The sequence below is a fragment of the Durio zibethinus genome, chromosome 10 (genome assembly GCF_047325235.1).
Source record: "Durio zibethinus cultivar Kanyao isolate XHJ-2024 chromosome 10, ASM4732523v1, whole genome shotgun sequence".
In the NCBI taxonomy this organism is placed as follows: Eukaryota; Viridiplantae; Streptophyta; class Magnoliopsida; order Malvales; family Malvaceae; genus Durio; species Durio zibethinus.
The window spans coordinates 21,903,495-22,047,673 of NC_143171.1; the positions used below are offsets into that span (position 1 = coordinate 21,903,495).

The 144,179-nt window shown below is 29.3% G+C and overlaps 3 protein-coding genes and 1 pseudogene across 8 annotated transcripts; 2 read left to right on the forward strand and 2 right to left on the reverse strand.

Moving 5' to 3' along the window:
* Positions 1 to 27,533: 27,533 nt before the first annotated feature.
* Positions 27,534 to 33,741, reverse strand: LOC111292081 (reticulon-like protein B8). 3 transcript variants are annotated; one of them, XM_022884276.2, is made up of 6 exons: positions 33,607 to 33,741; positions 31,349 to 31,589; positions 31,090 to 31,270; positions 30,818 to 30,959; positions 30,406 to 30,475; positions 27,534 to 28,013 (listed from the first exon to the last, which is right to left on the reverse strand). In XM_022884276.2, the coding sequence occupies exons 2-6, from the start codon at positions 31,530 to 31,532 to the stop codon at positions 27,844 to 27,846; spliced, it is 747 nt and encodes a 248-aa protein (XP_022740011.1). In that variant the 5' UTR covers positions 31,533 to 31,589; positions 33,607 to 33,741; the 3' UTR covers positions 27,534 to 27,843. The 3 variants fall into 3 exon arrangements, with proteins under 3 accessions (XP_022740011.1, XP_089623054.1, XP_089623055.1); XM_089766928.1 differs by having other exon boundaries at positions 33,495 to 33,616; XM_089766929.1 differs by lacking the exon at positions 33,607 to 33,741 and adding an exon at positions 33,469 to 33,602.
* A 22,357-nt stretch (positions 33,742 to 56,098) lies between these two features.
* On the forward strand, positions 56,099 to 57,771 carry LOC111291645 (oxygen-evolving enhancer protein 2-1, chloroplastic-like; annotated as a pseudogene). Its single transcript, XR_016345825.1, has 4 exons — positions 56,099 to 56,446; positions 56,653 to 56,891; positions 57,013 to 57,057; positions 57,425 to 57,771. The product of XR_016345825.1 is annotated as an oxygen-evolving enhancer protein 2-1, chloroplastic-like (transcript).
* A 492-nt stretch (positions 57,772 to 58,263) lies between these two features.
* Positions 58,264 to 71,061, reverse strand: LOC111291643 (WD repeat-containing protein 26 homolog). 3 transcript variants are annotated; one of them, XM_022883461.2, is made up of 5 exons: positions 70,992 to 71,061; positions 67,120 to 68,012; positions 61,921 to 62,022; positions 59,556 to 60,182; positions 58,264 to 58,641 (listed from the first exon to the last, which is right to left on the reverse strand). In XM_022883461.2, the coding sequence occupies exons 2-5, from the start codon at positions 67,915 to 67,917 to the stop codon at positions 58,426 to 58,428; spliced, it is 1,743 nt and encodes a 580-aa protein (XP_022739196.1). In that variant the 5' UTR covers positions 67,918 to 68,012; positions 70,992 to 71,061; the 3' UTR covers positions 58,264 to 58,425. The 3 variants fall into 3 exon arrangements, with proteins under 3 accessions (XP_022739196.1, XP_022739195.1, XP_022739197.1); XM_022883460.2 differs by lacking the exon at positions 70,992 to 71,061 and adding an exon at positions 70,737 to 70,966; XM_022883462.2 differs by lacking the exon at positions 70,992 to 71,061 and adding an exon at positions 70,542 to 70,947.
* Positions 71,062 to 83,611: 12,550 nt separating this feature from the next.
* On the forward strand, positions 83,612 to 106,727 carry LOC111290179 (uncharacterized). Its single transcript, XM_089766261.1, has 6 exons — positions 83,612 to 83,756; positions 93,480 to 93,616; positions 95,897 to 95,981; positions 96,457 to 97,026; positions 98,286 to 101,353; positions 102,012 to 106,727. Exons 1-6 carry the CDS (start codon positions 83,612 to 83,614, stop codon positions 105,588 to 105,590), a joined length of 7,584 nt encoding a protein of 2,527 aa, XP_089622387.1. The 3' UTR covers positions 105,591 to 106,727.
* Positions 106,728 to 144,179: the final 37,452 nt, after the last annotated feature.

Below are 144,179 nucleotides of genomic sequence, written 5' to 3' on the forward strand. Positions count from 1 at the left end.
TGATTATGTAAGGGGAAAGATTAACACCCCCATTGTGCCTATTAAATTGATACCAATTAAATATGCGCTATCATTAGTTTTGGATAAAAATAGTTTTATTTTAAGACTTAATAATAATTCCCTTTATTTTTAAGAAATAAGTTTAATTTAAAGAAAACTTTATTTAAGAGTATTATTAAAATTTTAGATTAAAGAAATACCATCAAATTTCCTGACATAAAGGCATACTTAAAAGATAGTCTTTTCATCTAAAATTTATCACAACATTCTTTTTTAAAATAATAAAATAACACTTTTTGTAAATAACAATCATCGATTACTATCTAACATCTAGGTAGAGTACCAATAATTATATTTCACGAAATGCTATTTTAACTTTATTTGTTTAAAACTATATTTAAAAAAAAAAACTTTTTATGTAGTATGATGAAAAATGGTACAATTAATATGAAACATCAACAATTACAATAAACATACATTTGCATTATAAATGCCTTAATAAAAAAATGAGACACATGTAAATGATGATAAAATACAAATTTAAATAATCAGGTTTTCAAATATAAAGAGATTACTTGAACTTCCAAACTTCTAGGCAAAGTTTATATGCAACCATTTATATTTAATCCTATTTTATTATTGCTTATTATTTTATAATTTTATATTTGTTATTTTAACAAAACAAGTTTATTTTGAATTGCAAAAATATATGAAAATTCTTAAGGAAATAAAATTTTCTAGATACCCCATCATCTAAGTAGTATTTGGGAACAAACTATTCCATACAAAATATTTTCATATGAATCCTTAAAATTTAAAGTGAATTTGGGGTTTTTGGACTTTAGGATTTAGGTTTCTCAGTTAGGGTTTCACTTAGGGTTTAAGGTTTCACCTAGAGCTTTTAGGTTTTACCTAGGGTTTAGAGTTTCACTTAAGGTCACATTTAATTTAAGGTTTTGGTTTCGTTTAAAGTTTAGGGTTTTATCTAAGGTTTAGGATTTTACTTAGGGTTTCAAATTTTACCTAGAGTTTAGGGTTTTACATAAGGTTCTGATTTTAAAGTTTCAACTAGGGTTTTAATTTTAAGGTTTTATTTCACAAATTTATAAATTTTTTTAAAAATATCTAATATCTAGGCAGAATTTCAAAAGAAACTCATTTCTTTACAATTTCTTTAAAAATGAAAATTTATATTTCTCTTTATTTTTTCGCTGAAATTTTATTATTAATATTATTTATTAATATTTTATTATTTTATTTTTAATATTTAATAATTCTAGGCAGAATTTCAAAGGAAACTCATTTTTTTACAATTTTTTTAAAAATGAAAATTTATATTTCTTTTTATTTTTCGCTAAAATTTTATTATTAATATTATTTATTATTATTTTATTATTTTATTTTTAATATTTAATAATTCTTCAATATCTAAGCAAAATTATTATATTTTTTATTTATTATTTTTTAATATAATTTTTTTTATTCTCTCCAACATTTAGGTAAAGATTTTAAAAAAATTATTATTATTATTATTTTTTATTATTATTATTATTATTATTATTATTATTATTACTACTACTACTACTACTTTAGCCATATGCTATAATTGAGCACCAATAAAGACAACCAAAACATGCACCATCTTTATAAAATGCAACCTATTCGTCCCCATTCTCCTCCTCAAATAGTCGGCCATCATAGAAAAGAGGAAGTTTTAAGCTTTCAAACGCAAATTACATGCAGAAGGGAAATGGCAGACAACATAAGGACCATTGTAAAAAACTTCAAAAATAATCCCATCTACAAACTCCTTGCTCCTCTTTAAAAGCCATTTTTCTGTTATAAAAATCTTTTTAACACTACAAAAGGGAAGCATTGGTTTACAAAAAAAAATGGAACTCTGCATTTTAAGGATAGCAAAAAGAAAAACCAAAAAAAATCCAAAACATGCCTATGAACTCTCAAACTCCCTTTTCAATGTTAAAAATAAAGACCATGGACACAAATGTATTGCTAAGTTTTTGTGACAATAAAGAAAGGAACAAAGCTTTAAAAGTTTTTCTAGCCATAACTAATAAACTTAACAAGATAAGAACTAATAAACAAACATGCCTATGTAAATTAGATGTAGAAAAGGGAAACAAAAAAATGTTAAAAAAAAAAAAGAACCTTTCACATTTCAACCACGCTCCTATGTTGTTTTTTCCTTTGGTTTTTTTCTTTTACATTCCTCATTCTAGTTTTTGTTGCCAAAAAAAAAAAATTAGTCTATATTTCATGGTTTTGCTGCAAAAAAAATTTCTAGTTTTTGTTTCTAGTTCTACTACAAAACAAATTTTGGTTTTAATTTCTAATTTCTATTACAGTATTTCTAATACTTTTGCTATAATATTTTTTTTATTTTTCTACTGTAATATTTTTTGTTTGTCTGCTACAATATTTTTTGGTTTTTCTACTATAAAAATTTTTTGGTTTTTCTTCTTTTCTATATGTTCTCCCAAAGCCTTCTTATTTGTTGCCTAGTTTTCATAATTTTGCTTAGTTTTTTTTTTTATTGAATGCTACTGGTTTCACTTTTTATTTTCCTTTTTTTTTTCCCATTCTTAATTTCTACGTATCTTTCTAACTATTTTTTATGCCTACTACCTTTCTCCCACCTTTTTTTTTTCTCTTTTGTTTTTTTTTTTCCTCTAATTTTCCATGTTCCCATGCCCATAACCGTTTCAATTTCAGCTTTGCCATTTGCATGGCATGTAATAGTTCTTTTCACCATTTTTTGGCTTTCATGTCTTTCTTTTTTATAGATATTATAAACTCATTTTTTATTCTTATTATTTTGGTCTCTTTTTAGTTTATTGTAGTATTGATTTTTTTGGTATTTTTCATTATTAATTATTATCATTTTTAATTTGTAATTTGTAATTATTATTTTTATGGGCCAACAACGGGCCATTAATGGGTCTTTTGAATATGGGTCATATATTATCAGGCACAATTGCAAAAGTAAGCTTGGATCAGAAGGAAAAATACCCATAATAAAATTAGGTATTTACAGTTGTCATTCTTTGCATATTTTTTAGGATAAAGAATAATACAAAGACATAAATTATAATTTTGTCTAGATGTCACTTCCCAAAACGTTTTTTTTTTTGGTTTTGTTGTTTTTTGTTTCTTGTTTTTTTTTGTTTGTCTTTTACTTTTTTAAAAAAAAAACTGAGATAACACCGCAAGTCAAAAAATAAAGAACGATTGAGAAAACACTATAAGTCAAAAGTAAAACACAATTGGGACAACACCACAAGTCGAAAATAAAGAAAGATTGAGACAACATTGCAAGTCAAAAAATAAAAAATTATCGAGACAACACCACAAGTAAGAAACTAAAGGATAATTGAAACAACACTACAAGTCAAAAAATAAAAATGACTAAGACAACATAAGTTGAAAACAAAGCACGACCATGACAACACCATAAGTTAAAACTAAAGCATGACTAGGACAAAATCATAAGTCAAAAAATAAGGAACGACTGAGACTACACCACAAGTTGAGTATAAAGCACGATTGGGAGAACATTTTCATTAGTGTTATTTAGACTAGGCTTAAATTTTTTTTAGTGCCAATTAATTGGATTTTAATTTTTTCATGAGGTGCTAGCTAAATGTTCATTGAAGTCAGGTAATCTGGGCTTAAATTCTCATTGACTGTCAATTAAACTGAGTTTAAATCTTTCATTAGATGCTAGTTAAACTGGGCTTAAATTTTTATTGATGCCAGTTAATACTGGACTTAAATCATTTCATGATATACCAGCTAAACTAGGCTTAAATGTTTCATTAATAACAGTCAAACAAGGCTTAAATTTTTCATTGATGCCAATCAAACTGAACTTAAATCTTTCTATGACAAGCCAACTAAACTGGGTTTAAATTTTCATGAGAGTCAACTAAATTAGGCTTAAATTTTCATTAGTTCCAGCAAAACTAGGCTTAAATTCTTTCATGGGGTGCCGACTAAACTACACTTAAACTTTCATTAGGTGTCAACTGAACTGGGCTTAAATCTTTTCATTGGGTGCTAGCTATGTTGGACTTAAATTTTTATTGGTGCTAGCTAAATTAGGCTTGATTTTTCTTGGGTACCAGCTAAACTAGGCTTAAATTCTTGAGAATCAGTGATCCCTAGAGGTGAACATTTGCTTTTTAGTTGGATTTAAATAGTTCAACACATTAAGTTTTCTTGTTCATTCAAAAGGGGTTTCTCCACCTGAAGAGAATGAAAGAGGCATATATTTTTTCTATGCAGGCTCATAGAAACTATAAATTTTTTCTAAAAAAATGAATTCCTTTAAAGTCAAACATGCTAAACAATTTTATTTTAGTCTCCAAATGTGACATCTTGATATATGTCAAGGTTAATTGTAAAGGCTTGAGATTTTGAAAGGTTTTTGGAAATGAAACAAGGTTAAGATTTTCAAACATCAACATTTCTTAAACTTTCGGGTCTTTGATGCTCAAATCTTTTAAAAGGATCTGGCTTATATTTGTTCAGAACCTTCTATATTTAGATTAGGAGTAGCCTTTAAGGTTTGCTCTAGACTACTTTATTGTAAGGTTTTCACCCCAGAGCTGCATTCATTTTTCAAAATTTTTTTATTTTTTTATTTTTTTAATTGATTGTCGCACCATACACTTAAAAAGTCAAACCTATCCAAATGGTCCAATAGGAAATTAGGTAACAAAGAGGGACCAAAAAATTCATGGGTTTCATGGCCATTTTTCTAAGAGAAACTCTTCAATTTCAAGCCTTCATGCTTGATCCAATATTAATTTTTCATAGGATGTAACGTATACTAAAGTTTAAGATTGTCAAAAAAAAGGATAAAAAGGCCCAAAACAAGTGTTTAAAGATAATTAAAACCAAGGATCAAACTCATTTGAATGATACACTCTGAGGTATATTCCCTTTCACTCTCTTGTGCTTTCCACCAATTATTTCTTTCTTTATTTTTTATTCTTTTTCCTTTCCTCATTTTCTTCACTTTTTCATTATTTCACTAAGTGGATTCAAAACTTTTGAGAATTTTTATATTGGGCCTTTGGCTTAACATACAGGATTCCATTTAGACATCACCATTTTTAAACCCTTAAATTTATCATTTTTACCCACAATGTAAAAAGTGATCCTTAATTAGGGTTTACTTTGAAAGAATATTTATCTAGCTCTAAGGGGTAGCAAAGGATAGATTTCAATATTTGAAGGGATGATAAAAGATGGCTATTTGTCATTTCAAGCATGGTCACTTAAATTGAAGAGTAATTCCCTTTAAAGAAATGAATTGTCCAAATGCTCAATTTGGGATTAAACCTTTGGGTGATTACTCAATTTAGGACTAAACATTTTAATTTATACAAATAAGAATTCAACGTTATCAACTAATAACAATGCAAGAATTTTTTTAATAGAAACTAAGATGTGAAGGATACGTATCATGATAATGCGTGAACAAATTAAAAGCCAGTTGATCTAACACTTTAAAGCTGATTTGGCTACTTTTTTTCGAGTATTGGGTTAAAAATATATATATTTATCAAATAATATTATATTTATCAAATATTATCAAACCAAACAAAAGAAAAGTTATTAACAAAAAAAAAAAAAAACCAAAATCACCAAAAACATATCTATTCTATCCTAAATTACCTAGATAACATTTAGGTTTAAAATTCATTGTTAACCCAAACAATCTTTATTATCAAGAATATCAAATTTTAATATTATGATTGGATTTTCAACTAAGACACCAGTTCCTTGAGCAAAAGGTGCCTTGAAGAACAAGCTAATATTTTTCTCCATCAGGTTCGTCCTTTCGGCAACTTTAGAACGATGCCTTTGGTTTGCACCATAAGAATTACAGGGATTCTTGATTTCCACTCCTTCTATTTCTACAAGAATATCACTTCCTCTAATGCCATTCTATACATTCCAATTTCTTTTTTAACTCATTTTCATTTTTTTTCTATTTTCAACTTAAAATTATAAAAAAAATTTAAAAGAAAACCCATAATTTAATTAAAAAGGGGAAAAAATTACCTTCTGTCTTCTTTGTTGTTTGATTTGGCGATGAGATCATTTCCTTTGTCTTCTTAAATGCTTTTTTTTTTTTATGAAATTCTTCCTTTTTTGCATTATAATTTTCTTCTTTTTCGATTTCCTTCTTAATTTTAGTAATATTGAAACTTGTAGTAAACCCTAAAATCTCTTAGTTTTGAATAGAAAGGATAATGAAAAAGAGAAATGAAATAGAGTTAAGAAAAAAAAAAAAAAAAGGCAAGAGCTTTTTCATTGGTCATTCTATGTGAAAATTTTAATTTCACTTTGTTAAAGTTAATAGCACGTATATTTCACATCTCAATTTTTGTTAAAAGAATATTACATTATTACAAATTGATAACATTGAATCCTTATTTACATAAATTAAAATATTTAATTCTAAATTAAATAATTACCAAAACATTTAATCTTAAATCGAGCATTTAGCCAAATAGATTTAAAAAAAGGTTTTCATTTTAAAAGTTTTTTTTTAATTATTGGCTTTTTAAAAAAAAAATTTAGCTTTTTCTATTTTAGGCTATCATTTTTACCTTCTGTTTCTCTAAAACTTTTGGATGTGTTAGGTTTTTACTTGAATTTATTCAAACTTTTTAAGTGTATGATATCATAGCTATTTTTTTTCTATTTTTCCTTCTTTCTCATTTTTTTCCTTTTTCTCATTTTTTTTTTTTTTGTTTTTGACATGCCTCCCCGTATTTCATACCTTGGTCCACTTTACTAGGAATGCATTTCATGGAAGATGCCCCATTTTAACAAACAACTTAATAAAAGTTATTACAAGAGAAGAGTCATGTGGAATGAACGAGGACATGGTCATGTTTTATAAACTCGTTCAAAGTATCAAATGGTTCATGTCACTCCATAAAAAAAAGAAAAACGAATGGGTAGATTATAACTCAAGTTGTTTTAAAGGCAATAGGGTCTTTCTTTTCTAATCCGCATGCTTCCAAAACACTAGACTAGGCTAATTTTAGGGCAAAGAATTGAAAGGTTGGTATGTTTAAAGTCATTTTATTAAACTTAGGTTGGCTTTGATGTTAAATTTTTTTTTTGAAAATTATAGCATGACATTGACACATCAAATTACCACATCTGAATTATTTCTTTCTTAAATGTCACATATGCTTGATTTTTTCTAGGAATCCAAATTTCTTCCTTCCTTTTTTAATAGATGTTTCATTGTTTATTGCCTTGAAAAAAAAATTACACTTTGATGTCATAACATTATTAAGTAAAAACAAGGTTCACAAAATCAAATTCAATGCTATTGAAGGGTTATGGCTGATGGATGGAATCAACTGACTGATTTAACAAATAGGTTTTGGTATTTAAGAAATTCCTAATAGTGATTGCCAACTTTTCTAAGACTCAAAATTTTCTTTTTTTTTTTTCTTTTTTTTTTCTCTTTTTTCAAGGTTTTTTTTTTTTTTACAACCTTGAGACCTAACTATGTGAGGGCTTTGTTCAAGTCTAACATTTCTTCTGTACCATTTTTTTCAAAGAAAATTTGTAAGTCCAAAATTTAAAAGAAATTAAAAATATCAAATGAAAATATAAATTCATGAAATACTATGATGCATAAGATCTATTCATGTAATGCAAACACTCAAACTTGACCCAGCAATTCACGTTCCCAAAAATGCTCTTTAGATGACATTCAAACTTATAGAAATAAAAGTTCATCACTTGGTGCTTCAACCTTAGCATCTCTGACCCGTAACTTTTTTGCTATCAATCATCAAAGCCACTAACCAATTCTTTAAACTTCATGGGATTTGCATCGATCAAAGGCTAAATTGTATCCTTAAAAGTAGTACAATCTTCTTTAGAATAATGCTCGACTCCATCATGGAATTCACACTTAGCATTGGGATTATACCATCTTGGGTAAGAAGATTTTTTGGGTCTTATAAGGATAACAAAAATCATATGATTCTTGATAAGTAACATGAAGAGCTTAGTGTAAGAGATTGAGAGTGAATGGTACATCTTGACTCTTTTTCTCTTATGATTTTGTGAATGGTTTCGATTGATCCTTTATTCTATAATGTTTGTGATGAAGAAACTAGAGCACATAGATGAAGTAGTTGAGAAAAATTACTAGCCCAAAATGTTGATTGGGAACAATACGACAACCACTAGGAATAGTCATTTCCTAAACGTTCCTGTATCATGGTGAGATTTTTTTTTATTTTGCCCTTCAACAATTATCTCTTGGGCATATCCGTCAAAATTATTCCCTTGTCTTTCATTAGGAATTTTCATATTAGCATCCATAATTCTTCCCATTTTTATCCAATCCTCAATTCTATTTACAACAAATAACAAATCAACAAATTTTAATAACGTATTACCAATCAACTCATCATAATAAGAAGAAGAAAAAGGTATCCATAAATAAGAAATTCATCTTTTTATTAGTTAAAGATGGTCAAACTTGTGACTAACCTCTTTCCACCTAGCAGCATATTCTTTATAACTCTTATTAAGGCTTTTTCTCATGTTTTGAAAGGTTATTTGCTTTAGAACTATTTCCAACATAAGCTGGTACTACTTCAAGAATGTTCGTGATAAATCCCTTCAAGTATAACTATGACTATTTTCCAAACTATAATACCAATGGGCTATTATCCTAGCTAAACTTTCTTGGAAAACATGAATAAGCAGCTTCTTGTCATGAGCATACCCAACTATTTTGTGATAGTATTGAGTGAAATGTATTTGAGAACATCCAATTCTATTATACTTCTCAAATGTTAAAGCCTTGAACCTAGGTAGAATAACCACATCTAGAACTAGCTGGGATTCTTTTGCGTTACTAGATTTATCCTTGCCTTCAATGGCTTGAATTTTTTCTTCCAAGAGACTATACTTTCTTTGTTGATCTAGATTCCATGACTTCTCCCTTATGGATCCTAAGCTGGGTCCTTTGGGTTGATCATTTTCTTGAGCAAAAAGTCCCTTGATAATCTCCTCTATCTCTCTTCCCAAATTAATAGAGATTATTCTCAAAGAAATTCTGTCTTTTTAGAGCACACATGAATTATATTCTATTGAATGGATACATAAATAGGTGAATAAATGAATGAATCCATGAATGACAATGCTCTTTGGTGAAAAATGTAGAAATTGGAAAAGGAACAAAAATTAGAAACGAACCATAATTCACATATCTAAGTTTAGAAAGACATCATATTAACATAAAAAACATTTTCAAAACAGAAGAAATTCACAAAGCATTTTATTTTTCAAATAATCTATCACTTGAAGACCCTCTTTAATCAAAAGTCACATCCACGTTCATCATCATGCCATCCCCTTCTCATTGTTTCTAAATCTTTAATCCCCTATTATTATTGGATCGAACCATTTCGCATCTATGAATAATTGCACCTTGTGTTTGAAACCCTCACAATTCTCAATGAAGTGCTTTATATTTCAACCATAGTATTCGCATCTTGCATTTGGGTCAAAATATTTTGGGTATGAAGGCTTTAAAGGCTTTGAAGGCATAAGGACAATAATGTGTCTTTCAAATAGATAGAGAAAGAGTTTTCCATATGAAATAAGAATAGGATCTAATTGTTTCTTTTTCTTAGGTAATTTTTTGGCAATAGGTTAACTAGGAGTCTGAGGATTTGATGATGGTACAAAAGTTCGAAATTAAGTAATTGGTTAAACAGATGGTTAGGAAATGAAAGGCTGAAGATTTTGGTTTAGATATGGACTTCAAGGGTATTGTATGAAGTTTTAGGCGTAATCGTAGATGTTTAGAAATGGGGCCAAAAATAGTCATGAGAAGGATTTGAATTGAAGTTTGAGTTTGAAACAATTAGTTAAAGTTGCATGGAACATGAAGACTCTGTCTGGGAAATCCACTTTTGGAGCTCTGAAACTTGAATGGTCAAATTACTCATCCCTTTTATGATCTCCTCCAGACCTTCATTATTACTCAAACAACTGAGTGCTTCAGCATGCTCAAGAAATGTACTAGGCCTAACAGGAATCAATTAACCATGATTCCTTAAGTTCATAGGACTTACTTGAGTCGAATCTAGTAAAGACCCTTAAAAAGATACCAAAGCAAATTCCTTGAGCTATTTAACTATCATTGTTAACTCAGTGAGCTGTTTTGCCATAATCCGAATGTCATGACCAAACTCCCCTGGATTGCATTCTAACATACTAATCTGGGCCTGAAATTGATCTTTCATATTTTCAGCTTTTTATACCAACTAAAACAAATGCTTTATTTTAAGGGTTTAAACAAAAATACCTATGCTATTATTCTTGATGGATGAATGACACAAAATAATTCATAATTTGCATGCTATATAAAATATGTTTATGAATGCTTGAATATGTTAACGATGCAAAAATATATACAAAAATGGAAACCCAAAATATACAAATCAACTCAATGATGAATGTAGAATGAAATGACTAAATTCCAAAAAGAAAATAAACTTCTTATCTATCTTAAATCATTTTCACTCTTTTTTTCTTTTCCTTTTTTCCATCTTTTTTTTTTATCCTAATTTTATTTATACTATTATCACCCTTAAAAACAAATTGTATCAAAGTAGCTCGCATATCCTAATTTGGATAATTTTTATAAAAGAAAATGGCATGACTTTGAACTTTTAAAATAATTTTTACAAGATGTCAACACCAATGATGGCTCCATGAGAACTCTTTTTTTTTTTTTTGTTCATGATTGACCTAAAATAAATACCCCTATAAGCAATAACATCAAAAATATTAAAAATCATTAATTCAAAACAAACAAGTAATAAAAACAATATAGCAACCATATAATACAATAAAATAATAGAATATATATAGTGTCCTAACTTTTAGTAATTTTTTAAAAAGGTGGCATGGCTCTACCCTAGGTAAGCTTCCTATGGCTCATAATATGCTGGGTCAGGATTTACTTGTATAAAGGATCTCAAATCAACCTTATATCATCGTCTATTATAGACTAATAAGGCACTTAAATCCTCACTTATTATAGGCTACAAACAGAAAGGGTTTGATTTGAGTGAAAATTTTTCGCTAGCAAATACGGAGGTTATCACCTTATGAGAGCGTAGCTACTTCACTTCCTCTTGATAAAGACAGAACTTGATTCTATAATCCATGCATCTAAGTGCATATACAAAAGTGTGCAAAGTGATATATTAATTAAAACAACATAAATAAATCACAAACACAAAAATCAAAACAAGATAATAACTAACATGCATTTTATTTTGTTTATTAACCTATATATATTTTAAAAATTAAAATAAAAAGAATTAAATTAAATATAAAATAAAACCAATTAAATTCAAAATTTATAATAATGCATAATTAAAAAATTTTGACTTGACTCCTAAAATGTCCTCAGTGGAGTCGCCAAGTTGTTATAATGTATCAATCTAAAAACTCGATCGTTATACGTAAAATTTTAAAATCCATGAAAAACATGGGGAGTCACCACCAATCTTTTTTAAGGGTATGATTGACCACCCAAAAATTTATCTTTTTAATAAAACGGGTGTAGAGCTTTATTCAAAAAGACGATTTTGATCTACGAAAACAAGACTTGGTTTGGGAGTCTTTTATATGTAGGGAAGGATTAGCACCCCTACAGTACCCACTAAATTGGTACCAATTAAATATACGCTATCATTGGTTTTGGATAAAAATGCTTTCATTTCAAGACTTAATGATAATTCTCTTTAGTTTCAAGAAATAAGATTAATTTAAAGAAAACTTTATTTAAGAGAATTATTAAAATTTTAGATTAAAAAAATGCCTTCAAATTTTTCGACATAAAGGTAGAATTGAAAAATAGTCTTTTCATCTAAAATTTATTGTAACATTCTTTTTAAAAATAATAAAATAACACTATTTGTAAATGATAATTATTGATGACTCTCTAACATCTAGGCAAAGTACCACTAATTATATTTCATGAAATGTTATTTTAACCTTATTTTTTAAAATTCTATTTAAAAAAAAAACTATGTAGTAAGATGAAAAATGGTATAATTAATATGAAATATCAGCAATTACAATAAGCATACATTTGTATTATAAATGCCTTTATCCAAAAATGAGACATATGCAAATGAAGATAAAATATAAATTTAAATAATCGAGTTTTCAAATATAAAAAGACCACGTGGATTCCCTAATCTTTAGGTAGAGTTTAGGTGTGACATTTATATTTAAAATCCCATTTATTATCTTATTATTTTATAATTTTATATTTGTTATTTTAACAAAACAAATTTATTTTGAATTACAAAAAATGTATGAAAATTCTTAATGAAATAAAATTTCCTAAATACCCCATAATCTAGGTGGCATTTGGGAACAAACTATTCCATACAAAAGATTTTCATATCAATCTTTAAAATTTAAAGTGAATTTAAGATTATTTTACGAATCCTTAAAATTTAAAGTGAATTTAAGATTATTTTACGAATCCTTAAAATTTAAAGTGAATTTTGGGTTTTAGGATTTTAAGGCTTAGGTTTCTCATTTAAGGTTTCACCTAGGGTTTAAGGTTTCACTTAGGGCTTTCGGGTTTTACCTAGGTTCAAGGTTTCACTTAGGGTCACATTTAAGGTCTTGATTTAGGGTTTCAGTTTCGTTTAACGCTTTACCTAGGGTTTCAGATTTTACCTAGAGTTTAGGGTTTCATCTAGGGTTTTGATTTTGAGGTTTCGATTAAGGTTTTAATTTTGAGGTTTCATTTCACAAATTTATGAACTTCTTTAAAAATCTCTAATATCTAAGTAGATTTTTGAAGTAAGTTCATTTCTTTACAACTTCTTTAAGAATGAATTTTTATATTTCTTTTTATTTTTTTATAAAATTTTTTTATTATTATTATTTATTAATCTTTTATTGTTTTGTTTTTAATATTTAATAATTTTTCAACATCTAGTTAGAGATTATTATTATTAAGACAACCAAAACATGCACCATCTTTACAAAATGCAACCTATTCATCCCTATTCTTTTCTCAAATAGTCAGCCATCATAGAAAAAAATGAAGTTTTAAGCTTTCAAATGCAAATTACATGCAGAAGGAAAATGACAAACAACACAATGGCCATTTTAAAAAACTTAAAAAATAATCCCATATACAAACCCATTGTTCCCTTATCTTAAAAGCCATTTTTCTAGTATAAAACTCATTTTAAAACCACAAAAGGGAAGCATAAGATCATAAAAAAAAAAATAAAGCTATGCATTTCAAGGATAGCCAAAAAAAAAATTAGAAAGAATCCAAAACATGCCTATAAACTTTCAAACTCCCTTTTCAATGTTAAAAATAAAGACCATGGACACAAATTTATTGCTAAGTTTCTATGACAATAAAGAAAGGAACAAAGCTTTAAAAGTTTTTCCAACCACAACTAGTAAACTTAACAAGATAATAAACTGATAAACTAACATACCTATTCAAATCACATGCAGAAAAAGGAAACAAACAAATGTCGAAAAAGAAAAACCTTTCACGTTTTAGCCATGTTCCTTCATTATTTTTTCCTTTGGTTTTTTTCTTCTGCGTTCCTCCTTTTAGTTTTTGTTACAAAAAATTTCTAGTCTATATTTCCAAGTTTTGCTGTAAAAGAAATATGTGGCTTGTGTTTTTAGTTCTTTTACAATAATTCTAGTTCTTTTGCTATAAAAATTTTTTGGTTTTTTGCTGCAAAACTTTTTTGGTTTTCTTCTTCTTCTATTTGCTCTCTCAAAGCCTCTTTCTTTACTGTATAGTTTTCACATTTTTGCTTAGTTTTTTTTTTTTTTTTTTTTGAATGCCACTAGTTTTACTTTTTATTTTCCCTTTTTTTCCTTCCCCATTCTCAGTTTTTGCATATCTCCCTAATTGTTTTTCATGCCTACTGTTCTCTTTCCTCTATTGCTAACATCTCTCTTTACCTCTCTTTTTTCTCTTTCATTTTTTTCTCTTCTTTTCCATATTCCCATACATATAACTACTTCAGTTTTAGCTTTGCCGTTTACACGGCATGTAGCAATTTTTTTCACCATTTTTTTAGCTTTCATGTCTCTTTTTTTTTTATATATTTTATGACTCTTTTTTATTCTTATTATTTTAGGCTATTTTTAGTTTATTATTGTATTGATTTTTTTAGTATTTTATTATTATCATTTTTTATTTTTTAGTTTTTATTTTTCTAATTTCTAATTTGTAATTATTATTTTTATGACCAACAATGAGCCATTAATGGGTCTTTTAAAAATGGATCGTATATTAAGCTCGAAAAATGAAGATCGGGCCCAATTGTAAAAGTAAGCCTGGATTAAAAAGAAATGTATCCTCAATAAATTAGGTGTCTACAAGGGCTTGATGAGAAGTTTTAGAGAATGTATTTTGATGGAGCTACTAATGCCTTGAGGCATGAGATCAAGATAATTTTGATCTCTCTTAAAGAACATTATTATCCCATTACGACGATGTTGAATTTTAATTATACCAATAACATTGCTAAAATTGAGGCATGTGTCATAGGTTTACAACTGCTATAAATAGAGAAATTAAAGTATTGAAGGTGTTTGGGGACTCAGCTCTAATCATATATCAGTTGAAAAAAGAATGGGAAATGAGAGATTCAAAACTTATCACATATCATAAGTATATTTTAGAGCTAATCAAGTAGTTTAAAGTACCCAGTTTAAGCATTTATCTCATGAAAAGAATCAGATTGCTTATGCCTTAGCTACTCTAGTCGTAATAATCCAAATTAATGATAAAACAAATATTCAATCCATCAAACTAAATGTTAAAGATGCACCGGCTCATTGTTCTAATGTAGATTAAGAAGATGATGGAAAACCGTGATATTATGATATCTTAAAATATATTAAAAATCAACAATACCCAAAACAAGCAACTGAAAATGATAAAAAAGTCATCAAGAGATTAGTCATGGCTTTTTTCCTAGATGGTGATTTTTTATATAAGAAGAGTTGGGATTAGGTGCTACTGATATGTGTAAATGCGATTGAGGTAAAAAAAATCATTGAAAAGGTACATGATGAAGTATGTAAGGTACATGCAAATGGACATATGATGGTGAGACAAATTATAAGGGCAAGATACTATTGATTGACAATGAAGAGTGACTACATTAACTATGCTAAAAAATGTCATAAGTTCTAAATCTATGCTGATAAAATTCATGCTCTACCTATTACTTTACATGTTTTGGCACCACCATGACCATTCTCCATGTAGGGCATAGATGTTATTGATCCTATTACCCCATAGGCATTAAATGGCATAAATTCATTTTCATGATGATAGATTATTTCATAAAATGGATAGAAGCTGCTTCATTTAGAAGTGCGATACAATTTATAGTCTGTAAGTTCATAAAAAGAGATCATTTGTAGATATAAACTCTCAAAGATGATCAAAAAAAAGAAAAGGAAAAAAGAAAAGAAAAGAAAAAAATGAATGAAAAAGAAAATAAAAAAGAGGACGAAAAACTCAAAAGGGCGATTTAGTCAATAGGGGGTTCATCTAAGTTGAAAACATGAAAAGGCAACTTAGATGAATAGGATGCAGTGCTGAATTTAAGAACTCAGCAACATGAAGGCTAGCATGTTCTGATGAGCTCTGGGCTGTTAAGTACTTAAGTGGTTGAGTTTACAAAAAAACTTCAATAAGTGTTATCATGATTATTTGATTGTTTATTTTTGGTGTTGTTACCCCCATAACCCATCTTTGTAACTTTTCCCTTTTTATATTATTTAATGGCCAAAATTGTTTTATCATTCTTTCTTAAATAAGAGATATTTTATTCCATGTGTCTATTTTTAATACTTATGTCCCATTCCTATTCCATCTATTGGCTTTTCTCTTAAATACCTTAGAATGGAAGAAATGTGTGATTGATGCTATACTTCTTGAATTGAAATAATGACTAATAAATTAATAATGGCATGAAAGATTTGTACATTACCTTGGAAAAGTTGAAAGTGATAAAGGCAAAGATGAAAATTTCAAGGCCTAGTAAAGACACTGAATTTATAAATGGAAAAGAAAGATTTCTTTAAAAGGGTATGAGTGCTAACATTTAATGGGAGAGATGATTAAGAATAGAGTCATTTTTTATTTTTATTGCCTAAAAACTCGGAATCCAAAGGAAGGAGTCTTGAGAACCTACGTGCCATAATAAAAAAGATATTAATTGACATTTACATCCATTCATTGTATTAATGAATGTTTAATGCATAACTATAGGAAATAAGGATATTGCAAGATCTAATATGGAGAAAAAAATATGAAGACTTTTTAGTAAAGGAATTTCAAACTCTCATTTGAGAAGAAACCTTTGAGGTAAAATTCTAATCCTTAAAAAAAGATATTTCAAGAAGATCAATATGGTCAAGAAAGATTTTTCAAAATTTTAAAGTTGTGGAGCCTTTGTTCAAAGGAGCATTTTTCAATGTTAAGAATGATTTATAAGACCTCCAAGCATAATCTCCTAGTTTTCTTTGATGCGATCTATAATACCTCTGGGTATGATTGTCAAAACTTTTACGTGTTATCTTTATTTTTTAAAAGCTGTGTGCCCCTATTTATGAGGAGCTTTTACTTTTTAAAAGTTTTGTGCCTCTATTTATGAGGAGCATTATTTTTAAGTTGTGTACCTCTATTAGAAAGAGCTTTTATTTTTAAATTGTATGCCTTTATTTTTGAGGAGTTTATTCTAAAAAAAAGGGAATCAATATTTGTGACCTGAACATAATAGGTTTTTTATGTCTTTACGTAATTTTTGTTGCACAGAAAATGCGCAAAGAAAAACAACTATAGATATCCTATTTGGTCCGAGCCCAAACCAATTACACTTCTTTTAATCAAGCTCAAACTAATCCAAACCCAATTATTTATTTTCTTTTTATATTCCATTTTTTAGATTTTATGATTTTTATTTTTATTTTATCCATATTTATATTTATCTTAATTATTCTTTATTTATTTGATTATTTATTTATCTATTCATTATCTGATTTATTTTATTTTGATTTATTTTTAATTTTGAAGTCATTTTTATCTAGTTAGTTAAAAAAAAAAGAAAAAAAGGATAATTGAAAAAATTGAATGGCCAGCAAGTTGGAGATTGAGTTTTTTTAAAGGATAATTCATGTTTCAATTTTAAGATTAATTAGGGAAAATGAGATAATTAGTAATTTATGTTTTTAGAATGGAAATTAAAGGATTTTTGTTAGAGATAAAGTCCACTTACTTTTACGGTGATAAGATAGGATTGTTTTTAAAGAATTCAATCTTTAGTCAATTTAGAAGATTCATCAAAGACTTTATTGATTTTCCTACAAAAAAGTGCCTAAATCATGATATACGCAACAATGACCAAAGCCATTAAAGCAAAATTGAAAAAAAAAAGATTTGAGAAAAAAGGTAATAAGATTTTTGGTAGAAAGGTTTGAAGGGGTGTTTATTTTATTTTGGGATTTGAAAAGTTTGGTTTAATTTGATTTCAGAATTAGAAGATTAAAGGAGTTTGATTGGCTTTTCTTTTTTCCTTCTTTTTTTGAAAAATTTCTAGAAATCCCAAAATCTGTTGAAGATTCTAACAGCTTTTTAACAAGAAACCCAATTTCCAGCATCATTTTCAGAATCCAGTAGGCTTTTCCAAAAATCGATGACTTTCTGATGAAGCTCCCTGGATCTCGGCATATTTTTTAAAAAATGGACGATCATTTAAACCGATTTTAGAGAGAAAAAAGAGCAACATAGGGAAAAGAGAAAAGGAGAATATGTGGTATGAGGAAAAAAGGAAAATATTTTGGCTTTTATATTACAAAGAAATAACATCGTTTTGATTTTAAAATTTCCCAAGATCCATGCACAAACCCAATAAGCAACGTACAACCCACTTCTAGTTTCCTTATGTACAATCATGCCAAGCCGATACTCAAGCCATCCTAGTCGAATTTCCTTTCTGCAGCAGCGACAAGCAAGCTAAGCTAAACTGGTTTTTTTTTTTATTTGTTTTATCTTTTATGGATTTTATTTATTTTTGTTTTATGTTATTATTTTCTTTTTTCATTTTTTTTAAATGTTTTGCATGATTAAATTTTAGAAAAATTAGAAGGAAAAAATTGCCAAAATATAAAATAAAACTTTAACAAAATTTTGGATTAATAATTATCCGATTATAGAATTTTTAGACATTACATCTAAAAGAGAAATTTTTTTCTAAATTTGACTCAAATTGAGGAAAAAATTAGATAAAGTTTCAATAAAAATAATTAATATTTATTTTTAAAAATAAAAATATAATAAAACACATAAGCAAATTGAATAAAATTTTGAGATTGGATTTACAATTATCCAATTATGAGAATTTTAGAAATTTCAAATGGTAGATTTTCTAAGAAATCTCTAGGTGAAAAATTTCTCTAAATTTGATTTAAATTGAGGAATAATTTAGATGAAATTTCAATAAAAGGAATTGTATTTTTTTCAAATAAAAATTCAAAATTTTTTTATAAAATTATTTGCTAATTATCCAAAGATGAAATCTCAAGAAAAATTACAAATGGCTGAACTTCTATGAGATTTCTAGGTGAAAGAATTTTTTGACATATTAATTATTAATTCAAAATTTTATTTCTAGGAGACTTCAAAAATAATTGTCATATTATTTTCTTTCTAAAGATTAATAAATAAATGATTAATAACAAGAATTTGAATTCTAAATCTAACGCAAATGGTGAAGAATTTAGAAATGAAACTTGTAAGATATTTTTAGATTAGGCCCAAATGGTAGAAAAATTTAGAAATGAAGCTTGTAAAATAAAAAATAAATTTCGAAGATGAAATTCTTAGTAATTATAAATTGATGATTATCTAAGACATTTTTAGGTAAGAAAATATTTATAATTTTGGCCCAAATGGTGGAGAAATTGAATATACTTTTGATAAAGCTTAATAAAATTTGATTAAATCTTTTTTCGATGATAGAACCTCTTCAAGAAAACAAATGAGATTCTTGAAGACTCTTAAGGTGAAAAAATATTTTTAAAAATTCTATCAGATTGATGGAGAAATCCTAGAAATTATTTCTAATATTTTAAACAATAAAACTTAATAAAAAAATCATTATAATAATAAAATCCTTAGGATAATTTAAAATAAACTGGTACCATCTTTTGGATGAATGTGTGGGGATACTATAACCTTCCTTATATGTAACCAAACTCTTGAACCATGTTCTGAAATATATACCAAAATTTATTCTCTTAGGAACCTTTAGTCAAGTTTAGGATTTCCTTAAAATGATAGATTCACCTAGATGACTAATCGCCCTTATATAAAAAAAAATTAGTGGTGAATTCTTAAGTTATATCTAGCTATAGATCTATAGATCTATACATTATGACAGTTCCCAAATTACCTCCTTTTTAACGGTGATGCAAATAGCTAATCTCGATACTACTTGAAACATTTCATTTACTTCTGCGGTGATAAGATAGGATTATTTTTAAAGAATTCAATCTTTAGTCAGTTTAGAAGATTCATCAATGACTCTATTGATTTTCTTATAAACAAGTGCCTAAATCACAGCACAGATATGCAATAGTGACCAAAGCCATAAGACCAAAATTGAAAAAAAAAAAGATTCGAGAAAAAAGTAATAAGGTTTCTGGTAGAAAAGTTTGAAGGAGTTTTTTTTTTTTTTTTTGGGTTTGGGGTTTGAGAAGGTTTAGTTTAATTGGATTTCAGAATTAGAAGACTAAAGGAGTTTGATTTTTTTTTTCTTAAAAATTTTTAAGAAATCCCAAAATCCATTGAAGATTTCAATGGTTTTTTGACGAGAAACCCAATTTCCAACATCATTTTCAGAATCCAATGAGCTTTTCCAAAAATTGACGACTTTTCGATGAAGCTCTTCCAAACTCGATGTTTTTTTTTTCAAAAATCGATGATCATTCAAACCGATTTTAGAGAGAAAAGAAGAGCAACATAAGAAAGAGAGAGAAGGAGAATAGGTGGTCTGAGGAAAAAAAGAAAAAAATTTTGGCTTTTATATTAAAAGGAAATGATGTCTTTTTTATTTTAAAATTTCCTAAGATCCACGCACCAACCCTATTAGCAACACACAACCTGCTTTCAATTACCTTGTCTCCAATCGTGCCAAGCTGATACTCGAGCCGTCCTAGCGAGATTTCCTTTCTGTAGTCGCGCCAAGCAAGCCAAGTCGAGTTGGTTCTTTTTTTTTTTTGTATTTGTTTTATCTTTTATGGTTTTTATTTATTTTTTTTTTATGTTATTATTTTCTTTATTCATTTTTTAAAAATATTTTGCATGATTAAGTTTTAGGAAAAATCAAAAGTTAAAAATTGTAAAAATATAAAATAAAACTTTAACAAAATTTTGAATTAATAATTATCAAATGATAGAATTTTTAGAAATTACAAATGACTAATTTCTAGAAGAGAAATTTTTTTTTAAATTTGACCTAAATTGAGAAAAAATTTAGATAAAGTTTCAATAATAATAATAATTAATATTTATTTTTAAAAATAACAATATAATAAAACACATAAGCAAATTGAATAAAATTTTGAGATTGAATTTACAATTATCCAATGATGAGAATTTTTAAAATTTTCAAATGGTAAATTTTTTAAGAAATCTCTAAGTAAAAATTTTCTATAAATTTAATCCAAACGGTGGAATAATTTATAAGAAATTTCAATAAAAGGAATTGTATTTTTATCCAAATAAAAATTCAAAATTTTTTTGTGAAAATATTTGATAATTATCTAAGGATGAAATCTAAAAAAAAATTACAAATAGCTGAACTTCTATGAGATTTCTAAGTGAAAGATTTTTTTCTAAATTCAACCCAAATGTGGTAGAATTTAAAGGAGACTTCAATAATAATTGTTATATTATTTTCTTTCTAAAGATTAAGAAATAAATGACAAATAATAAGAGTTTAAATTCTAAATTTAACCCAAATAGTGAAGAATTTAGAAATGAAACTTGTAAGATATTTTTAGATTAGGCTCAAAAGGTGAAAAAAATTAAAAATGAAGCTTGTAAAACAAAAAATAAATCCTGATGATAAAATTCTTAAATAATTATCTAAAACATTTTTAGGTAAGAAAATATTTATAATTTTGGCTCAAATGGTAGAGGAATTGAATATACTTTTGATAAAGCTTAATAAAAATTGATTAAATCTTTTTTCAATGACAGTTCCTCTTCAAGAAAACGAATGAGATTTTTGAATACTCTTAAAGTGAGAAAATATTTTTAAAAATTCTACTAGATTAATGGTGAAATCTTAAAAATTATTTCTAATATTTTAAACAATAAAACTTAATAAAAGACCATTATAATAAAAAAATTCTTAGAATAATTTAAAATAAAATGGTATCGTCTTTTGGAAGAACGTGTGAGGATGATATAACATTTTCTCTATATAACCAAATTCTCGAACCCTATTCAAAAATATAAAGCAAAATCTATTCTCTTGGGAAGCTTTAGTCAAGTTTAGGATTTTTTTAAAAGAATAGATTTATCTAGGTGACTAATCACCCTTATATAAAAAAAAATTAATTGATGGCGACTCTTTAAATTATATCTAGTTATAAGTTTACAAATCTAGACATTATGATAGTTCTCATATTACCTCCTTTTTAACAGCGATACGGATAGCCAATCTTAATACTACCCAGAAACTTGCCACCTTATCTGTTGATTATGCTCCCCTTTCATAATCAATATCAGCATGACCTAACAGTCAACACTCATAGTAGAAAATCGGCAACCGCTTATACTTAATTCTACCATAGAAATCATCTGATCCCTTACTCCCTTTGATCATTACTGTCCTCCTCAAAGGTTTCCGAACATCAATCTCTACCCGAATTCTTAAAAATTGAGCCAATCCACCTTCCTCTAGGCTACTGTCAGTGGTAATTAATTTACCCAGTTTCATCCTTATCACTTTTGCAACCTCCTAAGATCTCATTGCCCGGTGGTAGCCCATAAATCCTTACCAAGCAACATTCACTGTTTAGACAATAATCTTGTGGTCTCAACATCGCTTTGTACGGCTCTATTGTCAAAAAATCATGGAGCTCCCTCCAAAACCCTATTTTTGTCGGCCACTGCTGAACTTAAATAGGATTAGATTATCCTCCAGTTCAATAATATCCGCAGATTTTGCTAACCTACAGACAATCTTAAAGATACTTACCATGGCTTCTTTGTTGAAAGGCCTGGTTGTCAAGATCTTTCCTACCATCCATTTATCTTCTTCACCCTTAGATGTGATCGTGATATCATTTTCTGGTGTAACACTCTCCTTTTCTTCTTCTATTAGGGTTAAATTCCACCACATGCCCTCCAACTCGTCCTCCATCACTATCACTTCACTGTCTTGCTACACTCACTCACTTACTAAAGACGACTATGGCCTTGAAGATCACCCCTGGTAATCTCAAGGAAACAAACTTGTATCCTACAAGACTAACTCTTCCTCCCACAGACGAAGCGACTGGAAAGACTTATCTTGGTCAGGAATAGTGTGATTTAAATGTTATGAGGTATGGTGGAATACTAAAATCTTTTAAGTGTTGAAACTTAAAATATCATTTTTAGCCAAATTTAGATGTTTGATAACTAGGTGCTAGTCATCACGCCTCTTATTAATCTATACTTTAGCATCTTGAAATCATTTTGATTGCTATCTTTAGGTTGTTCATTATAAGTTGCACTGAAATCTCTTATTTTGCATTTTAATGCTTTAATCTAGAGATCTCTTGCTTATATTTTAATTTGATTAAAGTAAAATCGATTATAATTATTTGTCATTTTATTTTGTAGTGGAAGAGAAAAGAAAAGCTTTTGTCTTTGGTGGTATTTCAAATGCATGGCATGGGTATTTGCTTCTAATTTGATAAAAGTAATTTTAATATACTTTGTTTTTTATTAATGATTGTACTAGTTTACGTACAATCTTGTAAATTATATATAAGATGATGTACAATCTTATAAATTAATGTTATAATACAATTTATTATTATTTATTTATGAATGAAATAAAGGATCATATTTTTTTTATTTGATTTATTTTGTTTTATTGCATTTTCATTGTATAAGATTTTGTAGCACTCATTGTGATCTTTTTAATTAGTTGTCACGAAATCTATGATGAATTAGCATATAATTTTGTGATTGATTAAAATAATTGTAATTTCAGAAGTTGGTAAATTTTTAAATTTTGCGATGGAATTTATCGACCGATTCTATAAAAAATGTGACAGAATTTTGTAACATTTGTAACGGATATATCCGTCATTTAAATTGTGAAAGAATTTAGAAAAAATTGTGACAAACCAACAATGACAGAATGTCAATCTGGAACAAGATATATCCGTCATAATTTTCGGTCATTCAATGAAATGAGAGACGGGAATAAATCTTTTGTGACAGATTTTACCGTCACTATTACCCCAAAGTCTGGTAGCGAGGTAAATGGGTAAACCCGCAACAAAAATGGGAAAGCTGCTGAACCGTTTTATTGCGACAGTATGTATTTGAAATTCACAAAGCAATAAAAGCCAAATGCGGATTCCAAAGGTGGTGTTATCGCAAGCCTGTACTTGAAACCCTAAATTCCGAACTAAATTTTATTGGCGGAGAAATTGCTCAAGAGATAACTACCATTAGTTGATCGAATTATTTTTTTCCTCTTGTTGAATTTTAAATGACAAACGATTAAATCATTTAATGTACTCTCTAATTACTTGGTTTTATTGTTTAATTGATAATATTAATGCTAATAAAATTTAAAGTAAATTACTAATTAATAAATTTCAATGGAAATAAATTTAGAGCTTGTAGAAATTAGATAGTTTCATAAATATGTTTTAGAATTTCAATCCATCATAAGTCCATGGGATGTGTTTAGACTACTCTAAGAACCGTCCACAATATGAGTAGTTGGTTCCAAATCCAAACCATGGACAGAACCACGACAAAGTGGGCAATGCTATCCCTAACCAGACACTGATCAATGCAAAGTTGATGATATAGATGTTTGCAGTTGGAAAGAACCTTAAAATGATCCCCTTCCTTGAACTCTTCCAAGCATATAGCACAACCTTTGCAGTTTGATTCAGTTTCTTGATTCTTGTCGATAACAATGGTCCCAGGAGGCAAGATTGGGATTGAAGCCCGCTGATTCTCCGGCAGCTCTCTTTGCATAGCATCGAGTACTGGATAGCTTGATTCCCCGGTTTCAATATCTTGGGGATGACGTCAATGTTCCGTGAAGTCTTTGTCGCGGCAAAACCCAAAGGTCAGTATTATAATGGTTGCAAATAGCGGCCCCCAGAGTGCAAGAATAACGACGCCAAAAGTTGATGGCATGGCTAAAGAGAATGATTTTTTATATATTGGGGGTGGGATTTCTGTAACTTAAATCCAAATCTTATAATACGTCACAATTCGTCTTTTGTCTTTTAACTACTCGGTCAAGAGATTGTTGGCCTGAACGAGTGATTTAATTTGATATATTTATGTAACGCTCCAAGCTTACATTAAAAAAACGTGTAGTTAAAGAATTATATATGTGTAAAAATTTAAATTCAAACTCAAGAGACGTTTTTTATGAGATATATATGTAAAAATCTAAACTCAAACTTAAGAGACGTTTTTTGTGGGATAAAATCATAAGATTTTCGAATTAAAACAAATAATACTTTGCAGGTTAAGTGTGGATCTCTACAAATAATATCAAAGCGGTCACCTGTCGACGGTCGTAAAAGTCATTAAGTGCTATACGATGGTCTAGTATGATCTTGATATTTTGATTAGACTCGACTTGATAGAGATGTCACGCTTTAAAGGTAAGAAGATTGTAACACTCTCAATCTTATATTGAAAGAATATGTTGATAAGAAATTATATATATAAAAAGATCTAAATCCAAACTTGAAAGGTATTTTTTGTAAGATAAAATCGTAAAATTTTCGGATCAAAATAGATAATATCTCGTAAATTGAGTGCGAATCTCCATAATTTCAAATCAAATTAACTAAATAAGAATGACTTTTTTAATACAAAGAGACTTGCAACCTAGAAAATAATTTAGTTAGGTTAATTATAGTAATCCTAATTCACGATGAATTTGGTTTTTGACCAAGTATATATCCCCGGTGGTTTTTGATTGATTAATACAAAAATTACCCTCAACACCAAGTAGCATTTCAAACAATTAAAGGAAAATTTTGAGGTAAGGTTTTCTGCATTTCTTTGACTTTAACCACTGGTAAGTTTTCTTACCTTGAACACCAAAATATCATTTAAAGATGGTTTTTTTGGGTGTTAAAGCATGTGCATTTCTTACTTGTTTATGTCAGACTTTTAATTTTGATTTTAAATACAATTGGTGAAGGAAAAAACTTCACAAAATGATATATATTTTATAACATCACATCTATATTAGAAGTGATAAACTAAATAACTCATAAAAATTTAAAATTAACAATTTTATCTTTTAATTTTAGTAATGGGAAAGGTTATATACACATAAAAACATATAACATATGTATACTTAACTTTTTTTTGTTCTCATATCAACTTTTTTCTCTTATTTTTTATCATATTCTTTTACTTTTCAAAAACGCTATTACAAAACAGTTATGTAAACATATATGTCCATGTTTCTTATGTGTATATAGCATTTATCTTTAGTATACTATCAATTTAATTAAAAATTAAGGTAATATTTTATACATAAGATTATGATAAGATAGAATAAGATGATATTATAAATATGATTAGATTAAATAATATCATATTATCTTATATTTGATGTGTGCAAAAATTAAGATAAGATAATTTATTTATTGGTCAAAATTATCTTTTCTTAAAGTTTATATAATTTAAATTATTGATATAATTTTTTATTAAGATTTGATAATTTATTTATTGGTCAAAATTATTTTTTTTCAAAGTTTATATAATTTAAATTATTGATATAATTTTTAAAGATATAATAGGATATGTAAATTTAATTTCTTAGATTAAAAATAATTCTCTTTATTTTGAGAGAATTAAATTATCTTATATCAAGAGGATGATCATTCACCTTATAATCCTATATCTTTTAATTATATATAAACTAAATATAATATAAAATAATTATCACATTATCCTATCCATTATCCTATATACTAAGTATATCAAACATGATCTAAAATCCTTATCAAGCTAAATTATTTAGGGAACCATAGATAATTATTAGATAGAGAGAACTAACTGTTTAATAGGTGAAAACTATTTAAACATCAAGAAAAAAACTTTAAATGCTCTTTTGATGAATGGATTGTTGTAATCTTCTCTAAACTCCACATCCATGTTGCCTTTTCTTTTTTGGTACATTCTCTTTTGTCTTCTTTTGAAAGGTAATTTATCCCTTTTTTTTACAGTCATTTGACAATTGTAGTTTTCATTCAAGTCTTCTTCATCTTGTCGTAACTAGCTAGCTAGGATATGTTTACTAGCATATTTATCCTAAAAACTTTCATTTTGCCCTTCATTTTTTTTAATTTTTTTTATACACAAACAAGATCATCACATGGGAAAACGAAAAAGGTTGAATGTCTTAATATTTTTCTTTCTTAATTTGAATATAAGTGTGTTAGATACATTTTTACGAGAACAAAACCAATCTATTATTATTATTATTATATATTGGACCGACGTCTCTTCAAGTGCAAGAATATCAAACCGATACTATTAAAGAGGCGAAGAAAATATTTATTTGAAGAAAAATAAATGGTATTCATCCTTTTTTTTTTTCCCGTAACGAGGAAATTGAAAGGCATAGACGACAATATGCGTTTGCCAAGTTACAAATTCGCAACTTGTCTTAATCTTCATTTTTCATGTGCAAAATCTACACAATTTCTTACATGTTTCTCTTTATTATTAATTTAAAATCATTATTTGTCAATAAAATTCAAAAACCACCACATACCGTAAAATTTCTAGTAAAAAATTCATTGGTTCTAACTTATCCCTATCCTTCTTACCAATTTGTAATTTCTTTGCCAAGATGTTGACTTCAGAAGTTCTAATATTTGCTCGTTAAAAGACAGTAACATAAAAATATCAGGCAGAATTTGTTAGATATAAAGCCCGTATTAGGGCAATTGGGTGTAATCAACATGGAGAATCAGTGTTCGAAAATTTGTAGTTCCATTCGCTAACAAATTTTTAAGTTTTAACAAATGATTACTGAAAAGTAATTAGGATTTAATAATACTTGGATGCAAGGTGTGAACTTGGTACTCACATAATCCTAAGCATGTCCATTTACAAGTAGAGCAACGACTTCATAATAAATACATATGGTTATACTTATCATGCAGGATTTAAGTTGGTTGGTGTATCTGCCAATGCACCAGTCAAATTCCTATTCAACATCAAGTGCAACCAAAACCCAAATCACTCCTAAACCTAGCAGCAGAGCTTGGCAAGCCATTTACAAGATTCAACGTGGTATGTCACATGAATAACACACCATTTATTCAAGAATCCTATCACGATATATTCTATAAATGACAACTGCTTGATTGGATCCCCGGCTAAATTATGATATGCTGGAGAAAATCTGAAGATCTAATGGATGTGAACAAATGTACCTAATCATGCTTCTTGAGCTTGAATTTTCCCTTGGGGATCTTGCTCAAGACACCAGAATCCAGCTTTTTATAGTGATTTTGGAATTGGTCAAACACATTGTAAACAAAGCTATCAATTTGCTCATCATACTTCTCGTACAGGACTGGTAATGCATGGGCTGCAACAAAACCTGACAAGCACAATAAAACCTTCAGGATCAACAGCAATGCACATTTATCAAAAAGCTAAAGGTGTCTTTACAGCGCATCCTGGAAAACCTAAAGAATACCTCTGGTTTATTCCATAAGATGAAAAAAGATCAGCACTTGCAGAACCGTACATATTGGTCAAATGGACCATTGATTATCCACAATGTGAAGAGCATAAAATCATTTACATCATGATGCAAAATGAAAAATCAAAATCCCTGAAAACTTTAATTGTCAATTGCAGTACCCGACCAGATTGATCCAGCAAACCACAATTTCAATGATGTTATATGTCCAAATTAATTATGCTGGCTCAAGCGCAAAAACCATTATATGCTCCATTGGTTAATCAATTACAGGCCTCATTTTGCAAAAGCAATTCATAAAAAAATAATCCACACATTTTCCCATTCCAGAGAGAGGAAATTTTCATCATGTTCACCGAATTCTTTCCAAACTATCAATCCGAAACATCCAGTTGCCAATAGTGCCAAAGTTGGCACACATATCTATGTAGTCCACCATACGGTTAAAGAATCAGTCGAAGGAAGAAGGCAAAAATATTACTCCGTCCCAAATTAAATGTCCATTTTTTTCTTATTGGGATGTCCCAAAACTATATACTCTTTCCTTCATGAACACCTACAATTCTTGACTTCATTATAATCCACATTAATTTTAATATTTTATTTACATATATATTATAAACAATTGAACACCAATAATAGAATGACATTTTAATTTTCATATAAGAAATAGTAAAGTCAAAGCATTTTTCTAATAGAAACATTCAATTTAAGATGAAGTAATTTGTTGCTAAAATAAACATAGTTTAACCAGGGAACTTTCTCAAAATGTTAATTTAACCCATTGGACCTTTATTTGGCACAATCAAGACATGAAACCATTATTTTCATCCAACTTGTTAAGCTTGATGTGATAAAGTCCAATAATTGTTCAATGATACAAATGTATTTTATGTATACAAGTTGGCATCTAATGAGGCAATGAGAAAAGATGAAACGCTGACATGGAAAATTTTTGAGTTCAACATTTTTAACAGTTTTTTGAAAGGGGCTACTCATTATTTGAATTAAGAGCCCTATGCCAGCTGCTTTTTATTTCTCTTTTGCATTCCAACCCTTTTCTCATCCTTCCTTTTTCCTTTTTTTCCTTCCTCTCTTTTTTTTAACTTATCTTTTTTCTTACCCACGGTAGGAGTGGTATGATTGTTGATACCAGCAATCCAGGACTTGGCACTAGAATAGCCTTAAATGGCCAAATCCAATTACAGTGACACCAGATCAGGCACAGGCAGGATAGAGTCCAGCAAGATCAACCTAACAAGTGCTTACAAGTTTAATCCAGGCTAGTCAACATAGTACCAGCATGCCATTCGCAAAAGCAGCCTAGGCTAATCAGATCCAACCATTCCGGCACCAAATAAGCACCAACAGGCCATATTTGCACTGAACATATCAAACCTAAGCTGGTTGATGTCAGCAATCTTGCTGATCCACTACTAGAATATCTAGAAGATAAAAGAAAACAAGAGAAAGGAAGGGGAAAGATGAAAAAATTAATCTGGGTGGGGAACTTGTAACTCAAATATTTATTAGGCTCAATTGAAGAAACTAATAACATTTTGAACCATGTCAACACTTTCTTTTTCAAATTTCCAGATTAGATGCCAACGGATACACTTATCAGTATGTTTACATCACTTAATGTCTAAGGGGCTCAATTTGCATCAATTATCACAAGTTTGGCATATAATTAGATGGAATAACTTGATTAAACAAAAAAAATTTCAAGGCTACAATTCCCACTTTGAAAATGTTCACTCATTAATTACATTTTACAGTTTTAAATTTTATTAAACTAAAGAATAAATCTTGGAAATCTCAACTCTACTTAAGGGAAGAAATTTTCTTGCATTAGCGCTGCTTGCTAGTTGGAGGACAATGACTTAATTTTTGAGGCAATACTTATTTTAGGTGAAAATTTCGAATGGGATGATGAATGAAACCAAAAGAAAGGGCAAGTGATGGATCAATGCATGCAGCTAACAAGCACGATCATGTTCATGTTAACCAAGAAAAGTCAGCCAATGTTAAATGCAAATATATAATCAGTTTGTAGACAATGAGCACCAATAAATTAATTGGACCAACAAACCAAAGAAAGGAGTTTGTAAATCTTTCCCAACAGATCAACTTGATATCAACAACACAACAACTTATTGTCAGTTGTAACAATTTTAGGGTCCCTTCTGTCTTAACAATGCAAAACAACATATCATAGTATTACCATTTTTTTTTTTTGATGGAACTAACATGTTATTATGCAGAAAAAAATAACAAAATTTCTTACCAATGTACAAAACAGTCAAAAAGTTGCACCAACTTCCTATAACAGCAGCAACCCATAAGCTTACCGCAACCTGGAAAGTTTTTTATAATTAGTAAGTCACTCTAGCAAATCAAGAGTGACAGACAGAAGTTATTAGGAATGCAGATTCAATATAATGTTCTTCCTCCATATACTTTGATTGTAAGAAAAGTTGGCAATATTCATTAAAGCCGAAAACATTGCAATTATTTTCTGCCTTTTGGATCATCCGAGCTGAAACTTTTTCTGAAAATATTTTTTCATTTGATTTTCGAACTTTTTTCTCAGATTAAGTCTGTTAATTTTCAAGCATTAGTAATATGTTATTAAGGACCATTTATTGACAAATATATGCTGTGAAGGGAAGAATACTAGGAAAATCTCAAGAGCCTACCAGAAGAAATTGTTTCAAATTTCCTCCACATGCAACATCCTGCAGGAACTGTAAACCTCGGTTCACCTCAGCACCAAGTGACCTACCAATGCTGACAAATAATTCATCGGGCAGAACAAGGCGTGGCACTTTAGAAGGTGACCTATTGCCATGAAGTAATTTATTAAAAAAAAATTTAAATCCAATCAGCAGCATGCAAGGGTATCAAAGCTTTAAAGAACAACAAATAATAAAAATTAAAAACAGCATATAAGCAGGCCTCTTTGAGTTACCTGTTAAGTAAACCTGAGGCATTTGACCAAACAAACTGAGCAAGCATGCCAAGAACCACAGCAAAGCATAGAAGGGTCAGGAAATGGTAATTAAGCCATTCAAAGAGAACCCATATTGCTGTTGCACCAGCTAAAACACTGGCTGAGATCTTCTTGTTCCTCCATAATAAAACATCAGCAGCTGAACAATTTTACAGAAAAAACATTTATCAGAGCAAGTGTTTATAACAATTTCATGAAAAGTGTATAGGAATCCTACATTTTCCACCCCCCAAAATATGGTGTATAGGCCTCTGACGTCCAAAAAGCCGATTGAAGCTAGAAACAACTGAGTTTGATTTTTCTTCCTCAAAGAAAGACACAGATTTCTTCTTAGAAACACTATCAGCAACGGTCTCTACTAGATTGTTCAAAAAGTCCTCTGACGTTATTTTCTCAGGCATTGTTCTTGTGCTTTGAGAAAGTAGACAAATTATTCTCCAAGAATAAACTCAATGGCCCTGAAATCCCATCAATATAGTAACATCAAACAAATAATTGACACTCCTTCTTTAATAGTATATTTTGCAATATTTTTGGAAAAATAATTCGAACACTGAGGCTTGATAATTAAGCCCATTACCATTCACACACAAAAATTCCTTTTGCTTTAGCATCTCAGTAGACACAGAAACACTCAACTGAAATATGAGCAACAATTCCAAGTAACTTGAGTTTATCAGACAAATCCCATGAGATATCCACCTTAAGGTGTTTATAAGATCAAATCTTTTTTCACTACTCCAAGACATAGTAATTTTTTCTTTTTCTTTCCTTTGAAGCACAAATGCCACTTCTCATCCAGAGTTGAAAATTTTAATTGTCAAAAACTGCAACTACACCAATACTATAATAGGAAGATCCTTGGAACAGAAATAGCTTCAAGAAACCCAATTCTAGCACCTAGTTGGTCATTTTGCAAGAAAACCTATGGTCGCTAGTTGTTACAGATAATATCTAAGCAGACTTAGGCTCACTACATGTTGGTTGCAAAATTCTTATGCTTTTAATTTATTGGGCAAAAGCCAAAGCCAAAGCACTTGGTTGGTCATAACTCGCATCTCACATGAATTGCATAGCAAGAAGTCTCTCTCTGTTTTTTGATAAAAATCAAATCTACCATCCATTCCACTGCATCCTATTCTTTCCGTTTAAGATAATGCCTATGATAAACATGGTTTTTGAGTGTTCAATTAGCAATTGAAACCTATAAAAGTACACCATATAATACCCATACTGAATTAGACTTTAAATGTTTAGACTAGATAGAAAGCCAATTTTCAAGATGCAGCTTCCATTGACCACAAAGAAAGTTCCCATTCACCTTTGTCTTCTTAAAAAAATTAGGCATGAAAATCATTGATGTTTTAATTTCTCCAATTCCAACAAATTATTCAATTGTTTAATGATATCCCTTCTCTCAAATGCTTCTTTGTCATTAGTGTTTCACCTACACAGCATTTGGTCAAGACTTTGTTATTTTAGATGGCAATCTCCACAGAAATTCATATGTAAATGTTCTAAATTTCACCCAAATGCCCTTTATTAGAGTTGTTTTCACTTTGCATAATACAGACTCCTTACATAATCATATTGCAGCATCGCAAAATTTTAAATGACATGAAGTATGATCTCACCTTGAAACCTCTTATATATAAGATGAATGCCTTTCAAATGAAATAAACATATCTAAAAGGAAAGTGCGGAAATCCATCATTAAGCCAATTGCAGCATAGTGTGCAACCAGCGAGAATTAAGGTTTCACATCGTTATTGCTTTTGCTATTTAATAGTACTTTTTTCTTTATCCAAAAGGTTACTAAAAACCAAAAGCAAATGATGGAAATCAAAAACATGTATTCGTAATCGATTACCTTGTAACGTAGTCATTTTGTATAAAAGTCATGGATTTCTTATTAAAAAAGAAACTACATCATCAATCCTTCACTCTTTAAAAACATTATATTGACTTTTGTTTTGTCTAAAAACACCTTTTTTACTCTTTGATTCATAAACCAAAACGCAAATAGCAAAAGCAGCAACCAAATGGGTAGTTAAGCCTCCAAAGCCTTGTTCAAACTGATGCTTTAACATGGCATTTAACCTTTTAGAGGAATATTTGAAGTGTGTTTCGATACATGAGCTATACCCAAAAAACAAAAAGGAAAAGAAAGGAAATAGTAGAAGAAATAAAGCAAGCACAAAATTAGCATGCTCAAGTAAAGTTCAAGGAAGGGACAGAAGCCAAAGCAAGAACCAAGCAAACAAGATAAATCATGAACCAAACAAAATCAACAAGAAGAACTGTATAAAAAAATAAAAAAATTAAAAATATGCCAACCCGGAAATTAAGCGTAAGAACTTTACTAGGATCAAATATAAGAAAAAATAAGATGATCAATGGATTGAGATTCCTGCAGAAATAGCATCATTTGTGGAATAAAAATTGAAAAAAGGAAGAAGGCGAAAGAGCACAAACCAGAAAGAGAGCTCGATGATTTTTTTGAGGAGAGTTGGTGACAGTGACAGGCAGAAGAAAATGAATGGAGGGATCTGAAGGAAATGTGTTTCTATTATTGTTTTTGTGATGGGTTCGGGGAAATTATTAAAAAAATTGACAAAATTAAAAATTATTTAAAATTTTAATGTTATTAAATTTAAATATTAAAATTATATTATAGTGAATTGCCTCGGAGCCGTGCTCTGACTGGGCTTCACGGCTACTTGCTTATTCTATTACTAGTCTTTTGGTCGTTCACGTGGGAAATGAGAATAATTTTCACAATCTATTAATTACTAACTCAATATTATTATTTTTCCAAAAAAAAAAAAACCCTTTATATTATATATTAAAGTGATTTAACTTTCTTTAATTATTTTCATTGTGAGCATTGAATAAATATTATTAACAGTTTAACAGAATAATTAATGTCAATGTACATATTTGATTGATAGAAGGGGAAAGAAAATTAAATCAATAATGAATGAGGCTTAAAGTAAAAGTGTTAACAAATTTACCATAAAAAAATTCTAATTTACCATAACAAACTAAAAGTGTTCATGTTTAGATAGTGATTATTTTGGCTCCTTTTTTCAAATATTTTTAATATTTAATTTTTTTTTTGCAAGATCTTTTTTATTTCAATGGTTTATCATGAATGTATTTTTTTCTATTTCCTTTCTTTTATATATATTTAATGAATAATATTTTTTAAAATTTTAATTTTTGTTAGATTCACTTGATATTGAGAATTCATTATATGTTACACTATTTGACTTTTTTTTCACTTTTTATCTTTATTTACTTTTTTAATATTTAATAAATATTTTTAATAATTTACAAGTTTCTTTAATATCTACTCATTTGATATTATTATTTAAAATATATTTTTTTATTATTTTTTTAAATTTCATATTAAAAAAAAGTTAGTGGAGTTGTCTATGTTACATTTGAATTTAACTTTTTGGTTTTTTTTTTCTAAAATTAATTATATAAAATTTTTAATAAAAAACTCATTATTACTAATATCTATAGCAACTCAATTTTTTTCATTATTTAATTTTTTTTGCATTTTGTCTTTTTTTCTTTTTTAAATAAGATATTTTTTGAAAAAATAAACAAACGTGTACTCCAACTTTTATTCATTATTCAAGTCTTTTGGCATTTTGTCTTTTTCTCTTTTTTTTAAATAAGATATCTTTTGAAAAAAAATAGATAAACGTGTACACATGGTACCTTATTTCCTGTTTATTACCTTTATTTTTTAATTAATCAAATTCTTATTTAATATTTTAATTTAAAAAAATTAATATTTTAAACTGAATTGAAATGTCCATATCTTATCCTAATAAATTCCCTTTTCTCTTTTTTTTTTTGTTTTTTTATGTTTTTTTATTAAATTAATTTTATTTAAAAAAATTAGGTCAATGGAGATGTCTATGTAGTATTTTATTTGGTTCTTTTCTCTTTTACTTTTTTTTGTATTTTAATTAAATAAAACTTGTAATAAAATATGTCAATTGATAAAAATACCAAAACAATTCATATTTGATAGATTTCAATCCATCTTAATTCTATAAAGGACAAATTTTTTTTAAAATTAAAATCGAGTTGAGACGAGTTGAGTTTTTATTAACATGTTTAAAACGCTTTATTTTAACTCATTTTGGAGTATATATAAAAGTATATATTTTATTATTAATTTAATTTTATATTTATATATATGTATTATATTAATAAAGTTATTATTTGATATTTTAATTTAAAAAATTAATATTTTAGTATCAAATTTAAGAAATTGATATTTTAAAATTAATGGGATGTCCATGTGACACCTTTTAAGAACTTTTTTTTATTTTTTTATTATTTCTCTTTTTTTTTGTTCTTTTTCACTTTTTTACAATTTCTTTGATTTTATATTTTTTTATTTGATATATTTTGTGATAATAAAAGATTAATTCAGGTATTTACGTGCTACCCCTATTAGGTTTTTTTTCTCTTTCACTTTTTTTTGTATTTTTCATTAGAGAGATTTTGCTACAAAATATGCTGATTGATAGCAATTCAAAAACAATCTGTATCCGGTAAGTTTTGATCCATCCCAATCAATTAGAGTCAGTTTTTTTTAAATCAATGTTGATTTGAAATTGGTCGAGTTTCTTATGAAAAACGACATTGGAGCGAAAGTGTATTTAGGATGATTGATCCTAACTCATTTTAGAGTATATATAAAAATGTATTTTATTATTAATTTAATTTTGATTTATATATGTATTATATTAATAAAGTTATTATTTAATACTTCAATTTAAGAAATTAATATTTTAAACTCAATGGGAGTGTCCATTAGGGGTGAAAAAAAAAAACTAAAAACTGAATCGAAATTGTAGTGTTTAGTTTGGTTCAAATTGGTTTTTTCCTTGTTCGATTCAAATTGGTTTTTTCCTTATTTGGTTCAGATCTAGGTCAAATATTAAATGTATATATTAAGTTTGGATTGGATTTCAGATCAAAATGTGACAAATTGAAAAAAAAAACTCGAACTGAACCAAATTATATATTTTATTAGTTTTTCTATATTTTTTAAATTTTTATAAAATAAAATAATTATTTATATATAAATATATTTAAATATATTAAAAGTCCTATTACATTATATATATAATAAAATAAAATGTAAAAACTGATGAACCAAACTGATAAAATTCAGTTTAGATCAAATCAGTTTCAAAATAAGGTCAGTTTGGATTCGATCAGATTTTAAAAATTTATAATATTCTGCATTATTTGAAAATCAAACTAAATTCAATCCGATCCAAACCGTTATCACCCTTTGTGCCTATGTGGTAACCTCTATAAACCTTTCTTTTTAATTTGCCCTTTTTTATTTTTTTTTTAATTTTAATTTTAATTTTTATTAATAAATTTTGTTGGAATATTAGATCAATTAAGGTATCCACATATCATCTATATGTAGTTTTTTTACTTTTTGCTTTTTGTTTCTTTTTTAATTAGGTAAATTTTGTAAAAAATAAATGATAAATAGGGATAGTAAAACAAAAAAATTTTAACCCACGACAACACCCAAATATCCATCAAATGAAATTTAACTATCAATCAATTAATAATCTTACCTATATAGCTGTAAAAAAAAGGGACATAAAAGGGATTTTATTGTTTATTGAGGTTATTTGGTTGAAAAAGATAAGAGAAGGTTTAGAAAGACAAAAGATAAGGTTGAAAAAAAATAAAATAGTAGACTCAAGCACCCACCGCACTACAAAAGCCCAAACACCACCCTCTACCTATAGCCACCAACACTATTAGCCACCATCACTGCACTCACCACCATCATCAGTCACCCAAAAAAATTGCAACCACCATCACCCCACTACCAACCGCCACCCTTCACCACCAAAACCATTAACCACCAAACCTAAAATCACTACCATTTATTCAATCTAGCTGGTAGATACCCCATTAGTCCGGGGTTAATTTATATTTTAAAATTAGGCTTTGAATTTTTTAATTTATTTTTTGGTAATTTGAGTGAGAGTATTGTATTTAGTTTAGAGTTATTATTATTAGAAAAAACAACAAAAAAGGGGGAAAGAATTGTTTTGCTAAAACTTAAAAAGGTTTTAATTCTAATTGGGTTATTGAATTAAAAATGTTTTAATTGAAAAAGGACTGTAAAAAAGAATTGGTTTGAGAGATGGATTTTGATTAAAAATTTAAGGTTAAAGTTGATTCGAAGATTCAAACCAAGAAAACTCATTTTTTTATTGTAATTGGAATTAGAGGCGTATAAAAAAACCCCATTAAGATCAATTAGAGACAATCAAGAATCAAAAGAAAAATAGTACAAATAAAGTAGAAAAATTAAGAATTTTTTATAATCTTTTCTAGTGTTTGGGGTTTAGATATTTAGGATTTTCTTTTGGGAGTTTTATGTTAGGAAAAGGAGTTGACAAGAAACATAATTATAAAAGCCCACACGCTTTGGAATCAAACGTGACTCAATCTCTGGTATTTTACTTTTTACTTATCTTTTTCTTAAGTTCTAGTTATCTTTGTATTTTATTATAATTGTCTATTTATTTATTTGTTTGTTTGTTTATTTTATTTATTTGACTATTTATGTCTAATTTTTAGGAAAAATTAGAAAGTATTTACAAATAAATAAATAAATAAATAAAACAAAATAAAACTTTAATCAATTTTTTTAGAATTATTAACAATTATCTAAGGATGAAAATATTAGAAATTTCAAATGGTAAATTTCTTAAGAAATCTCTAGGTGAGAAATTTCTCTAAATTTGATCCAAATAGTGAAATAATTTAGATGAAATTTCAATAAAAATAATTGTATTTTTTTCAAACAAAAATATAAAAATATAAAAATAAAACTTAAAAATTTGGGTGAAAATATTTGACAATTATCCAATGATGAAATATTAAAAATAATCACAAATGGTTGAATTTTCATAAAATTTCTAAGTGAAAGGTTTTTTCTAAATTCAACACAAATGGTAGAAGAATTTAAATGAGACTTCAAAAAATAATTGTCATATTATTTTCTTTCTAAGAATTAAAAAACAAACAAGAGTTTAGATTCTAAATTTAACCAAAATAGTGAAAAATTTAAAAGTAGAAATAAAAATAAAAAATAAATTTTGAGGAAAAATTCTTCGTAATCACAAATAGATGATTATCTAAGATATTTTTAGATGAGAAAATATTTCTAATTTTGGCCCAAATGGTGGAAGAATTATATATATTTTCAATAAATCAAAATTTTAACAAAAAATAAATTTGATTAAGCTTTCCAATGATGAAGTCTCCTCAAGAAAATAAATAAAATTCTTGAATACTCTTAAAGTGAGGAAGTATGTTTTTAAGAATGCTACTGGATTGATAAAGAAATCTTAAAAATTATTTTTAATATTAAATTTAAAAGCATTAGAATCAAGACCTTAAGATAATTTAAAATAAAATGGTATCATTCTTTGGATGAGCATGTGGGGGTGCTATAACCTTCCTTATATGTAACCAAACTCTTGAACTTTATTTTGATTAGTAAACCAAAACTTATTCTTTAAGGACCCTTAATCAAGCTTAGAAGCCCCTTAAAAGGATATATTCATTAGGTGACCAATCACACCTAAATAAAAAGATTGATGATGACTCATTAGGTTGTGTCCAGCTATGATTTATTGATTTATATGTTATGATAGTTTGGCGACTCCACTAGGGATACTAAGAATCAGGCCATTAATTAATTTTGAATTATCCTAATTTTTTGTTTGCTTGATCTTGAATTATTGATTATTTGTTTTTTATTCTTTGACTTGGCTTGTGAAAATTGCAGATAAAGATATATGTATTCTTTCACGCACTATCACATGCATGTACATCACATAAGCTCTATACCCGAGCTATGCCCTCCTTATGAATGGGTAAAATACCTACGTTCTCGTGAGATGATAATCTCCATAATGGCTAGTGAAATACTCCCACTTTAATTGAATCATTTCTGTTTGTAGCCTATGACAGGCGAGAATTGAAGTATCTTACTAGTTTTATAATGGAAAATGATGTGAGAACAATTTGGGAACCTTTAGATTTAACCCAAATCACATGTAGTAAAACATATGAAGCCAACCTTAGGTTAAAGCCATATCTACCCATCATTAGAATGTAACCCTAGTTAGGATATATGAGTGAACTTTTTAAGCTTTATTTTATCTCTTATTTATTGTTAAGTTGTTGTATATTGTATTTTAATCTAGCATCACTAACATATGTATTCATCCATGCATCATAATGTGACATGTCAATACATGCATTCATGTATGTTGATGCATTCATTCATTTATGCATATAGGATTCTTAAAAAAAGGTTAGATTAGTAACATGAGCATCTTAATTATAGTACATAAAGTTTAAAGATAGCTCGACTGTCTAAAAATCTTGCTCAAACAACCCACCATCAATATAATACTAAAGTTCGAGCTAGACAAATGGAACAAAAAAATGTAAATCATTTGAAAAAAATTAGAAAAGGCCCAAGAAAAACTTGAGAGGGAGTTTAGTAAAATTTTAGAAGTCTTAAATAAGTTGAACAAAAGGAAAGCCATAGAAGAAAATGCTAGCCAATAGGACCATCTATCACAAAATATCGTTGACCTTCTATCCCCTTTTGGTTATAGGCTGTATCAATCCCAATCCACATAAAATACATCACCATAATAATTCACATTACCTGTAAGGTATATGTACCCCAAAATGCCAATAGCTTTAAATCTAGAGCATTACTAAAGTTATGTAAATCTTATCTTTACTAAACAAGCAATAAAACCAATCCAGGTCCCTAATATAGATGATTCAAAAGAAAAAATGAAATTAAAAGAAAAAGTGGTCAAGTCGCTAAGGGACTTAATAGCTGACAGAAAGATGAATATGCTTGAAGAAAGGTTACGAGTAATGGAAGCAATTGGTTTTTATGGTTTTATAAATGCTGCTGGGCTCTATTTCATTTCAGATATTATTATTCCTTCAAAGTTCAAAGTACTAAAGTTTAAAAAATATGATAGTACAAAGTGTCCAATTACCCACATTATCGTGTACTATCAAAAAATGACTGCCTCTGTTAATAATGAAAAGCTATTAATACACATACTTCAAGACAACCTTATTGGTTTTACTGTTATATGATATGTCTAGTTGGATAAGACCCGTATTCACTCTTGAAATGAGATGACCTGTGACTTCATCAGTTAGTATTGGCATATAATAGATCTAGCTCATGATCATCTTTACAAAATATGAAAAAGATGGTGACTAAATTATTTAAGGAGTATGCCCAAATGTGAAGGGCCATAACTACTCCAGTTCAGTCACCTTTGATTGAGAAAAAAACTATGATGCTATTTGTAAGTACATTAAAATTTTTTTACTATGAAAAGATGATAAGGAATGCAGCGAAAAACTTCATTGATATGGTGATCTCAAGAGAAATTATTGAAAATGCTATCAAAAGTGGTAAGTTTAAGGAAGAAGAAACACTAATACAAAGAAATGAAAGATGCCTAGAAAGAAAAAATTGAAACCCAAGCTATGAATTTTTATGGGCAACAATTTAGAAGCTATGCTCCATATCCATTACCTATTTATCATGCTTATTACCCCTCAGTTAATGGTATTGTGCAAGCTCCTTATGAACCTGTTCCATAACCAAATTATCCACCAACCTATCAACCAACCTTTCAAATACCTACATATGGGTTAGTCATATCACTACATCAACTTTAAGGCCTAATAACCAAGCAAGTGGTTTAAGAAGATCTTAAAATAACCAAGAGTTGACCCATATTAATTCTATTCTCAAGATTTACATTAGATATTTTTAAAATTACTCAAAAATGACTTGGTATCTCTAGTTATTCTAGAACCATTGAAGCCACCATATCCAAAATGGTGTAATGCTATTGTCACATACGATTACCATAATGAAAACTTGGGTCATTCTATTAAAACTTGCCTTACTTTCAAACACAAGGTGTAAAATTTAATTAAAAAAGGCTTGCTAAGCTTCAACATATTAGGGGGGTTGGATGTCAATAAAAACTCATTCACTTAATCACACAGAGGCATAATTTTAAGAAAGATAAGGATGTTAAGGCTGGTTAAAAGTTGCTTGCAATTTTGAGATTTTTTTCAAAGTAATATTAGGATTTTTTTATACAATAAGATTTCATTTTTTATCATTTTAATAAAAGGTAAGTATGATGCATTTTATTACATTTTCTCTTTCATCTCAGCCATTATTCCGTGCTTTTTTTTTCCTTTTCATCTCTTTTTATTCCCATTCTCAAAATTCAAATGATGAATGTTTAAATAATGATAATAATAATTTTGAAATTTAATTTTGAAAACTCATTTATATTGATCTGTGAAAACTATTTGAACAAAAAAGTAAGCTGCTAGTAGATATAAAATAGATATATTATGAAGATATGCAATCTTTTATAATGATCCATAAGTTTGTCTTTGTTCAATAAATGATCTTAAAAAAAAAGTATTCATGTTTGAGATGAAAAATAGTTATCTTTTCTTTACCATTAATAAAACCATCCATTGCTATCCATTTTGATCATATTATAATTTTTTTCTAAAAGAACCCTAACCAAAGATCACCTTCCATACTAGGGGGATAAATTTTGAGAGAAACCTATTTGAAAAAGAAAAAAAGGCAAAAAAGATAGAGTGTCCAAAAAGAAAAGAAAAAAAAACCCTTACAAAAAAAAATACCACAAATGATTAAGGATAAAGTAATAAGAATCCTTTTGTAAGGAATAAGATGAATGAAAAAAGAAAGAAAAAGTGATAAAATGGTGTGGAATGGGACAAAGTGCTAAGTTGCATCAAATGATGAGTAATGATCCCTTGGTTTAAACTTTAAACATATGTTTTGAGCCTATTTTATCTATTTCTTTCATAACCTCTTACCATAGCCTATATTATAACCCTTAAAAGTGCATTTTGATCATATGTGAATGCTCAAATTGAATAATCATATGTTGGGCTAAGGCATGCTTATGATGAAACAATGGAATCATGATTTGTTTTCATGTTTTAGAGACTGATGTATGGGATATATCGATAATAAAAAGTAAAACAAGAATGAAAAATGAAAAAGTGAAAAATGAAAAAGTAGAAAAAAATGGAAAAATGAAGTGAAAAAAATAAGAAATGTGAAAAAAAATTAAAAATGAAAGAAAAGAAAGACTTAGATTGAAAACCCAAAAGGTCAATTTGGGTAGAAAATATCTAAGCTGAGAGTTAGATAGGTAGTTCAACATATGAAAGATCAATGTCACTTGAAGATCTTCCAAAGCTAAGGCAAAGTTGGATAAGCTCAAAATGATTTTGAAAGACAATAGAATGAGTTTTTGAAAAAAAAAATTCTAGATTAATGTTAAAAATTGTCTGAATATTCATTATTTGGACATTATTATACCATTCAATACCATTCAATACCATTCCTAATGATATACCTCGAATTTATTCCTTTGCCCATTTATTTTTTACTAGACTCATTCTTGTATTGATTACCTTTTTCTCAATTCACCTTGTACTAATTACCTTTCTCTCAATTCACCTTGTACTCTTTTACTTTCGCATTCCCAAAATAAATCGAAAAAATATATGATTGCATTATATTTGTCAAGAATTAAAATGATAATGAATGAATGAATGATAATATTTAAAAAAGATTCATGCATTCTTTTGAAAAGAAATCTAGGGGGTAAAAAAATGAAAAGATAGAAGAAACCTTAGAAGATGATTTGAAAAGACACATGGGATGATCAAGTGATGAATATAGTAATGGATTGGTAGACATAACCTATGAGTTGTGATCAAATGATGGAAATAATGTGGATTAATGGACGAAATTTATTTTGAAATTGTTAGTGCTGAAAAGCCTATGAGTTGTGATCAAATTATAGAAATAATGTGGTTCAATTGACAGAATTTGTTTTGAAATTGTTAGAGTTAAGATGCTAAAAAAGAAATATGAGATGGTAGAGTCTTGAGAACCATATTAGCACAATTAATTAGAATTTCATGATATTAATGTTAGTGACATCCGTATTACATTTATTGCATTTGCATTATTGTTTGAATAATACATGTATATAATTTGGTGAATATTTGAATCTTGGCTGGCCATGCATTTGCATCATGTAGTGAACATTTGAATTATGGTTTAGAGTATGGCATCTGCATTATTGTGAGAATCTAGACCGTTGCATTCGCATCATTAAGAAAACATTTACATCATTATCATGACATTCTTTATATACAAAATTTTGTCTTTGATGAAAGATTAAAAATTTTCATGACAATAAATTTTGAACTTTTTGAGAAAAGCCTTTTAAGATAAAGTTAGGAATCCTCAAATGGAAAAATGTTTTATAATGAAAACATTTAGAATTTTAAAGTTGTGAAGCCTTTTAAAAGAGCATTTTTAAAGTTAAAAGTAATAAGAATCTTTAAGGAATTTTAAATAAGAATCCTTAAGAAGTTTTAAATGAGAATCTTTGTTTGAGTTTTAAATGAGAATTTTTAAGGAGTTTTGAATGAGAATCTTTAAGAAGTTTGAAATGAAAATCTTTGAGTTTTAAGTGAGAATTTTTTAGTTTTAAATAAGGATCTTTGAATTTAGACGTGAAACTCTAAAATTTATCGAATGCAAATCTTTGAACTTGAATGAGAAGCTTTGAAATTTTGGATGTAAACCCCTAAATTTTTTTAATGAGAACCTTTGAATTTAAATGTGAAACTTTAAAATTTATCAAATGTGAATCTTTGAACTCGAATGAGAAGCTTTGAAATTTTGGATGACATCCTGAAGTTTTTTAAATGAGAAATATGGGATGTGAAACACTAAAATTTTTAAATTAGAATCTTTAAAATCTTGGAAGTGAATCCTTAAAATTTTTCAAATAAAAATCTTTAACTTTTGGTGTGAATCTCTAGATTTTTAGAATGTAAATCTTTAAATGTTGGAGGTAAGCCTAGAATTTTCATGCAAATTTGAGTTCTTACAAATCTCTAAATTAAATGTTGGATGTGAGTCTCTCAAATGCGAATAGGAATTCTTGCGAATATTTGAATCTTACGAACTTGAAAATTCTTGTGAATCTAAGTTCTTGCGAATCTAAAATTTTAAGAATCAAATTCTTGAGAAATTAAAATATTACGAATTTAAATTCTTACAAATATGAAATTCTTACGAATCTTTAATCTTTTCGAATATGAAAATTCTTACAGAACTAAAAATTCTTTGTAATTTTTGCGATTGTTGAATAACTTGCAAATCTTTGAATCTTAGGAATCTTTGTAAATATTGGATCTTTATGAATCTTTACAATTGCTAAACTTTGAAATTCTTTGCGAATATTAGAATCTTTGTGGATCTTTGACTTTGTGAATCTTTACAATTATGAAATTTTGAAATTTTGCAAATCTTGAAATCTTTGCGAAACTTATAATCTTTGCGAATCTTGGAACCGTTGCAAATCTTGAAATCTTTTGCGAATCTTAAAATTTTTTGCAAACCTTTGAATCTTTTACAAATCTTGAATCTTATGAATCTTTAAATCCTTGCAAATCTTTGATTTTCTTGCGAAATTTTGATTTTAATTGTAAATCTTTGAATTTTTTAGAGAACCTTGAATGTTTTGCAAGTCTTTAAATTAAAATTGAGAATATTTGAATTTAATTGCAAACCTTTGAAATTCAAGTTGGGAATCCTTGAATTTCAATTGAAAATTTTGAATAATTATTGTAGACAAAAATCTCTAGATTTTTTTTTATCAAATTCGGATATAATAGGTGTCTATATCTCTGCACAATTCATGTTTCAGAAAAAATGCACAAAGATGGGTAGCTATAGGCATCAAATTTAGTCTGGGGTCAATTTATATTTTAAGATTAGGTTTTGAAAATTGTTATTTATTTTTGATAATTTTAGTGAGAGTATTGTATTTAGTTTAGAGTTATTATTATTTTAAAAAATCAAAAAAAGGAGAAAAAATTATTTTGCTGAAATTTGAAGAAGGTTTAATTCTAATTGGGTTGTTAAATTGAAAGTGTTTTAATTAAAAAAAAGACTATAATAGGGAATTAGTTTGAGAGATGGATTTGGATGAAAAATCCAAGGTTAAAGCTGATTAGGAGATTCAAACTAAAAAACTCATTTTACTATTATAATTGGGATTACAGACCTATAAAAAGACCTCATTACGATCAATTAGAGACAATAAAAAATCAATCAAAAAAAATCAAGAGAGAAAAAGTAAAAATAAAGCTAAAAAAATTGAGAGTTTTTTTATAGTCTTTTTTAGTGTTTTGGGTTTAGATAATTAGAATTTTCTTTTAGAAGTTCTGTGTTAGGGAAAGGAATTGAGAAAAAATACAAATAAAAAAGCTTATATGCTCTGGAATCAATTGTGACTCAATCCTTGGAATTAACTTTTTCCTTGTCTTTTTCTTAAGTTCTGGTCATCTTTGTATTTTATCATGATTGTTTATTTATTTATTTATTTGTTTATTTTATTTATTTGTCTATTTATGTCTAATTTTTTTAAAAAATTAGAAAGTATTTGCATAAAATAAAAAATAAAAATAAAACATTAATAAATTTTTTTAGAATAATTAATAATTATCCAATAATAAGAATCTTAGAAATTTCAAATGATAAATTTCTTAAGAAATATCTTGGTAAGAAATTTCTCTAAATTTGATCGAAATTGTGGAATGATTTAGACAAAATTTTAATAAAAATAATTGTATTTTTTTCAAATAAAAAAATTAAAAATATAAAAATAAAACTTAAAATTTTGGGTGAAAAATATTTGATAATTATCTAATGATAAAATCTTAAGAAAATTCACAAATGGTTGAATATTCTTAAGATTTCTAGGTAAAAAGTTTTTTTTTAATTCAATCAAAATAGTGAAAGAATTTAAATGAGACTTAAAAAAATTAATTGTCATATTATTTTTTTTCTAAGGATTACGAAACTAACAAGAGTTTATATTCTAAATTTAACTTAAATGATGGAAAATTTAGAAATAAAAATAAAAATAAAAAATAAATTTCGAGGATGAAATTCTTAGTAATCACTAATGAATGATTATTTAAAATATTTCAAGGTAAGAAAATATTTCTAATTTTATCTTAAATGGTGGAAGAATTAGATATATTTTCAATAAAACAAAAATTTAACAAAAAATAAATTGATTAACCTTTCCATTGAAGGAATCTCTTTAAGAAAACAAATTGAATTCTTGAATACTCTTGAGGTGAGAAAGTATAGTTTTAATAATTCTATCAGATTGATGAGGAAATCTTGAGAATTATTTTTAATATTAAATTTAAGACCATTCGAATCAAGACCTTAGGATAATTTAAAATAAAATGGTACTGTCATTTAGATAGGCATGTAGGGGGTGCTATAACCTTGTATATATGTAACCAAACTCCTGAACCCTATTCTAATTAGTAGATCAAAACTTATTCTTTAGAGACCCTTAATCAAGCTTAAAAGCTACTGAAAAGAATAAATTCATTAGGTGTCCCATCACACTTAGATAAAAAAATTAGTGGTGACTCCTTAGGTTGTATCTAGCTATAGATTTACAGATCTATATGTTATGATAGTTTAGCAACTCCACTGGGGATACTGAGAGTTAGGCAATTAATTAGTTTTGAATTATCCTAATTTTTTGTTTACTTGATCTTGAATTATTAATCATTTGTTTTTTATTCTTTAAGTTAGGTTGTGAAAATTACGAAAAAAGATATATGTATTCTTTCACATACTATCACATGAGCTTTATACCTGAGTTCTGTCCTCCTTAGGAGGAAGTAAAGTACCTATGCTCGAGGGAGATGATAATCTCCATAATGGCTAGCGAAATACTCCCACTAGAATTGAATCATTTCCATTTGTAGCCTATGATAGGCAAGGATTTGAGTGTCTTAATAGTCTGTGATGGACAATGATGTGAGAACAATTTGAGAACCTTTAGATTTAACCCAAAGCACATGTAGTAAAACTTAAGAAGCCAACCTTAGGTTAGGTCATATCTGCCCATCATTAGAATGTAACCCTAGTTAGGACATATGAGTGAATCTTTTAAGTTTTGTTTTATCTCTTATTTATTATTAAGTTGTTGTATATTGTATTTTAATCTAGCATCACTAACATATGTATTCATCCATGCATCATAATGTGACATATCAATACATGAATTCATACATTGTTTATGCATTCATTGATTCATGCATATAGGATTTTTAAAAAAGGTTAGATTAGTAACATGAGCATCTTAATTGTGGTACATAAGGTTCAAGGATAGCTTAATCGTCCAAGAATCTTACTTAAACAACCTACCATCAATATAATACTAGAACTTAAGCCAGAAAAATGGAACAAAAAAATATAAATAATCTAGAAAAAATCTAAGCAAAACTTGAGGGGGAGTTGAGTAAAATTTTAAAAGCCCTAAATAAGTTGAACAAATGGAAGGCCGTAGAAGAAAATGCTAGCCACTAGGACCATCCATCATAAAATGTGGCTGACCTTTTATACCTTTTTGGTTATGGACCATATCAAGGATTGTCTACACAAGATGCACCACCATAACAGTTTATATACCCTGGAATGCTATCAGCTTCAAATCCATAGCATTACTAGAGTTATGTAAATCCTTTCTTTACTGATAAGGCAGTAAAACCAATCTAGGTCCATGATTTGGATGATCTAAAAGAAAATGAAAAATTAAAAACAAAAGTGGTCAGATCACTAAAGTACTCAATAGCTGATAAGAAGATGCATATGCTTGAAGAAAGGTTGCAAATAGTGGAAAGAATTGGTTTTTATGGTTCAATGGATGTTGCTAGGTTTTGTTTAGTCTTAGATGTTGTTATTCCTTCAAAGTTCCAAAAATATGATGGTACAAAGTATCCAATGATCCACATTACGATGTACTGTTGAAAAATGATGTCTATGCTAATAATGCAAAGCTACCATTATACGTATTTCAGGATAACCTTATTAGTTTTGCTCTTAGATGGTATATCTAGCTAATAGGACCCGTATTCACTCTTGGAGTGAGATGGCTCATGACTTTATCAATCAATACTGACATATAATATATCTAGCTTTTGATCGTCTTTCCTTGTAGAATTGAAGAAGAAGGTGGCTGAATCATTTAAGAAATATGCCTAGAGGTGGAAAGACATAGCTACTTAAGTTTAGCCACTTTTGATTGAGAAAGAGACTACGGTGCTATTTGTAAGTACATTAAAATCTCTTGACTACGAAAAGATGATAAGGAATGCAATAAAAAACTTCATTGATATAGTGATCTTAAGAGAAATTATTGAAAATGCCTTTAAAAGTGACAAGCTTAAGGAAAAAGAGACCACTAGTACAAAGAAAAAAAAGATGCCTAGAAAAGAAACCAAAGCCCAACTGTGAATTTTGATGGCTAACAATTCAGAAGTTATGCTCCATATCCACCACCTTTTCATCTTCCTAAGTGGGACAAATTTTCTAGTTATTAATAATTTTTGTTTGAGAGCAAATTGTTAATATATATATATATAATATGATTATAAATTAATAAATTACTTTTAATTCACTTGTTTTTATTTTTATTTTTTGAAATCTCAAATGTTATCAAAAATCAAAATTAAAAATATACTATAACTCAAAGAAAATGTTACTTTAAATAATTTAATTAAACAATTAACAAAATCTAGGTAATTTAACTAAATTTAATTTTAAAAGTCAACAACTTAAACATAAAATATTTAAATTTAAATAGTCCAACTATTAAATCCAAATGACCAAGGAAAGAATATTCAAATTCAAAATAATTTAAATGCAAAAATAAGTTGACCTCAAAATGAGATAAACCCAAAAATGATTTGAATTTTTGACCCGATCCACTAATCCAATTGCCATATCTAATTATGAGGAAATAATATTATGAATTTGTCTTTAGTCTTGTTAGAAATGTCAACATGGCGGATATAAGGTAGAGAGTGAATTCTTTGTCGTCAACCCTGTCTTTTTTAATCGTCCCTATCCTTACTGCCAATAAAAAAGTTTTTCACAATCTTGTTCACAATGATGTAAACAATATAGAGAATCATCGCTCCCTACCATTTTTTTCTAAGAAAATTGAAGACAAATATTAAATTTATTAAATTAAACTTATTTTATTATTGCATTATTATATAACTTGAAAGCAAAATTTTGTCATTTAACATTTGAATAAATCTTTTATAATATAAAAATATATTTATTATACATAAATATAAATATATATATGCGTATAATATATATATATATATATATAAAGGACAAGGCAAGACAAGGATATATTGTTGGTCTCCATCCTTTTACCCAATGAGAATTATAGCTCCCATTCTTAAAAAAATTTCTCTGAACCCATTGAGATATTCTTTATTAGATTCAGGTGAAATTGTTATCTCTAAATATGATCCATTAGTAGCAAGTATGTATTGTGATTTGAAATGTACATAAACCTCATAAATATGTACATTTAACAAGAAAGCTATATGCAATGAATTTAACTTATATATAAATTAGTTAAACTTGTATGCATGTGTCACTACCTACACACAAGTCCTAGCCTAAATGGGTCATATGACACTGTTTGTATGAGTTAGAACGAGCAAAAGACCTGAAGAGATAGAGACTGTGGGCCTAAAGACATATACGAGACTCAAGTGTGTAGGTCAAGGCCAAAGCCAAGGTGTAGAAGTACGCCAAAGATTAGTACCCTAGTGTCGAGTATAAAAGTTACACAATGAAAAGTTCTAGAATGCCCCAAAAGAGTGATGTGGGCTAACAGGTGCAGAAAACTTTAGAATAGCCTAAGATAGGTCAAGTGTACGGGTACAAAAGGTTCTAAAAGGGTTAGATGCAAATACTGTAACCAAACATTATAGCACCTAAATGGAAAAAATTATGGAAAGCCTTAGCTATGGGTAAAGTAGTGCCTAGACAAAGAAGGTTTTGGAAGCCTTTAGGCACAGGCACTCAACAGGAGTGCCTGGACCTTTCCAAACTTAATGTTCATAAAAAAGCCTAGAACTAGCTGGATTCTAAAAAGGGCCTAATTGCCTAGCTTAAGTATAAGGTTTTAGATCTATCTAGAAAGCATATAACAGCCACACACTTAGACTCTTAAGGACCACATGTGTTAGGGGGCTCAAGTATAAATAAGGAAACCCTTCCCCTCATTTGTACATAAGACATAAACTTGGAGTCATAGTTGGAGACTTAAACTTTGACATTAAAACATTGATAGGGAACATACTGACAGTCAAAAAGAGCAATTATACATTCAACAAGTAAATAAAATAACCTTACCTTAACTCTTTCTTTTTTAGCTTTCTCTCAAACTCTTAGGAAGCCAGTTAAGTTCACAACATAAGTGTTAAGCATAGTGGCTAGAAAAAGGATGACTTGACATACTAGACAGTAGTTCTTACCTGAGGTTGCTTAGTTGTTGGGCTTAAGCTTCCTACCCATGACAATTGATATCAAAGTAGGTTCCAACAATAGTTAGGATCAAAGCTTTGGTTCTAACTAAAGTTGGTACCATTTCAAATTGTACGAGCAGCTTCATTTGCTAATGTGTCAATGTGTCGCATGTGCTATGGTTTGCAATGGGTTTGTGTGGTGTAGGCATTGTTGGTTGTGGGTGTTAAGAGTAGAGCATAAGGTCACTTGAGTTTTAGTCAGAAAGTTGTGGGAAGTATTTAAATTAAGCATTCATGATTTGTGGTGTGCATGCTAAAGAATAGCCAATAAATCTTAGGTTCAGTGCACGAATGATGTGCAAAAGAGTCACTCAAACATGAGTAAGAATAGAAAGGCCAATTCGAAGGATATGTTGTCATCCATGGATTCTTGCTTGACAAGGTGCAAGTTGGCCATAAGAGAGTTAAGGAACCAATTTGAAGATAGTGAATATCGCATCCAAGAACTAGACTTTACCTAAAATAAGCTCAAAGAAAAAGTGTATAATGCCTTAAATATAGAGATAAAAGTGCTAACACAACATAACGAGACTCTAGAGGCTTAAGTGGTAGCCTTGCATAAGGAACTAGAGCAACTTAGGTGGGAGTTTGATGTGTTTTGAGCTACCATAGTTATGAACGTAGGTTTGGGACCTATGATGAAATGCCCAAACCAAAGCCATTCATAAGAGTTGCTCTACCAAAGATGTGGGCAACTTTATGTGGGGCATAGAATAATATTTTCAAGTGGTAGAAAGCTAAGGTAAGCACCACTACCATGTATTTAACTGATGTGGCCCTATTGTGGTAACATCGAATGTGTGATGGCATATAACAATGTGAGTTTCTAATCATCACATGGGGTCAATTTTTGAAGGAAATAACATGACATTTTAAGCTAAAATATGTGGAAGAAGAAGCTCAAGAGAAATTTTATCAGCTCACTTAAAAGAGAAGAATGTGAGATTATTATCGAGAGTTCTCAAAACTGTTACTTATAATTCCCAACATGGACAAGCGAGAAGCTTTGTTTTACTTCTTGAATGGTTTAAAACCATGGATAAGAGCCGAGTTGAAAAGGCATAGGGTACAAGATTTAGTCAGGCTATTGTGATTGCTAAATCGCTAGTTAAGTTGAAGCGCACTAAGTTTTTTGAGCTTAGGAACAAAGGTATAAATGAGGGAGACAAGAGTAACAACTTCTCATCAAAAGATGAGGTTAAAGAAAAACCTTAACATCATTAGGGAAGGACCGACGATTTGGCCAAGAACAAAGGTAAGGAGGTCATATCTTTTAATTGCTTTTTGTGCTTAGGATGACAGGACCACATAAAGCTAGGGAATGCCTACAGCAAAAGAAGCTCATAGCAATTATGAGGATTTAGAAAAAGTCCAATGCCAAGAGTCATGATAACGGTTAGTAGCATGAGGAGCCCAATAGAGTGTTAAAGCTTAGTGCTACCCGATTATGCCTAAAGATAAGGACCTTTTAGGTAATGGATAAGGGCAATGAGAGTGTGGTCGTAGAGAGCCACCAGTAAAGCCCAAAGGAAAGCTAGTTTGTCATAAAAAAAAGTAATGGCCTGTGTGAAGTGAGCATTGCATGCTCCGTAATTGTATGCGCTGTACACCCCAAAAGGCTTAAGGAGTGTGGGGAAAGGGTAATGGCCACATGGTGCAGAAGAGAGGATAATAACACATCATAAGCTAAGGCACTACACACTTTGATAAATTGGTTTTGTAAAAAGCATTGACATTGCGACAAGAGTAAGGGATAATTACAAAGGTGTGTTGAGAACCATTGGGACAAAAATGGAACATCAATCTAGTGTGCATGTGGTGAAGGATCGGTATTCTCTTTGCAACGAAGTCATTGTTAGAATAAGTAAGAAAGAATGTCATGATTTGCACACAAGTCCTAGCCCAAGTGGATCATGTGACATTGCTTATTTGAGTTACTGTAGGTAAAAGACTTGAAGGGATTGAGATCGTGGCCCTAAAGGCACATATGAGACCTATGTGTGTGAGTCACGACCAAGGTCAAAGTGCGAGAGTATGCCTACGATAAGCAGCTTGGTGCCAAGTATAAAAGCTATATAGTAGAAGGTTCTAAAACAACTTAGAAGAGTGGTGCGTACATACAGGCATAGAATACTCTAGAACAGTTTAGAGTAGACCAGGTGCACAAGCACAGAAAGTTTTAGAAAGGCCAAGCACGGCCAATTTGGCCAAACATTGTAATGCCAAGATGGGAAAAATTTTGAAAGGTCCTAGTTGAGGCAAAGAAGGTTCTGAAAGCCTATAAACGCGGGCACCATGCAGAAGTGCTTGGACCTTTCCAAACCCAGTGCTTATAAGGGAGCTTAGAACAATTAGATTCTAGAAAGGACCTAATGACCTAGCTTGAAAGCAAATAACAACCATACACTTGAACTCTTAAAGACTACATGTGTTAGGGAGCTCAAGTATAGATAAGGGAGCCCTTCCCCTCATTTATACATGACATAGACTTAGAGCATAGTTGGAGACTTAGACTTAGACATAGATTGAGACATTTATAAGGAACACATTGAAAGTCAAAAATAACAATTATACATTCATCAAGTAAATAGAATAACATTGCCTTAACTTTTTCCTTCTTCGTTTTCTCCCAAATTCCTAGGAAACCAATTGAGTTCACTGCACGGTGCTAAGCACTGTGTTTGGAAAAAGCTGACTTAGGCATATTGAATGATAGTTCTTTTCTGAGACCACAAGGTTACTAGGCTTAAACTCCAAGCCTGTGACACATGCACACGCTTCGATCAATATGATCTTGATCACTACTATTTCACTTTCTAACGTTAATGATTTTGTATATAATTTAACTCTTTCATCAATCATTCTCTACAACTTTAATGAAGATGTCAACTATATACTTCAATCCATTCAAGTGACTTTAATTGCTCAAGTACTTAAAAAGAAATTATAAATCATTTGTGAAAGAATCATATTTGATTCTTCAATTGTTGACTTTATTGAAGAATGTCTCATTACTTGAAACTCATAAGATTAGCTATTTTTGGATGTAGATAAATATTTTCAATTTTCAGTCAAGAAGTTTTCTTTTAGATGTTAATTCTAGTGATTCAAATAAGGCAATGATGAAAATTTCTAGTCAAGATGAAGAGGTTAATCTCATTCCTTCTTTCTTCATTTTGATTTTTATTTTGAAGCATTTGTAATTTTAGTAGTTTACAAGTTTTCTCATTGATGGTTTTAGTAACTCTTTTAGCTTAAGGTCCATTTGAATGGGCAATGAGATTGATTTCAATGACATTGAAAATAGTAATGAAAGTTACTGTAACTATGATTGAAAAAAAATTATTGTAGTTGTGATTAAAAAAGAAATTCATAGAGAAATTTATGCTGAATAGACTTCACTGAAATTAATATTTGAATTCAACAATAATACGGTGAATTCAACTCCACCGCACTGAAGGTGTGGTGGAGTGGAATCTAAACCCCCACTTAGTATAGAGTTGAAATATATATATATATATATATATATAAAGGGAGTTGATAAATTCAATTTTCAATCACTAAGTCTTCTTTTAGATGTTAATTCTAGTGATTCAAATAAGGCAATGATGAAATTTTCTAGTCAAGATGAGGAGGTTAATCTCATTCCTTCTTTCTTAATTTTGATTATTGTTTTAAAGCATTTGTAAATGTAGTAGTTTACAAGTTTTCTCATTGATGGTTTTAGTAACTCTTTTAGCTTATGATCCATTTGAATGGGCAATAAGATTAATTTCAATGAAATTGAAAACAGTAACAAAACTTACTATAACTACGATTGAAAAAAAATTATTATAGCTATGATTAAAAAAAATTCATAGAGAAATTTATGTTGAATGAACTTTACTGAAATTAATATTTGAATTCAATTGATGATGCGATGAGTTCAACTCCATTGCACTAAATGTGTGGTGGAGTGGAATCCAAACCCCAACTTAATATGGTGTTGAAATATATATATAAGGAGTTGATAAAGCTAGCATATGGACACCAAGAATATAATTATTATTAAGAAAACTCCAAATGTCTTGGGGCGGAACTAAATAATAGTGCTATCCTAAAGAAAGATGCTTAAAATGAGAAGCCATCCAAACTGCACAAAAATTAGCTTCAATCCAAATGTCACTCCAAATGAGCCACACCCCTCTTATAAGCTTCCCATTGAAACTTGCTCTGGTGATGATGAACATGTAAGCAATTTCTTTCTTTTAACTCACAATTTATATAGTCATTTACTTGCTACGCTATTTATCTACGTATCCTCTCTTTTAGATTTTTTTTTCTTTTTACATTTTTTCAGACTATTTAGTATATATTCCTTCTTCTTCACCCTTTTTTGTGTAATAGATACTTCGTAGTCTTAATCTTGTAAACTTTATGAGTGATGAATTGAAGTCTATTACAACTGAAATAGAAAACCCGAAATTTAGCTAACTTAATCATTTTAAAGAGGTGATATCAAACAGATACGAGTTCAAATCTAATAGTTATAACATTTTATCTTATTTCCAAAACTGTAACTTCTTTTATTAAAAAAAAAAATTGAAATAGAAGCAATTGCAATAACTCTTGAGCGAGGTAATCTAAGAAACTATTTAAAGGAGAGTAGGAAAACCAGTGAATGAGAGATGAAGATCTATCAAACTCTTTCTCTAATTATGAGTTCATCCCATGCTCAACGTTTTATTGTCTTGGATATCAAAACAATTGGTGTTTGATCAACAATATATGAACTTTCCAATGATAGAGTGTTGTTGTTAGTTTAATCTTGGAAGTTTTTAAAATTAAATTGGTTAAAGCCTTAAACGTCAAAGTTTAATTTTCTCTCAAATTTCCTTTCGCTAAAATTTTTCGTGAACGAAACATACATAAGAAAACATTTTTCTTGATATTTTCCTTGAAATAAGGTAAGGATTTTGATTTTGCTCCTTTCATTTTTCTTTCTTGCAAAATTTTATTAATATTTTTTAACTCGCCATTTTTAATAATTCATTTTTGCTTTTTTTTTTTTGGTTGGTACAATAATACTTAGATTGAGAATGTAAATCATGATAGTTCTTGAACATGGAGTTTTGCGAGTGGAAGTGCCATGTCAACCCTTCAAGTACCGTCATGGCCACTCCCCTAAATCCATCATGAAGTCCGACATGGACTTTGCAAAGAGTAACTCAAGCCAAATGGCAGCAATAAGAGCCGCCAAGACCTTATCCCAGATCTATAATCTAATCCAACATCCAAAGACAAGCTGATTACCTTCACATATAAAAAAAACACAACTTCCCACACTCATTTTTCTGTTAGTTTTATACACAATACAAAACTAGGCCGAAGAATAGTGTTTCTAAGTGTAAAACAAGGAAATAAGCAGCTAGCATGGCCTCCACCGCATGCTTCTTGCACCACCATGCACTCACCACCGCAAGCAGATCATCATCATCAACATCACAGCACCAAGTTGCAAACATCAAGCTAAACCAGCCAGTGTGCAGGGCTCAGAAGCAGGTGGTCCAAGAGGCCGATGATGGAAGCCTTGTCTCCCGTAGGTTGGCTCTCACTGTGCTCATTGGTGCTGCAGAGGTTGGCTCTAAGGTTTCTCCTGCTGATGCTGCCTATGGTGAAGCTGGTAACTTCCTTTCTATTATCCTTGAATTATTAAATCTTCATAAGATAATCTAATAAGGCAATGTCAGCAGCCTTTTAGGCCTCATTTCCTCTATGAGGATGATGACATTCTGGGAAATGAAATAGTAAGAATTGATAAATATATATATATATATATATATCATCATAGTTTCTATATAATGACTTAAAATTGAGGTTGATTTGCAGCCAATGTATTTGGTAAGCCCAAAACTAACAGAGACTTCTTACCATACAATGGAGACAGGTTCAAGCTGTCAATACCATCAAAATGGAACCCAGGCAAAGAGGTTGAGTACCCAGGTCAAGTCCTCAGATAAGAGGACAACTTCGACTCAACCAGCAACGTTGCTGTCATTGTCAATCCAACTGACAAGAAGTCCATAACTGACTATGGTTCCACTCAGGATTTCCTCTCAAGGTAAAATATGATTTCTATACATCCACAATCTGACCCTTCAAGAATTTTAAGATTAAAGATTTCAAGTATTAAGAATATAATTAATGTTTGCTGATTAATTTGCATCTCATGGATCTTTGCAGATGGACTATCTGCTTGGAAAACAAGCATACTCTGGTTTAACTGATGCTGTGGTAATTTACTAACATATCAAGGGAGAAAAAAAAAAAAGGAAAATTAGAATGGGAGTTGGTTGGGCATTGTTAGTCATGTAGGTAATTTCCAAATTATTTGCAAAGAGGACACTGAACGTAGTTATAGCAACCAACAGCCATGTTGTCCATTGGTAAAGTGCCGGATTTTTAGTTTCAGTAAAAATTTAGTGACATGGTTCAATCCTTAACAGCTTTTTAAGTACCAAAAACATAGTTGTAGCAGCTTTTTGGAACCATTGCCTCATCATAGACTTCATTGTGTGTCCCTTATTTCCTGTCTTATTTTTTTCCAATAACAAGCAAATCTCTCTAATGTATGATTACATTACATACTTGAATTGGTCAGGGTGGTTTTGATTCCAATGCAGTGGCAACAGCAAACATATTGGAGAGTTCAAGACCTGTGGTTGGAGGGAAACAGTACTACTTGTCGGTGTTGACAAGAACTGCTGATGGGGATGAAGATGGGAAGCACCAACTAATTACAGCCACTGTAAAAGATGATAAGCTTTACGTTTGCAAAGCACAAGCTGGAGACGAGGTGGTTCAACGAAGCTAGAAAGTTTGAGGAGAGCACTGCAAGTTCCTTCAGTGTTGCTTAATAACTTATATTAAGGAGAGATTTTATGTAAATCTTCTTAGCAGTTATGATGTTTGATTTGAGTTTGTCTATCATCCACTCCCCTCCAAAGCTTCTATATTTCTATATTTTTCCTTTTTGTGGAAGCTTGTGGATACCTAAATATTTCATGGCACATAATTAAGGAGCAACCCTTCTGCTATATTACTCCTTTAATCTTTCTAAATTTCTCCCCTAGAAATCATAATAATTCAAGAGTAATCTATTTACACGGGTATTAAATTAAAGCGTTTTCAATTTTTTTTTAAATCATTGACATTCTTCAAATTCATCATACCAATTCAATCATGGGTTGAGATTAGTTGTTAAACTCTCAACCATTTAGTTAAAAAACCTTAAAGAAACTATTTAATCTCAACCGTTGGATGAATATCTAAAGCTAAAAAAAAAAAGGTATAAACTTCCGTAAGTTATCCCTTTTCATAATTCAAATGTCAAATGTGCAATTAACCATAATATAAATGCATACGAATGCAAGTCAACACCAGAAAACATATGCAGACAGGTGCTTGTGAGCAAGCAAGCTCTAAATTTTCACAAATTAATTGAATGTTAAAAAGGAGAAATAGCAAATTTATTATCAGAAAGTTGCTGCATTGTTGATAATCTTTTTTTGATATGAATGTCAGTTTTCAACAAGGTAAAGTATTTACATGAAACCAATTTTATCAGATATCAATGACTGAAGATTTCATGCATTCAATCTCTCAGGTTGCTCCATTGCAATAATGGATGCCGTTGCTGTGGGTGTCTTTCCGCTTTGCGCTTAGATTTTTCAAGCCCCATATCCGAATTGTACGATCATCACTAGCTGATGCCAACATGTGAGGGTTTGCTGGATTCCAGCTCACACAACTAACAGCTCCAGAATGACCTGGTAATGCTTCTATAAGCTCCCCTCTGCCCCTATGCCATATATAGACCTAAACATAGAGCAAAAGGAAAATTAAATTTCACTCACTTGAACTTCAGATATAAACCACATTCCTCATAAATTTACATTTACAAAATGTGTGTGCATAATGTCACATTGTTTAATTAGTATTGCAGCACTATACCAGTGACAAAAACAGAGTAGAGTCCACTAATGACGCCATAAACATCTAGGAAAAACCAAGATCCATTTGTCTGGACTAAAGTGCTAAGGCACCATATCCAGGCAGCGAAAAGTTCCCATTTGGAAAAAATCTGTGAGGTTGCAGATGGGTATACTGCTGTAAGCAGATGTGAAAATTTCTTGGTACATATGACTAAATCTATGTTTGGGGTTGGGGGGTAGAAATTCTAGAAAAAGAAAAGAAATTGGACTGTAGAATGACAAGATATACTCGTGCACCATGCAGATAGCCAATGTTTATGCTAACACGTGCATGGCTGATATATGTTGAGCCCATCAGTTACAAATAAATATCTTAGAGCATTTTCTGAGATAAAGACATTGCTAAGGTGAAGAATGAGGAAAAAATACATTAATCAGCTACTTGACAGGGAAAGTATTGTGAAAACACATGAGAGAAAATCCATGGCTCTGATATACAAGACAGTATCATCTATACAAGCATATGATTGCACAAGATGATTACATGAAAAGCAATGTGACTTTCACTGATGAAGCAAAAACTATATCTATACTTGCTTGAGATCTTGTAGTCTTCACAAAACATCAGTCTCTTATTTATACTACAATGTCACTCAAATGACACATCTATGCAAAGATGAATCCCATATATAATATAAGTCAACTCATAGCAGCCATATTATGAGAATAATGCTTTCCATATTATTCATAGGCCAACTTATTTCTACAGATTGATATAGAACAAATTTAAAGTCATACCAGTGAATCCTCACTACCGCTGGCAATAAAAGCTTGCTCAAGTCCTCCAAAACAAGACCTAATGATGAAGCGGGTGCGTTTATGGCCTCTATATTTAGAAACAAGCTTCACATCACCTTCAATATTCCATAAATGGATTTCTTGGTTTAAAAGATTTACCAGCAAGAATCTATTGTCTCTTGATAATGAGAACGAAGTTATTGTTTGATCCTCTTCAATAAATCTCTCAACTTTTGCTTCCCTGTCAAGTAATAATATAGCTCTTTCCCTACATATACTTATAATCTGCTTTCCATCATTTGTTATTTCCAAATCAGAAATTTTTAGAGTTCGTGGCCCTTTCCAGCACTCTAGCTCTTTTCCATCCAATTCCCACATGCAGATACTCTTATCATTCACACCAGAAAATATCCATTTGCCATCTGGAGACCATCCACATGAAACCATGCCAAGACCAGCTTTTTCATAAACATGGAGGCATTCACCAGAAGGGACATCCCAGCGCCTTACAACCTCCTCTACACCACATGTGAGAAGCTCATGGTCATCTGGACTCCATGATACAGAAGAGATAGGTTTCTGGTGACCGGAGAGTTTACGTTTAAAAGATACTCCATTTGCATCAACCTACAATAAATTAAATATCAGAATGAGAAAATCGGCTAATGCTAGGCTTTTGAGTAAGCAAAAATATGGCTGATTCAATCATTCAGCAGTCATCTAAGCATTTCACACATTAATACAACCCCTATATGTTTGAAATTTAGATTCCAGCCAAGAGAAAGCCCTAATTTCACCAAAACCCTTGAATTTGGATACCAATAAAAAACTTAAGAGATTAATAATTCAAATGAAAATAAAACTATGCCCTCCACTGATATGCTAAAAAAGAAAGCTAAGGAAGGCATCGAAAAAGATAGTATAAAAGAATTTTGGGCAGATGGTATCCAGACTATAGCGTGGAAATGTGGAGGAGAAGAAAAATATCTTGGCTTACAAACTTTATTCAATAGTCCAAGACAATACTAGATGAGTAGAGAAAGAGCAATATTTCTTTCTTCTTTAAGAAGAAAAAAACTTACCTGCATACAAGAAAAAAGAGGGCATAATATTACAAAGGCATCAAATTTATATGTCATATGATGATATTGTTGGAAATGGTGATCAAACAGAAGTTAAGGAAAGAGATTAGCATTTTTGAAAATCAAATTGATTTTATCTCAATCAACTTGACTATTAAAACTATTTATCCGAGGGCTTTGCTACAAAAAATCCATCTTAGGTATATCTTTTTTGACCTTTCTCCATTCTTCCAACTTTGATGCATCCCACTGTTGAAGCTTTTCGTTTTTGTTTACTTGATTCTTAACTCTTACCTTGTTTTCCTTTCAACAATTGCCACACTGACTACTATGCAAAACATTCACAATATCAGGATGAGAAAATGACAATTTTGTAGTTGAACAAAACAACCATACCCTAAGCCGCCACTATCTAATTTCATTCAAACAGGCACCATCATGATCAACTCCATAATTCCTCCCTAAATCATCAGAGGAAGTACCTCTTTTATCATATTCCAACATTTTCTATTTTGTTACATCCAAATGCTAGTACAACCGAGGCCCTATAAGGAAAAAATTACTAAGCTTTAATTATCAGAGTTCTTTCTTTATTGCATCAAGGGATACTCATTTTTCTAGGGCTCCAATTATATTGCTTTTTCTATTTGTTCTTTGTTATTTGCTTTTCAACTCCACAGACTTGCTTAAAAAACAATAAGTAATAAGGAAAAAGCAAAATCATATTTGATTAACTGAACAAATGGCTAAAATAATCCACACATTTAGACATAATTCCTCCATACGAAAGAATAAAATCATGAATTTTGTTATGCACAAAAGTCATTTTTAATTTTTCAAAAATACTAATCTACTTTAATTTTTTACCACACTTTACATTTTTTCGTTTGAAAACAAAATCAAGTAGCAAAAATAACTACCAAGCATAATCTAAGTTTAATCTCCAAGAAGCCACATCTCTTTTATCATTTCTTTCTTTCCTTATTTCATTATGTTGGCAGCAATTCTGTTGAAGATGAGGTAGAATATAAGCTACAATAGAACCATAAGGTATTAACAAAAAATGAAAAAGATTGAATTGAACATTGGAAATAAGCATCTAAGAACACAATTTATGTTACTAGATTTAATCGAAAGTACATAAAAATTACTAAACTCATGTCCACAATGGACTATGAAAAACAGAGTTGAAAATTTAAATCAATTTATTACTATAGGTAGGAATTAAAAATAAACAATTGCAACACATATATGTTTATAATGTTCCAATTGAATAGCAATACCTCCCAAATGATTGCTGACTTATCATTTGATGATGAAGCTAAGTATTTCCCATTATGTGAAAATTGCAAGAACCATACTTCATCAGTGTGAGCCTGTAGTATCTATTGCAAGAGAAACAAAAAAAGGGTTTAAAAAAAATAATTTGCAATAATAATTCAAGAAAAGTAAAATGCAAGCCACAAGTAGATAAACTTTCAAAGAAGAAATAAACAAGCAGAAAATTAAATCAAGTATCAGCAAATATTTCCGATCAGAGGACACTAAAACAAATTCACTTGACTGCATATGTAAACAAACAATATTATCTTTTTCCTAGACTTGGCAATTTAAGAACATGACCAGCTAACATGATATGAACACGACATATAGGAAAGTGGGTTTGGATGTTGTATAATTGTGTGTGTCATGATCATCTCAACCAGCTTATGACACAAAAATATTTGTGTTATGCAAGCTGACCCACCTAACCTGCATATGACCCATTTCATGTCCAATTAATTGTATCAATACATTTCCACATTACTCAAAATATCTAACATGTTAAGCTCATTTATGGAATTATTGTTATTTAAATTAAATAAAATAATACTATTATTATTCATGTTTAAATATGTTCATCATGTCTAACTGGGTTAATCATATCATGTCTAAATAGGTTGATCACATTTAAAAGTGTTAACCATGTTATGCTATGTAATCAATATAATTAACGTGTCACGTTCGTGTGAAAGACTTTAACAAAATTAATTAATCATGCAATGTTCGTGTCGACCCATTTACCTACTATACTCTTATCTTGACATGACACGATTACAACCCGTTAACACAAATTGCCAGCCCTAGTTTTTCCTTTCCCCTTAGTGAGGCAATTTGCTAGTAGTGTGACTTGGCTCAAGAAAGATCCAAAAATGGAGGAAAGGAAAATTGTGAGAAAAGAAGTTTAAGGAATGGAAGCATTTTTGTTGTTCACTCTACTCATATTCTTGGTAGGAAAAACAGAAAGTGAAAGGAAAGGAAATTATTATTATCCATTGCTCAATAGAATTGAAAGTAGTAGGAAAGAAAATTAAAAATAACATCATTTTACCATTATAGCATTTCTGAATGCAAATAAAAGGACAACTAAAAAATGCATTAGTTAATGTTACTATAACTTAATTTACATTCCTCCTTTTTCTCTTCCACAATTTCCCCAAACTGGAAGGACTGATTTTTGTCATTATAGATAAAATGGCAATCGCTTTTATTTTCTTTCCTCTCACTTTCTTCTCCTACCAAATCTAAGTAGCAATTATTTTCTTTCCAATTTTCTTTTCATATCTTTCCATCTACCTGCTTTTCTCTTCTACTAACCGAAGCCTAAGATGCCTAACATATCATTACAAAGCAATTGGTATAATTCATACATCCAAATACATTATGAACTAATCTGAAATCTACGAAAAGAAAAAGAAAGCAAACAAATAATGATATAGTGATAATTTCAAGAAAAACTATTGTGAAGAGTATCCATTAGAAACCTTTCAAGCACAGCTACAACTAAGATTTATGACATGTAAAAACAATTTCCTTAACAAAAAAATAGGAATTAACAAATCCAATAACCAGAATATTATGAACCTAAGAACTAAATGAATTCTTGCCAAGAATACTTCAAAAATATTGGGAAAATCCAACATCACTTGGAGCATAAAATTTTCCTTTAACTCTATTTGACATGTTCCACACCAATTTGTGACTAAAAAACTCCTAAACCCAACCTAGACAGTGGTAGAATATTGTTAAATCAGTTCTCCAAGTAGATATGATATGCATTAATAATAGTTAAAAAGTCAGACATTGTTGGTCTCTTTTACAGTTTACTAGAAGCCTAACCACTAAAAGATATTTAAAAAGAAAATTAAAAGTAAAAGAAAGGATAAACCTATATTAATGAAGCTTCAGTTCATTTATAATTTGGGAAGATGCTGTAGAAACAAAAGAAAAGAACAAAAGGGAAATTCAAAAACAAAATTCCCTTTTACCTTTCACAGTTTAAACCTAAAGCCGCCACACCTTATCCACTAGCTGCTCAAGTGATGAGCAAATAAAGATAAATGTATTATCTATTTCATTCTAATGTTTAAATTTTATGGTGGTCACAAATCTCACTAATGGTTGTAACATAATGATTCTCTCTCTCCATCAGAAAATGAAATTACTTCTATAGTTTCTGAAAATTCATTGATCATAAATGTCACTTTATCTTTATTGAGAAATAATTGCCACAATTTTAAATTTAATGTACAATAATCTTTTCTCTTTGTGGTTAAACATAGTTCCTTTATTTAATATTGGCTTACATGGTTCATATTCAACATTAAACCCGTATATGTAACCAATGCTCCTATTCAGAGATTAATGATAAGGGGAATCGATTCTCTTCCATTAAAACCAAAAATTTTCAAAAATCCACCTTTGCAAGCAATTTTGTGGTTTTGAAACTCAGCACAAGAAGTTCAACTCCTAGGATTGTCGTCTCCAAGCACCACAGGAATGCTAATCCAAAAAGGTTAATAATATGTACCAAATAAAAAAGCAAGAAAGTGGATACGAGCATTTTAAAGGAATGTCAACCTTGGGGTTTTTTTTATCATTATTTCCTCAAGTTTATCATCTTGCACAAAGTGTCAAATTTTGCCCAAACCCATTTGTGCTGCCCATATTGCCTTAAAATTTGTCCATCCAGCTGCCCATTGATTAAATGGGTATCAGGTACATCCATTTAATCCATATTTAAAACAAAGTAACTGGTGCCCTGGGGTACCCAATAAGCGTCTATTGTTTTAAACACAATGCCCAATGGTCAGCTAATTTGAAAATTTTTTTCTCTCTTTCTTTACTTATCTTAATTTCACAGCCCATAATGTTAATAACAACTAACCATACATTCAATGGATAAAAAAAACATGCAATAACATTTTAGAATATTTATTAATCATTTATAATTTCAAATGCCCATTTCGTTCGTTTTTAATTACAAATTAAGCATAATGTTTTTCACATATGTCATAAATTTTGTGGTGTTTAAAAGATAAATTTATTAAAAAAATTAGAAAAAGATAAAAATCTGATAGTAGATTCGGCTGGTCCTTATAAATGGGTGATGGGTGGCTTGGGCATAGAGATATACAAATTAAACTGGTCACAAACAGGCATATAGGTAATTATAACCCAACCCATTTATGCGTCACTTATACCAGTTCGTGCCTGCCCATTTGACACCCTATTGTACTTGATATGACCAACATGATAGGTAGTTGGGTTGGAATGCATCAAGAAACATCACATCATCCCAACTACATGTAACATAAGACAAATTCAATGAACCAACTACAAGATATTTATAAAGGTTTTTGGTCCAAGAGTATGGCTCTTGAAAAAGTTGTGAAAAGATGTCTATATAGACATAACCTCGCTAATCCTAATACAACTAAGATTCCTCAAATTACAAGATTCCCATGTATTTCATGGCATAAAGTTTTGTGTCACTTTTTGTCTATGTCACTGCTCAAGGCAAGGAGCAACTGATCTTTAAAGATTATCTAATTGACCAACTCATAAGCTATGATATTTGATTAACACTATAGAGTTTGGGAAGTATATGCTTGCAGGTGTTTAAGAACACCGTTAGATTTGTCTTAAGGATTCACTAGAAGACTTCATGGGTGGTTGTTAGGTTATCAGACCTCATTGTCTCAATCCATTAGATCATCCCTGAAAGATCTTGCTACAAAATGAATGTCCATATTTTCCATCAAGCTTAAATCACTTTACATGAAAGCACAATCCATGTTTAAGTAATTGAATCCATGAATGAGGGACAAATTGGTCTGGAAGATGAAGCTAAAGCACATACTAAGATCTTGTCCGAAGAGGTTGTGACAAAAATCCTGATAGACAAAGTTTTTTGGCACCAACACCCATTGGTCCAAACATCGTTGGTAATAATATAAAGGACTTAATATATTGATGAAATTAAGGACATATATTGATGAAATTAAGGACCCTGGTCAAACCACCACAAAAAGCCATACACAAAAGAAAAAAGAAAACCACGCAGATAAGATGCAACGGACAATAATCAAGGCCTTTTTTATAGAATACAAATTAACAAAAAATACTCTTTAGTAGCAGAATAGAATAAAACTAGCAGACTTAAAATTCCATAACTGCCAAGTGCAGTTTCCATTAGTCCAAGAAGATATTTTTATGTTTGGAAATGCCATCTCTTTCCCTTGCACTTCAAAAGAGGATTACACTTCCCCAATAAAATGTCAATGAATCATAAAATTCTTCTTATTAACATGTGATGTATAATTTTCTTGGAGACACTTCCAATTGTTGATTGTTCAAATCAACCATGTGGCATATGATAGGACTACCTCCCAAACACCACATGTACATTTTAAGCATGTCCATGTTATGCATCAAAATTTTACAGAAGTTTCATCCTTTTGGCAAGCAAAGGCAAAGCTGAGTTAAGGAAACTAGGTTTAATGAACTATTACAACGTATCATCAGTAGTTTCACTTGCTTACCTGGTTTATTATTCTTGAACCAAACCTTTGGCTGCCAAAAAAAGAAGTTATTGCTTTGTACATTCACCAACTTATAAAATGACCTTCCATTTGCATTCTCATTAAGAGATCGCATTAAATTCCAGCTTTGCCAAACAATTCTCAAGCACCATGATTAGGAACCTTCCTTGCAAGATTCTTCCAATCATGCATGAGAATTAAACAGCTAACTATCTAGTCAATTACAGAGCTCAATTTACTTCTAAAAAGAAGTATTCAAACCCTAACTCCAGTGAAAGTATAAACACCAAAACTTAAAAACCTAACTTATAACCAAGTACCTAAGATCAGTTCTATCATACCTGAATCAAAAATATATTTATGTTAATCAAGGAACCTGCTTCAAGATGGCAATGAATATCCATACTGATAAGGCACAAGCTAATTTCCACAAAACTAACCCAAGAAAATGGCAAAGAATGCACTGTGTACCGTTTGTTATGATTGCAGCACTTGAAAATTTGTATCAATAAAAAAACGTAAAGAACTGAGAATTTTTCCACCTTAAAGTAAAAAATGAAAGATAAGAAACAAAGATTTAATAACAAAAAAAATCTGATTACCAGAATAGAATCTAACCTGCAATGTTTGAGAAGGAATTTGATCTCTCCCACACTGATGATCAGCATATAGTGACATTTCCTTATCCAAAGAGTTGTGAAACATGCAAGAGTCTCGTTGCAAGACAAGGGCCTGTTCAACTAAATGCTCCAACCTTCTTTCGGGGATCATAACTGTTGGAGGAAGTAGCTTCTGTAATTCTTCCAATAATTTAGTCCGAGATCGAGCCCTCAATGTATCTTGTTTACAAGACCGAACAGAAAAACAGTGAGAGGGAGACACAATGAATGAAGAAAGCTCACGAACTCTGCTATTATTTATACAAAGAGGTGCAATCTCAGTCCTCAATGTCTTCAGAGCATCCATGACATTTTCTTCATCTAAAAGTTCAAAAAACTTCTGTTCCAATATCAGAAAAGAGGCTGATTTTATGGTCCTTTCATCTGTTAGACCAATATTATGCAATGTGACAACACTTTCATCCCAATTTCCCTCAAGAATTTGCCGCATAAATATGTTGACCACAGAAGAATGTAATGGTATCCCTGACTCTTCCTCTAGACGAGCACCACTCTTTATATAACCAAGAGAGTATAATGCTTTTGCTATTATTCGGACAAATTCTACCTTCTTTATAACTCCTTTTGAGCCAACAACTTCTTCACCCCCTTCAGACTGCAGGGGCCGAGCCATCAAGTCTCCTGAAGACCCAGCTACAGGCTCTTTAATAGTTGAACCGTTTGAAAGATGTCTCAATTCTTTAGAGGATAGTTTCATGCGTTTTGAGGCTGGTTCATCATCCTCTTCACCTCCCATGAAATGTGCACCTCAGCCCATATATTATTGGAACGGTAAAAAAACGGCAACACGGTAAATAGTAATGTCTGTAATGAATCACAAGGAATAAAACCCTGCATAAAATAGTCAATAACACGTTGTAAGTTCCTAAAATTAAGCATAAGAACAAGAGAAAGAATCACAGAGAAAAACCTCACCATTATAAATGTGAGATTACAACAAAACGATACAATTAAGGTAAAAAAAAAATCACAAATATGAGAAGGCTACACGTTATTACCTGAAAGTAATCAGTTCAGCTATCCTCATAAAATGTGCAATACAAGCCTTTTATACTTTTCCAATCTAGATATCATTTAGTTTTCATATAGAAGTTCATACAACTCTGATTCTCTTAATAATTTAAATACCACCACTATACTAGAATGGTTATCAGTCAAGCATTACAGTATAAAGGTAAGAATTCCTACTGTAAACAGAAGGTTTGGATTAAAGGAAGAAAAGTGGGAAAGGCAGTAAGGCACAAAAATAAATAAATAAATAAAAAGAAGAGAAAAGATCTAGGTCAGATTCTTAACGGCATCCATAGGACAATTCAGTTAATCATAATAAATTCAATAGAACTTTGCCCCATAGAGAACAATGATCATATGAGCTATTATTTACCTAACTAACCATAATAAGTTCAATATAAGCTTCATCTATAGAGAAATATGATTATAAGGTTCTAGCTAGATAAGAAGTCTATTTTGACTAAGATGTCATCAGCCTAACATCACAGTTTCTATTTTCCAGCTATTCTGTTTAACATAATGGTTACAATCTCCCAGCCAACATTTTCAAAATATTCCAATATTAACACAACCCATAGGACATACTTAATTGCAGATGTCACACCATTTGTGGTTTAGTTCCTAAGCTATAACAACAATGATAACTTCCCTGGCTCAGGGATAGAGCCATGTACAGCAACAGCTATCATGATGGCTTCAGTTGTCTATCCAGAACAATAAAAACAAATATTTTATAGATGTTACAGTGATGGATATCATATAGCCCGCAAATGTAACCCTGGATAAGTCTACCCATTAGTCAGCATAAGGAATCCAAGGCAAATTAGAGGCACCCCCTAACTCAAAATTTCAGCCAAAAAATAAAATTCAAGGTAACTTGCACTTTAAAGACAAATTATACAGATTACTAAACTCCCCTTACCTTTAAGGATTAAAACAATTTGTTAATTTGATATAATTGGAGATCCTATAAGTAAGAAAGAAAATTAACACATCATTCTTGCTACAAGTAAGAATTTAACCTAAATGACTTTGTATCCAATTTGGAAAACAAAGGGAATATTTCATTAATTTGATACAACTGAAGATACTCTAAAAGGACATTGCTTCTGAATTAGTCATATTGGAAGAATGAATTAAAAACATTTACACTGTGTTTGGTAGGAAGGAAACACTACTTTCTTTCCATTCTTTCCTTGGTAGGAGGGAAATAGGAAGAGGGAAGGAAAATGAGCGGATTTGCACCTTTCCCTTTTCTCCAAATCCAATCCTTGCAAATGAGAGGAAAACACTCATTCAACTTAAGTAACAATTTTATTTACAACTTTACCCCAAACCTCTTTCTTTCCCTCTATTTTCCATTCTTCATACCTAACACAATGAAGTAAAAATAACTTTCCTTCCTCTCCTTCCTTTTATCTTTCCTTTCCCACCATTTTCCTTCCTACCAAACATAGTGTTAAAGCAATTCTACTGCTATTACACGCGATGTGCTGACACAATCTGACTTTCAACTTTGTTGTTCTTGAACATTTTATTTGTGATAAAAAAGTTTTCAGTATTATAACACTCACTCAACTATCAACAAAAAGCATTTTGAAGTACAATCTTTGCTACTTTAGATCACTAAGCTTTGCAAGTGCCAATGATTGCAAATTGAGTAAAAGTTGGGAAGTTCAATCATTACATGGACAATTAAAGGAGAAGAAACTATCATTACATCCATCTACAATAGCAATTTACTTTCCTTTACATTTTGCTCAGCCTATGTACAACTTCTTTATCCCAAATTAACATGAAAAAGAGGAACATGGACAAAAGCATGAAGGACTCAGAAAGTATAAGGTATGTTTTGCTAGGATTGGGACCGAAATTAAGCAGTCACCATTCTTAATACCAATGTGCAAGCCTGAGAACGTTGCAGATTCCAAAAAATCAACTTGTCAACTTATAGGTTGAGAAAATGCAAGTGCTCAGTCAGTTATAAAACGCCACATTTATGATTGATTGAAGCATCTATATGATATAAGGAATCAGATCACCACAATATCCATATATGATGAAGTTCAAGCTAAACATATTACATTAAAAATATGATGACCATTTGAGACAGATAATAGGAAGAGCCATTGTCGCCAAAATTAACATGTAGAAATGAACAAAGACGACGAATTTTGTTCCAAAATTGAATAAAAAATGTTTCTAGCAGAAATGATGGAAAACCCGCATCACATATAAATTCAACAATGTGGAGTCTTTACAATACCAAGCAGCTAAAACTAATAATATCAAAATATACTTGGAAAATAACAGAAGTTACTAGCAAATTAGTGCTAAGACAAAACTTACCCAAGACCAGCATAAAATTAGTTTGCAAGATAAATCAGGGTAAAATCAGCAGTAAAAAAAAAAAGAAATCTGAAATACCCAGAAGGGGATTATATACCATGGAGCCGATTCAGATCAGAAAAAATCAGATTGAGAATCCAATAATTAAAATAAATTGAATAAAGGTGAAGAAATTGAAAAAAAAAAATCGATCACCTTTTCTCTTATTTGTCGGCAAACAATTGATTTAAGCGAGAAACAGAGAAAATGAAGAAAAAAAAAGTATAAGAATTAAAATCAGATGTGAAAGTTTAAAGGGCTATCCGTGCCCGAGAAAAAGAAAAGTGTTTTGTGTCCTTCCAAAAGGGGTAGAAAACAACACTGGGATTTATGATGCAAGGGTGAGAGATGATGGCTGTGTGCCTGTGAATAGGGAATGGGGCTCTTTTGACAGTTTCATCTAAGGTTTACCTTTAAGGGCAATTCAGGCCAAATTTGCTCGAAGGCTTCATGATGGGTTGGGCTCGTGGTAGAACTTATGACCTTGGTATATATGATGATTATGCTCTAAATTATTTATAATATGTTGAGTTTGATATATTATTTTTAATTTCATTTTTATATCAACATACCGGTTAATATGTTTTAGTTGTGCTAAAATATAATATATTTAAGGTTGATTTTTTATATCAATAATATCAATTATTTTTATTATTTTCAATTGATTTCAATGAATTTTGATGAAATAATTCATTTTGGCTAATATATGAATCTAAAATATATTTTATAATTTTTTACTTATCTTTTATTATTTAATTATTTTTAATTTAATAAAAATAAAACTAAAATAATTCTTGAAAGTTGGATTTCTCTATTTTTTACTGCAACTTGTTTTCTTTTACACTTTGTTTTTTCAAATCAAAATTCGTATTCAAGAAAATAATTGTACTCTCTTTCTAAAGTTTAAAAATCCTAAAGTTAAAATTAATTTATTTTTCATCTCTTTATTTTTATCTTAATAATTTTTATATGAAAAAAATTACTTATTTAAATATCATATAATTAAATTAAATATTTAAAAATATCATGATAAATTGATAATATTATTTATTATACTTTTAAACTTATTTAATTGGTTTTTGAAAATATTGTATATTTATTTGTTTTTAGCAGTAGTATTATGTACAAATTCATGTATATTTTATAAATATATTTGCATTAAACCGAAAAAACAAAAATAATATGATGAAACAAATGGTATTGACATATATATTTTTTTAAATCAAAACGTTGTATGGTACGATATTAACAATTTTGGTTTTATAACATCAAAGTTCAATTTTATGGAAAATGTTAACCCATGTCTAGTGACAAGGCATTGATTAAAATAGTATTTCATAATTGGATCGATTAATCGAATTGATACTCATTTAATTTGAAAAGATAGTTAAATTTTGGATCGAAGTCTAAAATTGATCTCTCTATTATATTAGTTCTATGATTTTGGTTCCCATACTATAATTTTAATGTATATTACTTTGGTGTCTTCAATAAAATCGAGAGCTAACAAAACTGCAAGTTGGCTAGCAAAATAATCTAAAAAGAGATGTGCCCTAATGGAGGAGTCAACAGATCTCCATTTTCTTTGGTTTTAATTTTGGAAAGAGATGAACTTCTTAACAAAGTTGTTAATATTATATCATATCATGTTTTTGTTTTTTCTTAATGATATATATTGAGGTACTAGTTGTTTCAACATATTATTCTGAATTTTTTTATTTAATGCAAATATATTTATAAATAAATAAACATATATATATGAATTTGTACATAATACTACTACAAAAACCAAATAAATATACAATCTATTCAAAAACCAAATAAATAACTTTAAAAGTATAACAAATAATATCATTAATTTATGATGGTATTTTTGAATACTTAATCTAAACATACGATATTTAAATAAATATTTTTCTTTTCCCGTGCAAAAATATATTAAGATAAAAATAAAGAAATGAAAAAGAAATTAATTTTAGCTTTAGGATTCTTAAACTTTAAAGAGGGAGTACAATTGTTTTTTTAAAAGAGATTGAAAAATTTATAAATTTTGGTTTGAAAAAATAAAGTGTAAAAAAAATAATTGCAGTAAAAAAATAGAGAAACCTAACTTTCAAGGATTATTTTAGTTTTTTTTATTAGGTTAAAAATAGTCAAATAACAAAAGACAAGTTAAAAATTATAAAACATCTTTCACATTTATGTATTAATCGAAACAAGCTATTCCATCGAAATTCACTAAAACTAGACAAAACTAATCAAAACAATCAGTATTAGTTGGTACCAAGTCCAGTATGAAAAATCATTTTTAAATATATCGTATTTTGACATAACTAAAATATTTCAGTCAGTATATTGATATCAAAATGAAATTAACAAAATTGCTTCTCCCTCTTCAAAGGTATTTTGTATTTATGTAGTATAACGAGACGATAAGAAGTTATTCTCTTGTTGATATTAGTTATTAAGATTTGTTCATATTGTAAAATTGTTTCAATAAATAGAAGTTCAAACTTTTAAGTTTTATAATAAAAAATTAGGTTAAATTTGGTATGATTGCCTTGACTTAACTCAATAACCTCATAATTCTTTTACTTAGAAAATATTTTTTTAATCATCTAATTAGACAATCTATAAACATTTCAAATTAGGAAGATGATGGAAAACCTTTGTCAAACACCATATTTTGTTGGCAATAATTTGATGACATTAATTGGGATTTCAATTTTTAATTTTGAGTTGGACTATTTTAATTTTAATCTATTTAGACATTTTGATTGGACTTATTTTTACTCGTTTAATTTAGGCTCACTTAATCCAATTTTTGTTTGGGTTTAGTTGAATTGGGCCTATTTTGCATGAATAAAAAAGGTTTCGAGCCATTTAGACATGGTAGCCCACTATGGTGAGAAGTTTATTAAAGCATAATTTAATTTCTTCAAAATTTTAATAAAAAATATAAAAAGTTAAAAAGTTAAAAAAGCAAAAAAGCAAAAAAGCAAGAAAAAAAAAAGCAAAAAGAAAATTGATTGTCGTGACTCAACTGGCAGCCAACTTTCTTTTTCTTTTTCTATTTCTCCCTTCCCCCCATGTTGTCACTCCATTTCTAGTTATACACACAAATTTCTTGTTTTAAAAAAAAAAAAGACAATGCAAATTTGGAGTTAAATAACAATTTCAATTTATCAAGAATGTATAGTACCCTTCATTTAAAGGGTTTTGATAACTTAGGCTTTGCTTTATAGGTAGGATAGAAAGTGGTAAGAATGAAAACTTATTAATTAAATGGTTAAAATTCATTACTACTTTCTTATTTTATAGCTTAACCATTAGATTAATAAATTTTTCATCCTTACATATTTCCATCCCTTCTACCCAACAAAGCCTTAATCTTGAATTTAATAAGTTTGGACAAAAATTTAGGGATTTTGGGAAGTTTATAATTTGATCCCAAAATCAAATATTCTTGAAAATTGATCTCAAAATTAGAGATTCTTGGAGTTTTATCATAATTTAGGGATTCAAGGACTTTAATATCAAATTTAAGGATTCTTGAATTTTTAAACTTTTATTTTTAGATTTTCCATCTTTGATTTGATTTATTGAAATTCTAAAAACTTTGTTCTTCAAATCTTACTTGTTAAACTTGGGGAAGCTTTAAAAACTTATGGAAGCTTTAAAAACTTTGACTCTTCAAATCTTTTTCTTTTCCTACTAGTTTTCTTAAATTTGTTTGTTAGAACTCTAACGACTTTATTCTTCAAATTTTCTTTCTAGGACTTACAGAAGCTTTGGAGATTTTAATTCTTTAGATTTTCTTCTTTAATTATCTTCTTAAATTTTTCTTCATTTTTCCTTTTTCCCAAGGTATGTGTTAAATCCTTTAGCAATCATCTCAATGTTGAAGTCCATGGTTTGATTAGGAGTTGCCCAACAACTTACTTGTATCCTGAGAATCGATAGTTTTGTTTTCATCAAGAACATGTCTTAGAGATAGTAAATGAAATATTAGAGGAATAAAAGCTCCAAATCCCTTATGGGATAAACATAGCCTCTACTTTTCCACTTTACACAATGCCCAACTTAGCTTACAAACTAAAGAGCATATTTATCCATTTTATTATTAATGTCATACAATTTATGAGTAATTTACATGTCCTGCACTATCACACATGCATCTAACGATATACCTTTAGACATGCAACCTTGGTTAGTCTACCAACCATTGAATGATGTAAAACATCGTATTATCAATCCAGTCCATAAAAAGTAAAGTTGTTCTTCCTATTAATATAAAAGCAAAATAAGGTAACCAAAAATGCATAAAATGCAACCTATTTTAAATGGCATATTTAAATGATAGATTATACAATACTTCTAAGGCATATTTAGTATAACCCATTTTATATATAATATATATGATAAGAATATGCATGGCATGCTAAATGTGGATTTACATCATAAAATATCCACTACCTTTAATAATAAGTAAAATCCTAAAACTAACTAAGTGGTATACATCATACATTCTTGAAACTAGATGATGGATGATTATAAATTATTAATGTCACATGCTCATTAATTAATAAGAAGCCTAAGATGCCTTAAAATTTTTTGAAGAATTATACCTAAGCAAATTGCCTAGATTAAGATCCAAAATGATGGATTAAATTGATCATTGAGAAGTAATATGATGACTAAGTTAGCAACGTTGAATGACCAAAGGGACTAACAAATAGTAACAAACAATGGAGGTTATAAGCTGAACAGTTGGATAATATGTTAATCGATCATAATAGGTAAAGCGTTTCAAGTAAGCAAGCGAATGATATTGGGAAATTGAACAAGTGAACAGTGATGATGGGCTTTAGTTGTAGGATGAATGGTTTAATGGTGCATTGATCAACTAGTATATGTATGTTATGGCAAATTAATTAGGTGATTATGGTGAATTGGTGAGCAATGATTGTCTATGAATGATTGGGTTAATGGTGGATAGGTGGTGACAAGTATCAAAATTTGAAGGAAAAATTTAAGAGGTTTGGTTGAATGATCAAAAATGAGATTGTGAGGTGATAAATTGGTTCAATGAGTAATACTGATCGACTAAGACATGTGCTAATTGATTAATGATGATGATTGGATTTTAAAGGCTTTTAATGAGTACTTAAGTAAGCTTTGGAATGAAATGAAGATTTAGGCAATAGATAGATGTTATCGAGAGAGGTTAAGTTAGTTAAGCTAATTAAAAGGGAGTCTTGAGTGCTTGCAATAGATGGAGTACCTTGGTAGACTAGGGTCGATTGATCAAAATAGGTGTTGATCATTTAGAAAACTTGCATCAAATATAAATTCAACAATGTGGAGTCTTTACAATACCAAGCAGCTAGAACTAATAACATCAAAATATACTTAAAAAATAACATAAGTTACTAGCAAATTAGCTTTAAGACAAAACTTACCCAAAACCAGCATAAAATTAAATTGCAAGGTAAATTAAGGTAAAATCAATAGTAAAAAGAATAATCTGAAATACCCAAAAAGGGATTATGAACTAAGGAGACAATTTAGATCAGAAAAAATTGAATTGAGAATCCAATAATTAAATAAAAAAGTTGAACACAGGTGAAGAAATTGAAAAAGCAATGACAACAAAAATGATTGCATTTTTTTCTTATTTGTCAGAAAATGCTTGATTTAAGTAAGAAATAAAAGATATGAATAGAAAAAAAAGAGTATAAGGATTAAAATAAGATGTGAAAGTTTAAAGGATTATACATGCCCCAAAAAAGGAAAAAAAGTGTTTGGTACCATTGCAAAAAGGTAAGAAAACAACAGACTATGATTTTTTTTTTCTTAAGTGGAGGAAACCAACTCAAAATGGGGCTATAATGTAAAAGTGAGAGATGATGGTTATGTGCCTGTTTAAATAGGCAATAAGGCTTTTTAGATAGTTTTATCTAAAGCTACTTTAAGGCAAATTTAGGCCAAACTTGATCGAAGGCTTCATGATGGGTTAGGCTAATGGTAAAACTTATGGTCGTGGTAAATATGATGATTATGGTCTAAATTATTTATAATATTTTAAGTTTGGTATCTTATTGTTAATTTTGTTTCCGTATCATTATATTGGTTATGTTTTAGTTATGTTTAAGTATAATATATTTAAAGGTGATTTTTTATATCGAACTTAATACCGGATAATATCAATTATTTTCTTTAATTTCAACTGATTTCAATTAATTTTGATAAAATAACTTGTTTTGGCTAATACGTAAATGTAAAATATGTTTTGTAATTTTTAATTTGTCTTTTGTTGTTTGACTATTTCTAACATAATAAAAATAAAATTAAAATAACCCTAGAAAGTTAGATTTCTCTATTTTTTACTACAACTCATTTTCTTTTACACTTTGTTTTTTGAAAGCAAAATTCATTTTTAAGAAAGCAATTGTGCTCTCTCTCTAAAGTTTAAGAATTCTAAAGCTAAAATTATATATTTTTTTTCATCTCTTTGTTTTTATCTCAATATATTTTTACAAGAAAAAAATTACTTATTTAAATATCATATGATCAGATTAAATATTTAAAAATATCATGATAAATTGATGATATTATTTATTATACTTTTAAACTTACTTATTTAGTTTTTGAAAATATTGTATATTTATTTTGCATATTATTAGTAGTACTATTATGTACAAATTCATGTATATTTATAAATATATTTGCATTAAATCAAAAAATAAAAATAATATGCTAAAATAACTAATATCGATATATACCTTTTTTTTTAAAAAAATCGAAACATTGTATGGTACGATATTAATAATTTTGGTTTTATGTCATCAAAGTTCAATTTATGGAAAATGTTAACTTGTGTCTACTGACAAAGGCATTGATTAAGATAGTACTATCAAAATTGGATTGATCAATCGAAATGATACTCATTAGATCTGAAAAGATAGTTGAAATTTGGATCAAAGTCTAAAATTAATCTCTTTATTATATCAGTTCTACAATTTTGCTTCCCATATCATAATTTTAATGTATATTGCTTTTGTGTCTTCAATTAAATGTAGAGCTAACAATACTACAAGTTGGCTGGCAAAACAATCTAAAAAAGAGATGTGCCCTAGTGAATGAGTTAATGGATCTTCATTTTCTTTCGTCTTAATTTTAGACAAAGGTGAATTTCTCAACAAATCTGTTAATATCGTATTGCATAATGTTTTTGTTTTTATTTTTTTTAATGATATATGTCGGGTAACAATTGTTTTGACATATTATTTTGAATTTTTTGATTTAATACATATATATACATGAATTTGTACATAATACTACTACAAAAACCAAATAAATATACAAGATATTCAAAAACCAAATAAATAACTTTAAAAGTATAACAAATAATATCATTAATTTATGACAATATTTTTGAACCCTTAATTTGATAATAAATATTTAAATAAACAATTTTCTTTTTCATGTAAAAATATATTAAGAAAATAATAAGAAGATGAAAAAAGAAATTCATTTTAGTTTTAGGATTCTTAAAATTTAGAGAGAGAGCATAATTGCTTTTTTAAAAGAGATCGAACTACTTATAAATTTTGGTTTGAAAAAAATAAGTGTAAAAGAAAATAAATTGCAGTAAAAAATAGAGAAACCTAACCTTTTAGGTTTATTTTAGTTTTATTTTTATTAGGCTAAAAATAGTAAAAAAAAAAAGACAAGTTAAAAATTACAAAAGATTTTTCACATTTACATATCGATGGAAACAAGCCATTCCATCGAAATTCTCTGAAATTAAGTGAAGCTAACGACAACAACTAGTATTAGTCGATACCAAGTCCAGTATTAAAACCACTCTTAAGTGTACCGTATTTTGACATAACTAAAATATATCAATCTATACAATCAATATGAAAATGAAATTAACAACAATACTTTTTAACCCTCTTCAAGGGTACTTTGTATTTATGCAGTATAGTGAGACAATAAGAAGTTATTTTCTTGTTGATATTAGCTACTGAGATTTGTTCATATTGTAAAATTGTTTCAATGAATAAAAGTTTAAACTTTTAGGTTTTATAATAAAAAATTAGCTTAAATTTGGTATGATTGCTTTGACTTAACTCAATAACCTCATAATTTCTCTAATCAAAAAATATTTTTTTAATCATCTAATTAGACAATCTATAAACAATTCAATTTGGGAAGATGATGGAAAATCTTTTTCAAACACTATATTTTATTTGCAATAATTTGATGACATTAATTGGGATCTCAATTTTTAATTTTGAGTTGGATTATTTTAATTTGAACATATTTAGACATTTTGATTGGACTTATTTTGATTAATTTAATTTAGGCTCACTTAATCCAATTTTTGTTTAAGTTTAGTTGAATTGGGCCTATTTTTGCAAGAATAAAAAAAGGCTTTAAGCCATTTAGGCATGTTAACCCACTATGGCGAGATGTTTATTAAAGCATAATTTAATTTCTTCAAAATTTTAATAGAAAAATATAAAAAATAAAAAAGTTAAAAAAATAAAAAAGCAAAAACAACAAAGAAAAAAAAGAAAGAAAGTTGATTGTCGTGACTCAATATGGTAGCTGACTTTCTCCTTCTCCCTTTCCATCATGTTATCACTCCATTTCTAGCTATACATACAAATTTCTTATTTAAAAAAAAAATGACAATGCAAATTTGGAGTTAAATAACAATTTCAATTTATCAAGAATGTACAATACAATCTCTAAAAATTCTTAAATAAAAGAAAATCATCTAATTTTTTTCTTCAGCAAAAATTCATTTAAAGGGTTTTGATAACTTAGGCATTGCTTTAAAGGAAGGATAAAAAGTGGTAAGAATAGAAAACTTATTAATCCAATAGTTAAAATTAATAACCATTTTCTTATTTTATAGCTTAACCATTAGATTAACAAGTTTTCAATACTTACCCATTTCCATCCCTTTCTCCAAGCAAAGCCTTAATCTTGAATTTAATAAGTTTGGACAAAAAATTTAAGGATTCTGGGAATTTTATAATTTGATCCCAAAATCAAAGATTTTTCAAAATTGATCCCAAATTTAGCGATTCTTGGAATTTGATCATAATTTAGGGATTCATGGAATTTAATATCAAATTTAAAGATTTATGAATTTTCGAACTTTTATTTTTAAATCTTCTTTCTTTGGTATGATTTATTGAAATTCTAAAGACTTTGTTCTTCAAATCTTACTTTTTAAAGTTGTGAAAGCTTTAAAAACTTTAGTTCTTAGATTTTTTTTCCTTTTCCTAATAGTTTTCTTAAATTTGTTTGTTAGAACTGTAAAGACTTTATTCTTTAAATTTTCCTTCTAGAACATACAGGAGCTTTGGAGATTTTAATTCTTTAGTTTTTTTCTTATTTAATTGTCTTATTGAAATTGTTTTTCCAAATTATCTTCATATTTTCTTTTTCCCAAATTATGTGTTAAATCCTTTAGCATTTTCTCAATGTTGAAATTCTTGGTTTGATTAGGAGTTGCCACACAATTTATTTGTATCTCGAGAATTGATAGTTTTGTTTTTATCAAGAACTTGTTTTAGAGATAGTAAATAAAATATTAGAGGAATAAAAGCTCCAAATCCCATCTAGGATAAACACAGCCTCTACTTTTCCATTTCACACCATGCCTAACTTAGCTTACAAGTTAAAGAGCATATTTCTCCATTTTATTCTTAATGTCATGCAATTTATAAGCAATTTACATGTCCCATGTTGTCATGCATGTATCTAAAAATATACATATGGACATGCAACCTTGGTTAGTCTACCAACCATTGAATGATGCAAAACATCATAGTATTAATCAAGTCCATAAAAAGTAAAGTTGTTCATGCTATTAACATAAAATCTAAAAATGGTAACCAAAAATGCATAAAATGCGACCTAATTTAAATGGCATATTTAAATAACATATTATACAATACTTCTAAGGCATATTTAGTAGAACCCGTTTTAATACCTAATCTATATGATAAGACTATGCATGGCATGCTAAACGTGGATTTACATCATAAAATATCCACTACCTTTAATAATTAGCAAAATCTTAAAAATAACTAAGTGGTATACATCATACATTCCTAAAACTAAATGATGAATGATTTTACATTATGAATGTCACGTGTTCATTTGTTAATGAGAGGCCTAAGATGTCTTAGAGTTATTTAAAGAATTATGCCTAAACAAATCGTCCAGATTAAGATATGAGATAATGGATTAAATTGATCATTGAAAAGTAGTAAGATGACTAGGCTAGCAATGTTTAAATAACAAGAAGGACTAACGAATAGTAACAAACAATAGAAGTCATGAGTCGAATAGTGGGATAATATGTTAATTGATCATAATGGGCAAGGTGTATCAAGTAAGCAAGTGAATGATATCGAGAAATTGAACAAGTAAGTGATCATTGATGAAGGGCTTATATTATAGGATGAACGGTTGAATGATGTATCAATCAACTAACATAGGTAGGTTATGGCAAATTAATTGGGTAATTATGGTGAATTTGTGAGTAATGATTGTTAATGGATGATTGGGTTAATGGTGGATAGGTCGTGACAAGTATTAAAATTTAGGAGGTTTTGTTTGGTGATCAGGAGTGAGATAATAAGGTGATAGATTAGTCTAGTAAGCAATACTAATTGGCTATGACATGTATAGATTGATCAGCAATGATGACAGGATTTTCAAGACTTTTAATGAGTACATAAGTAAGTTTTAGAATGAAACAGAGAATTAAGCAATGGATATAAGTTATCGATGGAGGTTAAGCTAGTTAAGCTAATTAAGAGGGAATCATGGGTGATTGGAATAAATGTAGTACTTTGGTAGACTGGGGTTGATTGATCAAAATGGGTGACGATCATTTAGTGGTTGTGTTTAGTTTTAATGCAAGCTTTGAGTTGAAAAGTTGGATGGAGGTTTAGGACTAAGTGATAGCTCAAGCTAAGGCTAGAGAATGTCTCAAGGGTTTAGGTTGGCTGAGGTAGGTATTGCAATGATGTGGGGTGAGAGAAATAGGGAGACTTCTTAAAAGGACTTGAAAGGTCAAGAGTGAAAGCTGTTGGTTGATTGTTCAAAATGACCAAAAGAAGCTTATTTATAGAGAGAGGTTGAGAAATGATTGAATGACCAAGGGATAAATCTAAATATCGAACAGAATCCTTTAGACCTAATAATTCAAAAAGATTAATTATCTTTGGAATTTATAAAGGACATAATTTAGAGAATTATCTCTTAACTTATCCTCACACTGCCAATTAATCAACAGAGAAACTATTGATCGGCTTGATCCCTATTTTTTTATTAATAAAGCCATTAATTCGTTTAAATTCATTCTTAATGCAAATTGGATTCTTTTTCCATTGGTTGGCTATCTTGTGAGCCAATCGATGGTCGCATTTTATGGGTCTGTTTCAAGCCCAAAAATTAAGTTCAATTGCAAATTTTATTCTAAGTTGGTCTAAAATAATCCTTTGTTAAGTTGATGTGGACTTGTCGATCAACTATAAAAGTTGTTTATTGACTTACTTATCATTTTTACCATATTTAATTTCTTTTAGGAATTAATTAATCGATTAATTAATATGGATGAAAATTTTGATTCTTATAATAGGCAAGTTTTAAAATTTAATTTGCTTCTTGGCACCAAAATTTGTTTGCACTTTTGTTCAATTTTATCAAACTTGAGGTTGGAAAATTGAACCAAAATTTACTTTAAAGAAGCATTTGTTTTAATTGATTGAACTTGACAACTTGATCAAGCTATCTACATAACCTCAAATGTGAAAGGTCAAGTTATGACATAATTATTTTTTGCTTTAACTTTTGTTTAAGTTGTCATTTGCAATATTTTCAACATCACGGGTTTATTTTTTGTAGTTTAAGCTCTTGCTTAGGATGAGTAATACCCCCATTGTCATGTTTTCCATTTTCACTTGGAGTTGGCATGACTTTCACTCTTTTATAATCGAAAGACCTAAATTTTATGATTGGAGTTTAGGTTAAATTTTTTAATTCAGAAACCTAAATTTTATAATAAAAAAACCTAAATTTTATGATTGGAGTTGGAGTTAGAGCCAAAAAAGTTGAACTTGTTACCATGACCATGCTAGAAGTTGCCACTCCTTCAAACTTAATTTTTTTTCATATTTGTAGAGCTCCATGATTTTGTCTTAAAAAAATTTACGTTTTTTTATCACTAAATATTTATCTCTCTTCTTTTTGTTTTTCAATTTTTATTAAAAAGGAAAAAAGAATTAAATTTTCCACTATACTATATTAGGGCTTTATATTTATCACTATTTTTTAATACAAATTTATCACTATATTTTATATTTTTATGCAATTATAGTCATTTTTGGCTAAAAATAGAATATTCCATCTAAATTAAAAAAATTATATTGAGAAGTTTAATTTTTTTAACTTTTTCTATATGAAAAATAAAATTATTTTATTTCAAATTTCAAATAAGAATAATACCAATTAATTTTTATGAAAGATAATACCAATAATTAATTAAAAAAATAAAATGATTAAATTATTTTCTAAAAATACTAACACTTCAACTAATTTTTTTTAATATATTTAACTACCATATAAATTTGTCTCCAACCTTTTTCTAATGTAACCTTTGTTCATTAAAAAACATAAAAGAAAATTTGTTGTTTATTGAGGTTATTGTGTTAAAAAAGACATGAAAATGTTCTATAAAGACAGACATATAAGTAAGTGGGAAGTAAGAGGATAAGGTTGAAAAAAATAGATCAAGAGAAAGATAGGGAGGATCAAAAAAAGGAGGGGGAAATGACTTTTTTCTTAGACTATTTTTACTAGTATCCTCCCATTTTTTATATTTTCTTTCCTTTTTCATTTTAGTCTTCTTTTTCCCTTTCAACATAATCTTCTTTCACTTAATCTTCCAATGAACTTCATTTTCTCATATTTTGACATCAAGGGTTGAGTCGAACATGGATTGTCGGTGGATCTACAGTTTGGAAAAAAGAGAAGGGTTGGGTAAAGTTGTTAGAATGATGATGCTGCTAGTGGTTGGAAGTGTAGAAGATAAAGATGGAGATCATGAGATGCTACCACCACATGAAATCGTGGCCAGAGGTTTAAAAGTGCTGTTAAAGATAACTTTTTCAATGCTTAAAGGTGTAAGGAGAACTTTTAAAAGAAAAGATCTTAGGCAGGTTAGAAATGCAATTTGACATAAAACTAGGTTTATTGATTAATTATTAGTATTTTTTTCTCTTTTAATTTTTAGGTTTTTAATTGTTGGGTTTTGGATTTTGATAAAGAAGCATATTTAAAATTATATATCTATAAAAACAACCACTTATGTGGTGGAAACAGGAAACTAAACATGTGATGGTTAATTGTTAATAAATGTGTGGTGCAAAACAAGTTTGCTAATTTGATTTTGAATTTTTTAAAAATGTTTCTTTATTTTTTAATATGGACAGCAATATTGAATATATGGAAAACTAAACTTGAAAAATGATTATTTTTTTTAAACAAGGCCACAACATGTTGTTACTAGGTTAGCCATGCATTATTATCTATGTTCTTTTTTTATTGTTTTCTTTGGAATAGATTGATTTTCAATAATACTTTATCGATATGCATATATGAACATGAAATGTTGTTTGATTCAATGATAGGGCAATTTTCTTTTTGACATGATATTGTATGAAAATCTATATCGTTTGGTTCACTGTGAAAAAGATTTTTGCAAATGGTTCAGCTTTACGACTTCAAGCTTTTTGGATTATACAAATCAAACATTTTTTCAAATATGAAGCTGAATATATGTGGATAATCTCTGAATTGTTTCAAATCAAACAATTCAATTCAACTTTTCAACTTCAGGCTTTAAGCAACTTCAGATACATGGCATTTTAAGAATTAAAAGAAGTTCAAAAAAGAAGAAAATAAGTAGAAAAGTTTGTTATTTTTTAGCATTAACGAGATTTAATTAAGCATTTTCATAGAGGATGTCGGTACTTTTTTATTTCTCTGAATTGGTAAATTTTGTCTTCATCTTTCATTGTTCGTTTTAAGTGCTTATTATTGGCTATATTGCAATATACTAATATATAAAGATAAAAATCAATTATGAGAATAGGAATTAGGTTTCAAATGAGCATTATGAGCTAAAATTTGTATCTTTTGACAATTATGGATGAAAGGGTTTGTAACATGTGAAATAGAAATTGAGGCAAAAGTTACCTTAACATTTCATTAGACATGTAATATATATATTTATTATCTTTTGCTACCCATTTGATAAGCTAGGTGATGCATATGACAATATTAAAGATTTTTCAGAAAAACATAGAAGTCTCTACCTTATATAAAGTTCTAAGAAATCTTAGTGTAACAAAACCTAAGAAGCATCATCATTTTGGTGTAGTTTGAAAGCTTTAAACCATGATTACGATGATGATGATGATGACGGTGATTTGGAAAGAGTTAAACCTAATGGAAAACCGATAGAGTGGGAAAAAAAGGTGAATCAAAAGAAACTCAAGATGCCAAAGGTTATAGTGGCAGAAATCATCATAAAGATTGATCTCACTGATACTTAGTTTATCTCATTATAAATGCAAAAAGATAATAGATTTCTTTTTTTTATTCGATAAATTGGTTGATTATATAATTTTTTATTGGTTTAAGAAATTAAAATTTGAATGACAAACAACAAGAAATGCAAATGCATAATTTTGCTAATACTAAGAATCTCAAGAAGTGATAGCGAGTAGTTTCCTTAGATAAAAATGTTTGGGAAGAGTTTGTCAAACTCATTTATTTAAGTTTATGTATATGGTATTAACTTTTCTTTTTTTTATTGATTTTATAGCAATTGGAAGTTTGAATTTATGAGATGGATAAGTGAGAGGAAGAAAATTTTGAAATATTATTATCTTGTATGCTTGAATGCTCAAATTGAAAATTTTTATCAAAGCTTAGTTTTTGGATTGACTGAACTAATGTGCTATCATCCTTGATTTTTGTAAAAAATGTGATTGTAGCTTTTTGTTTTATTTGCATTATTGTAATTACTTGAAACCGATTGGTTGGTTTCTATTCCACTATCTAAATTTCATTGTCATGTTAGTTTAACTTTTAAGTTTGATTGTAAATATTTAGATTAGCATAATATTGGAACTTACAATTTAGTTTTAAGCGTAATTTATTTGATAAGTTTGTTTAACAGGTTGCTTTTAGTATCATTAATGAAGAATTGGACCAACCTTTTAAAGTTGTATTTTGAAAAATTTCATCACAAACAATAACAATTGCAAGCTTAGGATCGTGTAACCTTTTGTGCTTCGGGAAAAGATGTTGCAATGAAGATATTGCAAGGAATTGTGTATCAATATACAAAGTATTAGAAGCAGAATTTTAAGATTTTTAACTCCCTAAGACCAAGAATCAATCAACAAGATCATACAAATACAACAATTAGTTTTGGCTATGAGCATATTACTTCTTGTGCCGACTTTACTTTGCACCAAGTAAAGTAGAAAAGCTAGAGTTGTTTTAGAAAAGCTAGAGTTGTCTAAACATCCAACCTCTAATAGTGATCCACACAAAAAAGGTAAAAGAACCTTCTCCAAGGGATGGAAAGAACTTAAAATTGAAATCTCTAGCTAATGAGATTAGTTGATTACCCTTTTTGTGTTTTGTCTCAATTGTTCTCAATATATAAGATGTCTATTATCTTAAAATGCTACAAGAGATAGGGCAGCTTAAGTTCTTTATATAGAGACAAAGGGTAAGTCAAAACCCTAAGGTATTAGCATTTTCTTATACTTAATTCTATTATCAATAGAATAATCCCTTGACTAGGTCATATTTTTAATAGGATTACTTACTTGGCTGGCCATACAATGTCCCATTTAGTATTGGACTTTATTATGTTTCTCTATATTGGATTTTAACACAATAAATTATGTCCAACTTCATTTATCCTAATTTTAATCTTTCACAACATATCCTATTGTGTATGACCCATTAAGTTTCTTAGCATGTTAGCAATTAACATAAGTATTGTAATCCTTATATTCAAACTTAGATGAATCAAAACTTTTGATTTCATCAACTAATTCTCTAATTAGTTAATCTGATCTTATAAATCATGATTAATGTTAGCTACATTGTCATGACTTGTAATTGCTAAAGATAGTCAATATGGCTTGACAATCTATCCATGCATGGTCTTGATATATAATTAATATCCTTTTATCACTAAATATCTTGACTTAAACATTGAACATGTAGTATTTACTCAATTTTTTGTTCAACCATATTTAGTCTTGTTATTGACATTAGCTCATAAATAAACTTTAGAATAATTCTAAACTCTTATTTCACTTTAGTCAAAGATTTTTTGAGTTAATTCAATTAAGACTAATTGAGATACTTTATTGACCACATAAAGTGTGTTATAATATATCATCCAGAAATTCGATCGCTAAGTGTAAAAAAAATTTTGAAATCAAGAAAAGGAAAAGTCGTCACCAATCTTTTTTAAGTTGTAATTAGCCACAAAAAAATTTTATTTTTTTAATAAAACAGTAAAATGGTTTAAAGTTTATTAAAAAGATAATTTTGATTTACAAAAATAAGATTGGGTTCTAGAGTCAGTTATATATAGGAAAGAATTAATATCCCCATAGTGCCCATAAAAATTGGTGCCAATCAATCATTCATTATCTTTAGTTTTAGATAAAAATGATTTTTTGTATTTAAGATTTAATAATAATTTTCTTCATTTTGAAGAAAGAAAATCAATTAAAGATCTTTATTTAGGAATATTATGAGAATTTTTAAATTTAAAAAATACCTTATAATTCTTTAATATATAAGTAGAATTCAAAGATAATTCTTTTCATCTAAGATTGTCACAACATCATTTTAAAAATAAAAATAAAATAGCATTATTTGCAAACAATAATTGTTGGTGACTCTGCAACATCTAGATAGAGTATTAAGAATTATTTTTTTTCAAAATATTAATTTTTTTAAATAAATTTTTGAAAAAAAAATTTTGTGCAGTAAAATGAAAAAGGCTATAATAAACCATAATAGCAATAATCAAAGCTCTCTCTCAGATACACACACACACACACACATATATATATATGCAATAAATACAAATGTGTATGCAAATGTATGTTATAAGAGATGAAGAGACGCGACTTGGGATCAAGTTCTTAAATATAAAAAGACCACATGGACTCTCCAACTTTTAGAAAGAGTTTGGATGCGACTATTTATATTTAAGATCTCATTTTTATTTTTCTTCTTTTATCTAATCTCATTATTGTTTTAATTAAGGAATTACATGAAAAATCTTAATGAAATAAAATGTCCTAAATACCCCATCCTCTTGACGACATTTTGAAATAGATTACTTCACAAAAGATTTTCATACAAATCCTTAAAAATTTAGGATGGTTTCAGAGCTTTGGATGGATCTAGGTTTCAAAAGTGATTTGAGTTTAGGTTTACATATTGAGTTTAGGGTTTTATTTAGGGTTTTAGATTTCACTTAGAGTTTACGGTTTCACTTAAGGTTTTATTTAGGGTTTAGTTAGGGTTTCATTTAGGGTTTTAAAAATTTACAAATTTCTCTAAAAATTTCAACATCTAGGTAGATTTTCGGAGTAAGCTCATTTTTTTATAATTTCTCTAAAAAATAAATTTTATATATTTGTATATTTTCTTCTTTTTTTCATTAAAATTATTATTATTTTTTATCTAGCTTTATTATTTTAATTATTTTAATTTAATAATTCTTTAATATTTAGGCAAAATTAAAATTTTAAAATACGATTTTTAATCTCACAAACTTTTAGGTAGAGATTTCAAAATCTTTTTCTTTCTTATTATTTATTATTATTATTTTGTTACTATTTTTTATAAATTTAAAAATACATGAAGAATGAATCACATTGAAAATTAAAGCATGAAAGATATAATTACATTTAAATTAAAAATGAGAAACAAGGAAAATCAAATGTATAAAATGTGAGATATAATTAGCTCCAAGAGAAATATGCATAGGCTTATTAAGAAAAATCAAACCCATTAGATTGGCCTACTAGTTTCATGGATAAAACCCAATATGGCCAACAGGTAAGAGACTGTAGTATCCCACCGGCCCACATGCAAAAGTATGGAAACAGTGGCCATGTAAACTATGCGTAAGAAAAAATTAACAAGGATGAACTCTTAAGCTTTTCAAACTCCTTCTTTTTCCTATCCGGGTAGTGACTTGCTCTACCTAAGAATCCTATCTTTTTTTTTAATGTCAAAGTTGTAAAACAAGTCCATAAAATGCACCAAATTTCACATCAGCATAGTAGTGCTAAAAATAAAAATCTAAAGCCTAAAAGTTGAAGTTAGAAACATTCTTGGTTGATACAAATGATGATTGACAACTAATAGCCCATAACTCCTAGACCTCACGATTATTTTCATGCTTTCATCATTTTTATAAGATTATGGAGCAAAGAAAGAAAAGAAAAACACAAATAACAAAATTAACAGGTTAAGAAAATAACAAGCATTGAGCATGCATTTCAACCAAACACAAACAAACGTAATCTATAAACAACAACTAATGTAAAAGAAAAAAAACAAACATAGAATGAATGAAAAATAAACTTCAGGTTTTCATATAGAATGAGACAAACATGGCAAGCTACCTTTATCATTTCCCCTTTATGGGTTTCTTTTCCTTTTTGGTACTGGTCTCCCTTTTTACATGAATACCTTTTCCTTTTTCTGATTATTTTACCTTTTTATAGATTTTTTTTTCAAGTTATTTTTTTCTCTGAATGCTATTGGTCTTTCTCTGGTATTCTTTTATTTTTTTTCCCAAATGCTCATTTTTTTCTTTTTTTTTACTCTAGTATTCTTTTCTTTGGTTCTCTTTTTTTGGTACCTTCTTTAAGACTTTTTTTTTGTTTTTCTTATTACTGCTATCTTTTCTTTTGTCTTCACTTCCACTCTAAAGCTTTTTCTTGTCTTTTTTTTTAACTACTGGCATTCTAACCAGTTTTTTCTAATCTCATGAGTTTTTCTTTTCTTGCCTTTTTTCTAGAATTTTTTTTGCTTTTAAATACTTCTCTTTCCTTTTTTTTTGGTTATTTTCTCTTTTCTACTACTTCATTCTCTCTTGTTTTTTCCTTTTCTCCTTCTTCTATTGTAATTGGCCACTTTCTTTCAGGTTTTTTGTTTGGTTTTCACCACTGCTTCTTCTTACAAACCCACATTAGCTAGATAATCATGTAGTTTCTTTTCTCTTCTTTTTTTTTTACAACAATTTTTCTTATGATTTCACATGTTTTTTTTCACATCTCCACGTAGGATTTTGTTTTTCCTTTTATTAAGTGGATTTGGACTTGGTTTGGGCTTCCTACATTTGTTTCATTTTAAGCTTCATTTAGACTCTCATCATTTTATTTTAGGTCAAGCCTTTTTTTTTTTTGGGTTCTTTTGTTTAATGGTCAATAACGAGATTTAAGGATGATTTTTTTATCGTGCCTTCTATTGAGTCATTTTGGGCATTCTTTTAGGTCTATGCAACAGGTCTTACTATGTGGCCCATATTGGGCCTCATATTGGAGTATTTAAAAATGGATCATGCAATGAGTTTGAAAAATGATGATCGAGACCCAATTACAAATATAAGATTGGATTAAAATGATAAAATATCCTAGATAAAATTAAGTGTATATATTTCTGAAGATTAGTAATAATGCTAAAATATAGATAATAATTTTATCCAAATGTTGCTTCTTAAACAGAGTTTTTTATTTTTTCATTTTTTTTGTATCTAAGTTGAAAGTGATCTAGAGTAATTTACAAGAAAAATGATTAGGATTGACACATAAGTCACAAAACAAGAATAACAGAAATTGATCCATAAATCAAAAAATAAAGATGACTAAGACTGAATCCCAAGTCAAGAAATAAAGGACACCAGGACTAAATCGCAAGTTAGGAGATAAAGATGATCAAGATTGAACCACAAATCAAAAAATAAAGAATGACTGGGATTAAATCGCATGTGAAAAATAAGAAATGACTAAGACTAAACTGTAAGTCAAAAAATAAAGAATGATTGTGACTAAACCGTAAGTTAAAAAATAAAGAATGACTAGGATTAAACTGTAAGTCAATTAAATAAAAGAATAACTGAAACAAAACCACAAGTCAAAAAATAAAGACAGCTGTGATTGAACCGTAAGTTAGAAAATAAAGAAATGACCGGAACTGAATTATAAGTCTGGAAATAAAGGACGATCCGGACTGAGTTATAAATAAAAAAAAAAGACCGAGATTAAACCACAAGTTGAAAAATAAAGGACAACCATGATTGAGCCTTAAATCTAAAAATAAGAATGAAAGGGATTGAATCGCAAGTCGAGAAATAAATGATGATCAAGATTAAGCCATAAATTAAAAAATAAAGAACAACTAAGATTGAACTGTAAGTCAGAGAATAAAAGACAATTGAAATTAAATTGAAAATAAAAAAATAAAGAATGATCAAGATTAAACTGCAAGTCAAAAAATAAAGAACGATCGAGATTGAATTGCAAGTCAGGGAATAAAAGATGACCAGGACTGAGATGTAAATTAAAAAATAAAGAATAATCATGATTGATCCATAAGTCAACGAATAAAGGATGATTGGAACTGAACCATAAATCAAAAAATAAAGAATGATGGGGATTGAACTACAAGTTGAAAAATAAAAGATAACCAAGATTGAGTCACAAATTGAAAAATAAAGAAAACCGAGATTGAACCATAGGTCAAAAAATAAAAGATGACTAGTGGCAAGCTTTTTTCCTTAGGCTAATGAAACCTTGTTTTGAAAAACATTCTGGTTTTGTTGTCATCATTTCTTGTTAGACCCTCAACGTAATTTATCAAAAGAATGTATACAATGCATATGACTACTATAATGGATTTGTATGGTAGAGATGCAATCAATGATTTATACAATGTGTTTCTTGATCACATTAATTCAATATTCAAGTTTAGTTTAGCTTTTTCAAACTCTAGAGATTACCTCAATATCTTCCCCTTTTGTTTTCATGCCCTTTTCTTTCTTTTCTTTTTTTTTTGTTCCTTTTGTGATCTTTATTTATTTGGAAGCTTCTTCCAAATTCCTTTTTTGTTCACCTTTCTTACCAATCAATTGATCCTTGCTTTCTTGTACTATTACCTTTTATTATCCTTCTATTCTTCTTTTTGAACAATACATTAGTCTATTATGAGCATTATCAATAATTATTCTAATTTTTAGTGACAAATACAATGATTGCATGTTCAAAGTTGAATATGAGCTTTAATCAACAATAAGATATTTATCTTGGTTTGAAAAGATAGGTTTATTGAAACACAAAAGATTAAAAAATTGAAAAGGTACTTATTGAATCAAATATCATTTCTTTAAATAATCAACATTTGACAAACCAAGTCAATTCAGACCAAATCTTTTCTAAAAAAACTCATTAAATTTGTGATCTTGCTATATTTGAACTCTTATGACTAATCCTTGCCTTTTTCTTTGTAACCAATGAAAGTTTGCAACAAACTCATTCCCTTTTACCTTGTTTCTAATCTATCCAATTTTGTACTATTTCACTTTGGATTTAAAGGATTTTCCCTTAGCTTTTCTTTCATTTAAGCTATCTTTTCAAGTTTTCAACTTAAACGACCCTCTTTTGGTTTAAACTACCCTTTCTAGGTTTTCATTTTTTCATTTTTTCTATATTGTTCTCTTTTTTCAAGCGTAATATTTCTTTACAACATCATAATTTGCTAGAGTTGGCAATTTATCACCATCCATTTCTACTAAAATTAAGGCTCCACTAAAGAATGCCTTATTTACTACAAATGGGCCTTACAATTAGCTGCCCACTTTCCTTTACTGTCTTATTGATTTGGCAAGATTTTCTTTAAAACTATTTTTTCTTTATGAAAATGTCGGGATGCATTTCTTGTCATGTGCCTCTTTTGGTACATTTATCCATGATAGAATGTTGAAAGCCTCTTTCCCTCTATGATGTTTAATTATTCAAAGTAATCTCAAACTCAATTTACCTCATCCAACTTTACTTCTATCAAAACTCTTAGAGAAGGAATTTCCACCCAAAAGGTAATACTACCTCTATCTTGTATACTAGTGAAAACAGGGTAGCTCTTATTAAAGTCTAAACTGATATCCTATAGACAAACAAGGCAAAAAGGCAAAAAGTACTTTTTGCCTTTTTGCCTTGTTTAGACAAGTAAATACTAAATGTAGACACCGGTTTTGTCCGGATCTACTGTTTTTTTTAATAATAATAATATTTAACAAAACAAACAAAAAACAAAAAAATAAACAAACAAAAGAAACAGAAATAAAACAAAAGTCAAGGGGTTGGTTCGGCGCCGAACTGGCCCGACCAACTACCCGATCAGCCTCCCGACAAGCCACCAATCACGGACGGTAGGTATGATTTTTCAGTTGAAAAATGAGATTCAAATCTCAGAAAATCTGAGATTTGAATCTCAACAAGCTCTATAAATAGAGCTTGCAAACCAAAAAAGAAAAAACGAAAAAAAAAAGAAAGAAGAAGGCAGCTTCTGTAAAAAAAAAAAATTCTGCAAAAACACAAAAAAAAAAAAAACAACAGTCCCCTGGAACGGGAAACCCAGCGCCAGAAAGTCACCTGAAAAAAAAAGAGAGAGATCAGCAGATTGGAAAAAAAAAAAAAAAAAAAAAAGAGACCGAAACTTTGAGCCCCGATCTACGTCGATCAGGGCTGTTTTCGGTAAAAAGGACACCGGATCTGGAAAGATCGCGTCGAAGAGAACTTCCAGAAGAATTTTCACTTTTCCCGGTCATCGAAAACCACCGTCCAAGACTGCCGGCGGCGAGCCAGACGGCGGCCGGCAAGGTGCTCCGGCAACCGACCGACGACCCTCCCCCAGAGCTCTCTCTCTCCCTCTCTCCCTTTTTTTTTTTCCTGAAACAGAAGCCAAATGAACCAAAAAAAAAAAAACTTCAGCTATATATAGTAAAGCAAAAACTCAAAACGACGTCGTTTAGAGAAAGACCCAAAACGACGCCGTTTCAGCCAAGGAGGATCCGCGCGTCAACCCGCGACCCGACCCGGGATCCGCGCACCCGACCCGCAACCCGCTCCTTTATCAGCTCTGACCGGTCTGTCTAGACCGAACCGAACCGTCGGGCCGAATCGAACCGCCGAATCGAACCGCCGAACCAACCAGACCGAACCGAACCTCCGAACCGAACCGGTCGTTGACCGGACCGTTGACCGGTCCGGTTCAGGTAAAAAAAAAATTTTTTTTTTGAATTTTTCTTATTTTTTATATATTATTTTGTTAATATTTATACATATTAAAATATCTATATTTGTTAGACTAATTGATGAAATTGTGGTTAAATTTTTTTAATAAACTTTAAAAACAATAACATAAAAAATAAATTTAATAATAATACTAAAGTAGTAAAAAAAAATGAAAGAAAAAGGAAATTTTTATCCGACGATGAGATTCAAAGGTATTCCGAGTAGTGATGCCTACGAAATCTCTAGGTGAGAAGATTTTTTTTAAAGTACTACCAGCGTATTGGAGTATTTATAAAAAATTTTCAATACAGTAAAGATTTTCTTTTTTTTTAAAAAAATAATAAATAAAAATTGATTAATAAATAAAAAAATATAAGTGATAAAAATAAGAAGCAAAGAAATTTAATCCAATGATGAGATTCTAAAAGTATTCCGAGTAGAGATGCTTTAAGAAATCTCTAGGTGAGAAGATTTTTTGTAAAATATTACCAGCGTATTGGAATATTTATAGAAAATCTTCAATATGATTAAATTCCTTTTTTTCTTCAAAATTTTAATTAAAATTAATAAAATTAATAAAATAATTAATAAAATTTTTGAATGAGAATAAAATGTGTGCATAAACACAAAAATATTTTGCATGGCATGCATAACATAATTTCTTACGAAAAGTAAATTTAGACCTCCAAAGATGAGATTCTAAAAGTATTCCGAGTAGAGATGCTTTAAGAAATCTCTAGGTGAGAAAGAGTTCTTTTAATGTTACCAACGTACTGGAACATTTTAAGTATTATTTCAATAAAAAGGTTTTGATTTATTTTTCTCGAGAATAATTTTAATAAATAAAAAAATTAAAGAAATTATTTTTCGAATACTGAAAATAAGACTGTTTGTATCAAAATCAAAGGATAACACGTTGTTAATTGGTACCGTTTTTTAACGGGCGTTGTGGGGGTGCTAATCCTTCCCCACGCGTAATCGACTCCCGAACCCAGACTGTTTCGCAGACCGTAAAATTATCTTTTTAATAAATTTTAATTAATTTTAAGATTTCATTAAAAGGATATGTTTTAATAGGTGGCCAATCTCACCTAGCCAAAAAAGATTGGTGGCGACTCCGTTAGTTTTTTTATTTCGTTTCCAAATTCGTCGGGCGGACACAAAATCGTTACGACAGCTTGGCGACTCCACTGGGGAAGCCTTTTGTTTTCGAGAGTCAGGCCAAAATTAACTACTTGTTATCCTCAAATTTTGATTTAAATAGTCTTAATCAATTTCTTAGTAAAAAAAAAAAGGTAAAAAAAAAAAAACCAAACAAAACAAAACAAATCAACAATAAAAAGCAAAAAAAATTCACATACATTTATCTTACTATGCCTCTTATGTTTTATTTTATATATTGCTTTCAATAAATTAGGATATATTTGCACACAATGGCACGATGCATCTCATACATGAGCTCTATACCCGGGCTCCGTCCTTTATAGGAGGAAGTAAAGTACCTATTGCTCTCGTGAGGTGATAACCTCCGCAATGGCAAGCGAAATACTTCCACTCGAATTGAACCCTTTCCGTTCGTAGCCTGTAATGGGTGAGGATCGGGGTGCCTTACTAGTCCAATATGGACGACAGTGAGGAACAATTTGGGAACCTTTAGACCCTGTCAATCCAAACCCAGCATATAATAAGCCTAGGAAACCAGCCTTATGTAGAGCCCCGTCTACCTTCTTGTAGAAAATACCTAAGAATAAAAGTTGTGTATAATACGAAACAAAAAAAAATCTCAAAAACATTAAAAAAAAAAAAAACAAAAAATGTTTTTTTCAAATCACACTAACTCAATTTTGCATTAATCATATCATACAGTTTTGCATCGAGATATTTGCTCAAGGACACATTTCTCCTAAGAAGTTTCATGGATCCCATAGAACTACAGATTTGCTCATCCTCGGTTAGTGTGCCATGTGAGTCGTATAATGAAGTACATATCTGGTCAAAAGAGGCTCAACAAAAGAACGGAGATTGTTTGCCTACCAGTTATGTGTCTGAGTTACCCGAGAAAGTGCATTTAGATCTCACACAGAATGATTTAAAAGAGTTAGCTGCTATCTGGGGTCAGTTAAGTGAGGAAAGAAAAGAAAGCTTTTGTAAAAAGCATGGGCAGATTGCATCCCTCATTTCAATAGTGATTGATGAACAGCTGGTCAAAGCAGCTATACAATTTTGGGATCCATCCTATAGATGCTTCACTTTTAATCAGGAAGATTTGGTGCCAACTATCGAGGAGTATTCAATTTTGCTCGGGATAGAACTACAATGTCCAGATAAAGTATTTACTCGAAAGCCAAAATCAGGTTACCGTAAAAAGTTAGCCAAGCTTATGGGGGTTAAAGTAGAAACCATTGATTCCTTTGTAAAGTCTAAAGGTGAACATCTCGGCATTCGTTGGGACTTTCTCCGAAACTTCATTCAGGAGCATTTGGATAACGATCAAGGTATGGATGTGTTTGCTCTAGCATTGTATGGCATGATAATCTTTCCGAAGACTTTGGGTTATATTGAGATAACTGTGGTAGACTTTTTCGAGCAAATCAAAACCCAGGCAATTAATCCTGCTCCAGCAGTCCTAGCCGAAACTATCAGATCATTGAATTTCTGTCGACGAAAGGGGAAAGGACGATTCATAGGATGTGCATCTCTATTGTATATATGGGTCAGAAGTCATTTCAAATGTGGGAAGAGTGCATTTTCAAAACCATATCTTCGAAACAAGGCACCAATCGAAGAGTTTTGTAAAAGCCAATGGCCGACGTTAAAGACTAAGGAAGAATGGGTCCTTTTCTTGCGAAAGCTTACTGGGGATAAAATTGAATGGATGGCGCCTTGGATGCCTCGTGTGCCCTTGTTGTATCGTGGAGGAAATGAGCCATGGATTCCGTTATTAGGGCTATGGGGTGTTGTAAGCTACGCTCCATTGATGGTACTTAGGCAATTTGGTGCGAAACAGTTTGTTCCTGCTACTTATGGCCTGGTCCAAGTAGAATTCATTTACGGAGAATCGAATCCATCAAGAACCCCAGAGCAGTTGATCCAAGCATGGAAGAGAACACAAAGAATGAGGTTAGGGCCTCTCATTGATAAAGTCACTTCTGATTACCAGATTTGGAAGGCAATGTGCCTTAGAGATATAGTACTCCCTCCAGATGATAGCTCATATCAATTGGTTAATCTTTCAGAAGAAGTGCAATTATCAGAAGTTGAGCTTATCAAGAAAGAATTAGAAGCTGAAAAAGAAGAAATAAGAAGGGAAAATTTGAGACTTCGCGAGAAGGTAGGGCAATTGAAATATGAAGCGGAGATACAAGGGAGCAAATTAGAAAAAGTCATAAAAGAGCGAGATCTGGCTAATAATGATTTGAAAAATCTACACCAAGAAAATAAGAGGCTACGAGTTCAATTCAAAACTGGAAAAGTTACCAAGTCTTACCTTAGTCGACAACGAGAAATGGATGAGCTCCGAGAGGGAATAAACCAATGGAAGGGCAAAGCTCAAGAAAAGCAAGAGGAGACCACCAGAATTTTTCAAGAATGTCAGAATTGGAAGGGATTATACTCTACAACTTCAGCAAGATTGGTGGAATGCCAAAATGAAAAGGAAAGGTTGAAAGTCATGCTTGCAAAAGAGAGAAGAAAGCATTTTGAAGTACTGAATGAAAAAGAATCACTTCACCAGGTGATCCAAGGGTTAGAGATAGAACTACAAGACCACAAGAGCCATATTTCAGTAATGATAGATGAGTGGCATAGAAGGGAAAAAGATTGGATCTTTACATGTGATTCAGAGAGGGATGCCCACATGAGATGGAAGGCAGAAAGCCTAGGGAGGCAACAGTACATAGATCACTTGACTAATCAAGTTTGCAAGGCAGTGAAGAAAGCATGGGAGATGGTTGAAAAGGTAGAAGCATTAAGAAAAGAAGTCAATCCCATAGGAGAATATGGACAGCGCCTAGTGAACTTTCTAGATGAGACGAAAGACCATTATGCGCAAGTCAAACGCTTTTATGGATATAACTCTAGGATGTTAAATCCTATGTAATAACAGTTGTATAGGATCAATAAAAATTTCTAATGTTGAAGTTCGTCCAAAAGCAAATATCTCCCACTTGCATTCATGCATCATATGCATCATTTTTCAACACATAACATTCTAATTTTTTTTTTCTCTCAAAACAAAAACTTTGTGGTAATAAAGGTTCAAGAATAGCTCGCCCATCAAAAATTTCGGTCCAACCTACTCGTCATTCATACAATACCAGGACACAGACAAGAATCATGGAGCAAGAACAAGCCAGTAGATTTGAGAGAATTGAAAAAGCTCAAGAAGAACTAAAAGGAGATCTTAGCGTAATAATGGCTATGCTCAAAAAGCTTGACAAGGCAAAAGCAGTGGAAGAAAATCCTAGCCTTCAAGAGCAATCACCAGATATGGTCGATCCTGTCTATCCTCCAGGGTTTGAACCACGACTGAACCAACCTTCACAAGGAACTAGACTACCAGTTCCTACTCTTGGTGGATATCCTAATCCTTATCCAGGAATGACATCCACACTTGCTCCAGGACAATTTCAAAATTTTGTTAATCCCATTATGATGGAAAAACCACCTGAGCCAATCCTAGTTCCTGATTTGGATGATCCCAAAGAAAGAGAAAAGCTAGGGATGCAGACGCCTGAAAAGGTAGAAGATACCAGTGCTCGGGAGAAGATGAAGTTATTGGAAGAAAGGCTTAGGGCTGTAGAGGGAATGAATTTTTATGGCTCCACAGATGCGGCTGACCTTTGTTTAGTTCCAGACGTGGTAATTCCAACTAAATTCAAGGTCCCTGAATTTGAAAAATATGATGGCACAAAATGCCCAATGACCCACATCATCATGTATTGTCGAAAGATGGCAGCATATGCTCGAGACGAGAAGTTGTTAATGCACATATTTCAAGATAGTTTCACGGGTTCTGCAGCTAGATGGTATGTCCAACTGGATAGAACTCGTATTCATTCTTGGCAAGAGCTTACAAAGGCATTCCTTACACAATATCGTCATGTCATGGATATGATTCCAGATCGTCTATCTCTTCAAAGCATGGAAAAAAAAGCAACTGAAAACTTCAAGGAGTATGCACAAAGGTGGAGAGATGTGGCTGCACAAGTCCAACCTCCTCTCACTGAAAAGGAAATAACTATTTTATTTGTGAACACCTTGAAAGCACCATATTATGAGAGATTGATAGGCAATGCAACCAAGAACTTTGCAGATATGGTGATATCAGGAGAGATCATTGAAAGTGCCATAAAAAATGGTAAGCTTGATGTGGGAGAGACAAGTGGAGCAAGAAAGAGTGGAGCTCCTAGAAAGAAAGAGAATGAGGCCCAAGCAGTAAATTTTGTGGGGCAACAATTCAGAGGTTTCACACCCTACTCTGTACCAGTCTACCAAACCCATTACCCTTCTGTAAACCATGTTACATCCACCCCCTATTCATATCAACCATACCAGTCATTACCACAACCAGCTTATTCACCCCGTTTTCAGCCATTCTTTCGAACACCTACCTATTCCTATAATCGTCCTGTTATACCTACAAGACCAGACTGGAGACCTAATAGTGGTCCAAGAGCCCCAAGAAATACCCAAGAAAAACTTATTTTCAATCCCATTCCCATGACATATACAGATTTGTATCCTCGACTTGTTGAGAAACATTTGCTTGCTCCTGTTATCATTGAACCTATGAAACCTCCGTTTCCCAAATGGTATGACCCCAATGCACATTGTGATTATCATTATGGGAATCCAGGTCATTCCACTGAGAATTGTACTGCTTTGAAGCGTAAAGTGCAGGGGTTAATCAATGAGGGAGTATTAAATTTTGATACCAGCCAACAAGGGACTCCAAATGTCAATGGGAACCCTTTACCGAATCATACCAGACCATTAATAAATGCTTTGATTGATGGGCAAACAAGCTATGTGAAAAGAAGAATAGAAGAGGTCAAAACTCCTATGGCTAAGGTGTTCGAAGTATTGGTCAAAACTGACATGTTGAAGCCAATAGAACCTCAAAATTACTCTGAAATAATAAACTCAACTGAAAGCTGCAATTATCACAGAGGTGTTCTGGGGCATTCTATCCAGAATTGTCATCAATTTCGTCAGGAGGTGCAAAAATTGATAGATGAAGGTCGAATGGAGTTTTACCAAGAAAGAGGAGAGTTGGTGAAAACTGAAGTGTCTACCATTGATTCAAAGAATAAGTTTGTACGTAGACCGGTAACTATCTATTATGATGAAAAGCCAACATCAAAGCTAGAAAAACCCGTCTCTCGACCAGTGGTGACAATTAAAGTTCCTGGCCCTTTTCCATATCAGAATGATAAAACAGTACCTTGGAAGTATGATTATGATGTCGTAGTTAACCCAGATACTGCCAACATAACGGGTGTAGGAGGCATAACTCAAAGTGGCAGGTGCTATACTCCAGAAGCTCTAGAAAGAGCTAGAAAGGAAAAAGCCAAGGTAGGAGAAAAAAATGAAAGTCAAAATGGTCTTGACATAACCCCAGAAGAAGAATGTCAGAGGCCAGTATCTGAAAGTGAAGCAGGTGAATTTTTGAAGTTAATAAAATATAGCGAGTATAGCGTGGTAGAACAGCTTAATAAGATGTCAGCTAGGATTTCGCTATTGTCATTATTGCTCAGTTCAGAGTCACACCGTAATGCTTTACTGAAGGTGCTAAATCAAGCATATGTGTCTCACAATGCTTCTGTTGAGTATGTGGAACAGCTTGTTAGCAATCTGACAATTTCAAACTATATCTCTTTCAGTGATGAAGAAATTCCTCCTGAAGGTAGAGGAAGTACCAAGGCTCTTCACATTACTGTGAAATGTAAAAGTCATATAATGGCTAAGGTTTTGATTGATAATGGCTCATCCATCAATGTTATACCTGTGACTACTTTGACAAAACTTCCTGTTGATGGATCTTATATGAAACCTAGTCATATGATAGTGAGAGCCTTTGATGGAACCAGAAGAGAGGTGCTAGGAGATATAGAAGTGCCATTGCAAATTGGTCCATGCATTTTCAATGTGAAATTTCAAGTTATGGACATCTCTCCTTCATACAGTTGCTTATTGGGTAGGCCGTGGATCCATATGGCAGGTGCTGTTCCATCCTCATTACATCAAAAAGTCAAATTCATTGTTGAAGGGAAGCTAACATGTGTGGCAGGAGAAGAAGATTTATTGGTAACTCAACCGATAAATACTCCTTATGTGGAATCAGCAGATGAAGCTTTAGAATGCTCTTATAGATATTTCGAGATTGCCAATGCAACATATATAGCTGGAGGATCTAAATTATATTCGCCATACTTATCTACGACTACTAAAATGGTAGTCAAACAGCTTACTAAGATGGGATGGTGACCTGAAGCCGGACTTGGGAAGAACCTGCAAGGAATCACGAAGCCATCGACTATAAATGAAAAGAGAGATAGATTTGGCTTGGGATATAAGCCAACAAGAGGGGACAGAACAAGAATGGTGAATGAGAAAAGAGATAAGAGGATAGCTAATCTTAAGGGATATGAGCTGGAGTCAGAGCCTATAGTCATTCCACACCTCTATGATTCTTTTCACTCAGGAGGATACATTTATTCAGATTTACCGAGAGCCTCAAGTACAGGATTCATGGAAAAATTTTCAGAGCTAGCCATTCAAATGGTGGATGATGGAGAAAAGAAGAGTCGAAGTGAAGAGCTATTCGTGTACCCTTGTCCTTCAGATTTTGAGCTGGATAATTGGAAAGTTATGGAGCTGCCTGTTGTTTTGGAAAAGTAATGTGAAACTTTAAATCCCTAATTACTTTTTATTAGGAGATCTTTTATGGTGTGTTTATGTTTGTCATTTTAATAAAAGACTTAGAAGATGCATCCATATTTTTTCTATTGTTTTTATCTTCATTTTACCTTTCATTCTTTTCTTTCTTACATTTTCTTGTCATTCCATCTTTGTGTGCCAATATTTTCTTCATCTTACCCTTTGCAGGGTCCCAAACAATGAACATGAAGATAATCATGGCAATAATCTCAGATTTGATTTTGAAAACTTAATTCATGTTGATGAACTTGATAATGAGGAAGATTCAGATAACTACACATTGCCTCTTGATTTGTTAAAATTAATAGAACATGAAGATAAGCCAATTGAACCCCACCAAGAAATTACTGAATCAGTAAATTTGGGAGGTGGTGAGAACAAAAGAGAGGTCAAAGTTGGTACATCTCTTTTACCAGCTGAAAGACAGAAGCTAGAAGAGCTACTCCGAGAATATGTAGATGTGTTCGCATGGACTTATCAAGATATGCCAGGACTCAGCACTGATATTGTAGAGCACAAGTTACCTTTAAAATCAGGATGTAAGCCGATGCAGCAAAAGCTAAGGCGCATGAAACCAGAGATGCTGCTGAAAATTAAAGAGGAAGTGAAGAAACAATTCGATGCTGGATTTTTGGAAGTGGCAAAATATCCTGAATGGGTAGCCAACATAGTGCCAGTTCCTAAGAAGGATGGAAAAGTGAGAATGTGTGTCGATTATCGAGATCTGAATAGAGCAAGCCCTAAGGATAACTTTCCTTTACCTCACATCGATACTCTAGTGGATAATACTGCTAGGCACTCCACGTTTTCCTTTATGGATGGTTTCTCAGGCTATAATCAGATCAAGATGGCTCGAGATGATATGGAGAAAACTACATTTGTGACCATGTGGGGAACATTCTGTTACAAAGTCATGCCTTTTGGGTTGAAAAATGCTGGTGCTACTTATCAAAGAGCAATGGTGACTCTTTTTCATGACATGATGCATAAAGAGATAGAAGTGTATGTGGATGATATGATTGCAAAATCTCGTGAAGGAGAGGATCATATCGTCAATCTCAAAAAGCTGTTCGACAGGTTGAGGAGATTTCAGTTGAAGTTGAATCCTGCCAAATGTACATTTGGAGCCAAATCAGGAAAACTATTGGGCTTTGTAGTCAGTGAAAAAGGAATCGAAGTGGACCCGGATAAGATACAAGCCATCCAAAACTTATCTCCTCCTCATACCTCAAAAGAAGTGCGAGGTTTCTTAGGGAGATTAAATTATATTGCTCGCTTCATCTCTCAACTCACTTATAAGTGTGATCCTATTTTCAAGCTTTTCAGAAAACATGATCCTGGAGAATGGAATGACGAATGCCAAGAAGCTTTTGATAAGATCAAAGAATACTTGTCAAATCCACCTGTGTTGGTGCCACCAATGCCAGGAAAACCTTTGATTTTGTACTTGACAGTGCATGAAAATTCAATGGGATGTGTGCTGGGGCAAAGAGATGAAACTGACAGGAAAGAACGAGCAATTTACTACTTGAGCAAGAAGTTCACTGATTATGAGTCAAAGTATTCACCATTAGAGAAGATGTGTTGTGCATTAACCTGGACAGCTCGAAGGCTGAGACAATACATGCTTTATCACACTACTTGGCTCATAGCAAAACTGGATCCTATTAAGTATGTCTTCGAAAAGCCCTCATTGACAGGAAGAATAGCACGATGGCAAGTTATGCTTTCAGAATATGATATCATTTACGTGACTCAAAAAGCTATTAAAAGGAGTGCAATAGCTGAATTCCTTGCTGATCGTGCAGTCGAAGATTATGAGCCAATGAAATTAGATTTTCCTGATGAGGATGTGATGGCCATTGAAAAAAATGAACCAGTTGAAAAATCATGGAGGATGTATTTTGATGGAGCTGCTAATGCTTTGGGTCATGGTGTTGGGGCAATTTTGATATCTCCTGATGGACATTATTACCCCATCACAGCCAGATTAAATTTTAATTGCACAAACAATGTGGCTGAATATGAGGCCTGTGTTATGGGTCTACAAGCAGCAATTGAAAAGAAGATCAAAGTGTTAGATGTGTTTGGAGATTCAGCTTTAGTCATCTATCAATTACGAGGTGAATGGGAAACAAGAGACTCTAAGTTGATTCGGTACCATAAATACATCTCTGAGTTGGTTAAGCAATTTAAAGAAGTTCAGTTTGAGCATCTACCCAGAGAGGAAAACCAAATTGCTGATGCACTGGCTACTCTAGCTGCAATGATCAAAATAGATGCAAATACTGAAATCCAACCCATCAAGCTGGATGTGAAAGATATACCAGCACATTGCTCAGGTGTTGAAAAAGAAATTGATGGAAGGCCATGGTATCATGACATCATGCAATACATTAAAAGCCAGCAGTACCCAGAACATGCAACAGAAAATGATAAAAGAACTATTAGAAGATTGGCTATGAATTTTTTCATTGATGGAGATATCCTTTACAAAAGAGGTCGAGATCAAGTGCTCTTAAGATGTGTAAATGCAGCTGAAGCAAAGAAGATTATGGAAGAAGTGCATGATGGAGTTTGTGGGGCACATGCAAATGGTCATATGATGGCTAGACAAATTATGAGGGCTGGCTATTATTGGTTGACAATGGAGAGTGACTGTATTGATTATGCTAGGAGATGTCATAAATGTCAGATTTATGCTGACAAGATTCATGCTCCACCATCAACATTACACGTTCTAGCTCCTCCCTGGCCATTCTCAATGTGGGGTATGGATGTCATTGGTCCCATTACTCCAAAAGCTTCGAATGGGCATAGATTCATTTTTGTGATGATTGATTACTTCACCAAATGGGTAGAAGCTGCATCATATGCTAGTGTGACCCGATCTGTGGTATGTAAGTTCATAAAAAGAGAGATAATATGTAGATATGGGCTTCCGGAGACAATTATTTCTGATAATGCCAAAAACTTGAACAACAAAATGATGAATGAAGTATGCACTCAGTTCAAGATCCGCCATCGTAATTCGGCACCATATCGTCCAAAAATGAATGGGGCAGTGGAGGCTGCGAATAAGAATATCAAGAGAATCCTGGAGAAAATGACTGAAACTTACAAAGATTGGCATGAGAAGTTGCCTTTTGCCTTGCATGCTTATAGAACATCAGTCAGAACATCTACTGGGGCCACACCGTTCTCTTTGGTATATGGAATGGAAGCTGTGCTACCGATCGAAGTGAAAATTCCCTCACTGAGAGTCCTGATGGAGGTAGAGTTAGAGGAAGCAGAATGGGTTCGAAATCGCTACGAGCAGTTAAACCTCATTGAAGAGAAAAGACTGTCAGCACTTTGTCACGGTCAATTATATCAAAAGAGGATGATGAGAGCACATGACAAGAAAACTCGTCCCCGTTGCTTTAGGGAAGGAGACTTAGTGCTAAAAAGATTCCTTCCAAATCAACATGATAATCGAGGGAAATGGACACCAAATTGGGAAGGCCCGTATGTGGTGAAAAAGGCCTTTTCTGATGGGGCATTGATTTTGGCAGAAATGGATGGAGGTGATTTGCCTACCCCAATAAATTCAGATGTTGTGAAGAAATATTTTGCTTAAAAAAAGAAAAAAAAAAGAAAAAAAATGATGACTTATCTAAGTTGAAAACCTGAAAAGGCGGCTTAGATGTGAAGCAAAAGCATCATCAAGAAAAGATCCCACAATGCAGGGGCAAGTGTAGTTTGACGAACTTTGAATAATCAAGAAAGTCATCTGATTTAGTTTTAGAGAAAGAATCTGAGAATATTTTGTTCATGATTATCTTGTGATCATTCTTTTGACACCTTTATTTCAACTCAAACACTTTGACATACACTTGGTATCAGCCATAGAAAATACATTATCCTTCATTTGAAAATAATGCCTATCCTTTCCTTTATCCTTATTCGATATTTTTTGTCCATCAGAGAAATGTGATTGCATTTTATTTGTCTTGAACTTAAAATGATGAAAAGAAAAACAAACATGAAAGATCTCAGCATTACTTTTAAAGTTGACAAAGGCAAATGAAAAAGGATGAGAAAAGCATGACAAGTCATTGATGTTGTAGACTTTTGAAAAAAAATATTGTGGTCAGATGTTGAAGACAGATTGGTCATATAAGAATTCAGATAAAAGAAGCCGAAAGCGAGAGATTTCGAGAACCTTTTTACTACAATGAACGATTTTGATTGCATTACATGCATTGCATCATGAGCACTCAGTACATGCATCCATGAGAAGTTGTAACCCAGATAGAAATTTTCCATTTCTTAATGAAAAAACAAGATTTTGGTAAAGACAATGATCAAACAAAGGAATTCAAAAGAGGAAATTTACTTGTTCAAAGATGAGAACTCAAATTTGAAAACAGAAGATGAAATTTTAAAGTTGTGGAGCCTCTGCTGAGAGGAGCTTTTCCAAGATGAATTTTAAAGTTGTTGAGCCTCTGCTGAGAGGAGCTTTTTCAGATGAGATTTTAAAGTTGTTGAGCCTCTGCTGAGAGGAGCTTTTTCAGATGAAATTTTAAAGTTGTTGAGCCTCTGCTGAGAGGAGCTTTTTCCAAGATGAGATTTTAAAGTTGTTGAGCCTCTGCTGAGAGGAGCTTTTCCAAGATGGAATTTTAAAGTTGTTGAGCCTCTGCTGAGAGGAGCTTTTCCAAGATGAGATTTTAAAGTTGTTGAGCCTCTGCTGAGAGGAGCTTTTCCAAGATGAGATTTTAAAGTTGTTGAGCCTATGCTGAGAGGAGCTTTTCCAAGATGAGAATTTTAAAGTTGTGAAGCCTCTGCTGAGAGGAGCTTTTTCAAGATGAGAATTTTAAAGTTGTTGAGCCTCTGCTGAGAGGAGCTTTTCCAAGATGAGAATTTTAAAGTTGTGAAGCCTCTGCTGAGAGGAGCTTTTCAGATGAAATTTTAAAGTTGTGGAGCCTCTGCTGAGAGGAGCTTTTCCAAGATGAATTTTAAAGTTGTGGAGCCTCTGCTGAGAGGAGCTTTTCCAAGATGAATTTTAAAGTTGTTGAGCCTCTGCTGAGAGGAGCTTTTTCAGATGAGATTTTAAAGTTGTTGAGCCTCTGCTGAGAGGAGCTTTTTCAGATGAGATTTTAAAGTTGTTGAGCCTCTGCTGAGAGGAGCTTTTTCAGATGAAATTTTAAAGTTGTGGAGCCTCTGCTGAGAGGAGCTTTTCCAAGATGAATTTTAAAGTTGTTGAGCCTCTGCTGAGAGGAGCTTTTCCAAGATGAATTTTAAAGTTGTTGAACCTCTGCTGAGAGGAGCCCTTTCAAAAATATATATAAAAAAAAAAAATCAAATCATGATTTATCTTCGGACAAAATCGTCGTCTTTGTCTTTGCCCTATTCCTGATTCTCAGTAATGTGCAAAGAGGGGCAGCTGTAGACACCGGTTTTGTCCGGATCTACTGTTTTTTTTAATAATAATAATATTTAACAAAACAAACAAAAAACAAAAAAATAAACAAACAAAAGAAACAGAAATAAAACAAAAGTCAAGGGGTTGGTTCGGCGCCGAACTGGCCCGACCAACTACCCGATCAGCCTCCCGACAAGCCACCAATCACGGACGGTAGGTATGATTTTTCAGTTGAAAAATGAGATTCAAATCTCAGAAAATCTGAGATTTGAATCTCAACAAGCTCTATAAATAGAGCTTGCAAACCAAAAAAGAAAAAACGAAAAAAAAAAAGAAAGAAGAAGGCAGCTTCTGTAAAAAAAAAAAATTCTGCAAAAACACAAAAAAAAAAAAACAACAGTCCCCTGGAACGGGGAACCCAGCGCCAGAAAGTCACCTGAAAAAAAAAGAGAGAGATCAGCAGATTCAAAAAAAAAAAAAAAAAAAAAAAAGAGACCGAAACTTTGAGCCCCGATCTACGTCGATCAGGGCTGTTTTCGGTAAAAAGGACACCGAATCTGGAAAGATCGCGTCGAAGAGAACTTCCAGAAGAATTTTCACTTTTCCCGGTCATCGAAAACCACCGTCCAAGACTGCCGGCGGCGAGCCAGACGGCGGCCGGCACGGTGCTCCGACAACCGACCGGCGACCCTCCCCCAGAGCTCTCTCTCTCCCTCTCTCCCTTTTTTTTTTTCCTGAAACAGAAGCCAAATGAACCAAAAAAAAAAAACTTCAGCTATATATAGTAAAGCAAAAACTCAAAACGACGTCGTTTAGAGAAAGACCCAAAACGACGCCGTTTCAGCCAAGGAGGATCCGCGCGTCAACCCGCGACCCGACCCGGGATCCGCGCACCCGACCCGCAACCCGCTCCTTTATCAGCTCTGACCGGTCTGTCTAGACCGAACCGAACCGTCGGACCGAATCGAACCGCCGAATCGAACCGCCGAACCAACCAGACCGAACCGAACCTCCGAACCGAACCGGTCGTTGACCGGTCCTGTTCAGGTAAAAAAAAATTTTTTTTTTGAATTTTTCTTATTTTTTATATATTATTTTGTTAATATTTATACATATTAAAATATCTATATTTGTTAGACTAATTGATGAAATTGTGGTTAAATTTTTTTAATAAACTTTAAAAACAATAACATAAAAAATAAATTTAATAATAATACTAAAGTAGTAAAAAAAAATGAAAGAAAAAGGAAATTTTTATCCGACGATGAGATTCAAAGGTATTCCGAGTAGTGATGCCTACGAAATCTCTAGGTGAGAAGATTTTTTTTAAAGTACTACCAGCGTATTGGAGTATTTATAAAAAATTTTCAATACAGTAAAGATTTTCTTTTTTTTAAAAAAAATAATAAATAAAAATTGATTAATAAATAAAAAAATATAAGTGATAAAAATAAGAAGCAAAGAAATTTAATCCAATGATGAGATTCTAAAAGTATTCCGAGTAGAGATGCTTTAAGAAATCTCTAGGTGAGAAGATTTTTTGTAAAATATTACCAGCGTATTGGAATATTTATAGAAAATCTTCAATATGATTAAATTCCTTTTTTTCTTCAAAATTTTAATTAAAATTAATAAAATTAATAAAATAATTAATAAAATTTTTGAATGAGAATAAAATGTGTGCATAAACACAAAAATATTTTGCATGGCATGCATAACATAATTTCTTACGAAAAGTAAATTTAGACCTCCAAAGATGAGATTCTAAAAGTATTCCGAGTAGAGATGCTTTAAGAAATCTCTAGGTGAGAAAGAGTTCTTTTAATGTTACCAACGTACTGGAACATTTTAAGTATTATTTCAATAAAAAGGTTTTGATTTATTTTTCTCGAGAATAATTTTAATAAATAAAAAAATTAAAGAAATTATTTTTCGAATACTGAAAATAAGACTGTTTGTATCAAAATCAAAGGATAACACGTTGTTAATTGGTACCGTTTTTTAACGGGCGTTGTGGGGGTGCTAATCCTTCCCCACGCGTAATCGACTCCCGAACCCAGACTGTTTCGCAGACCGTAAAATTATCTTTTTAATAAATTTTAATTAATTTTAAGATTTCATTAAAAGGATATGTTTTAATAGGTGGCCAATCTCACCTAGCCAAAAAAGATTGGTGGCGACTCCGTTAGTTTTTTTATTTCGTTTCCAAATTCGTCGGGCGGACACAAAACCGTTACGACACTAAATATAAGGGTTTAAACAAGATCCAAGAATTCTAATTACACTAGGATTTATCATGCGCCCAAGAGAAGAATTTGCATCAATGAAAGACACTCAAAGCTGAATTCATTAGGCATAGCTATTTTTCAAGAAAACTCCATGCAAATTCAATTGCTTAAAGACTTATCTATTTGACCAGTAGAGATTAAGCGTAATTGAAGAAGTTCAACCTTACAAGAACACTAGAGATATTTAGCCAAAGATGGTTTCATCCTAGGAGATTATTTTTTTTTAGCTTTGAAGAATTTACTAGAATGAGGACTTATCTCTTTGAATTTTAAAAGTTTGGATAAAGAAGAAAATTATCCTATCTTGAATCCATCTTAGCCGAATGAAGGAAGGAGTCTTGAATCAAGATTACACAAAGATGATCATATGACCAAGATTGCTTCTCAAAACACCCATTTGGCTACACTTTTTTAAGAACTAAGAATCCCATGTGGCCAAGCTTCTTTAAAAGATTAGGACAACCCTTATATTTAGTATTTGAATAAAAATTAAACTTTTGTAATGCTATCCCCTATGGTTGAAATCCCCTTTATAAATAAAGAGGCCATTCTCACTTGTTTTATCATCCCACACCTCTTATCTTTCACTTCTTCTCTATTTTCTTTTCTTAGTTTTTTTTTAGTCTAGTTATCGACTTAAGTGATAGATTTACCGATACCAAAAGATTGGTTCTTTAAAATTTTTTTCTTTAATTCAAAAAGTATTTACAAGATCTCTTATTTTCAATTTCAAGTTTTGTTTTCTACTTCACTATTTTCGACAATCATTTTTATTCTTCTAGTTTAATTTGTTTTGAACCTTTGCTTTCCAAATACTCTTTTATGCAAGATTAGTTTTGGACACAACACTTTTTCCTACAAGCCTTTAAGTTTCATGTTACAAATCTTGATCCTACATAAGTCTTTTACTTTCAGCAATCTCTAGCTTTCATTATTTTCAAGTTTGTAATTATTAGTTCTTTAGATCTTGTTTTAGATGTTGTCTCTAGTTTCCCTACATTACTCTTTTTTTTCTTATTTTGCAATCAACCCTAAATTTTCATTTCTTTAAATATAAAAGTTTAGGATTTCACCTTTGGATAAGTGACAATTGGATAAGTGAAATCTAAGCCTACATTACTCTTTTTTTTTCTTATTTTACAATCAACCCTAAATTTTCATTTGTTTAAATATAAGAGTTTAGGATTTCACCTTTGGTAGTTGATAACTACTTAACAATTACAATCTATAATCCCTTTGGAGATGATACTATAACACTTTAATTTTATTACTTGATCTATGCACTTATAGGCTATACAAAAAGTAGCAATCAAGTTTTTAGCATCATTGCTAGGGATTATAGTAATGTTTTCAATATCAATAAAGATATCTTAAACTTTTGTAATCTAAATTCTTTTTTTTTTATTTGCTTTTATCTTTTTTTAATCTTTTCTTGTTTGTATGCTTAGATTCAAAAGTGTTGATTTAGCTCCAGTGGATCAAGAAATTGAAAATACTTTTACAAAAAGAAGAAAAAAGCAATCAACACTAATGGACAATGCAAACAATAAAGCTAAAAAAGCTTTGAGGGATTATGTAACCCTTAATTCTGATTGTTTCAACCATCCATTCGAAGGCCAGCCATTCAAGCAAATAATTTGAGATCAAGCTTTCAATAATCCAAATGGTCCAAACTTTTGTGGAGTTTAAAGGACATCTAACAATGATCTTAACCTTCATCTTTTAAATTTTCTTGAATTATGTGATACATTTCGTTATAATAGTCTTTCTGACAATGCTATTTGACTAAGACCTTTTTTTCTTTCAGGGGTAAGGCAAATAAATGGTTGACACACTACCACTTAGCTCTATCACAATATGGGATGACTTGATATAAAAATTTTTGGCAAAATTCTTCCCACCAACCAAAACAGCTAAGTTTAGAAATAAGATAACCCATTCATGCAAGTAAATCGTGGAAACTTATATGATGCATAGGAAAGATTCAAAAAGTTGCTAAGAAAATGCCTATATGATGAATGACCCCAATGGCTTCAAATTCAAATTTTCAACAGTGGTCTTACACCACTTATAAAAACCACTTTGGACTCAACTACTGCAAGAGCAATCATGAGCGAGACTGTTGAAGAGGCTAACAAGTTGATTGAAGAAATGGTCGCTAACAACTATCAATGGGACATGGAGAGAAAGGTAGGTAAGAAATCTACCAGTTTGTTTAATATTGACGTAATCACCTCCATAACTCTCAATTAGTCGCCATAACCAGAAAAATAAAAGCTTTAAGAGCTTACTCCTAAGCCAACCATGTGATTACAATCCAAAGTCCTTTTGTTTTATGTGATATTTGTGAAAAACCCCATTTAAGTGAAAAATATCAATTTAGGATAGAACCTGTCCAATTTATCCAACAATCCATGCCTAACTACAATCCATATAGCAACACTCATAACCCTGGATGGTAAAATCACCCTAACTTTTCTTAAAATCAGCCCAACCACTAAGCCACCAACACCAAAAATAATAACTTCCACCTTAATCCATCAACTTACAATCCACCTTAAGAAAAAAAACAAGTTTTAAAGATATGTTGACTTAGTTGATGCAAGCCAATAATGCTATTATTCCAAGCCAAGCTACATCAATCAAGAATCTTAAAAACTAGGTAGGTCAACTAACCCAAGCAATAGCCAATCGTTTTATAAGTATTTTACCTAGCAATACCGAGTCCAACTCTAAAAGGTAAGGTAAGGCAAGAAAGCTTGCAATGCTATCTATTCATTTAGAGATGTTGAGATAAATGAAATTAATTAGAAGAATGATTTCATAGATGAACCAATGGTAGTAAACCTTCCCAGCTTTGTAAAACAAACTTAAGTAGACTTTGTACGAAAAGAAGATATTTTGAAAAATAAGGAACTATTAAGGTTTGAAAGAAAAATTTTAAAAGGTTTTGACCCTATGGCATTACAGGCCCTTGAGAGCATTAAACCCTATAAAGAGACCTTTAGAAAGAAAATATTAAGATGCATTATGAGGAAAATCCTAAAAAATACATTGAAGGATCTATTAAAGGAGTTTAAATGCTATTACAAATGGGAAGAGCACTACTAGAAAGCATTCAACCTAACAAGGAGGTAAGTTAAAAAGAGATAGGTAAAGAAGAAATGGTACAAGAGAAACTTTAAGCAAAGCCAAGAATGATCGCAAGAATGTATATGCAATGTTTTAATGTAGCACCATCTACCTTAAGGCCTATTCAAAAGGAGCTATTTAAGGAATTAAAAGAGGCCACATTTGCAAAAGATTGCAACCCTAAATTTCAATAACTCTTGCCCAAAAAGTAAAAAAATCTAGGGAGTTTTACTATTTCTTATAAAGTTGGACATTTAAAATTTGATGAAGCTCTTTATGATCTTAGATCTAGCATAAACTTATTGCCTTTAAATATTTTTATGCAGCTAGGATGTAAAAAGTTGAAGCCTACAAAATTCAACTTGAAATTTATTAACCAGTCTACTAAGCTATCATAAAGGATGTTGCAGAATGTGCTTATGAAAGTTAGTAAGCATGCATTCTTTATAAACTTTGCTGTATTAGACATGAAAGATGATGAAACTCCATTATTATTAGGTAAACCTTTCTTGCTAACTGCCAAAAGCCTTAATTGTTGTATACAACTCTAACCTTACTTTTAGATTCAAAAACAGAAACTACAATTTGTAACTAGAGGGTATGATATTCTTAGGGATGAAGATGATGTAAATGCAATAAAGGTAAAGGAAAACCTTATAGATTCCAACACAGTTGCTAAACCTTCTGATCTCTTGATATAAAACCACTTGGCAACCCCTAATTCTTGTAATGCCAAACCTATAAGAAACTCAAGCTCTATTTATTTGATTCTAGCTATGAGAATTAGTATACCTCCTAAGACCAGTTTTGCTATTTTCATTCTTCAGAGAATGAGGCAACATGGCAAACTCACTTATAAAAGGTTAAGATGATTTTGATAGATTTAGGATGGTCAAACTTAACTAAAACTAGTGTTGTTTGGGAGACAACCCAAATTTTACTTTCATGGTTTTATGTTTTCTTTATTTGCATTAAAACATGTACATTTTGATGTTTTTGTTTCAAGTTTGTTTTGGTAGGAATAAAGTAAAGAAAGGAGGATATCTCATACAAATGAATATTTGGCCTTGAGCAAAATTTTGGAAAGTATTTCTTTTTCCCTTTCTTTTTGTTTTAATATATTATTCAACTCAAGGATAAAGCTCGGTCTAGAGCCCATGAATGTAAGTGAATATATGAAATGTGTAAAGCAATATATCAATCAAAGCAACATAAATGAATTATAAATAATAACATCAAAACAAGATAATAACTAAAATGCAATTTATTTATTTATTTTGAAAAATTAAAATGAAAGGAATTAAATTAAATAATAAATAAAACCAATTAATTTCAAAACTTTTGATAGTGCAAGATTAAAATTTTTTTGGCCTGACTTTAAAAATTGTCCCCAGTAGAGTTACCAAGCTGTCATAACATATTGATCTAGAGACTCGAGTGCTACATATAAAAAAATTGAAATCAAGAAAATAGGCAGTCACCACCAATCTTTTTTAGGGTATGATTGGTTATCCAAAAATTTTATCTTTTTAATAAAATAGTAAAACAAATTTAAAATTTATTAAAAAGATAATTTTTTTATATGGAAGCAAGATTGGGTTCAGGAGTTGGTTACGTGTGAGAAAGAATTAGCATCTCAACAGCACCCATAAAAATTGTTACTAATTAATCATGCACTATTTATAGTTTTGGATAAAAATGGTTTTTTGTATTTAAAATTTAATAATAATTTTCATCATTTCGAAGAAAGAAAAGCTGTTAAAGATGCTTATTTAGGAATATTGAAAATCTTTAGATTAAGGGAATACCTTATAATTCTCCAAAATATAGGTAGAATTAAAAAATAATCCTTTCCATCCAAAATTCATCACAATATCCTTTTAAAAATAAAAATAAAAATAGCATTCTTTGCAAATGATAATTATTGATGACTCTTCAACATCTATAAAGGATACCAAAAATTTTTTTTTTAAAATTTTTTTTTTAAATCAATTTTTTTTAAAAAATTTTTATATAGTAAAAATGAAAAATGTTATAATTAACCATAAACAGTAATAATCAAAACTCACACATATATATATGCAGTGAATGCAAATGTATATGCAAATGTAAGTCATAAGAGATGGAGAGATACGACTTGGGATCGAGTCTTTAGGCATAAAAAGACTACTTAGACTCTTTAACCTTTAGGCAAAGTTTGGCTTTGACTATTTATGTTTAAGATCCTATTTTTATTTTTTTTCTTCTATATAATCTTATTATTGTTTTGATTAAGGAATTATATGAAAAATCTTAATTAAATAAAATTTCCTAAATATCCCATCCTCTACGTAGCATTCAGGAACATATTACTTCATAAAAAAGTTCATAAAAATTCTTAAAAATTTAGGATGGTTTTAGAGTTTTGGACGGATTTAGGTTTCAAGGGTGATTTGAGTTTAGGTTTACATATAGAGTTTAGGGTTTTATTTTAGGGTTTTAGGTTTCACTTAGGCTTTATGGTTTCACTTAGGATTTCGTTTAGGGTTTTAAAAATTTGTGAACCTCTTTAAAAATTTCTAAATCTAGGTAAATTTTTGAAGTAAGATAGTTTTTCATAATTTCTCTAAAAAATGAATTTTTATATATTTATATATTTTTTCTTTTCATTAAAATTATTATTTATTTACCTTTATTATTTTTATTTTTCTTATTTAATAATTTCCCAACATCTAGGTGAAATTAAATTTTTAAAAACATGTTTTCTAATTTTCTCTAACATTTAGGCAGGGATTTCAATATCTTTTTCTTTTTTATTATTTTTTATTATTTTTTATAAATTTAAATATACATGAAGAATGAATCACATTGAAAATTAAAGTATGAAAGATAGAATTACATTTAAATTAACAATGAGAAACAAGGAAAATAAAATGTATAAAATTTAAGCTATAATTAATTTCAAGATAAATATGCATGGGTTTATTAAAAAAAATCAAACCATTAAATTGGCCTACTAGTTTCATGGATAAAACCCAATATGGGCAATAGTTAAAAAATTGAAGTATGCCACCAAGCCATATGCAAAAGTATGGAAACAGTGGCCATGTAAACTATGCACAAGAAAGAACTAACAAAGATGAAGTTTTAAGCTCCTCAAACTTCTCATTTTTCCTATTGGGTAGTGACTTGCTTTGCCTAAGAATCCTATCTCTCTTTTTAATATCAAAGTTGTAAAACAAGTCCATATGATGCACTAAATTTACAATAACATAACAACACTATAACTAAAGATCTAGAGCCTAAAAGATGAAGCTAGAAACATTCATGGTTGATACAAATGATGATTGACAACTAATAGCCTGGAACACCTAAACCTTAAGATTATTTTCAAGCTTTTATTATTTTCATATGATTATGTAGCAAAGAAAGAAAAAAAAGAAGCAACTAGCAAAATTAACATGATAAGAAAATAACAATCATTGAGCATGCATTTTAACCAAACACAAACGAACTTAATCTGTAAATAGCAACTTATGCACACAAAAAAAATAGAAGGAATGAAAAATAAACTTCAGGCTTTCATGTAGAAGGAGATAAACATGGCAAGCTACCTTTCTCGTGTCCTTTTTTTAGTTTCCATTTTCTTTCTGGTACTAGTCTTCTTTTTTGCAAGAATGCCTCTTTTTTTTTTTTTACCTTTTTGTAGACTTTTTTTCTAGTTGTTTTTTCACTGAATGCTACTAGTTTTCCTCTGGTATTCTATTTGTTTTTTCTTTTCCTAAATGTTTCTTTTTTTTATATTTTCCATTTTTTTACTACTTTGGTATCCATTTCTCCAGTTCTCTTTTTTAGTTACCTTCTTTAAGAACTTTTTTTTTTGTTTTTCTTATTGCTGCTATCTTTTTTTTTTTCTTCACTCTTACTTTAAAGCTTTTTCTTGCCTTTTTTTTTTCTATTATTGGCATTTTACCCAGTTTTTTCTAGTCTCATAAGCTTCTTTTTTCTTGCTTTTTTTTATTTTTTTGGCTACTAAATGATTCTTTTTTTTTGTTATTTTCTCTTTGTTTTTTTTCTCATTTTTTCCTTTTTTCCTTTTTCTGTTATAACTAGCCACTTTCTTTCAGTTTTTTTTTGTTTGTGTTTCTCTATTGCTTTTTTTCACAAACCTACATTGGCTAGATCTTCATGCTGTTTTTTTTTGTTTTTTTTTTTTGTAATAGTTTTTCTTATGATTTCACATGTTCCTTCTTATGTTTCCATGTAGGATTTTGTTCTCCCTTTTTTTAAAAATGGTTTTGGCCTTTCTTTTTAGGCTTGGTTTGGGCTTCTTTCATTTATTTCATTTTGAGCTTCATTTGGGCTTTCATGATTTTATTTTAGGCTAAGCTTCTCTTATTTTATTCTTTTATTTAATGACCAATAATGATACATTAATAGGTTTTAAGATGAGTATTTTATCGAGTCTTTTATTGGATTATTGTGGGCATTTATTTGGGTTCATACAACGAGCTTCACTACGGGGCCTATATTAGGCCTTATACCAGAGCATTTAAGTAATGAGCTTGAAAAATGATATTGAAGCCTAATTACAAAAAATAAGCTTGAAAAATGATTATCGAAACCCAATTAAGTGTCTATAATATGATGAATTTCATTTTGATTATTTCATACATTCTCATATACTTCATGATATACCCAACTATGCTCAACTAGAGCATTCTAGATTAGAACCATAAGTAAAGTAAAATCAAAATATAACACTCATCATATAAGATTATAAGTAATCTTAGATTAGAGGATCACTGATACAACCATCACATGAGAATGTAGCTATAGACATTAAGTGAACTATTATATAGCATTCTCACATTGGGTCATGTTCAATAAACTTCTTCTTACAATAAAAACCCACATGTTATCTTAAGTTTATCTAAACTTCAACCTATGAGATCAGTTGTTTACTTCAAAAGTAAGAGTATAACATGTGCCAAGCCCAATAGCTTTTATCAATGTCATTTCTTAACAAAGCATCAAGTAGAAATAATTTAGGAATAATTTTTTAATGCAGTGACAATCTCAAAATTACAATCTCATTATAATTCCCTTGCAAAACATATTTATTCTAAGGACTTTATTTATAAGAAATAAGTAATATTAATTATGTGTATACAATTTGATAGAAAAAAATACCTTTAATAATAGAAAAATTGCATAATATGGCATGTATTTCGTAGCCAATCCAATTGATCTTAGGGCATATACCAATAGGTATTAAAATTATTAACAAATGATTTTTTCTATTGTTATCCATAGTTTTGCAACTATTACTCAAGTGTGAGTTCCTATTTGCTTGGTGATCATTTTGTCATTGGAATTAAGGTTTAAACTACTCACTCTACTATTATTCTTAATGATCAAAATATGTACGTTCGAACACTGCTGCAATTTTAATTCTATGAGTGTGCATAACGTTTCTTTATAGTTGTAACTTTGACAATGATATTTGTACTTTAAGCTATTTGTTCCTCGTAATTGTTGGCTACTTAAGTGGTCAAAGTGCTTGGCTACCTGAGTGATCAAAGTGCTTGGTTTTGGATTCTTTAAAGTTAGTAATCTTGGTTTGCTTAGCATTTTATGCTGATTATCATGATAGTTTTGGTTATTTTGCCTAGCTTTTATAGATTATCATAGGAAATTTTCCTACACCATGTTAGTTTGCATGTCTCTAATTATGCCATCAACCTAAGTTTGAAAAGTATTAATTGCTAATTGGGGTTTTGCATTTTTTAACTAAATCAGAAACTTTATGGTTAATAAAAGTATGGGGAAGGATGAAAAAACTAACTTGAAATACACTTTTTTAATCTTCAAAATATAAATGTCTTTCGATATGGTTTTTGTTTTACCATGTGAGTACATTTCTAAAACAAACATGCTAGGTTGTCCAAAAAATTATGGCACATTGTTTGCTAATTATAATATCATTTTGAATTTCATGCTTTCCTTAAATGTAATTCTTTTGACAAAATGGTGTAGAGAGTCAAACTATGTTAGGTAACTTTTTGCAAAATCATGTCAAAAACTACACAATTTTTATTAGCTTTTTGTAAAGTATGTAAAAACATTATCTATTTCCAAGATTGCTACTCTATTTATCATTTTCAAGTCTATGTGCTAATATCAATAGCATCATTTTGTAGGTTTTTATTATTAATGCATTTTTTCTACTATCTTGCTAATGATCGATTTGATTTTTCCTCTTTCAACTATATTTGTCTTAAAACATTCCAATGTAGAAAAGCTAATAGTACTTTTAATTGTTACTTACTTTTACAAATTTATGTTGTGACTAGTAAAACATTTAAGAGATTTAAAAGTTTTATAAAAGAACAAATTTAGGTATGTAAGATCAAATTTAAGGTTTAAAAATCAGTTACATACGGAGAATGAATAGCACCCACACAATAGTCGTTAAAGACGGTATTAATTGATTACAAGTCATCCTTGAATTTTGATAAAAATGATCCCATTTTAGTGTTTAGAAATTAATTCCTTTTTCATTAATTCATAAAAAGAACTTGAATTTTTTTCTTTTTGAAAATAAACCTATTTTTGAAAAAAAAAGTTTTTGGATCAAAGTGAAAACACCTTAAGTATCAAGAGACCTTTTTCACTCTCCTATATTTAGGTAGAACTTCAAAAGTGTTTCTAACTTAAAGGTTTTCAGATTGCCCCATAAACTAAGATAACAACTAGCATAAATGATAGCCATCGAAAATCCCTTTATACTTAGGCCAAATCTCAAAGGCTATTTTTACTTAATATGTTATCTTATTTAAAAAAAAATTTTGAAAAAGCTTTACTTATAAAAGCAATGCATGTATGCATGAACATATGAACATAGTAATAATATGAATGCATGATGATTGAATGTGAATGACAAACTATGAATACATGACAATTTACAAATGCATGTAACAAAGTAAAATATAATGTAAATGCATGAATGTGGTTAAGGGTTAGTTTTAGGGTTTGGGTTAGGTTTAAGGTCTAAGATAGGGTTTAGGGGTTTGGTTTCAAGGTTGGGGTCTAGGTTAGGGTTTAAGGTAGGTTTGGGGTTTAAGGTTAGGGTTTAAGGTTAAGGTTTAGAGTTTAGGGTCATGGTAGGTTTAGGGTTAAAATTTAAGGTTTACATTTAGGGTCTAGATTTAGAGTCAAGGTTTAGGGTTTAAGTTTAAGGTTTTGGGTTTTAGGTTAAGGTTTAGGATTTCAATGGTCGTTTAGGGTTTAGGGTTTAAAGTTTCATGATTGGTTTAGGTTTAAGGTTTCATGGTTGGTTTAAGGTTTAGTGTTTCATGATTGGTTTAAGGTTTCATAAGTGGTTTTGGGTTAGAAGATGGTTTTTGGTTTCATGGGATTTAGGGTTTGAAGGGTAGTTTAGGGTTAGAAGGTGGTTTTTGGTTTCATGGGGTTTAGGGTTTGAAGGGTAGTTTAGGGTTTCATGGTGGTTTGGGAGGGTTTAGGATTTCTCAGGGGTTTAGGGTTTCATGAAAAATGCATGTGATGAAAACAAATAACAAAAATGTCATCAATAAAAATGTAACTATTGATGCATGAAAAATATATGATTAAGATACAAACCAATTACAAACCTAAATATTTACAAAACTAAATTACAAACAAGATGTGCATGTGAAAATAAGTGAAAACTAGATCAAACACAACTTTTTTCAAATCTTGAAGACATGTTCTACCATTTTTTTTTCTTTTGAAATTCATGCAAATAAACATAAAATTCACCAATCAACCTGCTAAACTATCATATTATTAAAAGAAAATTAAATTGAACAAATTGAAAACTTGAAGAATTAAACAAAAATGCAAGCTAGTACGTGTGAATCAACCAACATTTAACCATTAATCAACCTTGGAAGTTTCAGCCAATCATAAGAAAGGCTTGGCCAATCCTCCTTTTGGCAATTCCTCAAATCACACAACCTTTTCTTAGCTAGGCATGCATCAATTACTTGTAAAATCATCATATAAGGGTATTTTTTACCATGAGAGAAAATTTAGCGTACACATAATGAACTAACAAAATGAAAAAACCATGAAAACAAACATATATTGCCAAACACTAAACATACACCATTAACAAGCCAAAATTCATGCAAATAACAAGTAAACAAACCATTTACACATCACAAACATCATTTAGGAGCATATAAATCATCAAAAAGAACCAAAAAGAGGTTTAGCCATGGTGGATCCATGCTAGGTTGAACCTCCAAATGGCTTTAATGGTGGATTGGTTTTTGTTTTCTTTGATCACATGTCTCAAATCAAGCTATGGATTAGTTGATTGAGTTTTTGGATCGAATTTGAAAAACACAAACAACTATGAATTTTCTACAAAAAAATAAAGAAGCAAATATCAAAATGCTATGAAAATGTGATGAGAAATGTAATGAAATGCAAGAATGGGAACTAGAAATTATACCTCCAAAAATGCTCTCCAAATTTTCTATTCTTTTTCTTTTTTTTTTCCACTATTTTTTTCATTCCCAACTACCTTATCTTCTCCAACATGAATTCTAACCTCTTCATGAGAAAACCATCTCATCTTTCATGCATGTAAGCCCTTGGATATTTGTTCCTTGTTTTCTTTGTAGGGAACCACCTTTCATCATTGGACCCAGCCCCTCAAGATCATCCTATAGCTGAAAATGCTCATTACCATAGATTATATTTTTAATACTACTGAAACCAAATGAAAAAACCATTTTACTCCCATTAGAAAATTTTTGGTTTCTAGGCCATTTTCTCATAAAACAATGTTCTCTTATTCAATTTTGTGATTTTCAAGCACCCAAAAACATAAAATAATATGAAATTAATATCTAAATATTTTTGTGAAAAATCGACCTAAAAAATTATGAAATTACCCCTAAGGTGTATTTTGATAATTTTACACCTTCAAAGGTACTACTATGATTTTAAATGGAACAAAAATTATCAAATATTTAAAAAAACATGATTTGAAAAGTTTCACGAGAAACTAACCTCGAGAAGATCAAATTACCAAAATACCCTTTGGTGATTTCATACCTTTCAAGGTATGAACAAGGTTTTCAATATTCCAAAAATCATCAAATATTATGAAATCATGATTTGGAGCTATTCACAAAATTTTTTCCTTGGAAAGATCAAATTACAAAAATACCTTTAAAGTTTTTTTGTAATTTCATACCTCCCAAGGTGTGACTTGAGTGTACACCAAAAATCATTAAAAATATTTAATTATAATCTATAGGTTTTCACGAAAATACAATTTTGAGAAAGCCAAATTATGAAAATACTCTTGATTTTGGTAATTTTATACTTTTTGAAGTGCTATCAAACTTTTTAATGCTTTAAAACCACATTGATCCAAATTTGGTTGAAAATTGTGAAAGTTGACCCATGCTCTAACCGTTTTGACCTTTTTTTTTATTATGTTTGACTATGTTTGACCAATTTTGACCTTGGGGCGTTTGGGTCAAATTGGTCTCAATTTTGACCAAGTTGGATGTTAAAGGCTTTACAAATGGTCAAAATTTGTTCGGACAAAATTAGGTGTCTATAATTACTCCTCTTTACATATTTTTTAGAATAAAAAATTACCAAATCGATTTTATCTAGGACCAAGGGCTGATAGGGTTTTGTTTGTGTGCTATTTGTTTATTTTCATATCAGAGAAGTTTTTTTTTTTTTTTCATGTTAGAGGTTTCTTTTTAAGCCATCAGAGGTTTTTTAAAATTTTAAAAAGTTCTACCAAAAGGACTTATGAATCTAAAACGAAAATAAATTCAGCTTGGAAGACTTACAAACCTTGCGCAAAAGATCTTAAAATTATGCCCGAAGGACTTTAAAGTTGTGCTTTAAGGACTTTAAAATTGTGCCCGAATGATTTTAAGATAATACATGGAAGACTTTAAAATTATTCTTGGAAGACTTTGAAATTGTTCCTGAAAGACTTTAAAATTATGCCCAAAAGATTTTGAGATTATACTCAAAGGACTTTAAAATTGTGCTTGGAAGACTTTGAAATTGTGCTCAAAAGACTTTAAACTTATGCTAAGAGATTTTGAGATTGTTCAAAAAGTAGAAAATTTACCTAGAGGTCTTGGAATTTAAAAAAAAAAATTAAGGATTTACTCAAATGTCTTTGGAAATCTTTCAAAAAATTAAAATTTCACTCGAAGGTCTTAGAAAATATTTTGAAAATTTAAGATTTTACCTGGAAGACTTAGAAATCATTTAAAAATTAAAGGTTTTATTGAAGGTCTTTGGAAATCATTTAAAATTTTGAGCTTTTACCCAGAGGTTTTTGGAAATCATTCAAAAATGTAAAATTTTGCCCGAAGGTCTTAGAGATCATTCAAAATTTTAAGATTTTGACCAGAGGTCTTTGAGAATTATTTTAAAATCTAAAGTTTTGCCTAGAGGTCTTTTTAAATCATTCAAAAATGTAAAATTTTGGCTGCAGGTCTTAGAAATTGTGTGCTCATTCTCCTAATCCTAATCTCCTTTAAAGCTTGAAATCTTTTTACTTCAAAATTTTCACTTTTCATTTCAAAAGTTTTTCACTTTGTGTTTTAAAACATCTTATCTTTTAGATTTGAAAAAACCCAATATTTCAATTTTGTTTTTCAAAAGCGTTCGACACCATTTCTTGAATGTTTTAAATTTCAAAAGAATAAAGATTCTTTTTCTTGCTTTATTACCCAAAATTTTGCAAACATAACCATGATGTAAAAGACTATTGAAATGATCATGTGGATGCAAACTTTACTTCATGCAAAGGTGCAAATAAATATTCTTTGCAAACTTGCAAATGTTTCCTTTTAAATGCAAATTCAAATGTATTTTCCCCTAAGGGTATTTTGTGATTTCATACATTCCAAGGTACGACCAAAGTTTTCAATATTTCAAAAATTATTAAATAATATTAAATCATGATTTGAAGCTTTTCGTAAAATTTCAACCTTGGGAAAGTCAAATTACGAAAATACCTTAGCAGTATTTTTGTAATTTCACACCTCTCAATATGCAATCTAGGTTTTTAGTGTACCAAAAATCATTAAAAAAAATTTAATTATGACCTAGAGGTTTTCATGAAAATTAAACCTCAAGAAAGCCAAATTACAAAAATATCCCTAAAGATATTTTGATAATTTTACACATTTCAAAGTACAATCAAACTTTTTTATATTTTAAAACCACAAATCTCAATTTAAAACCATATTAATCACAATTTGGTTGTGAATTGTCAAAGTTGACATGAGTTCTAATCGTTTTGACTGATTTTGATCAATTTTGACTAATTTTGACTTTATTTGACTATGTTTGATTGAGTTTAACTTTGGAGCGTTTAGGTCAAATTGATCCTAATTTTTATTTTAAAAGCTTGTCAAAATTAAAAAAGTATTGGATTTGAACCAAGTCAAACTTTAAAAACTTCGCAAATGACTGAAATTCACCCAAACAAAATTAGGTGTCTATAATAATTATTTTAAATTTCTTATATACAATAAAATATATAGTAAAAAATTAATACAAGTGACCTTAAGGCAACAAAATTCATTTTTTTCTTTTTTTCCTCAGAAGTTTAATTTTATTTTTCTCTATTTTGTTTGCATAATTAATATAAGATTAAGGAAAAAATGAAAAAAATTGAGTAAAAATTCAAAATTTTTTTTTTAGGAATATTATATTCGAATTATTTAACTATGTCTTTAACTAAAAAATTAAGTAAAAGATAATTATGTATCTCAAAAACATCAAATAATTAATTATTTTTAGAAAATTTTGTAAAAATATATAATAACAAATCAGTGGCATTGTTGGTATTTTTAGAAAACAATTTAATTATTTTATTTTTTATTTAGTTATTAGTATTATCCTTGTTTAGAATTTGAAATAAAATATTTTTTTTGTTTAGAATCTGAAATAAAATATTTTTTACTTTTTATGTTATAAAAATTAGAGAATAAGTATATTCTTTACAAAATATTTTTTTATTTTAGATAGAATATTCTTTATTTCCATCCATAGGTGGCTAAAATGGCATAAAAAAAGCAGTAAAATAATAAATTTGCATAAAAAATAGAGTAAATATGGAGCTTCTAATATAACACAATGGTAAATTTGATAATATTTTCTTATTAAATTTATATCTTTAATGTTAAACCCTTTAATTGGGTTTTTAATTTCATAAATTTATAGTATAAAAATGCCAAAATAAAAAATATTTTTTATGACTATTTTTTCAAACTAACTTTTTGACCTCTATTAATCTAAGAAAGTATATCAGTACATAGTGGGTTAAAGTTTTTATTTAAATGTATTTTATAATTTTAATTGCTTAATTGCCAAAAAGAAAGGGAATTTCTTTAGATATATATTTTTAGACATATATATATTTTGAAAGGGGAACTTCTTTAGATATTTATACAAAATTTTTAATTTTTGATTGATTGTTTTTTATTTTGAATTTAAAATCAAGAGAATAGTTTGTCCACATAAACATTTATGTCAACATTAGGAGTGAGAAAAAATTGAAAAAACCGAAAATCGATTCAAAATTATAATGCTTTGTTCATATTAGTTTTTTATTCTATTCGATTTAAATTCAGATATTAAATATTTTTATTAGGTTTAAACCAAATTTTGAATTGTGAAGTGAAAAAAATTGAAATATCTAAACTGAACCAAATTATATGTTTTTATTAGTTTTTATATATATTTTAAATTTTTATAAAATAAAAATAATTATTATATATAAATTTATTAAAATATATTAAAATTGTATTAAAATAATATAAAAATTTAAATTTAAATTTAAAAAACTGGTGCATTAAACTTATAAATTTTAGTTCAGATCAAATTAATTCCAAAGAAAGATTGGTTTGGATTTGGATTACATTTTGAAATTTATAATACTATACATTTTCAAAAAAATAGAAATGAATCTATTTCAATCTTACCTGTTATTATCTCTAGTCAATATTCATCAAATGATAACCAAGGATCTTGCAATGTAATATAATTATTGAAACTAAGCTAAATGCCAAGTTCTTAGATTGAAATTTTTTTAAGTACATTTATTTAAATAAGAAAATCCACATAACATTTATGATACTTTTTTATATGGTTTATATTTTATTAATTTAATTGTTGAAATTTAAGTTTTATACGCATGTCAAATTTTAAATTAATTAAAAATGTTTAATTAGTTTTTCAACCTTATAAAATTTTTATCATTAAATATATACTAAAAGTAAAATGCTTTGGATCAATGCTACATAAATATTGGATTGGATAGATAAAGACAAAGATATGATTAAATTGAATTATTGAATTTTTAAAAGATTATTATTAAAAATATAAAAGAAAGTAAAATAACAAAATTTTGAGAAAATGAAAAAGGTAAAATAAAAAAAAAATTGGTTACAGAAAGTTTAGTTGGCAGAAGTTACATATTCTAATATTAGGATGTATAACAGATTTCAATGAGAACTTAAATTAAATTGTCTAAGAGAAATTGTTGATCACCCAAATTAAACCTAAGACTTATCAATGAAATATTTACTTTTACTGATTCAACTTACTTCTACTTAAAATTTTATACATTTGTAAATTGATTATCCCATATATAATATACTATATAAATATATAGATATAAATGTAAAATAATTGAAGTTAATAGTATATGTGACTCCTAAACTTTGAGCTAAATTTTATTTTAATTGTTAGTCTTTAAAAAATATGTATATTTGGATCCTCAATTGTCTAAAGTTATCATCTTTTAGTTCTTTTGTATCTAGAATAGTCTAAATTGATAATAAGTGCCAGTTGACTCAACATGGATGGTGTTAGCTGGCATCTTACATGATAAATTGAAGAACAAAAATATAATTTCACTCAAAATTTAGGAATCAACTATTCTACCATATCAATTTTTTTTTTATTATAGATATATTTTATAAATTATTAAATTTAAAACAATATTTTTATAATTTTTATTATAATATATGTGGACATATCATTTAGTATGAGATTTTAATTAGAAATTTAAATGGGTTTACTTTTTTTTCCTTTATTATTTCTGGTTATTTTATTTTATTTTATTTATTTGAATTTTATTTTTATTAATTTTCAAAAATAACGAAAAAGGGTCGAAATTGCAAAGGGAAGGAGAGTAAGGTTCCGTATGGAATTGAAATCCTAAAATTGTGTTGGATTTAAAAGTCTTGTTGTTCTGTTTACGGTTTTGGTTATGATTAAAATACTAATTGAATGAAAAATGTTTTTGACCTAATTTTTGAAAAAAAGTCGAATATGAATTAGAGTTAAACTCTAAAATTAAAACATAGTGAAATTAAATCAATAGAATTCTTATTTAATTTAGAGTTTTATTTGATTTAGGATTAAATCCCTATTTAAAAGCCACAAAAATCATCAACGATGTAGAGGGAATCAAGGGAGAAGTAATAAAAAATAGCAAATAAGTATTGGCCAACCAGACAGGTAAGATTAAAATCGGTGCCAAGTTCTTCTATATTCCTTCTTTAATCTTTTGTCAGTCCTCCTTTGTCTTTTATTTTTCTCCTCTCTTATTTTAACGTGCTGCCAATAGTTATATCATGATTGCATTATTTGCTTTTATTTCTATCTAACGTTTTAGTACGTCTCTTCCTATTTCATTCATAGATGTTGATTTTATTATGGTATATTCTAGCTCAAGTGTTCTTATGTCTTTCTTTATTTCTTTATTTTTGTTTATATATCTATTTTTTATATTTATTTTTTGTTTCATTTATTTTCTTTCATTATTTCATTATTTTTTGTTTTTATATATCTATTTAATGTTTTATTTATTATTTCATATTTTTATTTATTTATTTGTATCATTTAATTTTCATATATGTTTATAAAATTTACCTTTTATAAAACTTTTGAAAATAAATATTAATTATCCCGATGATAAAATTCTAAAAAATGCACAAATTGGTGCTTTTTAAAAATTTTTAAGTAAGAAATTTTTTTTTCTAAATTTTGTCAGAATGGGAAAAATTTTAGATTAAAAATTTCAATAAATTAAATGACAATTACCTTTTGTTTTTGAATTAAAACAATAGTGTCCAATAATGAAATTCTAAAAAGGCACAAATTGGTGATTTTTATAGATTTATAGGTGAGAAATGTTTTTCTAAATTTTGCTAGAATGATGTTAAATTTAGATTAAAAATCTCAATAACAATAATTGATATTTATTTTCAAGAAAAAAAATAAAATTAGAAAATTAGAAATAATGAATTGAATTAGAAAAGTATTTTCCATAAAATTATTAACAATATCAAGAATGAAATCCTTTTAAGAGAACGAATATTTTTTTGAATACTTTTGATGTGAGATTTTTCTTTTAAAGGATTTTACTAGAATAGTGGGGAAGACTTAAAATTTCTTTTAATATTTAAAGGATGAAACATAAAAAACAAAAAAAAACCATTGCGGCCAAGATAACTATTAGGATAATTTAAAATTAATTGATACTATTCGTAGGATAAGTGTTTTGTGGGTATTATAATATTCACTACATGTAACTAAACCCTGTTCCCAGTTTTAAGAGGTAGACTAAACCTGTTTTCTTAATAATATTTAGTCAAGCTTATGATTTTTTTTAAAATGATAAATTTATTATATGATTAATCACACTTAATTAAAAAAATTAGTAACGATTCCATATGTTGTGTCTAATGGGTTAATTTTAAAACTTATACCTTATGATAATATAATTTATTGGTTAAATATTTTTTTGTTTTTAATATAAAATAGATTTTCAAAAATTAAATTTACGTTAAAATTTTCAAATTTTTTTTTAAAAAAATCCCATATCATTTTAAAAATTAATTAAAATTTTCTATATCCATTTAAAAAATTAAATAAAAACTTCTATACCATTTCAAAATATTAAGTAAAAATTTTTACATCATTTTAGAAATTGATTTTTTACCATATTCATAAATTTTTTTCTATTTAAAAAATTATTGGGAGTCTATTCTTTATTAAAATTTCATAATTATAAAATGATTTTAAAAAATAGATAATCTGAACAGCCCTAATCAGTGCTAATCAGATAAGGGAAAAATCGGATTACTAAAAATAATAATTTTATTTTATCTAATATAAATTTTTTAATAGAAAATATATTTAAAATAATCTTTTCTTTTATAAAAATAAATTTTTGAATAGATTAATAAATGCCAATAAGAGTTGGTTACGTTGGTAACGTTTGAATATTTTGCTTTTAAGACTACATTCTATTCTCATTGCCTACAATCTTCTTTCTTGATGGGTGACTTGTAAATCCAACTTAACTCTTCTATTAGGTTTACGGTCTACCTTGGCTATAAATCGGAGAAGTCTCCTCTCACCTTAAACTTTTTATGACAAAAAATATTAATAAATCTATTTTTAAAATAATATGAAAATTTTTACTTAATATTTTAAAAGAATATGGTATTTTTATTTAATTTTTACAAGATACAGAATTTTTTAACTTAATTTTAATTTTTTAAAATCAACTTTCTATTAAAAATATTATTTTATTGATAAATAATGTCTTAATAAAAAATTTAAATTATTTTAAATTATAATATTTTGTAAAATATATTTGAAATATAAAATAACAATTGTTTCTATAATTATTTTCATTTTTTTCTTATTTATAGAATAAATTTTATAAAATATATTCAAAAAATGAAAGATAGAGGATATTTAATATTTTTAATAAAATATAAAATTGTTTGATAGAAAATAATATTTTATATTATGATTTCTTAGTAAAATTATATTTTTAATAGAAAATAGAAAATTGTTTTTAAAATAATATGAAATTTTTTAAAAGGATTTGAAATTTGTAGCTTAATTTTATCTTTTAAAAATATTTTTTTATTTAAAATATTTAATTAATAAATTATATTACAATAAAAATATAAAAATTTAAATTTAAATTTAATATTTTATAAAATATATTTGAATAATAAAAAATTTTAAAATAATGATATCCTTGGTTGCTAAACTTTGAGCAAAATATTATCTTAATTCATTTTCCTTCACATGAAATGTCAACTGATCTTATCCATATTACGTCAGTTGGTATTTATCATCACTTTAAATGATTTTATTGACAAAAAGATCAAAATATGATTTTTTTGTAATTATAGATCGAACTAAAATTTTTAAAATTAGAGATTAAAATAAAAATTAATTTAAAATTTAGAAAACACGAGTGTTATTAACTCAAACAGTTTAAAGTTTTTGAGATGTATCCTTAACCTAGCTTGGTGAATTAAAAGACTAAAGAACTGAAAAAGCATACTGTTACATGAGGGCAACAAGGGCAAAAAGAAGGATCGTTTGGTACCATTGTCAACTTTTTGTTTTATGTTTTTGAAATCTTTATTTTTATTTTTTTGTTTTATTTTGAAAATTTGAAAATAGAGAACACGTTTGGTGAACTAATACTGTTACATGATTTTAAAAGCAGAAAATATAAAACATGTTTGTCATTCATAAAATTTTTTTATATTTATAATTTATTAATGTTGACTTAAAGGAATTTTTCCTTCAAATGCATTGCTTTTCAAATGCAGACATTCTAAACTCATACAACTAGCGAGGTTGCTAGGAATTTAACCTGAAATTCTATTCTCTGTTAGGTCTAACTCCAAAAGATTATTCAAGTTATCGATTTTAATTGGGATTGAGCTGCTCAAAGAGTTATGAGACACGAACAAAGCAACTGAAAGCGAAAAAAGAGCAACAATCTCTCAATGCTACCACTAAGATTATTACTAGAAAATTTTAGTGCAAGTAAATTTTGGCAGTTTCCTAGGCTTAGAAGTATACGTCTCTCAAATCTATTCTCTTCCATAAAGAGCCTAATTAATGCAATTAAATTTCCAAGTGAAAATGGTATTGTTCTTTAAAATCTATTAAAGTTTAGATGTAAGAAAGGATCTATGTATAAAAGATTACAAAAGCTATATCTATATCTATGTGTATATAAGTGAAGGACAGAAAGTAAAGAAAAGAATGAGAGATGAAAAGAGAAAGTAAGTAAGAAAGAAAGAGAATTGGCCTCCTCGAGCTTAGATACAATGAAGCTTTAAATAGAAAAATTCTAACCTATGAATAGTAACTCTGTACAGTTACCGTTACAGTTTACAATAGAGTTTTTATCTACAGTATCGCTACAGTGACTTTCTATAGTGTCTTCTGTAGTAGGCCTCTATCTTTTTCTATTTCAGTGCGTTTTATCTATATGTTACAGTTGACTGCTAGAGTATTTTCTGTCTGCTAGTCGTTGGCTCCTAATAGAGTTTTATCCTTTTTTGTCGGCTGTTTGTTCTGGCTTATCCTATATTAGAATATGCACAGTTTATCCTTCCATAGCATTGTTTAAGTTATGAAATTCTTCATCCAGTGCTGTGATTTGTTCCACATCTGCCATCCTTCTTGGTACTAGTATAGTAGTTCAGTCGGATGATCAAGATCTTTCATTTTTGATAATTTTTTCAAAAGCTCAATTGTTTCTAGGGCATTTTCTATATCAAGATTATCATGTAGTTTTAAAAATCTGATAACAAAAATAGGTCTACCATCTGTCCAGCAAGCTATTTTTGGATAGTCTGGTTTAGTGGCTAAATGGAGAAAAAATTTTGCTTTGTCCATGAGATCAGTTCCTGTTTGGAAGTGGTAGGAGTTTGAGTTGGTATATTTAGAAATGGTTTTGTTTAAATCATCTGAGAATTCGATGTGGTCTGTAGGTGGATCAAGTATATTTAGTGGTTCAAAAAAAATGTCCACTGGATATGGTATCAAATTACCATTTTTGATATGGTTGGTAAAATTTTTCTCTTTGAAAGGTACCCAAAAGACTATATATGGTAAAATGAATGTAGTAAAAATGTTTTGACCATTTCACACATTCAATAAAGTGGTGTTTAATAAAGCTGGAAAATCTTTTTAAAGGTGAAAAAAATAATTTTGTACAGTTATTTGTCCAACTAAACCAATTTCAATGCTTTTTACATCAAAAGTTTCATGGTCAAGTTGAAACTTAAGTTTAGGTATATATTCACCAAAAGAAGTATTATACATATACGTAAAAGTATAATAATCAAAAAAAATTTCTATCAATAGTTTTTCTATTGACTGTAAAATAGAAGAATTAATTTACTGGAATAATTCTTTGGTTAAGAATATCGTAACTTTTTCGAAAAGAAGAATTCTCTTAAGCTTGTTTAGCTTAGAGGAAACATATTTTTCTTTTTCAACATATTCACATAAATTCAAGAAATTGTTTATCTCTTGAAGACTGTACTGATTTTCTTCCAAAACAAAGAAATCAATATCTTGCTGTTTTAGCAGATTTGTTGATAGAAGGCTTTAGAAAGCTATTTCTTTAAAATTCTGAAATTCTTTAGCCTGGTTGACTAAGAACTCAGCTAAGCTGGTCATCCCTTTTCGAAAGTTGGATTTGTTTTTTGAGAGATGGGATTTTCAAACTTTGTTTAACAAATTGTAGACTTGTGGTTCAAGTCCAGGGTTATAAAAATCTTTAATCTCTGGGTTAGAGAATTTTGTTCTTTCAAGCAGTTGTTCTGTTAAAAAAACTATTTGAGAATAACTCATAAGTGTCCATTCGTTTGGACCTTGAGCAAATTGAGAGTATTCTGGTTGAATCCTCATGAAAGGGGGTTTATAAAGTGGTTGTTGGTAAAGATATAATCCTTAGTTAGGATTATTGTAAAAGTTAAATCCTGGTTTAGGATTTTTAGAGATTAGGGGTTTTGGAGAAGAAAGAGTAGAAGAAGAAGAAGAAGAGGATTTTTTACCTGTTTTCTTCTTGATGGTTCTCCATCCACCTGTATCATAGACTGGTTGTTTTCCTCGATCCATGTGGTTGACCCAGAAAGTCTGCAAGGAGGTTTTTGTCTCCATTGATGAACTCTACCTGAAAATGATAAGAACAAAGAAAATTATACCACCTAATTCACCTGGGATTATCATAAAGCTTTCTATTTTGGAGAAAGGTTTTGTCTGCTTGGTTATCTGCTCGGATAATAAAGATCTCCGGGGTTAAATAGATATGAAATCATTGTACACTATTTTTAATGGCTAATAATTCTTTTTCAAAGATAATATAATTTATTTCATTCGGTTTGAACTTACCGAAATTGTAGCCACAAATCAATTCATCTTTTTTATGTAGATTTTTAACTTTTAAGACACATCCCCAATGTTCATCACTGGCATCTGTCTCTAAAATAAATAAATCACCTTGTTTAGGTAAATAGACCTTAGGTATAGTGGTTAGATCTGATTTGATCTGTTTGATAATATTAGAATCGTTGGTGTCCAAACGAAATCATTATCTTTACGTAATTTATGCAAAAGATAGCTTTCCTTTTTGGAAAGGTTTTTGAAAAATTACCTTGCATAATTAAGTATACCTAACAGCTGTTGTAGCTGTTTAACATTATCCAGTTGTTCTCGAAATTCTTTGATCTTGGAAATAATATGATCCTACAGGGATAGTCCATTTGCAGAAAGATTAAGACCAAGAAATTCAATTTTGGTTTTTTCGAGTTTAACCATTTTGGGACTCAAAATAATACCATGTAAAATAAATTCTTGAGCAATAATATTCAGATGCTTCTTGTGCTCATCTAAAGTATTTGAAAAAATTAAAATATCATCAATATATACACAGCAAAATTGTTTATGTTTGCTGAAAATACTGTCTATCCAACGCTGAAAGATTTGAAGGGCATTGCATAGACCAAAAGGTATAACAATCCATTGGTAATGGCTTGCTGGTGCACTAAAAGCAGTAAGGGGTTTAGAAGTATCATTTAGCATGATTTGCCAAAAATCGAATTTACAATTAAATTTAGAAAAGTATTTAGCATTTTTTGCTAAATTAATTAAAACGTTTTTACGAAGGATAAAATAGCCATCAAAAACAAGATTTTGGTTTAATTTCTTATAATTAATAACCATACGGGGTTTAACTCGTTTAATTTTAGAATGGTTTCTTACCATGAATGCTGAACTAGAATGTGGGCTGGTAGTTAGTTCGATCATACCTTTGTCGAGCAATTCTAAAATTTGAACTTTAAATTCATCTATATCCTGTTTGGTATAGATCATGGGCTTTACTCTAATAATCTCTTTTAGAGAATGAAAGTAAGTTCACAGTATTTTGGATTGCATTTCCAAAGCTTTAATGGGTTTTCATTGAAGTTTTCTTGTAAAATTCTATAAAGCCAATGTTTTTCATTAATAGCTTTAAGTTCAAAAATATGTGTTATTTCTGGGTGAAAGCCATTATCACAAACATGATTATGCTTGGATAAAAGAGGAACTTCTATTGATTTTTATCAATAGTAAAGATAAGATAATCAGAATAAACAGAAAATGGTAAATATTTATGTATAAAATTATTTCCTAACAGAATGTCTCCATGCATATTAGGAAAATATAATATTTTAGGTATAATGAATATTTTTTCATGTAAGGCAACAAGTATATTTTTTTCCTTTAGGCTAACAATGGTTTCTTTACCATCGATACCTACTATTATAATGGGATGTTTCATGGGTTGCCATTTGTTGATGGCAAAGCATTAGGTCGACAACTAGAGATTGTTGCTCATGTGTCAATCAAAATATTTAAACTATATGGTTTATAGTTTTGAAAATAAAAATAACCTTCTATATAAGTATAATAACGTACCTTGTTGACAAATGATATTATTTCTTACATTTGTTGTGTAGACAGACGAAAATTATTTATAGAATGAAACATTTTAATATCTTCATTTTTAGTTTTTCTAGAAGAAGAGATGTGTGAATTGATCACAGTATTAAAAGAATGATAATGGGTTTGGTTATCACATGTACCTTACTAAGATAGGTTATCTCCTGTAAAAATAAGATTTTGAGCATTATCATATTACCTGATTAGCGCATACTATTAGCTCGTCTGAGGGCTTTTATATTGTTTGTACTATGAAAACTTGAAAAAAAACTTTGATAAAGAGTACAAAAAGATTGATTACTAGTTATACTCTCTGTATTATATCTGGTTAATGATTAAAAACATTTATGGAAGGTAAAACCAGGTTTAGATTAAAACTGGTTGATTCATTTGGATTTTTAAAGTAAAGATTTTTTCTTGATGAGAAAAATTCTAAACTTGATACTTTCTGTTTTTCAAAAGTATTTGAAAGATCTTCGAGACACCATCCTTTTGGGATTGATAAGTCTGCGAGATTTACTAATTTAGGTTTAATTTTTGAATCAAATTTGTTTGGTTCAAAAATTTCAATAATATTGGAATCTATCGGTTTGATAGAAGTATTAGTAGTATTTGTAAATTCATAAACCGCTGACCAGTTGATTGAAAGATCATGCGAAGTAGATTCAAAATCATAATTGGTTATTTTGATTCGAAGACATAAACATTTTTCAATGTTTTCATCAAAAATAGAAATAAAATAGTTTGGTTTAACTTTAAATAAAACTACTCCTGTTGCTAAATTGGATTGGATTCCACCAATTACAGCGTTAGTAGGGTTTTGAAAACGATGGTCCATTAAAATAGCTATTATGAGAATATAATTTATGGATAAAAATAGTGGTTTAATGGTGATCAAAATCATTCCTATATGGATGTATTTGGCCTTTGGATATCTAGAAAGAAAATGGTTTATTTTCTTTTTAGTAAAAAGAGGAATTTCTACCGATACTTGTTTAGAATCGTTAGCGACTGTGTCACCAAACAGTTTTTCTATATGACGTTTAGACCAAAGTTGAAACTTTTTAAACCAACCTGTTTTATAAATTTCATCTGGTTTGATGAGTTGTAATTCTTTTAATTTTTCATCAGAAATAAAATGAGTTTTCTCATAATATTTTTGAGTTTAACCATACCTTCTTCGTTGGTAGTTGTTGTACCCATAAATGAGGTTATTGAAACACTATCATAGTTAGATTCAGTATTTAACATAAAAATAAAATCTGATTTATCTTCAGAAGAACTATAATCTCTTTCTGAAAAAACTTCATAATAAATTTCTTCGTCAAACAATTCATCAACAAAACAAATTTGAAGAAAACTGTCATCAAGTTTTTTGATCATTTTCTTCACACTTTTTCCTTTGTTAGGACAAGTATTTGCATAGTGACCTTCTTGATCACATAGAAAACATTTACAATTGTTTTTAGAAGATTTTTTCTTCTTTTTAACAACAAATTTACCTTTTTTAGGTTTTTTAAAAGTTGTGGGTTTCCACTTTTTCCAAAAATATTTTCGTTTTTTCTTAAAACGATGTTTCTTTGAAAAAGATTGTTTATTCCAACCAAATTAAATTCATTTTTCAAAATCTTTGTACATTATTTATATGAAAGTTTGGATTTTACCTGCTTTGCAGCTTTTTGCTTAAAGCAGTATTTGTTGACTTGATTCTAAACGTAGTGTATTCTACATCCAAGAGTGTCATAAAGTTCAATGCTAAGATTTGCAATATAAACAGTTTTGAGTTTTAACTCAAGGTAAACGGGATAATTTTGTGAACATAATTCATCCCATGGTGAGGGAAGTTTGAGAAAATATTGTTGTAACCAAAAGTTTGAATGTTTTTCATTCAATTTTTTATATTCAAAAAGATATTTTTTAGAAAATTCATCTAAATACTTAATATCACATAATTTTAATTTTGATAAAATAAATTGAGCTTATTAAGTGGGATCCAAAGATTCTGTACTACCACAAAACTCATTTTTCAAGATTTGGGTTAAATCTTTCAAAAGTTGAGATATATTTCTTGCAGCTAACAGAGTGGATTTCTACTATTCTACGAGGGTTGTAGTTTCCCATTTTTTGAGAAATTAAAGGACATCACCTTGCCATGTGCCACAAAAGTAGTTAAAGAATCTTTCTTTATTCCATTGCTCCTTGTAACTTATGAAAACAATAAACATAGATTATGCCCAATCGTCTATGACTTTTTCATAGTCTTTAAGAAGGACTTTGGTTAAGTCTAAATAAGTACCACCTTGAGAAACTGTTCGTTTGTTTAATGAATCGATAACAGGGGTTTCGATCTTAACTTGACCTGTTTGGCTAGAGTCAGATGTTTGTTTAATCTCATCCTTGTTTAGGTGAGAATATTTTTATTTTAAATGAGGAAGATGTTGATCCATTATATTAGGATCTAATAAATCTGGAAATCTAAGCATATCATCAATATCTGGGTTAGATATTGCTTCTGCTTTTCTCTTCCCACGCTCTTCTGTTTGAGGGATAGGAATTTTACTTGGTTATGGATCTGGTTGATCATCAGAACTATCTGTTTCATCGAATGTGGTTTCATCGGATGAAATGTGTTCATCCTTGACTATTGGGTTAGTAGCAAGAATTTCAAAATTATCATCTACTATATCATCATTTGCTTCTTCACTATTGACACTGGTTGTGTCATAGTTAAGCATATAATGATATTTATATTTAATAAAAAGTTCTTTATGTTCTACATAAAGAGTCTCTATTGCTTGAAGATAATCAATCCATTGTTTCGGATCGTCTGTTTTTTCCATTTTATCTTTAAAATTTTCAATAATATATTTATAAGAGTTGAAATCAAGTTGTTCTTGTTTCTCTTTTACTAAGAAAAATGAAGGTTATCATCATTCATCATAATATTGCCATAGTAAAGTGGTACAAAATCTGTTGATATATCTGAGGGAACATATTTTTGGTCCATCTTTTCTACAAGCATGTCTACTTTATCTTCTATATTATTAATTTTTACAAAAAGTTTATGAAAAAGGAAGAAGTTAAATCTATTAAACCATTTACAGTTCTACTTATGCTAATATTACTAGATTCATACTTAGGATCTATATACAAGTCATGATTATAAGATTTATCTTGACAAATACAAGAATTTTCTTCATAAGTTTTCATGTTTCTGGTGCTTAAAACCGGTGTGCTGTTCTAACAACGCTAGCAACAAAGGCAACTCAGGCCACAAAGCCAGCAACAACTCAGATATGCACGTATGATCTTTGAAACAAAGAGCTTAAGAAGAAGATGCAAGTAAGAGTAAAGAAAATCTTACAAGATGAATAACAAGTAGATCTTTATTGTTGAATCTACAATACAAGCTTTAGCAAACCTTTGTACAAGCATAGAGCTCTGATACCATTTACAAACATCCATGAATCAAATTCCTTCTTATGGTAAAAATTTTTAACTTCTCTCAAAGGTTTGCTATAGAGCTAGACAGTTCTCCAGAGTTAAATTATCTGACGTTTAGATGCATTTGACAATTATAATGGAATAAATCCTTTAAAATTGTTAACACCACTAGCAAATACTTGCAAATGAAGAAGAATTAGGCCAATATCTAATGGTAAATGCCCTTGCAACTGGTTTTGAGTGACAGAAAAGTAGTGTATTTAAGAAATATTGTAAATCAGAGCAAGAACCATACCAGATAGATATGTAATTTCCATAAAGATGAAAAACTCCCAAGCCCGATAGCTTTCCAAGTTCATCAAGTATGGTTCCTTGTAAATTATATATACCATAAAGAGGTATAGAAAAAGCCAAAGGTAAAAATATTTTTATTAAAATCTAGTTAGATACCCACATGATACCATAAGTAAAATTTTTTGTTTTGTTAGTTTTATTCACTTTTTTTTTTTGCAAAACTTATCAAATTTTAAAAAAGAAAGAAAGATAAAAGGTAAGAAAAACAAATATTTGGCCAAAAAAATCAAATAGAGGTGACATATGGACACTTAACTTGACATCTAATTCTCACAAAATATATCTAATAAAAGATAAAAATCTAGAAAAAAAAAATCATAAAAAGTAAAAATTAAGAACAAAAATAAAATAAGGAAAGAAATAAAAATAAAATAAAATAAGGAGCTCATAAAAAATGCCACATTGACACTTTCATTGAGTTTAAAATATTAATTTCTTAGAATAAAGTACCAAATAATAACTTTATTAATATAATACATATAAAAATTTAAATTTAATTTAATAATAAAATATGTACATTTATATATACTCTAAAATGAGTCAGGATAAAGCATCCTAAACACACTACCACCTCAATCTTGTATCTTATAAAAAAACTTGACTCATCCCAATTTGATTCGACTTAAATAAAACATCCCCTATCGAATCAAGATAGATCAAAACCTGTTGAATATAAATTGTTTCGATATCTCTATTAATCAACACCTTTTATTACAAAATTATCTAATTAAAAAATATGAAAAAGGCAAAAAAGAAAAAAAGCCAAATAGGGGTATCACATAGACATCGCCATTAGCCTCATTCTTTTTAACAAAATTAATTTAATAAAAAGGGTATAAAAACAAAAAAAAAATGAAAAGGGAAAAGATAAAAAAAAAAAGAAATAAGGTATCAAATAATAATTTTATTAATATAATACATATATATAAATATAAAATTAAAAAGATAATAAAATATATTTTTATATATATACCATGGAATGATTTAGGGTAAAACATCTTAAATCCACTTTTGACCCATCCTATTTTTTATCAAAAAAATCAATCTGACTTGACTCGATATTAATTTTTTTACAAAAACACCCATATCGAGACAGATAGAAACCCATCGGATACTAAAACAAAAATATACTAAAAGAAATAAACAAATAGGGATGCAACGTGCACACCTCCGTTGATGTTATTTTCTTACAAAATTTACCTAATAAAAATAATAAACAAAAAAATATAAATATAAAATATAAAATGCCTCTTATCAGATCAAGTAAGACCAAAACTCATCAAATATCAATTTTTTTGCTATCCATACTCATCAACTACTTTGTTGCAAAATTTATATAATTAAAGAAATGAAAGAGAAAAAAAACCAAATGGGGGTGTCATGTAGCCACCTATATTGGATTTTTTAAATAAATTTATCTACATTAAAAATAAAAATAAAAAAAGTAAAAAAAAAGTGTCATGTTGACATATTAAATAAAGATCAAACAAAAAGTCAAAATGAATAAAATTTATATAATGGATGGATGTGTTAAATCTTAATTATGTATAAATATAGTATTTTTTTACTAAATTAAGATATTAAATAATAAATTTATTAATATAATAACATATAAATATAAAATAAAATCAATAATTAAAAATATAATTTTATATATACTCAAGAAAGACTTAGAACCCTAACCCTTCCTTTGACTTAACCTTGATTTTAAAAAAAGAAAAATCTTAATCTAATCCTATTTTTTAAAAAATTTGAACATATTGGATCAGACCAAATAGAGATTTATAAGGTATGAGTTGTTTTGTCATCCCTATATTCATTGAATTTTTTTTTACAAACTTACCTACTTTAAAAAATAAAAAACTTTTATAAAAAAAAATGAAGAAAAAAGGTAAAGACAAGGAAGTTAAATGAGGATGGCAAATAGATTTATTAAATTAAAGTATTAAATATTAACTTTATTAATATTATATATATATAAATATAAAATTAAATTAATAAAATATATATTTATATATACCCTGGATAGGACGATCCATCCTAAACTCGTATTTGATTTAATCCTAAAATTTGCAAAAAAGTCGATCTAATCTCAAATTAAAAAAAAATTATTGGATTTGAATGAATCGGAACCCATTGGATTCGGGTTGTTTTGTCATACATAGGGTTATAAATGAACCAATTAATGAATATATCTGTGGTTTGTTCATTTATTTTTAAAGGTGTTCTACTTTGGTTCGTATTCAATAAGAAACTACTATATACATTCGAGCTCGATTCGTTAAAAAGAAAGAATGTTTGTGTTCAGTTTGTGTTCAGTTCGGTTATGTTAAACAAACTTGTTCGTGAACATATTTTCATGAACATTAAATGAATATGTTCACGAACATATATAATGAACATGTTCATAAACAATAAACAAATCATTACCAAACAAATCAAAAAAACAAACCTAAATGAACATAAACAAACCTTAAAATAAGATTAGAATAAAAGATAAAAATATAAATTTGATATTATTATTATTATTATTATAAACAAACTATAAATGAACAAAAAATGAACAAGTTTTAAACAAATTTTAAACGAGTTTATTCACAAATATAAACAAACCAAACAAATCTCTGTTCATGTTCAGTTCGTTTAATAAACAAACATAAAAATGCTATTTAAGATCACTTGTTAAGCTTAATAAATGATTATAAACAATCAGAAAACAAACATGTTCATGAATAGTTTGTCAAAAACTCTATTCATTTACACTCCTAGTCATACATACCTCTATTGACATTTTCTTAAAAAATTTATATACTAGTTTCTTTTGGTGCAAAATTTTCCTAATTAAAAATAAAAGAGTTGGAAAGAAAAAAATTGAAATAGATTGCCACATGTACACATTAGTTGGCCATTTTTTTTAAAAAAAAGTCCTAATTTAAAAAAAAATTTAAAAAAAGAAAAAAAAATAAAGTTGAGTTGCCACTCAAAATTAGTAATGATGAACTTTTATTGAAACTTGTAACATTGATTAAAAAATAAAAACTAAAAAAATACTGAAAAAATAAATTTGGGTTTGATGTCAACACTTTCGCTAATATCGTTTTCTTTAAAAAATTTTAAATTAAAAATAAAAAATATATATTTAATAAAAATATCAAACGGATCCCATATTAAAAATTTTTAAATATTTATTAAATATAAAAAATAAAAAAGTAAATAGAAAAAAGAAAAGAAAAAAATGTAAAAAAAAAAATCAAATGGCTTGTCACGTGACATACTCTTAATATTAAGTGGGTCTAAACAAATATAAAAATATTTATTAAATATGTAAGAAATAGAAAAAAGAAAAACTGAAAAGAAAAGAAAGAACACTTGGCATACCCCCAATAGCAAGTGAGTTGTATATAAAAATTTAAAATAAAAAAAATAAAAAAGTTTGTTATAAAAGGATTAAAAAAATAAGATCTATGAAAATATTTTTATAATTTTAAAAATTTTATTAAATAAAATAAAAAATAAAAAATTTACTAGTGGCACACCAATAGTAACAGAGTGTATGTAAAATTTATACATAAGATGCTTCCAAAATATTTATGAAATTGAAAGAAACAGAAAAGTCATTTTTCCAATAAATTTGAAAACTCCATTACCAAATTTTAAATTTTGGAAACAAAAGTACTCTATCAAACAAAATTTATGTTTTACTAACAGTGAACCTGCGAATTGCCATGTGCAATTGTTTTAGTAACAAAAGTGAAGAATTCGTATTATACAATTTTTGAAATGAATGGAAACCAAAACAGATAATAATGATTGCATCAAATTAAGAATGAGCAAAAAGAAAAATAACAATAAAGAGTTAATCATTTAAGTTAGTCAAAGGTATAAGAGCAAAATGTAAAAGAAGCATAATAGTTAAACTCAAAGTTATAATAAAATAAGAAAGATATTTATTTATAGTTAGGATTAATAATCACTTTGAAAATGTTTTCTTTGACCATGTTGAAAAGATAATAATCACTACCTTTCAAGTGATTGTCAGTTGCAAAATTCTTTCCATCATGTTGTAAAAGATTTGCTTCTAGCATTGTAATGTATATTCCAAGATTTGGTTTCTCCAGAAATCCACAAAGTGACATAAGTGTGTTGTTTAGTTTGGTGCTTGTGGAAATATGTTGGAATATGCTATATCATAATAAAATAAATTAATAGAGTTTAACTAATTTGATAAATCAATTTTTTTATGCATAGATGAATCAAAGATATTTATGATTGAAATAAATAATAATATATAACTATAGTTTATAGATAATTTATTGCCAAAATGCAATGTATTTTGGTAGTGGACTAGGTCAGTAAGTAACAAAAAATGAGTGAATTGTAACGACTGTCATTTTCACCTTGGATCCTTTAAGGGTAATAAGCTTGAGCATGATAATTTGATTTAGAGCTTAAACCTTCAACCTCTATAATCTCAATTGGATCTGGTATATTGCTACTAGAAGAGCTTGTTTGATTTGTTGAATCTTTTTTGGATAGAATAGCAAAGAATACAAAAGATTGCAATTTAGTGACATAAGAAATAAATCAAATGCAAGTGAAGTAAAGGTATTACCTTTGGTCAATTGAATGCCATCCGTTGCTATGGTAGTGGCCAACTCAAGGTGCAAAAAAGTTTTGAAAGTCATAATATTATTGTATGTGAATGTTAATAAATTTTGATATATAAGATGGTAAGCATTTACAAAATTCTTCCATCCTTTTAGGAAATATAATTGGTCATCAATCATTGTTAACTCCATTTTGAATGAAATTGGTAAAAAAACCTTTATTACCCATAAGTTTTGGAGTTTGGATGCTTCACATGCATGTTTAAGCAAAAGCTTTTGGAATTCTCTATTATGATTTTTTTTTGTTAGTTTATCAATACAATTTTAAGAACATAGATGAAATATTTTGGGATAATTTGTTTATAATTTTATTGACAAATAACAGTTTATAAATTGTTAACCTTATAGATTCAAAGATTGTAGATACATACACTCTATGCATTAATAATAACAAGGAACAAATAGATTAAATAATAATGCAAATAGTAGAGCTTGGATATGTAAAAAGACAAAAGACAAATATTAATGTTCAAGTCAAGAATGAATGAGCAAGGAAACCATGTATTTATTTTGCTAAGAGAAAAAATATAATAACGAAAAAATGAGTGTTCATAGGTTTACAAATAATCAAAGTAGTGATAGACTTAACTGTGATTATTTTATACCGACAAAATTAATGTAGTTTCATCAATATTTTTTTAAACATTGATAAAATAAAATAGGTTAATATTTGCTTTGAATAAAATGCAAAAAATAGGGATAAGATTGTTCACCTAAAGGGTAAAATATAATGAAAAGAATGAAATAAATAGAAACAATTTTGATCTAAAGATCCAAATAAAACACAAAAGGTGAAAAAACAGATGAACAACAATTAATGAAAATGTTTTTAAGATATTGAATTATAACAATGTGTAAGAAGGAAAGAAATATAATAATTTAGTTGTCTTTGAAGTTTTTTTACCACAAAATCTTAAACAATATCTTCATGAAGTAAAACCATGACAAACCATAGAAGCTTGTTAAGGTTGTTACCACGTTTGATGGGAAAATAATTGTTGCTAGATATTTTTTTAGAAAGGTGGTGTGATGTTTTGTATAGTTGAAATTATGCATTTAGGTTT

Bases quoted from the DNA above. Each gene is read 5' to 3' on its own strand.
- LOC111291643 (XM_022883461.2), bottom strand. From the start codon at position 67,917: ATGGGAGGTGAAGAGGATGATGAACCAGCCTCAAAACGCATGAAACTA. The intron at 62,023-67,119 runs GTTAGATTCTAT...CTCTTGCAATAG, and splicing joins TTCCTTCTCAAACATTGCAG to ATACTACAGGCTCACACTGA. The intron at 58,642-59,555 runs GTATGACTTTAA...CTCTATGTTTAG, and splicing joins GCGGTAGTGAGGATTCACTG to GTCTATATATGGCATAGGGG.
- LOC111292081 (XM_022884276.2), bottom strand. From the start codon at position 31,532: ATGCCTGAGAAAATAACGTCAGAGGACTTTTTGAACAATCTAGTAGAG. The intron at 31,271-31,348 runs GTAGGATTCCTA...AAAATTGTTCAG, and splicing joins TATTTTGGGGGGTGGAAAAT to CTGCTGATGTTTTATTATGG. The intron at 30,476-30,817 runs GTAGGCTCTTGA...AAAACTTTCCAG, and splicing joins ATTTGAAACAATTTCTTCTG to GTTGCGGTAAGCTTATGGGT.
- LOC111290179 (XM_089766261.1), top strand. From the start codon at position 83,612: ATGGATTGTCGGTGGATCTACAGTTTGGAAAAAAGAGAAGGGTTGGGT. The intron at 95,982-96,456 runs GTTAGTGTGCCA...TAAAGTCTAAAG, and splicing joins TACAGATTTGCTCATCCTCG to GTGAACATCTCGGCATTCGT. The intron at 101,354-102,011 runs AATACTCCTTAT...TTTAATAAAAGA, and splicing joins TATTGGTAACTCAACCGATA to CTTAGAAGATGCATCCATAT.